The sequence below is a fragment of the Strix aluco genome, chromosome 7 (genome assembly GCF_031877795.1).
Source record: "Strix aluco isolate bStrAlu1 chromosome 7, bStrAlu1.hap1, whole genome shotgun sequence".
Taxonomy (NCBI): domain Eukaryota; kingdom Metazoa; phylum Chordata; class Aves; order Strigiformes; family Strigidae; genus Strix; species Strix aluco.
Window position 1 is genome coordinate 18,560,048 of NC_133937.1, and position 135,086 is coordinate 18,695,133.

Here is a 135,086-nt window from a genome sequence, read left to right on the forward strand (position 1 = left end):
CCCTAGCCCGCCGAGGGGCCGCCGGGGGCCGGGCCGCCCGCCGCGCCGCCCCTCCTCCCCCGTGGCCCCCCAGTCCCGGCCCGACGCCCGCCCGTCCCGGGGGCGGGGGCGCGCCGCGGCGGGGCGCTCCCGGGTCCCCGCTCGACTCCCCCGGGGCGGGGGGAAAGACCCCGGAGGCGCCGGGCCACAGCCTCCGCCCCTCCCCGCGCCTCGCGGCGGAGGCGCCGCCCCGGGGAGAGCGGAGTTTCGCCACGCTCCCTAACGGCCGCGCTGCCGGCGCGGCGGAGCCAGGAGTTTCGCCACGCTCCCGTAGTCCCCTCGTGGGGTGGCGGCGCGGTGCATGCCGGGCCCGAGGCGGACTGTCCCTTCGCTGCGCGAGGAGCTGGGAGCCGCGCCTGCCGCCATGTTCCGCCGGGCCGCCGCCGCCCGGGGCCTCTAGCCGCCCCCGCCCCGCCTCGCCGCCGGCCGCCGCGCGCCCCTCTCCCCGCCAGCACGCCGGCGGAGGAGGCGGACGAAGGCGTCGCCGCGCCCAGCAGCCGCCGCCGGCGGAGCCCGGCAGCGCCCAGCGATGTCCGCCAAGGAGGGGAGCAAGGTGCTGCTGCTGCCGCCCCACGCCACCAGCGAGCGCGCCGTCAAGGGTGAGCGTCCCCGCCCTGACCCACGGCCTGGCGCCGCCCGGGCCCGGGCCCGGCGGAGGAGCGGGGAACATGGCTGCCCGGCGCGGCGCGGGGGCGGCGGCCGCGACCCCCGGCGGGGCGGAGGCCGCCCCAGTGTCCGCGGGCGCCCGCGCGGGGAGGGGGCGGCCCGCCCGCGCGTGGCGGGGGTGGGGGGGTGTGCTCTGGTGCCGGGCTGCCCACGGGTAGGGGCGGGAGCGGCGTGTCCGCGGGAGGGCTGCCCGGCTCCGTGCGGAGGCGTGGGGCGCCCGCACCGGCATGGAAAGACGCGGGGTCGGCTGGGTTTGTAGGCGGGGAGGCCGAGCTGGGCGCGGGCGCAGCCTGCGGTGAGCCCCGGGGCGGGGCGGGCCGGGCCGCCTCCCGGCGCTGCCCGTGGGGCTGAGGGGCTGCGTGCCGCGCGTGGAAGCGGTGCCCGAGGCCTGCGGCCCTGGCGCATCCCGCCCAGATGCGGGGTTGGCACGGGTGTGTGTGTGTTCTGCTGGCCGGGGGCCACCGGCTTCCCCGCCTGGGGTCCGGCCCCTTCCCGCCTGGTTCGCTGCGGGGGTTTTCCTCTTGTCTGCGCAGAGGAGATCCTTGTAATTGCAGAAGCTGACAGCGCCGAGGAAGAGGGAGTGGGAAGGTGCTGCCGCCCTTTCTTTTGGCAGCTGGTCTCCGGTTCCCAGTTCTGATGGAAAAAAATCACCTTGATCTATTTCTTCAGGGCCTGTTTCGGTAGCACAATCTCATGGGACGCCTTTAAAAGTCGAACGTTATACTTCCCCGAAGAACAAGTAAAACGTTTTAAAGTAGATACATCTGCGTGAAACTAAGATGGTCTAGTGACCAAAATGCTGTAAAATACTAAGCTCCTTTGCTCCGGAGCACATCAAGTGTGTCATTTTAGTATTTGTGGGGAGAATAATCCTTTGCGACTAAAGTGTCCTAAATATATTCATTAGATCTAAACTGTCAGTTAAGAGGATAGCATAGGTAACACTTCAAAGAATTTCTAGGTTTTGAGTAAATTGAGTAATTTACTCAAATTACAGATGATTTTATTTTGATCTCAAAGGTTTTGATACTGAACTGTGTTTGATGGTGGCAGTGTGGACATTTGTAATAGCAGACGTGGGCTATTGGAACTCAGGGTTGTACACAAAGCAGTCTGCTTTTAAGAGTGACATTCCTAGGAACACAGTATCTTAACTGAGTTCAAAGGGGTGGAGATCTGTTCGTTTAGTTTTTTATATAACAGGGGGTCTTGAGAAAGGAAAAGGATGTCTTTCGTCTTCAGCAGGTCTTAATTAGAGCCTTGGAATCCCATAGTATGTTTTGGAAATCGGCATGTTTTCCAGTAAGCTGGAAAGCTTTGCTCATAGTAAATTGTTACGCATTTTGGATTGCTTAACCTGTTGATTTGTTTGAACAAATTGCAAGACTAAAAGTAGAAAATGTTAAAACTAGTCTGTTGGAAGCTTGTACTCATTAGAGCTGCTTTAATGTATAGTGTTTAGACTTACTGATATTTTGTACCTTTACCGCAATTTGTTGTAACAAATTAAGTTTTAAAACAATGCAAGAAAACTAATGGTAAGTGGTTAGATACTTTAGAGTGTGCTGGAAATCCTGCTGATTTCCAGTCACTTGATAATTCAGCTTGTTAGATGTGACCTATGCATCTGGTTGTTTAAAATCATACTTAAGACTTGCTTCATTCTAACAGGATTACAGCCTGGGGTTGCAGTATTTGAGCCCGGGTGTGTAGGATACAGAACTATTATAAAGGTAATTAGACTTTGATAGCCTTATCTGACATAATTACAACCAGTTAAGTGTTCATATAGCAGCATTTTTCTGTTCCTTCTGTTGACCGGTCCTGTCCATACCTATCGTGCTGAATCATTGGCTTCTGGAGAAAGCCTGGACAGCTGTGCCAAACTGTCTGTGTTCTTGATATGAAGGACAGGGTGGTTTGGTTCCCCCCTCCCCCATTAGGTGCAGTGCAGCTGGAAATATTTTTTTTTAGACAGCAACTGTAGAGGTGCAAGATTGCAGGTTATGTCAGTGCTAAGTGGGAGTATCTATGCAACATAAATACGTTTGTTGAAACCATGTTAAAATGTGGCAACTATATCACATCCCTGTTCTCAAACAGATGTGTTGCCTCTCACATACCAAGGAATGTTCGCTGTACTCTTACCTATTGTACAATGAATAGATTATAGATGTGGTGATAGTCTCTTAAGGTGGGCCCTCTGCTTTTGTCAAGACAACGCTGCATACCAGGGAACCCAGAAGTGGAAATGTGTGGACCAGGTGTGCTGGTTGAAACTGTTAAAACAGCAGTTCAAATGGTTGCATAACGTCTTATACTTTTAACTTCTGTAGTGCTTATGAATCACTGTAGAAATCGCCTCTTTTTTCATAATTATCCACTTATTTATTGATAATTATTAGTGAATTAATTTACTGGAATAAAGTTTGGGGATTCTTTTTATGGTAATACTTTTTTGTGTTTGTTTTGTTTAATGTGATCCATTATAGGAGAAAAAAAAAAAGTGTAAAAGTGGTCTGAAAATGTTCCTTTTTTGTGTGCCAGCTCTGTTCCCAAGAAAAAACATCCTAGGGGCACCCAGACTTTCTGTCTCTCCTTGCTGAGACATTTCATTTGTAATGTCTCAGGTCCTTGAGAACAGCCACAGAGAAAAATGTAGTGGTATTACCTGGTGTATCTGTGTATTTGTCCATATTTCAGCTTTTCGTGCTCTCCATATGCTAGGTCTTTTTGGGAGGAAATGTGAATTAAGGACTTAGTGTTTGCTGGTATTTGCATTGTTTCATCTCTTGCTTTTATTTTAACTTTATTTTCTTCCTCTGTATTACTGGAAGAGGGGAAAAAATAGAAGAAACCATTAAATTTCAGAGGCTATGAGAAATTAAATCCTTTACCACTAATAATGCGTGTTGGCAGAAATGGGCAAGAGATGCTCACCCAAGAAAAAATGGTTGAATTATTCTATCATCAGTAACTAGTCTTTTCTAATAAGGTAGGATAATAATTAGGATGTGTCTCCTTTATATTTTGACCTGTATATTTAGCAATTAGTGGAAAGTGCATGTATCTAGAAAAATATCTGAAAGGTTAACAGGTGTAATGTTCGTATTAGACATACATATAATAAACTTAATAATGGCTTTAAATAGGCAGTTTATACAGTCTAGCAGCATTGGTCTGGCATACCTTCCAAAGTATGAATCGTATCATCAAAGGTCATTGGTTGCTTTTAAAGTGTATAAAAAGCTCAATTTTTCTCTTTTTATGACTTAGTTAACTTGTCTAAGTAATTTGTACTTACAGAGTTTCCTATAAATTAATGGTTAGCTATGGAATTGAAATGTCTAAAGTCAGTTTTTGGCATTTAGTTCTCAAAAGGTGTCTTGTGGCGTGTCTTTGTTACTGTTTTTTTTAATAGAGATGAGAAAATGCACCTGTTGTCTTGATTCAGTGTTTTCTAAGGCATCCTCTTCATCTTTGAAGAATGATACTTAGTGTTTTACTGTCTTGTGGAAGATAGCATTTTCCTCTACTATGTTCTGTCAGAATCACAGGGGAAAAAAGTATCTTTAAACTGCTGTTGATATTTAACTGCCATATCTGGTTCGTTTGGGTTTGCCTTTCTTTTTGGATGGTAATTGACTGACTTCAGTCAGTGCACTTGACCACTCAGTGCATGTGACTTTCATACTTTAAATTTGTCAATGTATTGTATCTTTTGTATTGAAACAACTGTTTTACTACCTTGTAGTAAAGTGTTTTTCACTGATAGGAAAAAGTGCTTGCAAGCTCCGACGGTTTGATAGAGTGGTCCCGGGCATGGCAGGGATGAGCCTTCATTGGCTTTCCTTTGAGGACAAAGCACCGGGGTTTCTCTGACTCACCTGTGTGTAGCTATACTGCAGAGTTGTACTTGGAGGTACTCTATCCTACTCGGCATTGTGCTTGCTCACTATGGGTGTTACGAGGCTTTGGGAGGCAAGCCACAGGACCTTGTCATGCTGAGCTAATGGGTATTTTTTGCTGAATTTGGAGATTATGTCTATTCTTCTGGAAATGGGAGGCTTCGGTATTCCTTTGTTTTGGATAAAAGTCATGATACGGTCTGATTGGCAAACAGTCATTTTGGATATTAAATGGTAGATCATTGAAAAACTCTTCAGAGAATCCCAAAGAGAAGTAACTCATAGCCTTGAGCAGGGTCCTAAATTAAGACACTAATAGCTACTTTTAAACAATGATTTCCATGTAGGAGAAAAAGAAATAATTGCAGTATTGAACTTTAAAATTCAGAGTCTGGTAAACAAAAAAAGCACCCCAAAACAACAGGTAAAAGGATAAATGCTTACAGGCAGCGTGAAGGCTGTTTTAAAGATACTATAAGGCACTTAGAATGCCTTTATGCTGCTGGTCAGAAATTATTCTAAAATCATCTTAAAAAGCAGCAGAGTAAAGAGAGTATTAAAAGGTCATACTTTAAAAAAAAAATCACAGGGTTTTTTTTGGGGGTGAGACGATGGAATGGAACTGAATTCTGACAAGTTAGTGTTTGATTGGCTTTTTTTTTTTTTTATTGAGAGGATGGTTAGAGTGAGTGAATCTTAAAACAGCAACACAAAACCCAAAAAACCCACCCAAAATGGAAGCCCGCCTTAATTTCAGTAGGGCAAATTGGCAGTTGAGGCTTGAAAAGGTAAGGCCGGAGCAGAAAAATCTGGCAACTGCTTACATGTGTATTTTTTGTGTAAGAAGCTAAGGACTCTTTCACATACAAGTCAATTTTTTTTGCTGAATGGGACCAAAGAATTGTCTCATTGAAATGTAAGTGGTTTCAGAACATATCAACAAAACAAATGTTCAAAAAAAAATATCCCAGGACCAGAAGATATTTGTCTGTTGGCTCTAAAGGAATTCTTTGGGGTTTTTGGGTGCAAAATTGCGGATTTATTTTCCATAGCCTGTGGCATAACTCATCTTCTGAGTCTGAGAAATGGAGCATAGAAGTATTTTTTTAAAAAAACTCTAGATTGAACTGGAGAGCTGTAGATCAGTAAGTTTAATTTAAGCAGACTCTTAGCACTTAAAAGAAAGAGTGGACTATGTCCCTGAGGAAATAGAGTATTAAAGAGGAGTTGGTACAGTTTTCGTAGGAGGAAATCAAGAGAAACTGTTAGAATATTTTGGAGGAGCTAGTGAACTGGTTGATCCAGCCAAATCTATTCATTAGGTTCCTTCATCGGAGCCTTTAGAGTAAGCAAAAGAGGAAATATCCTCTTCTGAATCAAAATTAGTTAGAAAAGAAAGGATATTAATAGGTAATAAACTCACATGGTTGAGGGAGGTTAACATCTGTCATCTGTGCTCTTTAAATGTATTGATAAGTTATTTAGAAAACAGAGTGAATGGCATATAACAACATTTACTCAGGATAGTAAACTTCCAGAGATATTTCAGAAAACTATAGTTAAACTGAACGCCTGGGCAAAGAAGTTGCAGGAGACGCTGTTCTGATAAAGGCAGAGTAGACTCTACAAGGGAAAGAACAATTCTTGCTTAAACATAGAGGGCAGTGAACTTGGGAAAGAAACATTAGGGACTGTATGGATAGTATTCTGAAAATGTTAGTGTAGTGGCAGTTGAACAGGCTGATAGGAATTTAGGGATTATTAGAAGATCAGTTTAGAAAAAAGAGAATGCACAATCATGCCATTGTATGCATCTTGTGTTACCCGTGCATCTTGAACAGCAGCATGTTAATTTTGGTCCCCCTTCCTGGTTTTCTTCTTTATATAAAGATCTGTTCGGAGGCACAGAGTGGCTTTCATGCAAGGTGGAGCAACAAAAAAGAGAAATCTGTGACTTGGGAAAGTGGTAGCTAAGTAGGGGATAGAGTTAGATAGTGCTTACATCATGAGTGGTATTTGGAAAAGTCAAATAGGAAACAACTGTAATTCTTGTCTTCCTATGAAACGGAGAAATGCAGTACTAAACAAAATTTTCCAGAAATGAATATAAAGGAAGGGAGAAATACTTTTTCCTATAACGTGTAATTAAAATTGTGGAATTCATAGCAATAAGTTGCAGTGGTGGCAAAAACTATAAAAGTGTCTATTTAGGATCTGGACAAAATAGTGAAAAATAGTTCTGTCAGTGATCATAAACATGATGGTCTGGATGAAACTCTAGAGGAAATCCTTAAACCACCCTGTTTGGAAAGCTGAGAGTATGGGGAGGGACAGATCTATGAGTCCACCATTGCCAGAAGCACATTAAAGCACTCAATAATCTTTTGGCGTAGCTCACTATGGCAATTTTAATGGGAGGAGCATCTTTAAATACTTCTCAAACAATTATATTTTCCTGAGAGAAACTTCTAAAAGCAGCATTCAAGTTAATTGAAAAATTACACAGACAGTATGAAAGATGAATGCACCATGGCATACCAGGTGTATCAATAGTTTCATTTGAGATTTAAAATTCTGTGAAACTTATCTTAGGATCATAGAATCATAGAATGGTTTGGGTTGGAAGAGACCTTAAAGATCATCTAGTTCTAATCCCTCTGCTATGGACAGGGACACCTTCCACTAGATCAGGTTGCTCAAAGCCCCGTCCAACCTGGCCTTGAACCCTGCCAGGGAGGGGGCAGCCACAACTGCTCTGGGCAACCTGTTCCAGTGTCTCACCACCCTCACTGTGAAGAATTTCTTCCTTTTATCTAATCTAAATCTAAACCCTTTCAGTTTAAAACTGTTACCCCTCGTCCTGTTGTTTTAAGACTGCAAGTACATGGTAAGCAAGGGATAAAATAAATAGTGCCTGCGGCACTTTTGTAGGGTTTCAAGGTTTACAGGGTCATTTTTTGTTGCTTCTAGAATGCGTGTTAATATAGCAGGCAGCATGCATTCAAAGAAACTTGAGGGAAGGGATAGTTCTTGTGGCATTTTGGAAAAATACCATAATTCCCAAGAAACTGACTTTGCTGAATCTGTGCTTTCTTGTTTGGGATGAATAGGGTAACTCCTGTCTTTTGACAACTATTGGTTTTAGCTTTCCAGTTCAAGGAGATGCTGCTTTGTATTTGTGCTTAACTAATATTTTCAAGGTTGCTGGTCATAGACCATCCGTGATCTCTTTATGCTATTTCTTTTCAGATGTGTTCTGCCAAATTCAGAAGGATAATTGGATGTAGTCTGTCCTCATAGCAGCCATGGGTGCTACATCTCTTTCTTCTGTATAGATGTTGGTAGAAGGATGAAAACTCCAGGGACAGATGGAAAGAAGTGCTAGGTGTTAGGCTTTATGATTCTTCTGAGTGACGCTACATAGACAGCAATGCATTTATAAAACCAAAAGCACACAAAACCTGACCAAATGACAGTAAAGGCACAGACAGCTATGCTATCGTGCTAATAAACCTGCTGACAAAATGAGGGATACTGGCCTTTTAGCAGAACACCATGGTTGTATTGATATATGATATCACTTAGTGGAGACAAATGTTACATGCTGTTTCTTGTATACCTACCACCAAAGCAACAAACTCTTTACACACACGAGTCTTTGTTTAGTAACCTTAGTAATGTGAGCTGAGATTTTATCTGTGAAATCAAAAACACTCTTAAAATGAAATCTGGGACGTTGAGCATGCTTTTACAGCCAAAACTGAGTTCATGGAACATGTCATGGGCTCCTGATTATAAAGGAAAAATGTTTAATTTTCTTTCACTGTCAGAGAAAAAGAATTATGTAAGTTTTCAGGTCTTAAGAGCAGAAAATACTTTGCTTGTGGAAGTACAGTACTTGTATGGTTGATCCCTGATACTTTTTCCTACCATTAGTCTAGAGGCTTTGATCTCATCTTGTTTCATGAGCCTGTTCTAACAGGGTGTCTCTGATACAACCCAGATTTTACCAAGGTTATTAAAATGGGCATATATATCAGCATAGTTTAAATTTACAGTATCTACATGTAGGATTTTTATTAGCAGCTACTGTTGTACTCAGTTACTAGGCAATGTGAGATCTGCTTTGGGTCTGGAAGTAACGTGTTTGTGTTAGTTGCCATATTGCACCTCAGCGGGGATTATTATATTGAGTAAAGTGCCATGCTAATGTAGCTTTTCTACTTTGAACCTTTTTACAAGGTACTTTGAGTTTATCTATTCAGATTGGTGCTAACTTTTGGATCTCTGTAGTATGCTTTATTGTAAGGTATAAATATACCCAGATGCTTGTAGAAAGTCGGTGTAGAACTAGCTTTAGAGGTTTTGCTTTTGATATCTCTTGGTTTAGTAGTACTACAGGATAAAGGAAAGGAGATTATTTTACTCTTTGTAAATGCATGTACAAATAGTAATAAAAACCATCAAAAACTTTTTGTTAACAAATCCCAAAAGCTACTCGTTTTTCTTCCTCACATTTCTGTTTAAAATTTTGAATCAGTGTAGTTAAAATTACATCATCCATACCTATTTTAAAAGTGAAATTGATTGATTTTTGACTAGTAAGCAATGGTTTGGTTTAGAAAATCTTGTATGTTATTGTAAATCAGGGTATGTTATCTTTGTTACTAACATCTATACTTTTACTAATAGGATATAGTCTGTTATTTTGTAGTTCAGTGTGTATTGCTTTAGAGATTAATCTCTAAATGCTTTTCTATTGCTTAGCTTTGCTGGGAATGAAAGAAGGGAATCCCTTAATGACCAACACCATGTTATTTCCTTAGGGTAATTCCTCTTAATTACCATTCTGTTACAGTCCCAAGAGTGCAGGTTATGCACAAAGACTTTGAAACATAGATTATATTTCTGTCTTGGAACACATCATGCCGCAATTCTTTTTCCTTAGGCTATAACATTCTATTACTACTTCATCAAAGGTTTAATTAAACCCATTAGTTTGCAGAAATTGTCTACATGCTTCAAAAATTACCATCCTTAACCTATTAAAAGATGTTATTTGTAATATTTTTCAAAGCTATGAACTCTAATATAGTGTTAACTATTGTTGAGACAAAAATTAAAGTATAAACTGGAAAGATACAGGTTTTGTAGTAAGCATTACTGTTTTATTCAGCTGGGTGATGCAGATAAAATCTTTAGCCATGTTTTATTCTGCCTTCTCTGAAAATTATTCTAAAAAATAATCCTTATTGAGCAATAGGAAAATATATTTATTGTGTGAAAAGGGTTTTATTGAACTCTGAGGAACTATTTTTAAGACTTAATTTTTTCATGAGGCAAATATAACTTTGCAGATGCTTTATTACTTCTGATACTAACACTTGTGAGTTTTGGACATTGTGGATTACCCCTGGATATACAGAGTTTTTAATTCAAATCTTTATAACTATATTAATTAAAATAGTTTGAGACAATTCTTTGCAGACACTGGACAGAAACATATGTTTTTATAGCCTCCCAGAAAATGTAACTTGCGAGACAAACTCAAAGATGTAGTTTGTTAAAACAGACAGAATTAATTTTTGTGCAAATCTGATCTGGTCTGATCCACATAATATATTATGTGGACATAAGAACTTTATTAAGAGAAGAAAATTTAATCTGTCATGTGCTTAGGACCTCTGAAATATTTCTGAACTGTGATAAGGAAGAGGACAAAACCATCTTTCTGAATTCTGCAGGCATTGGTAGTCATAATAAGTAATGATTTGCACATAAGAGAATGAAGAACAGCTGGTCACTTCAACAAACCATTCCCTACCACACCCTGCATCTACCCAAAATACCTCCAAAAAGAAAAAAGGGTGATCTTTCACTCAAGTAGATCATTATCTAGGAATAATACTAGGACTAATGAATCAGAATTCCTACAGAACTGTGTCTTAGAGGTGATTGACTTTGGTTCTGGGAAGGTATGATCCCTAATGCTTTTGCAGTACTTAAAACAGGTGAAAGCTACTTTGTTAATTGTCTGATCTCTCATAAAAGGGTAAGCTCAACTTTGCAGTGCTGAAGGCAGTTGTGGGCCCTCAAATAACATGTTTAAAAAAGTGAGGAAAGGAATGGCCTACAACTAATTTATGTACACATTAATATAAATTTCTAAATAATGCAAAAATAACATTAAGGGAATATGAACTTTGGAAAGTCAAGTTCAAAAAAACAGTGAACACTAGAATTGATGCTCACCTGGTCATAATTAAGTGCTTCTAAAAATTAGTTAAATTTATCTTGGTGGAACAATGAATTTCTCTTTTCAGAGACAGACTTATGTTTTTAAATGATTGTTGTACATGGAACAGAAGTTTTTGTCTTTCAATTTCTTAAATGCATTAAGATTATTAAAATTTGCACTACATGGAATTTTAATACTTCCAAATGAAACTTGAATCATTACTAGAGGAGACTGGAAGCAAAGGCAAGCCATTTCTTTTCTGTTAATAAAATACTTTATGTCCAAAAGTAAAGTGCCAGATTTGTTCTACAATATGTAATGTAAAGGCACGTTTTTCAGCTTCGTCCTACTTAGAAACTTTTATAAGAGGAAGAATAAACAATTCTCCAGTTTACTTTCTAGTATAATTTAATTTCAGTGAATATATGTATGTGATTAATGCATCAGTTTTCTAGATAGACTTTTATTATTGCATAAAACAGAAGGGTAGCAATGTGTTGCTAATAATCTAGAAGTCAATTTAAATGAAGTCAGTGAATGTTTTAGTATTTAAGCATTGGTTTTTGGAATGTAGAGTTTAATTTTGGAGAATAAGAAAATAGAGTATAAATTATCTACAAGTGGATTCATACTACCAGTTGTTCTTATCTTTGGATAGTGTGTTTCTCCAGGGTTTTTTTTTAAGCATCACAGAATCAGAGAATGGTTTGGGCTGGAAGGAACCTTAAAGATCATCTAGTTCTAAGCCCCTGGCCATGGGCAGGGACACCTTCCACTAGACCAGGTTGCTCAAAGCCCCGTCCAGCCTGGCCTTGAACACTGCCAGGGAGGGGGCAGCCACAACTGCTCTGGGCAACCTGTTCCAGTGTCTCACCACCCTCACAGGAAAGAATTTCTTCTATCTAATCTAAATCTAACCCCTTTCAGTTTAAAACCATTACCCCTCATCCTATCACTACACTCCCTGATAAACAGTCCCTCCCCACCTTTCCTGTAAGCTCCCTTTAAGTACTGGAAGGCCGCTATAAGGTCTCCCCGGAGCCTGCTCTTCTCCAGGCTGAACAACCCCAACTCCCTCAGCCTGTCCTCATAAGGGAGGTGCTCCAGCCTTCGATCGCCTTCGTGGCCCAACTCTGGATTTGCTCGAGCAGGTCTATGTCCTTCTTATTTAAGGGCCCCACAGTACTCCAGGTGGGGTCTCATGAGAGCAGAGTAGAGGGGGAGAATCCCCTCCCTCGACCTGCTGGCCACACTTCTCTTGATGCAGCGCAGGACACAGCTGGCTTTCTGGGCTGTGAGCGCACATTGCTGGCTCATAAGTTTTCCATCCACTAGTACCCCCAAGTCCTTCTCTGCGGGTGGGGCTGCTCTCAATCCACTCATTGCCCAGCCTGTATTTGTGCTTGGGATTGCCCTGACCCATGTGCAGGACCTTGCACTTGACCTTGTTGAACTTCATGAAGTTTGCACGGTCCCACCTCTCCAGCCTGTCCAGGTCCCTCTGGATGGCACATCCCTTCCCTCCAGCGTGTCGGCCGCACCACACAGCTTGGTGTTGTTGGCAAATTTGCTGAGGGTGCACTCGATCCCACTGTCCATGTCAGTGACGAAGATGTTAAACAGTGCTGGTCCCAACACCAGCCCCTGAGGAACACCACTTGTCACTGCTGTCCATTCGGTCATTGAGCCGTTGACCACAACTCTTTGAGTGCGACCATCCAGACAATTACTTAACCACTGAGCGATCCATCATCAGATCCATGTCTCTCCAATTTAGAGACAAGGATGTTGTGCAGGACAGTGTCAGATGCTTTGCACGAGTCCAGGTAGTTGACTTGTGCATGTCACATGACGTCAGTTGCTCTTCCCTTATCCACTAATGCTGTAACCCTGTCACAGAAGGCCACCAAATTTGTCAGGCACAATTTGCTGTTTGTGAAGCCATCCGCTGCCTTATTTTCCACACACCCTAACATAGTTTCCAGGAGGATCTACTCCATGACCTTGCCAGGCACAGAGGTGAGACTGACAGGTCTGTAGTTCCCCGGGTCCTCTTTATTTTCCTTTTTTAAAAATGGGGGTTATGTTTCCCCTTTTCCAGTCAGTGGCAACTTCACTGGACTGCCACAACTTCTCAAATATGATGCACAGTGGCTTAGCCACTTCATCTGTGAGTTCCCTCAGGACCCATATTGAAATAATATTTAAATGGAAAGCAAAAAGGAGGGTTTTCTCCTTTTATCTTTTACTTCATTCTTTCAATAGTGGTATGCTTTTTGGGAGGGGGTGGTTGGTGTTTTTTTCAGATTAGTTTTATTTTCTGTAATCCAGCATAAGTGTGATGATATTCTGCGCTGCTCAGTAGCAATTTTGATGCATCCTCTCCTCCCACATTTCTATTTCATTTGTGCAGTAACTGAACTGCCATTTTTTGAATTCATGTATGTCAAATATGTTATCTGGGCAGTTTCTGAATCCCCAACCTCAGACCTCTCATCTGCTCCACTTCATTGAGATATAGATCACATATGGTTGCTTTTGACTCATGAGCCAGGATCCAAGGACTCCGATACTTCCAGTAATTTTCTAAAGTTGTGTCTAGTATATGGACAGCGTCTACTCTGAGTTTAATCTTTTTAGAGACAGCACAACAGAAAAATGATGAAAACAAGCTCAAAGAAGGAATTTCAACCTACAGTGGCAATGTTGCAGGCTCCCAAAATTACATTTTTTTCTGATTTGTCAGTGGTTTGACAGAACTTCAAACTGGCAGAGTTCATCCTGCCCCTTTGTGCCATTCCGGGGCCAAGAGCATGTGAGTGCTGCTCTCCCTTCACCTTCTCCGTAATGCCGTCATAGACCTCTGTTAGAGTCCCCCTTAGTTTTTTGGTTTTAGGCTGAAGAATCCTAGTCTACTTAATTACTTCTGTAGCAGAAATCATTCTAACTTTTTGATTTCCATTATTGTTCCTTGAATCCTTTTTTAATTATTTTTTTCTTTTTTATAAGGTGGACAAACCAGAGTTCCATACTAGATTTATCAGCGGCATAATTTTATCTTCTTTTGTTTTCTATTTGCTAATAATTCTTAATATTCAGTTTTCTGGGTTTCTTTGACTTGACATCATCAAGTATTTTCCTAGAACTATAGGAAAGACCTTGCTTCTGTGATTTTTATATGTAAAGTTAAGATTTCTTTCCTTCATTAGTTTGCATTTATTAATATTTAATGTGTCCTATTTTGCTGAGCCACTCAGTAGCATGGATGACTTCTGTAGCTCTTCATAGCCTGCCCTATTCTTCATTGTCTGGAATACTTGCTGTCACCTGAAGGCTGCATCACTCCATGAGTTACCTTCTTTTCAGTGTAATTTATGAATTTATTAAATAGTGCAGATTCTTGTGGGCCTCCTCCAGTGACCTTCTTCCTTTCCAGGTGCTGGCTATCACCTGCTTTTATTTCTAGTCCTTTAAATGGTTTTGTATCCTTTTCTTGCTAGCTTTGGATTCGTTTTGGTGTTCGTTTTTTTGTTGTTGGTGTTGGGCTTTTTGAGTTTGGTTTTGGGTGTTTTTTTTAGGCTTTGATGATGGGCTTATTTTAAAATGCCTTTTTAAGTCTGAGTGGATATTAAATGGATCTCCTGCATCCTCAGTACTTGTTGAGTCTTTCAGAGAATGGCAGTATATTGGAGAGACATGATGTCCCTTTGGAAAGGCAGTTTTGATTATTCCAGATGTTGTACATATTATTGTGCATTTTAACTCTGTTTTATAGTTTCTACAAACTTGCGCATTATAGGTGCTAATTTTTTTAAATACATACACAGATAGCACTGTTCCATTGAGCTTTTAATGGTGTCATCAAGTTGGTTGATTGAAAGACAAATTTGCTACTTTGGATATCAGCTATTCCATGATAGATCCAATCCTAGGTGGAGTATTTTTTTAAAATAGCATTGTTGAGACTACTGTTTCTTGTTTTAAAATTTTAGCTGTCCCTTTTCCACCAACGCATCGCTTGACGTCTGAAGAAGTGTTTGACACAGATGGAAGACCAAGGGTTGACATTTTGAAGAACCACTTGATAAAAGAAGGTCGAGTGGATGAAGAAATTGCACTTAGAATCATCAATGAGGGTGCTGCAATATTACGGAGGGAAAAAACTATGATAGAAGTTGAAGCTCCAATTACAGGTAATTTTTCTAGATGATTTCACTCACATACAAGTTTGAAAAAAGCCAGATTTTTTCAGTAGTAGAGTTTGTCTTAAAAATTGCTAAAATAAAATTTCTGTATAGTCTTATTGAATTGTCCCTCACAACTGCATTTGCCTAACAGTACTCAAATGGTCTGAAAAAATAGGCTGCACATTATTTTGTAAAATGAAGGCATTAAACCTATTTGAAAAAAATAGTATGGTTGGTATTAAAATGACAAAATAGAAAATAGTTAAATGCTGATGAATTATGGATTTCTAATTCCTGCAGTGTTCGAAGTGGGAATAAAGGCATCTACCTGGAATAGAAAAATAAACTCAGAATTATCCTAAAACCTAAATATGTGAAGAGAAGCTAATTGCTGTGGTTTTAAGCAAATACTGTGAACTGAAATTCTGAATGAAAAATATACCTTTATAGTTCCTCTGTAGGTGAGACTGACAATTGCATGTAAAACTATGTTTTTGTCAGGGTAGTAGGACTAGAAAGTGTTGAAAGATTGTTTTAGCATCTTCAGTGTGCTAGGACCCGATCACCTGTGATACAAAACTGAGTCTTAGGGTTTTTTGGAATATTTTCATGGTTGACTAGTTCTATTTCTGTTTGACCTGGTGAAAGGTGGAATTGGTGTCCTTTAGTACTTTTGTTTATAAACAATCCAGACTCATAGAAAATAGTGTATGTTGCATATCTGTTATTTATGATAATGAAAGTAGATTTGATTTTTGTGTTCAAATTAGATTTTCTTTCATTTGAATCTGTTTTCTTCTAAATGGACCTATATAAAATTAGTGTCAGAAAAGCTTTTAGGGCATCAACTTGCTTTAATTTGTTAGCATTGGGTAAATGAAAACATTTAAACAGTACATCATTATTATTGACATTTTTTTTAAAATGAATGATTGTAATGGTGGAAATCACTAAGTGACTGTCTGAACTCAAGAGTCTTTTGAAGCTCCAGATAAAGCTCAAAACTACAGTGTTGTCTCTATGTTTAGAATTTTTATGTTTCCGTTGATTTAGGTAGTTACCCAGAGCTACTGGTGTATTGGCAGCTGAAAAAGAAGGAAAGTTCTTGCAGTGTTTGAGTAGAAATCTTAAGAAAAGTGACATAAAAGAGGACGCATTTAGTCTAATATTTTGTAGGTCATGATGAAAAATGGTCTGCTCCAAGGGACTAACAACCTTTAAAGTGTGGTGTGCCATATCCAGTATTTCCTTCCAAAATTAGAACAACTTTTTTTCCCCAAAAAAGTTTACTGATAAACTCTGAGGAGTCAGAAGATGCTATTCATCAGTTGATCAGTGACATTTCTCTCAAATTGCTGTTAATTATTATCAGCCATATCTCATGCAGAAGCAAGAAGGCAGCTCCTGACTTCCATTGAGCTGGGAACTCCTGTGGGAATGAGGAGTTAGGAGCAGTTGTCTCTTCCATACATTTTTTTATAAATTGTGAGATGACCTGGCTTTGCTGTATGCTCTTCAAAGTCTCCCCATCTGCTATCTTTGGCACTTCTGCCTTAGGTTGCTGACCACTGGTTTTGTCCTGTCTCATATTCTAAAAACACAAGAAAAATCCACTGTTGAAATAGTGAACATGGTTATTTGAAGGAGAAAAGTAACTGAGCAAAGAGAAGATATGATGATATTAAAAGGTATGTTAGTCTGACTCAGAACAAAAGCATATTCCCTGCTTTTTTCAATCCCACATGGACACAGCAAATTGTTGCAAAGCAGCAGGCATTTTCAAATATGCATACCAAGGAGAATTTGCAAAGATACCTAAGGGGTTGGGGAGGACATTAAAGAGCTGCTGACAACTTTCAAGACCTCAATGCTCAGTGCATTAACTGTGTTTGAAAAATATTCCACAATCTGCTAGACTCAAATAGGGATATCATCAGTGTCACCACATGTAGTGAGGACAGCATCTTACTGAAAAGCAAAGGGGGAAGCTTCAAAACTTTCTGTTATTCCTGTGTTATAGCTGCCTTTCCTCTTAATTAGAAGTACTTTGTGGCTGTTTACTTAACTATAACTTAGTAGCTTTTCTGTTAGATTTTTTTTAAATTAATTTGAACAAAATTTTTGCTTGCAGTGTGTGGTGATATTCATGGCCAGTTCTTTGATCTAATGAAGCTGTTTGAAGTGGGAGGATCACCTGCTAACACAAGATACCTCTTCCTCGGTGACTATGTAGACAGAGGTTATTTTAGTATAGAGGTAACTGAATATATTAATCTGTTTTGTCCTAAATTTTTCTATAAGCACGCTTTCATGGAGGTTTTCAAATGAAATTTTAGGTCTGCTTTAACATGTAAATGTGTTCTTCCTTGCTGTGCTTCTTCCTATGACAAATGCCTGCTTACAGGAGGATACTGACCAGCTGTTTGGACTGTCCTGTTGAAATCACCAGACTTCATAACATTTTCCTCCTCTTTCTTTAGTTAGTTTTTTACAAGTTGAATTCCATAGCATTATTTTACATAATCCTGCTTCTCTGGTAATATTCAGGAGGGTGTGTTTTTATGTTTTTGGAGAACAGGTGAGTCATGACTGCAAGGTCGTTTAATTTATTACAGCTGTTTATCTGTATAAAGTAGATTCATTTTACTTATGTAATCAAATGTTTTTTAATAATAATTAATATTTTTCTTTACTAAAATTCTGAGGGCAATTACAGATATTCCCTAAGGATGACCTGTGTTTCTGCCATTAATTTTTCAGGTATTTTGAATTCAAATAATTTTTTAATTTTCAGCACGTTTATTCAGTATGCTACATTCCAGAGATACTCACTTACTCATATCAATTAGTTTCAGAGCTATGATTGTAAGGTAACTATTCCTCTGGAGCCAGCTTGGGAAATGCCTCAGCTTGGGATCTCTTCATAGATACCAAATCTGATAGAATGGCATACCATTTGAAATAGTATTTTGCAAGTCATGGTGTATGATACTTCGTTTCTGTATTAAACTTATGCTGTTCTAATAACATGTGTGGGTACATACTGTAAAGGGCATACACAATGCCTTTTGGGGTTGTTAGGGATGGTAGACAAACAGGAGATGCAGCAAGAGCAATTGCATCAAAGTCATTTATAAGGAAAAAGTGCAACAGGTCTTCTTGGACTGTTCTTGATGATTATAAATAATGTAATTGTCCTTGAAAAGGACATTTACATAGCAACACTGTATGTTAATATATCAAAGCATGGTATGAAAGCTTTTCAACCATTACTCTTAAAAAAACCTTCTAAACAATGGACATTCTTGAATATATTAATAAGAACAGGCTCAAATCTTTTTCCTCATATGATTTTAATTTAATTTTTAATATGATATTTGGCATGCTAAATATACTTGTGGAATATGTAAAGATATGCTAAATATATTCTTGAAAACCACTCCGGGGTTCTTAAAAGGTTCGTCTTTCTTCATTGAGATAATATGCTCTCTTCTACTCCGAGTGACTGTTGGAACATCAGTGAAGTACATGGCAGATTATCTGAATAAAGTTGAATTGATGCAAGGGCATGAAGGTGGGGCTATGCTTTGTGGTGCTGTTGAGAAAGAAAAAATTTGTACATGAAAATCAGACATTTGTTCTCCATTTTAACCTTAAAAAAAATTTCCTACTTAAGTTTTTGCATTAATTAAAATTTAGGAAGTTTAAGTTGACCTCCAAGAGTTTTCATATATGGTTACTTTAAAATCTTTCTTAGTGATTGGAAATCTAATATACTTTTGGTAAAATATTTGACTTCAGAGAAAAGCGAAGGTGAAATTTTTTTAAAATGTGCAAACAGTGAAATTTGATTTGTCACTACTAAATTCTTAATCAGTCTGTCCTGAAGCATCTTTAATTGCATTGATATTTTAGTGGTAAACCATTTCCAAATAAAAAATGTCATCACTTCTAATAGGAAAGATAATTACATGCTATTGTGATTGTGTATAACAAACTGCTGGGATCAAGATGGAGTCCTTCACATAAGTGTGTGCAAATTCTTCTTTTCTGTACGGGAAGTAACAGGACATAGAGAACTCTGACATTAGCCTGTCTGTGTTTGATAATAGAAAATAAAAATACCAGTCCAGGAAAGGTGAGAAAAAAAAAATTCTTTTTGTACTTAATAGGTAATATCTTTCATGCTTAAGAACATGTCAATCTCAGCAATTTAATCAAATGTAGTATCCATTCACTGAAAAGAAGGCACTATTTTGCCACTTTTCTATTAAATGTTTTCAAGGTTGCCAGCTTTTATAAATTTTTCATCCAAACTGACTTAACTAAAACAGTTCACAATTGTAGAATTTGCCAAATTAATTAATGTATTCATTTGATGATAAGCAGTTGTTTTGTAAGAAACTGATTAAGCTCTCTGCTGGGAAACAGTTTTAAAGCTCTGCGAACTTTGCAATATATCAGGATATTTTAGAGTTACAGAAACATTGGAAAGCAAGTAGTATCATTAGAAAAATTACTGGTTTGCATATTTTTACTGATAAGATAAGAAAAATTCAGTAATTAGTTAAGCTAAACTTCACAATAGAAGTATTTGATGTATTTCTCCATGTTTGCTGTCTTTTTTAAAGTGTTCCTTTGTTTTCTTTCTTCCTTCATGTACTTACTATTCTACGCAAAATAACTGAAGAACGGTAGCTTCAGGGTATTCACATTGGTTAAGAACAATAATAACAACTTGCAGGTGACTTCAATGTAGTCCAAAACTTCCGTGGTTTTGAGATTTCTGTACTCAGTTAAAAATACAAGAATCAGATTTGAAATTTAAGAAATAAATTTGGGGCATTCAAGATTGCTGGATGGTAACGGACTCTGAACTGGAAAAATTGTGTGTATTCTGTAGCTCTGTCCTCAACTCTGTTTGCTGCTGATGTTGCAAAAATAATGATATATGGAAACTTACTGTAATTCTTTGAATATGGTGCTTGAACACTGAATAAACAACCAACTTTCCCCAGGTGTCCAAATGATATATCTGACTTTCATGTAAATAGTTTTGTGGGGTTTTTTCTTCAATCTTTATTAATAAATGTCTGCTTTCCTTCTTATGCCAGTGTTTAGAATCATATTATAAAATGAGATTTTAGGCACAAGCACATACGTTATTTGTCTAGGTGAAAGTGTTCTGCAGTATAATTCTGCTGAGTTTATTTTATTATTGAGTGTCCAGTAAATATAAATATATTTTCAGCATTCTGTGCAGCTGTTCTTAGCTATTAAGCAATTTGTATAACTCATGACCAGAATGGGACTCAGGGAATCAGTGCTGTATTTTAAAATGACACATTAAGCTGTACTTGCTTTTGAAGCTGTTAACATTCTTACTCAATGTTTTTCAGTAATAATTTTTAAAGTTTTTATAAACTAGTGTATTTTACTGGATATCTTTGTTTTTCAACAGTGTGTGCTGTACTTATGGGTCCTGAAAATTCTCTACCCAAGCACATTATTTCTTTTGAGAGGCAACCATGAATGCAGACACCTAACAGAGTATTTTACCTTTAAGCAAGAATGTAAGTACTGTCTAAGAATGTAAAATTAGCTTACTTCCAACATGTTGATCTGTCATTTTGCATGAGAGATGTTTGTCTGTTAGTTTACTTAAGGTCTTGCAAACATTTGGAGACTGCATTGACTTCTGTAGAATTGCTTGCAGTTAAGTGTGGCGTTGGAGTGCAAGTTATGTAGAAGACTGCTGTCTGTAAAGATACGTTATGGAGTAAATGTTGATATATCAGTCCTGGAGAGAGGAACGTTACTTTGCTGTCTTGGCTATAATTGGGAGTGCAAAGTAACTTGCTGAGCAGCATTGTGAGGCTAGCAAGAAAACCCTGCTGCTGAGTTAATTTTTCCATTTGGGGAATTGATTTCAACTATACTAGTAAGATACCACTCTTGATGATGAAGCTGCTCCTCCATTTGGAGGCTTGTGTAAGTATTGATCCAGTGATAAATGGATCATTTGCCCTGGTAAAAGTGATGTAATCTATAAGCAGTTCTTAGCTTTTCACTGTAAATGAGAAATCACAGACTTTTCAGTAGCATTTTATACTGAAGTATGCTATATAATTGTATAAGGCAAAATAATTCTGTGATTTTTGAAAAAAACAAAATAGTTTCTCCACACTTGAGATAACAAGAAGAAATGAAAAAAGTTTATAGTTCTGGAAGAGAGTATGTCTTAGAAATGTGCTTGCTGTTGTAGTGTTTAGAAATGCTCATTTAAACCCCAAAATAATAATTTATTTGTGGTTTTTTTAAGCATTCACTTTGAGATTTGCACTTGTAATTATGATCCACTAGATTGCTTCTTCCATCTAATACGGATTTCTTAATATTTTATATTCTTTTTCCTGCAGGTAAAATAAAGTACTCAGAAAGAGTCTATGATGCTTGTATGGAAGCTTTCGATTGTCTCCCTCTTGCTGCTCTCTTAAATCAGCAGTTTCTTTGTGTTCATGGTGGACTTTCACCAGAAATTAATACACTAGATGACATTAGGAGAGTGAGTATTTTGTGTATTTGAAAATAAGTGAAAATACAGATATTTATATGATGCTGTACAAAGTCATGTTTGTGAAATTGTCAGTATATTATTTTCTGTTCTTGTCTCTTTTGGAAGTGTAAATCAGGAACTGAAACGTAGGCTAAGTAGTATCATAATCAAAAACTCTTGGATTATCTAGTGCATTTTCCATTAGTAGATCTCACTGGAACAGCTGGGATTGTTACAGAACACACACAGAAAAAACCCTCCAAAACTCCACATAGTTTCCTGAGGTAGATCGTACATGTAAAGAGCTTCATATCCAATCAAAATAATGCTTTGTGTTTCTTTCTAGGTAAGAGCTAGTGTTCTTACGGCTTTCAGAACAAAACTCATAGAAGTTAATTGTAGTCTTAAAATTGTTTGGTATATCAAACATCATATTTCAGTTATTCTTATGTTTATTTGAAAACTTTTACTCTCTGGATTATGTGGATTTTGGTTTTGAAAGTGTGAAATTGCAGTATTTAATAGAAATTCAGATTGTTTTTTAAAATGGCACATTTGGTAGGCATTTGAGTAACAGCTGTGAAGTGCTTCTCACTGTGGTAAATGTGCTGAGTATATGGGTAAGAGGAATTAAAAGTTTTTAAAATTATATTATGGAAACTCTAAATAGTAGTGCGCAATTTAGAGGGAAATAGACTGTGACGATGTGTGGTATCTGTTTCTAACAACTTGGTTTCAACTTTCATGGACTGCTGATGTCAGGTGAAGATTGTATCAGATGGGAATTTTCAAACTCAATTGCTTTCCCTTTTGTGTACTCCTTTTTGACTTATTGTAGTTAACTTTGACATCTTGGCTGCTGTATTTGGAAATAAAACCATTCCCGTTACGATTAGGAACAGCTAAAGTGTAGTTGATTTCAGCTTACAATAAAAATAGGTGGTTCTAAAAAGGCTTTGGGATTATAGGTAAAGATGGAAGAAAAAAATTGTTTATCTACATACGGAAGAAGGTATGTGGGGACCTACTTCAAAAAAGATCTAAATATCAGAGAGAAGAAAAAAGTATGTTCCAAATTTGGTTTTGTAGTACTTAAATATTGATGGCCCATTTTGTCTTTTATCTTCATTTATTGTATTTCTCATTGTCTTGCATTTTCTCCTTTACTTGTGCTCCATTTCTCTTTTTTAGCTCTCCCTCTCCTCAGATTTATGGACTGCTGTCCAGTTGAATCTAATTTCTGAATTCACCAGATTTTTTTTGTACTGACTGGACCATTTCAGAGGCTGGAATGTCAGCTTATTTCACTTACAGATATTATGCTGCCAAGCAGAATGATGTGAGAGGAGAAAAAAATGGTAGAAGCAGAAAGGAAGCATATTTACAAGCTCAGTGGTGTAAGTGGAAAAATGTACTGAGGCACGTTGCATTTTCAGAGCAAATACTAATGTGTACATAAATCTGTGTGCCTTATACAGAGGAAGAAGTAAGAAAGCAAAGCAACGGTGCCATTCTGACAAGGCCTTAGCACTTCTCGTGTTACAGATGAAAAGAAACATGGTCAAAGCTATTTGAATAGTGTAAAAGAAACATAGTCTGGAAAAACACTTTAGAAAGCCACTATCATAATAGGATTGTGATTCATTTTTCTTTTAGACTCATTCTTGCAGCTAATCAGGTTTCAAAGTGTTGAGTAAACTTAATTAAAAGGTAGTTCTGTCATCTTGTCCTGTACTTTCATATGTGCTTCTGTAATGCTCAAGGTTACATTAGGATGAAATATAAGCTTGTATGTTTTATCTCTCTCTCTATATATATATATATGAAAATCTGCATTGTATATTGCTTCTGATGATAACGACATTTAAAAATGTAAGACAGTGTTATTAGAACTGTTCTTTGGGCCTTTTTTGTTTTTTAAAGAATCATCTGCTAACTTGGAAGAGGCACTTTTCACGGGTCGGCAGCAGCTTCATAGCTGCATTAGGGCTTGGCATGCACTGATACTGTAAATATATTTAAATGGGTGATGTGAAATGCATTTTTTACATCTAGGAAAATATATACTTATGGTACAAGTGTGGTATGTGAAATGACTTGTATAGTATTACAAGCCTTCTGGTTTATTAGCAGAAGTTCTTATAAAGGAGAGGTCTTCTCTGCAAATGTGTAAGCATAATCATCTGGCATAAGAAGGGAAATCACAGCTCTATAAACAGTGTAGGAATCACCTAAGACAAAAAGAAAAATTCTGTGCAGATGCAATTTCTTCTAGATGCAGTCTTTTCTCAGTATTACTGATATTCAGGAAGGTCATTAAACTACACAAATTAAATTATTATTTTTGCTGGCATAAACTTATTTCCAGTAGAGGACAGCTATCATTGTAGCTATGACAGTAAAGCCTACCCAGAAAGATTGCTGCAAGTGCTTCTTATTTTGGGGAAAGTGGAAGTTTGTGAAACTTGCAGTAATCTGATCTTTATTCTGTGAACTTCATTTATGCAAATATTCTGATTGTGTTGGCAAAGAGTGTCTCTTTCAGACACATGTCCTGAACTTAGAGATGCTGTTTAGTTGATTACATTTATACTGCCAAAACTTCTGCTGAAACAAAATTCCAGGAATTGTGATTTTAAGCCTAGTGATTTATAAGGAGGGAAGTGTCCAGGTAAGATTATCACAGATCACAGAATCATTCAGGTTGGAAAAGACCCTTGGGATCATTGAGTCCAACCATCAGCCCTACTCTACAAGTTCTCCCCTACACCATGTCCCCCAGCATCTCATCTAAACGACCCTTAAACACATCCAGGGATGGTGAGTCCACCACCTCCCTGGGCAGTTTATTCCACTGTCTGACGACTCTTCCTGGGAAAAATTTTTTCCTAATGTCCAGTCTCAACCTCCCCTGTTGCAGTTTAAAGCCATTCCCTCTTGTTCTGTCACTAATTACCTGTGAGAAGAGACCAGCACCAACCTCTCTACAATGTCCTTTCAGGAAGTTGTAGAGAGTGATGAGGTCTCCCCTTAGCCTTCTCTTCCTCAAACTAAACAGTCCCAGCTCCTTCAATCGCTCCTCATAGGATTTATTCTCCAGGTCCTTCACCAGCTTCGTTGCCCTCCTCTGCACTCGCTCCAGCACCTCGATATCTCTCTCGTATTGAGGTGCCCAAAACTGGACACAATACTCAAGGTGTGGCCTCACCAGTGCAGAGTACAGGGGGACTATCACCTCCCTACTTCTGCTGGTCACACTATTTCTAATACAAGCCAGGATGCCGTTGGCTTTCTTGACCACCCGGGCACACTGCTGGCTCATGTTCAGCTGCTTGTCAATTAGAACCCCCAGATCCTTCTGTTCCAGACAGCTCTCCAGCCACACCTCCCCAAGCCTGTAGTGATGCATGGGGTTGTTGTGGCCCAAGTGCAGGACCTGACACTTGGCCTTGTTGAAGCTCATCCCGTTAACGTTGGCCACCAATCCAATCTAACCAAGTCTCTCTGTAGAGCCTCCCTATCCTCATGCAGATCAACACTCCTGCTTAACTTGGTGTCATCTGCGAACTTACTGATGATACACTCTATGTCCTTACCAAGATCATCAATAAAGATGTTAAACAGAAATGGTCCCAACACCAAGCCCTGAGGAACACCACTTGTGACCAGCCGCCAGCTGGATTTAGCTCCATTGACCACCACTCTCTGGGACCGTCCATCCAGCCAGTGCTTGATCCAGCAGACCGTACGCTCATCCAGGCCATGGGCAGCCAGTTTTTCTATGAGAATTCTATGGGGAACTGTGTCGAATGCTTTTTGAAAATCCGGGTAGACAATATCCACAGCTTTTCCCTCATCCAATAGTTGGGTCATCTTGTCATAGAAGGAGATGAGGTTTGTCAGGCAGGACCTGCCTTTCATAAACCCATGCTGACTAGGCCTGATCCCCTGGTTGTCCATTATATGACTTTTAATGGCACTCAGGATGATCTGCTCCATGACATTCCCTGGTACCAAGGTCAATTTGGATGGGGATTCTTAATTTAAAGAAGAGAAACAGAGAATTTGTTCCTCATTTGCAGCAGATGGTCATTCTTTTTTTTTAGTTCTTGGTGATACTGAGGATTGATCAGCAAAGTGCCTTGAAATACAAGGGGGCACTACTGGGAATCTGTCTTTATAATACCTTGCTTCCTTTCTGTAGTTGCTGAAACTTCCTTTTCTTTAGTAATACATGACTGCCGCTCTTCACTGGCCTTCACGCTGTTTTCGGGCTTTGCTATGTGATAGTTCTGAGGAAAGTTAGGACAGATTAATTAAAACTGGTGTCTGTCTTCAAGTATGTGAAACTTCTATGAAGGTCTTTTGTCTCAAAAGTAAAACAGTTTTAATTTGTTGTACCTTAATCTACCTCCAAGGTTTTGCTACACCTGAATTTGAACATCCATGTGGAGGTATGATGCAGTTTAGTAGCCCCGACTGCATAATAACATTAATTTAGATTTAAATATCTTATAGTATGTATTAAAAAATATGCTACCTATTTCTGTTTTAACAGCAGGTGTAGTGATTCTTATTCTTGAATAAAATTGTCGTTCTCAGTCACGTTAATCATATTTAGAAATAAGTCAAGTGAATTTGTATTGAGATTCTGTTTTGCTGTAGTCACAACATATTCAGAAATAGTTAATCAGTAACAAGTGTTTTGAATTGACTCACATCCTTTGTTAACTTCCTTGCTGTCCCAGTGTAGAGAAGCCCTTAAGTTGGTTATTCTGATTTGATAATATGCAGTCTGATTGAGTAGCTTGCAGTGACGTTTCCTTAAAATTTGAGATGTCTTGAGAACCCTTTCAGTTGGTAGACTGTCTAGTGAAGGAGACACTGATTTGGTGTGTATGTAAGTATAATTATTTTTTACAAACTGATCTCCTACTTCAAGAAATGGCTACATTATTGTTCCAGCGCTATGGGAAAGTAATCTCAGAGAGAGGTGCATTGCTTGCAGCAACCAAAACCTTTTATTTATAATGTCTATTCATTTGGCCCGAGTCATAAGGAAAATACTTGAAGAATAACTCAAGAAAATTTCTTAGAAATGCTTTCTAGACTTTCAGCCTTCTGTATTGCAGGACACATCAGTCGACAAACAGTTGAATCTTCCTTGTGTGTGTGCTTCTGTTAGCTTCTGGACCCAAATTTATCGCTGGAGGTTTAGAAACTTGATGGTTTAATCTACAGAAATTCAGGTACTTGCAGAAGTTGATGGACTGACTTCTTCAATCTGGAAGAAATATTCCATACCGGGTTTATCATCCAGTGTGGGAAATGTTAAACCACTGGATTTTTAATATTGAATAAATTCCAACAACAATTTCAGTTAATACCTGCCTTGCCATTATCCGGCAGGAATTTGTAAAGATCTGGACCTCTCCACTTATGTTACAGGTGGCAGCCTCGGGAGCTCTGATTTTCCAGGGCATGAGAGAGCTTGGCACTACTGCTGGTTCCATATTTGAATGGATTCCTATGGACCGTTAGACTCAAATTCACCAGGTGTTCACCAAACCTCCCTTCGAACCTGTCATGAAGAGTTAAGTGTTCTCTAGTACCATCAAAGTCATCTTCTTTGGTATGGGAGGTAAAGTGAGATAAATGCACTGTCCATCAAAGAACTGTTCCTACATTTCTTGGATAAAATCATCTTGTGAACAAACTCCAGCTACATAAAGATCAAATAAACTTTACATTGAATCTGGGATATATAATTTCATTTCTGGGACATCAGACTGTTACTTACTTAAGCAGGGTATTTTCCTTTTACGTTAACAAATGCACTGTCCTCCTTACCTCTGCCCCTTTTCACTGTGGTTACTAGGAAGGTTGCAGTTGTTTCAAAGTGGAAATGTGTAAAGAAGCAGCTAGAGAAAAGAAAATAAAGACATCTCCCAAAATGCTTATGGCCCATTACACCAGGGCTATAGCTGAGAAATAAAGCCTGTGTGAAAGAAGTCGAAGATGGCTAAGCTAGTCACCTCTTCGTTACATTGTTAAACATCCATTATGGAGAGGGATGTTTCTGGGTTTTTTTTAGTTGGGGGATAATTTTTTTTTTTTTTTGGATGATATATTTAGTCTCTTCTAGTTATATAATTATTCATGCTTTTCTTTTATAATTCCTGTTTTCTGTACTGTTTCTCTTTGCTAATTCCTGGCAGTGTCTCCAGATTGGTAGATATGGCATGTGCATGAAAAAGGAACCATTTTGTTCCTTGTCTGTAACTTGACCTGGTGTTACACATATCCATCAGTCTGGAACTTATCTCCCTTCTTTTTGCAACTAATAAATCTTATTGCTCTTAACAGGTTTGGTTCTTTTGGCATGCCTCTGCCTTATTTCATGAGGAGGAGAGGAAAAAAATATACAGTAACTACTTCTCTTTGATATGGTTGGGATTTATTCTAAAAACGCTTGGTATTGATGGATATGTAGTTTAACAAATGTGTAAAACTTACTGATTTAATATTCAAAGAATCTTTGTGCTCTTGCCTTTTCTCAAACAGTTAGATAGATTCAAAGAGCCTCCAGCATTTGGACCAATGTGTGACTTACTGTGGTCAGATCCTTCAGAAGATTTTGGAAATGAAAATTCACAGGAGCATTTCAGTCACAATACAGTCAGAGGATGCTCATACTTTTATAGGTGAGAGTATGCTATGATCTATTTGATGTTTTAATGCCGAGACGTGCTGCATATTTTAAGATAATTTCTTTTACTCATAGTTGTTTTCATTTCACAGCTATCCAGCAGTTTGTGAATTTTTGCAAAATAATAATTTGTTGTCAATCATTAGAGCACATGAAGCACAAGATGCAGGGTAAGTACTTTCTGTCCTTCAAGAAATTATTCACAGTGTAAAATAAAAATTAATTGCTTATTGCTGTAAGATGTAAAATAATCTGTTTGGTTTTGCAGTTATAGAATGTACAGGAAAAGTCAAACTACAGGGTTCCCATCATTAATAACAATTTTTTCAGCACCTAATTACCTGGATGTCTACAATAATAAAGGTAAGAACTTGTTATTAATAACTGTATGCAATAATAAAATAAAAATGTCTTACTAGATGAGTCATCTAATATCAACAGTTTTTTGCCAGGTAAGAAATTAAAGGACAAAAAAATCTATTAATAAAAGTTATGTTATGAAGAAGAGCATGTAACATAAATGATGACCTGTAAGACTGCTCCACCTTGAAGCACAGGTGTGGGCAAACGTTTCCTTTGTAGAAGTTGTTGCTATTTAGTGCTTAGAATGTATTAACTGGTGTTTTTCACTCAGGCAAGGCTTTCCTGTGCTGTGTTTTTACTCCTCTGGTTGTCTTTAGTTTGTGAATTAAGTAAGGAAGGGAGGAAGCATTGATCAGCTGCCTATGCATGAGGTAGTTTGTGTCGTGTATCAGGGGCATCTGAGAGGCTAATTGTGATGGTACAGGGCCATAATGGGCAATCAAGAGTGGGCAAGTACTGATCTAAATACTGATCACCGTTGGAAATGTTCTTAGGGAGTTGTAAAGCAGAAGGAATTAATTTTTGTCCATGCACTGCTCAAGATAAAGTTGCATAGGAGAAGCATGCTTAATAGTGTAGAGAAGATTTACAAGTCAGAATTACAGAGAAGAGCTTAGCTGTGAATTAATGTTATTCATAGATGAGAACAAAGTTCAACAACAGAAATAATTAAAAATAAAGCCTGCTGAAATTCAAGTGTGGCATTTCAAGTTTGTGATGAATGAATGATCTTCCAGTGTTCAAATAGTGTTCCTTTGAAACCAAGACCTCTTTTCTATGAGATACATTGCATTTTCTCCTACCCACCTCCAAAGGACCACCCCCCAACCCATACCACTTACATAGGGTGATTAACTGTATAGAGGAAAAGATAAGCTGTTGTTACTTGCACTGATTGTAAAGTAGAGGAGAAATAAAAATAACTTCAACTGAGTTTTTACATTTTTTTCATTATCTGTGTGGATATTGCATCTTAAGAATCCTTTTTCACATCAGTTATTCCCAGTGTAATGCAAGTGTAAGTATGGAAAAATGCCATCAACACTCATTTAGCTTTAGAATGCTTCTGGTTTTCTGTTTTGTTTCTCTGTGCTTTCCCTTCTCCCTGATCTAGATTTCTATGGTTTTACTCCAGGCTTACAATGTTGGAAGACACATATGAAGACTAAAACCTGAATCTGGATATACTGCAGTTCTGAGTTAGGTTTTTGTTAAAGTTGCTGAAATTATACCTTTTAAGGACCTTTTAAAATTTTTGTTCCTTATAGACCTATAATAGGATGTAGTACAAAACTATATTGACATGTAACAGTACCTTAAACTGCAACATGAGCAATAAAAATCCAAAGTTCTCTATTAGAAATCTGTCCTGTAGATACTGTGAAAGAAAGAGAATGGAGTATCTCTGGGATTATTTTGTCTTTATTATAAAATAAAGCTAAAACAAACCTGTAATTTAACATTTGTGATACGCACGAGTTTTAAAATGTCTGAATTTTATTTTAGCTGCTGTATTAAAATATGAAAACAATGTGATGAATATTCGTCAGTTCAATTGTTCTCCTCATCCTTACTGGCTACCAAATTTTATGGATGTTTTCACATGGTCTTTGCCGTTTGTTGGAGAAAAAGGTAGGCAAAAGTTCCACATCAGTGAATATCTTCAATATTTCTCACAGACTGGTGGTCGGAAGATTTATTTTTTTAAAAAATATATTTACCAATGGGAGATTAATTGCATAATTTTTGTGAAAATAGGTATCTGTATTTGTCTTTATCAGGTAGAAGATTTGGTGAAGTTGTTAAACTAATTTGGAGGGTTCTTTTGGCATGTGAAAATGCCATTTCTGAGAAAGGATAGACTGAAATACAACTTTTTCTCCCTGTTTTGATTGTTTTCTTCACCTGTTTCAGTTGAGATAGTTAAAACTGCATCTAATAAAGCAGAGAGGTTCGCAGAAATTATTATTTCCATTGAGGGTGTATACCTGCATTATTAAGTAGTACCTTTGAGCTGCATTTGAAGTCAGTATGAAAATTGTTCATATTCTACAAAATGCTAATTATTAATATTGTTATAGGTATAAACTATGTTGAGATGTTCATGTAAATTTTTAACTTTTCTGTATAGTTATAACAGAGTGACCTTCATTAAAGATAACTTTTTCAGTTACAGTTTTTCTTGTAAAAAAAATAATTTAGCACAGATCCTCTTTTTTTTTTTTTTTTTTTTTTTTTTTTTTTTTTTTTTTTTTCCCCTGTAGGGTTGATAAGTGAATCTAGGACACTGGGGCTCCAGGTAGTCTTCAGTTAAAAAGCAATGAGGTTAGAGGCTGTGTCGGTCTGTTTGAAATCCTTCCATCACAGGAACTGCTCTTTTTATAAAAGAGATCTGGAAAGCTCTTAAAATTTCTTTGAAAAGTATTCTTGAAATGATTTATTTACAGTCATATAAACTTAGCATTCTAGATTTGTTTATATTGTCTTTAGTGAGCAGATAAATGCAAACAATTTGGACACTTTTTCGTGTGGCTAACCCGCTCAACATTTTTTTTATTGTTAAAGAGAGGAACCTGACATTTGAAAGGAGACTTTTGTTTATATCTCCCTTACCTGATGATGCAGTAGATAACATTTTCAGCAGCAAAGGCTTAATACTGTTTATTTTGCTTTTGTTATGATGTTTGTAATGAGGCACCCAAGTACTGTTAAATAAATTGCTCATTGACCCAGCTGTATGCTTAAGACTGCTGGAATCATGGCTTTTGTCTTTGGGCAAATATATGTTTCCACTTTTGATGAAGGATACAGTGTCAGTATTGTCTGGTCTGTGCTGAACAGGTCAAAATCAGAATAATTTGTTTATTTTTTTTCATTAGAGAGTAACTTTCCCAAGAACAGAGAAGAATACCGTAGCAGATAACACAGGGATTGTATGAATTAGTCATGAATAAATGTAGACAACAATTTACAGGGTTTTTAACCATCTGACTGAACTTCTGGAATAGGTTTCTGAAGACTCTAGGGGGAGGAGAAGTTTGACTGTTTTAAGAAACAGTCTGATATATGTGGGAAAGATTGAGTGGCAGAATGGGGAGATTCCTGGAGAAAGAAAATACAAGCTTCTTGAGACAAGTTTGTGTATTCGCTATGTCAATAATTTTAAGGGGAGTTTGAAAATACATGGTTTGCATCGTATTTATATCATAGTATTTTTCTGCTTCAGTGCTTCTGCTACATGCCTGCAGGTGCCAGGAATGGAACAGCTTTCTCATTTTAAGCCTAAATTTGAGCAGTCAAAATTTTTTCATATTTAAGTAAATTTTGCATAAAATCAAGTTCAAATACTTATGCTAATGTAAAAATACTAATATACAGGAAGAGAATTCTTATCTAAAAGAACTTGTAAGATAGGAGAGAAAGCTCTGCTGTGTTCTTTGATTGTTAGGTGGTATAATTTTTAGCTGCTTATTTTTCTGAGCTTTTTAAATTCTGTGACAACGCACATCAAGAAAAGCACATATTTTTGAAACCAGATTACTGAGCAATGGCTGTGATTTGAGAAGTTCATTCACTATAGTTACTGGGGACTAGTTATATCTTGTGTGCATGGAAATATTTAAAATTCTACTGGGAATTAATTAAGATTTATTTTTTCCTATACAGTAACAGAAATGTTGGTGAATGTTCTGAGCATTTGCTCTGATGATGAACTAATGACAGAGGGAGAAGATCAATTTGACGGTAGGGGTTACTTTAAGATATACAAATCTTTTTAATGGTAATAACTTGTGAAACAATAGTTAACTTAGGCTGATGTAGTATTACCTGGAATTTGTAGAAAATTGCCTTCAAATTTTTCTTTGATGATGCTTGGGGGGGGCAGAGAAGGGAATTGTGGTTTTGTGTTTGTAATCTGAAGCAGTAATGGTATCCTTTGCAAATATTCGTATCTGATTTCTATATAAAACTGAACTTTTTGTGGAAAATTCTCAGAATTTCTTGGCACTTTAGATTTGTAACATACTAAACTTACTTTGCTAATATTCAGAATAACTCTTTTATAAGATCTTCAATTTCTTATTTATTCTCTTCAATAAAGACTTGATGTAGGTTGAAAGTTAGATGTAATATTTCTTACGGCAAAGTACTGTACATAAAGTGTGAAATACAAGTTTAAGTCTTGGTGTCTGAGTTTAAAGCATAAAAGTTAAAGGAGAACTTGTATATGTAGATTGTATAATACGTATTTATGTAATGAATTATAACTTTCTTTTAAACTATAATACAGTAGATTGTTAAGGAGATGTTTGTAGCATGATGATTAAGAAGCAACATTAACACGAAGACCTAGCATATCGCACTTTTGTTGTTTTTTTACAGTAGTGCTTAATGTCACAGCTAAAAGTTTGTCAGACTTGCTTCATTTTATCCAATAACAGAACTGATTTGGTGCATTGTTTGATGATGGGGGAGGAGGAAGGAAAGTTTCAGCAGCCTTTGAGGAAGACTAGAGGATCACTTATAAAGATATTAGAGACATGACCCCATTCTTAATGTTTGATAACTACTGTGTTCAAATTCAGTAGCAGAATAGTCTTGTGCTAAGCAGCTGTGTGTTTTAGATTGAAATGCATTGGTTGTGAGCCACCTGAACTTTGCTGCCATTTAGATTGTTGCCAGAAATACGAAAAATGAGAAATAGTCTCAAATGTGATCCTGCAAACAGTTAATTTACGTTTTTCATTCCAGTAATCCCACTAAATTGAGCATAAACCAATTATATCAAGCATTTGCAGAGCAGTGTTAGGTGGTATTCTGAGACGTTAGGATTTACATTGTCCAGCATAAGTGCACTCATCAGTTGATTGCATATGCCCTGTCTTTAGTATAATAGTTGCAGTTTCCTAATTTGAATTATTTTATTCTTCTGTCTCCTTTAACAATTTCTTTGCTTGATGCATCTCTTAATGCCACTTAGGTACTGTCTACGCTTTATCTTTCTGCGTGAATGGATTTTTTTTTTAACTGTTGACTTTCAAGCTTTCACTTGTTTATCGTCAAATTTTAAAATATACTCAACAATTCCATTTCTTGTTTGATGAATGCATTTTTAAGTGTTTTCAATTTTCCATTTTATTTTTTCACATTTCTTCTCCATTCCTTCTTTATTACCACTGCCAAGTTAAATATCTTTATTTTATTTGTCTCACTCTCACCTTTTTCTCCATCGTTCACTTCCTTTTTTTCTGGACTCTCCATCTGAAGAGCGACTCATATATGGCAATAAAAAAGGTACAGACCAGACAGAGTAGGAATGTTTGAAATATGACTTCAAAGAACCTGGCAGTATAACTATTAAATGCAGAAAACACCTTTCTGTTGAGAGACGATGTAGCATTTTATTATTATCACCCATTTTAATGGGATGTTTATAAAGGCTTGTGTATTTTGTAATCAGAAGTCATATTCCAAGACATCTGTCTTTCTGTGCATGAATTTTTTTCCTCCTTTCTTCCATTCCTTTTTTTGTAGAATTTCATTCTTTTACCTATTTCTAAATTTTTATCTTTGGTCCTGCATGTGTAGGGAGCGTTCAGTTGTCTGTCTTGCTCTTTAATACTTTTATTGTGAGCTTTTTTTAAGGTTGTGCATGGAATGTGTTTATATAATGTCCCAAAACCTGGTTTGTATAGTACTTTTAGTTTCCTTCAACTGAGATGTCAAAAAGTTACTTTTTGATTGTATGTGCAATTTTGAAGATGGCTAGATTGAAATGTAAAAGGAAGCCTGCTAACTTAAATTCATGGTCTATCACCTGTTTTTCAGAAATCCCAGGGTAGATAATTCAGTGCAGAAAAATTCTTCTGACCATTACTTACCTAATAATCAGTTTGCTCTCTATATAAATTTGCCGCTTCCAGAGAATATTTCTAGTACTTATAGAGATGTTTCCAAAGGTTATGTGATTTTTTCAGAGCATAATAGTATAAGCGTTTCAGAATTTTTTTCTTGTGCAGGTATTGGGAATGGGAAATGGGAGTCTGTCGTATCTCCTCTAATTTAGAGTGTAATCAAGACATTCTTCTGCAAGCAGATAACACCTTACTGTCTTCTCTGAACTAACCAGGATTCAGTGGCCACATTAGTGCAGTGCTGCAGCCTGGAGTAATACGTTTGGCCTTTTGGCTTGGCTGTGTTGCTTCTGGAGGGTTGGGGCAATGAAAGATAATGTTAAAAAAAAGAAGCCACAAACCCCAAAACTACCCAAACCTGACCTTTCTCTTTTTACTATTACAGAGTTACATACAGGCACTAGCACTGCTTGAAATCTTTTCAGCCTGCATGTTACAGCTCTGCATCAGTGTACCCCTCAAATAGGTGTAGGTAGGAGGAAAACTGAGGGACTTGTAGGGAAAGATTGATGGTCCCTCATTTAGCCCTAACCTTTACAGAAACTCTGAAAGAGTCTCCTTCTCATTCCAGATCCTCAAGCTGTTATTTAATAGTGTTCAAACAGAGAAAGTAAAAATTTCTAGAACTTTAAAAATTAAAAGTTAAAATTGAAAATGAATTATTTTCAGTAAAAACAGAATGTTTCAGCCTATCCTGTTCAAAGTTTTTCTTGAGCCTTCTGGGTTTTTTTGTTTTTTTAATTTGTTGTCTGCAGTTCATTGTTGTTCTTTTGTCTAAAAAAGCTTTATTCAGTAGTTCCTGGCTTTTTCATTTTGTTTGAATGGATTGGCAGATATTTGTCATACCCTGAGATTCTTTCATTGTGTTCATACAAAGGTTGTCTCTTGCTCCCTTTTTTCTTTGTCTCTACTATACATTTTCCTTCTTGTGTGATTTTGTTGTTGTTGTTTGCCCTTGTATGCCTCATCTTGAATTTTATTTGGTTTGGTGTTCAGGGTGGGAAGTCCACCCACTTTTGCACAACAGAAGGCCTTGCATTCTTGCAACTGTGGTCTGAGAAGGGTGACTTGTGCTAGAGTCTGTGTACTCTCATGTGGAAGCTAAATACTAGTGAGCAGGGATAGAAAAAGCTTCTTCCACAGCTGCCTTTTTTGAATGCGAGTAGACAGATTTGTGGATATGCAGCTTTCCTCTGACCACTTCTGTGATCCTCTCTTCTACCTTCTTGCAAATTAGTTTGGCAACTTTTTAATGAGATACCTTTCTCCCAGGGTTGATGAGCAATTATATATGGAAGATATGAAATACCTGACAGAGTCTGAGTTTGTTCACTTTTGGTCCCCTGTGGTTGAACTTGAAGTATGACTGAGTTACTCTTTATCTTGGTGTGGTTAATACTCTCCTCCTCCAATGACTGAGGAGACGTAAGGATTTTAGTTTTGATACCTCCTCATCTGCCTTTACTGTTTTAGTGGAATTGAGGAGTCAGCAAAAGGAAAGGAGGATGAGAGGAAGGATGACTTTTATATGTTGAAATGAGCCAGCAACACCTAGTGTTGGAGAAAGGAGCCTCCGTTTTTATAATGTCAAGGCAAGCAAAGGTGGCTGTCCTTCCCAATCACAAGCCTCTTTTCAGAGTTTTGTCTTCACTTTTATCTGTCACAAATGGTATCTCTCTGCTCTGTGGAATATGCAGTATTTACTCCAGATCTTTGGTATTTGCCATTTCTGCCAATGATGCAAACCTAAGATGATACAAAACGTAGACTTAGATGGTAAGGGAGGTAATACCACAATTCTTTGGTATTTTAGTTTGTGGTTTTTTTTCTGGGGGTGCATTTTGGGGAGTTGACATAAAAACAAGCAAACAAACTACTGCTTTCTCTCGGACAGCTGTGTAAGAATTAGCAACAAATCTTTACTTTTTGTTGCTTTAATATCGCTTTGGCTCCTATATTGGGCAGCATGCCTACATCTTGATATACGCAGATATCGGTGAAGAATTTAAAGTGTAAAATTTAGGCAAATGAGTTATGATAGTTACTACACCATAGTGGCGGTAATTTAGATGCTTGCTAGCTTTAGGAAATCACTGGGAACATCCTAAACTTTTTTTGTGTGTTTTGTGGACACAGATGTGATGGTGGTTTTGATGGTGTTCTGAAGCCATAATTTTATAACTTTGTGCCCTTTGGGTACTGGCCTCCTGTGAAGAGTACTGAACTTAAAAAATTGTGTTGAATTTGATGCACTTTAAAATGGTGACCCGGTAAATACTCATGAGCTTGAGACTCTCTCTTATTCCATTGAAAGTAGGTACAGCTGCCGCACGGAAAGAAATAATCAGAAACAAAATTCGTGCAATTGGCAAGATGGCAAGAGTCTTCTCTGTTCTCAGGTACTTGCATGACTTCTACCTTCCTAAAACCCCTCTTATGTATAGTAGGAAAACATCTCTGTTCGAGGATAGTGAATGCCAAACATTTTTCAGGGAGATCATTGTGCATCAGAATCCTGTTTGGCATATTGATGCACCCCATTGATGTTGATATTTTTGGTTAAAGAATATTTTTAAATTATTTTTGATACATGTTTCAAGAAATGAGAGCATGTGATCTTTAGTTTACAAGTTATTTGTCCAGACGTTAACTATGAGTGTTGGAAAGACAATACCAAAATAGAGAGATTTAAATCAGTGGCGTAATGGAGGAGATCAGGACTGGCTTGGATAATTTCTGGCATATCAGAAAGTTGGTGACTAGAGGGTTTTTGTTTCAGGTTTTTGTTTGTTTGTTTTCAGCTTTTAAAAAATACCATTTTCTTGTACCTGTCTATATCTAGAGATTTCATGATCACATTTACCCAAAATGTATAGTTTTCCACAGACCATAATTGTTCAGATAGGGATAATTTTTTAAAGTTGGTATTTCCTGAAGCACAGACACTTTGAACAAAAATGTGGATTGTTTTATGGCACTGAGATATGTTCAGTACCTCATGAGGCATTCAGTGCTAATTTCAAAGCTAATGAGCCTGCATGTGAATAATTGCTCAGAATTTGGTTCAGAAGTAATCCAATCAGTGTTCCTAAGTCCTGGGCAGAGGAAAGACTGGTATGGAATAGAAAGATTTTCCCCTTTCTAGTTGTTTGAATTTGAATTCACATTCAGGCTTGACATGCATAAAGCACAGTAAAAAGGCTCTTCCTCTCCCCATCCCTTATTTTACTTTATTACAAGTGTTCATGAGTGGCTATTTAGGGGTTTGTTACTGTTTTTTCTCACACCAGGGAGGAGAGTGAAAGTGTGCTGACACTCAAGGGTTTGACTCCCACTGGAATGTTACCTAGTGGAGTGTTGGCTGGAGGACGACAGACCCTGCAAAGTGGTAATGATGTTATGCAACTTGCTGTGCCTCAGATGGACTGGGGCACATCTCACTCTTTTGCTAACACTACACATAATGCATGCAGGGAATTTCTTATGCTTTTCAGTTCTTGTCTTAGCGGCTGATACAAGCATAGTGTTATGTGTTAATCAGGCAATGTGAAATGGATACTTAACCAGGGTATAAAACTAAAAGCAAATGAGTTCAGCGGTGTCAGGCCACATTTTTCAGACTTTGAGCTTCCTTAGTTTGCAATTTTTCAGGTGGTGCAGATGCCTGAAGTGGGGTGACCTTATAGATCTGGTATTGAGGCATTTGATCATTACCGATACAAAAATGGCAATGTAATTTTGCATCATTATTTGTCTGCTTTCCATTAAAATGGTTTTATTATAGATGTGTTAGTATTTTCATTGACAGTGTCAAATATTTGTTGATAATAATATTAACAAACAGCTACAGGCTGCAGAGTTCCATATTACACTCCATTGGTAGATTGAAATGTGCTACGTTTTGTACCCTGGTAATTAATGCCAAAGTTTGTTCTCTATGTTGTTTGTCAAATGTTCTATGTATAATTGACCTCCCTGAATTGTCCTTGTAACATGCTGTTTCCTTCCTCTGCAGATGTAGCTGCTTTCTTAGATCTGTCTGTCTCTCTCTAGGTATAGATGTATGTCTGTATAAGTGTTAAAATTAAACCACTATCCCAGACACTTGTCTGTCTCTTGATGTAGAAGCAATGTTGTAGCACCTTGTTTTTTGAGGTTTGCTGCATTTGCTGCTGCACATTGTCTGTGCATTTTGAACAATAATGTACTTGAAAAATATTCAGTAATTGTTATAAAATCAGTTGAGAATAAAGGGATTGAATTTAAAACTTGTAAATAAATCAAAATAAAAGGGTGTTATTAAGTGTGCATATATTTTTTTGCATGAAAATAAAAAGAACTCTATACAAAATATACCTGTAATCTGGCTCATTGAATATTTTGTAAAAGGTTTTTCTTCTTTTTTTAGTCTGTTGAATCATTGGATCATATTTTTCACAAAGACCATGATTAACTAGGTTTAGGGAGAATGCTATGAATGCTTCATTAAAATAATGAAGTCCACGTTTCTGTTCACAATGGTGGATACTAAAGTATACCAGTCTGAAACTGGACTTTGTATCAGCAGCACTCTTAAATATTGAAAGACTTTTTATTGGCCATCTTCAGGCTTTACTAGAAAGTATAAAACTGGTGTATGGGACCACTGAATTTTATAACTATTGAAAGATTGTGATACATGAATACCACTTTTTACGTAATCTATTTTCCAAGAGTAGCTGCTTTTCTCATTTTGTGATTTAAGCTGTTTATTTGGATTTTTAAAATTTTCTATGTAGTTTTTTTAAAGCCTTTCACTACATTTTCTATTAAGCTATCAAAGCTGGTTTTTAATAGCTTTGAAACATGAATGTCATATTTTAAGTCATTTTTCAGTGGACATATAATGTCTACAAGTAAGTTTATATGTCCAGTGTATGTATGTGATTGTTTTGTGAATGTCTATAACAAGAAATGGTGTATGTTTCCTAATCCATCCAACTATTCCAAAAGCATATGTTCAGTTTTAATTTTCATTGTTTAATAAGATACTTTATTATGCTTAAAAAATAATCCTCTCATTTAACAGATTTTTATCCATGTTGCATTACAAATATCAGAGAGGATCAAACTGACTAGAAAATTTTTTTAACATAAAACATATGCCTTTCTACCATTACTGAAAATGTGAGAACATTTGGAAAGTATGCAAAATGCGTTTTGGATTTTTGTGGGTGTGGTTTTCTTCTTGACTAGAACTTTTGATGGCAATATTCCTTGGTGCACTACATTAATATACCTCATTTGTTTTAGTCGTGTTGATTGTTCAAAAATAACTCATGCCAACTGTTAGTTCTCCTTAAATTGCAGTACCTTCTTTTTACTGATAAGAACTTTATTGTTTCAGTCTTAAAAATGTAGTTTTCAAATTATTATGCTCAATTGCAAAGCTAGAAGTAAACCAAAAATAAAATAAAACTTCACTAATTGACACATTTCTAAATCATCATAATATCAGTGAATTCATAATCTTGGCAAAAATATGGTCACTGATAGTATAGTGGGATTTCTTACTACAAATAATTACCTTTTGAAGTATATTGTGTTGATCAATATACTATCAATAATTTAAACTAGTCTAGATTTGCGAAAATAACATAATATTAATTTTAGTAATTTTTATTCTTTCGTTGCTTGAAAATTCACAAAATTGGCCAATATGTCATGGGTTTCCAGATTTCGGTATTAACGAGTGCTCAGTTTTCAACGGCATATTGGGAAAAGGTCTAGCTGTGCTGGTTGCTATTAAACCTATAAGAAGCTTTGAAAGCTCTAAGAAATTGGAGTGTATATCTACATTTCTCTAGAGACCTGGGCTGAAATTTTTTTATCAGGGCAAATATATATATATGTACATATATATGTAAGTCACCATTAAGGCAATGCGTATGCAATTTTTGCATATATGCCTATTATAATTCTTAATGTCAGTAACATATTCAGTATTAGATCTTAGCACATACCACTACTGTTTCAGGAATTTGTTCAGCCACACCTGCTATCTTTTGTGAGATACTGGCCATTCTCAGCAGGGAGAAGCTTGTTGGCATTGACATAATGCAGAGCAGGGCACCAAACACATTAGTCAGTCAAATACAACTCCTTTATGGGCAATGCTTGAACAGATTCTTTCTGTAAAACAGAGCAGTCTGAGGGTGAGATACAAATTCTAACTGTAGTGAAAGGGTTAAACAAAGACAAGTCAGTTACAAAATATAATTTGGGGGAAAAGTGCAGAACTACATCCTATGGAAGAAGTCAATATATGATTTTTTTTCCCTAGAAATATATGGATATATTTTTGAAAAAAAAATCATAGGTTATTTTTCAGTAGCTTTAATATACTAGGATAAAAACAGACTTTGGGAAATCATGGCCTTTGTGTGTTTCTAACTTTTTATAAATGTAGATTTATGGTTTTTATTATTTATGTTACTTGCATTACAGTAGCTGAAATATTAAAGACCATATTAAGTACTGTTCTTTAAAGTAGCATTTCCTAGTGACTTATTCTGTGAACTGAATCCAACAAAATAATTTTCCAAATTGAGTCAACATCTGTTAAAAAAAACCCCAAACACCTAAAGCCTTATTCAGCAACATACTAAACACAAGCCTAATAAGTACATCCATGGAAATCAGTTGTACTAGCCAAATACTTTCATTGCTGCCCTTCCTATTAGTCAGAGGGGCAGTAAGATAGTTTTTTGGTTTTGTGTTGAAAATTGGCAAGGATTTTGTATCAGATCTGTCCTCTAAGTAAAGCAGAGGGAGAGCTGGAAATGAGGATGGAAATGCCACTGAACCCTGTTTAAATTTGCTCTCAAATTGAGAATTTTCTGAACAAAGACTTCAGGATTATCTGTTATGTTAGTATGACACAGTATTTATTTGAGGTTTATCAGGGTTTACAAATAATATAGTTTAAATTTAGACGTACCTGCAAAAGAGAATCCAACAAAATTATTTTCCAAATTGAGTCGTTACAGTGTGGTTTTTTTAAGTGCTTGTATTTTCCAGTCAGTTTGTTCTTTTATGTCAAGTTGAAAATTATTTTTTTCTTAACTGTGATGTATATTCCAAGATCTTTTTGGAATAATAGTACTACAAGTAGAATGAACTAGGAGTAAATTTTGAAACTTGTGTTTATGACCAAGCTACATAATTTACAGAGACAAATCAGTATTCGTGATCTTTTCAGGAAAAGATTGAAAACAAAGACTTCACAGGTAACAGGAAATGGTGGAAAGAGGTTGTTTTTTTACATAGTTTTGTATTTGTATGGCAAATTGATTATAGTATGAAAGTATGTATTTGGTGACTTTCTAAAATAATTCTTAAACTAATTTATTTTTACAGTTTGAGAAAGTTTCTTTCCCTTAACGTAAACTTAAATAACCATCCTTTCAGGTGGCTTTTTGATTTAATTCTGGGATTGCCCTTGTCTCTGTAGATTTAAATGCAGGAAATGTTTATTTTTGGGGTTTTTTTGGTACCATGGAACGTACAGTATGTAAAAGTTCAACTGCTGCATTGCCCTCAAGTATTCCACTATTTAGCAGCACTTAATGCAAGTATCTAATTTTATTTATTTTTCTAGAATATCTCAGTGAAAATTATAACTTTATGCAACAGTGAGGTTAAGGCATAATGTAGGCAATTAATAGATAACAACATAGTGTGGGCATAGTGTAGGCAATTGAAATGTTGTCTGGTGTTTGTTGGATAGGAAATGAGAAGTATAAAATTAATTCACTTTAAAGAATTCTATTCTGATCTAATGCCATGTTTTCTTATATGACTAGTTTCCTCAACATTTGCCTCAATACGCTGTTACAATTTTTGTTGTTAACAATATGTATCAAGCACTACGCAAGTGGGTTTGCCACTCTGTATGCTATTTCTGGTTACCATTTCTGAAATTACAGTATTAGAGGCATGGCACATAATAGGGGAGGTAAAAAGTTGTTACCATTATTTGAAACTTAGCTACAGCTTAGGTCATAGTTAGAAAATGGTTTCTTTAGTAAGTCTGCCCTAATAGAAAGTTTTTTCGATTTTGATATCCTAAGAACCTTATGTTAAAACTTTCACTTCTAAAACAACTGGGAAAGATCTTACACCTAAGAAATTACAGCAGATGTCATGGTTATTTAGTCTGAAAAACAACTAGTAAACTAGATTTTTTTCATATTCACATTAATTCACCCACCAAGACTATGTTAAATCCAAACCTCTTCCTGCTGTAGACTTTGTTGTTCATTCAACTAAACAATTTATGAGACTTTGTAAATATGACTTGCTAGATTTGTCTTTTATGGTTTAAATTTCACGGTTCAGTTCTCAGAGATACCTGTCTTAGCTTAAAACACGGCGAGAAACTGAAGTACTAGGTAAACTTCAGGGAGCTAAACATAAAGAGAAAAATAATTTCTTAAAACACTACTAGTGTTATTTTTATAGCGTCCTTCGTGGTAATTTAATGAAGCTTACTAATCCATTTTAATATTTAGAAATAGTAGACCCAAATAGATTTTTAGTATTTTTTTTTAAACCATACCACAACTTCAGTTGAAATTTCCTGTTGCTGTCTTAAAAAAAAAAAAAAAACAAACCAAAACCCTAAAAACTTGCAGAAATGTGCAGTTAATAACATCAGTTAGTTAGTGTTGCTTTGATGTACTTTCAGTTGATAAATTGTATTAGTTAAAATTTAGGAGGAGTTTCACTTAAACTTAAAAACAACCCCCTAAAACCTTAATTATCATTTTAACTAATTGTAATCTAAGCTGGCGTAGCATACTATATTAAATTGATCATTGCCTTTTCTGCTATGCGATATTACACTCTTCATCTTTCTCATTCATTTTGCATGCATCTGCTCACTTCTGTACAGCCACTGTAGAGGCAATTGAGGCTGAAAAAGGTATGATCAGAGTCTTTGCCATTGGCAGAGATCTGTGGTGTCTGGGAGGGAATTCAAAAGTACTCTGTGTGGGTGTGTTTTACTTTCAACTTGCACAAGCAGAGATGAATCAACTGCATTGATTCATCCCTTTTACATGTAACATTCATTTCTGGCTTTAGGATGATGATTATCTTTAATATTTTAGGGACATTCTTGGGGTTTTTTTGGTCTTTTTTTGTTTGTTTTTACAAAACATGCAGTAGGTTTTTGTATAATAGCATGTTGTGATACGTGGTGTTGTCTTGAAGTCCTTAAAAATAGTAGTGTTTAGCATTTTTTTTCTGCATTCAACTGTAAGGTTTTATTTGATTGCGGGGGGGATTATATGTGGAAGGAGGGTTGTTTATGCATGCCTTTTCTCATAAAATCTATTTTAATGGCTTTGAACATATTTTTATAAAACTTTCATAACACATCTGGTAGTGCAAGACATATAAATGTAATGGTTTTTTCTATGGATTTTGAACATAATTTGTTGACCAAATTTATTTCCAGTATATACAGCAGCCTGCCAGTATGAGGCATATTAAATTCCATGGATTATTAGTGCTTCTGTGCTAATAAATAAGTTGTATATACGTCCTTTGTTAGTGGTATTGAGCAAAATGCTATCAAATTATTTTGTGTTCAGAGTATTCAATTTCAGATTGTTATCTTTTCAGAGAGACTTTAATTTCCTCTTGCTCAATATTCAGTGAAGTAAATGACAATCAGCATAGCAGTTGAGAGAGCTACCTTCGGGATTTTTCAGATTTGGTCGCAAAGCACCATTTTAATGACTATATTCTTTGTTTTTAATTAAGGAAGTCAGATCTCCAAAAATATAAACAAGTGCCATATTCTGTTCTCACACACACGTTCAAGAGGTCCCGTTGTTGTGAGTGGAAAGCTGTACTTAAATCTCCAAAGAATTATTTCATCCCAAAGACTTCAGTCTTATTCTGTGGTCAGCCATTTTCAGGTGTAAATTCGACTACAGACCTCATTCATTAAAATAATCAGTAGCAAAATAATACCTATTTTCTATACTTCTTTTAAATACATTTGTATTTAAATGATACCATTGTTTAACCACAGTGCTAAGTCAGTGATTGTGGTTGTGTCCATTTCCATCATCGACATGATTAGCACAGAATGTGAACCACATCCTGCAGTTTTGCCTGCATGAAAACTGCAGGATCAGGCCATCGATGCATATGCAGGATGTAAATCTACTATTACTTTTGTAACCCTTTGCTGCTTTGCCTCCACTGCACTTGCTGTGCTGCTTACATCTCGCTGACATTCCACCAAAGAGAAGGGGGATGTTAGTAAGATAAGCCTGACGCACTGGGCAGCAAAAGCAGTTGGTGTTGATAGCTGGCCATGCCAGGGACACGCAGAAGCAATCAAGTGGGCTTAAACCCCTTGATTCCTACTTGTAGAATATTTGCCATACTTTGTTCTTTTTGTTACAAACTGAAATCATGATTGCCGTTGAACATTTCAGGAAAGCAGGTTAGAGAAGCTTTTACTAATACAGATGCAGAGCCATAAGTTTCTTTGGCTGATTTCTTACCTGTTTTTAAACATCATTTGTTAGAAAAAGTATATGCTTTCGATTTATTTTTCCATTACTGACATATCAAATTTGCATTTTGTTAAGCAATACGAGGATTCTCTCCGCAACATAAAATCTGCAGTTTTGAAGAAGCAAAAGGTTTGGATAGGATCAATGAGAGAATGCCACCAAGAAAAGATGCTCTTCAGCAAGATGGTATTAATACTATAAACACAACAAATGCCAATGGAAACAATGGAACTGGCAACAACAATGCACAGTGACCACATCAGCTTCTGGTTTACTCACTCATGTCTTGCCTGAGAATTCCTAGATTACTGCTTTTTGATGTGACAACAAATGCAATAGCCAGGGGGATCGCTTGAAGTGACTACTTAATATGAGGTGGAAAACCATCTGACTTGATCCCGCTGAAGAAAGACCGCCATGCTTTTGAGACAACAGCCCCTCTCTTTACGTGGTGACCCGACCTCCTGGGAGCGTGCCTCGCCTACTTACACAAAGTCCATCACTGGCTGCTGAAGCTCCGGAAGAGATCTGGGGAAAGAACCGGGCTGTTATCACTAAAGCACATCTAGACTAGCATCTTATGCTTATTGTTGTCAACACTTTTGAGTTTACAAATGGGATTTTTCTTTCAGTAGAGGTAGTTTGTTTGTTTGTTTTTTAAACCAGACTTTCAAATACAACCCTAAGAGCTAACTATTTATTAATGGACATCGGTTTCATGAAATGTCTTTAAAACGATAGATTAGAATGGTCTTAAAATATCTGAGGCTGCAAAAACTGTATTTTAAATAGACAGAAAAAATGCCAAAAAAAAAAAAAATCTCAGTTGGTCATTCTGTAAAATGCTGACCTCAGGTTTACTCCTTAGATGTTGCTAATTCTATATTGTATTCACTGTATTTTTTAGTTACAGCTTATCAGAAGATTTCTATGTAGGAATGTTTATTACTTGAACACAGATTTAAAAAAATATTTAATTTAGAAACTTTTTTGCCCAGCTTTTTCAAGACTCTTCCCCACCTTGAATTTTAAAAAAAAATATTATATATACTAATTTTAAAAGTAAGAAAAATATGGAAATGTTAATTTTAAGGTACTTTTAATTGAACTTTGTACATTGTTTAAGTAAATTTTGATTCATATCAAGTCTGTAAAGCTTGGCATTGTATTTTGTGTATGCATGTTTTCATTTTGCAAATATTTAATATATAGACCTATGATGTACATCTATAGGTTACCTAGATGTTAGGGGTACTTTTAGTTTATTGTGAGTATTACGGTTGCATAAATAGCTAATAATCACTGGGCTGAATAGCTGCAAGCTTTTTATTATTTTTAAATCTGTAAAGGAAACTGAAACTGTATCGGACATACTTTTTGTTTAGGCAAAGCAGCGCGTAAGCAATTGCTCTGTTCAACTGCTAAGGCATTAGTGAAAGTGTAAACTTGAGACTGCATGTATTTTGGTATCTACAGGACTGCTTGGTTAAAATAAAAATTGAAGCCCTGTGCTAATTTGTTCACAAATAATGGACTGTACTGATTGCCACTGTACTTTGTTATATATTTTGACATTTGCTACATGTCCTTGTCATCCCCTGGAACACAACTTGAAACTTATGTCACTAGAGTTCATCTCCCCTTTTTTTTTGTTTGCCATGAAGTACAATCTGTACATACCCCTAAGTTGGAAATTTTATGCATGTTCTGAACTATTCAAGTATTTTATAAACAGTAGCACACAATAAATTTTGTGCATGGGCTGCGGCTCCTATCACTGTGTATTGGTTTTATTTGGCATACGTAGGTCTCATATGACCTTGAAAATTGTTTAGAAATAGTTTTCAAAATTTAGGCTATTGAAAAAGTCGCCTAAAAGGTCAGATTTAGCTTGCAGAGAACTAGTTGAATGTAAATGCTATTTAACTGTTATTGCTGCTGCTTTTTTTTTTGCTTTTGAGCTCTCTATCATAAATAAAATACCTAGATATTTTCTGTCTACTAAACTGAACATCCATTGCTGGTTTGTACAAGCTTGTAAGAGCAGGGTTAGTTGATTCTAGGAAGGCTGTTCAGTATAGCTACGTTTTTTGTGTGTTGGTTTGAACTAAATATTCAATAGTGAAGTGTGTTGGGGTTGCTTTTTGGGCAGAGGGGGTGGCCTGTTTATTTTGACAATCAATACAGTTACATGATTTAGTCTTTTTGGTATATTTTTAAAGTAAGGACAAGAACAGAATGAGAATTAAGATTAAAAAAAAAGTGACACATGGTTGCTAATGGAGTTTTAATGTATGATTTTACTTTATTGCAGATGCATTCTAATTGAAAACTCTCTGAAAGTTTGAGTGCAGAAGATCCAAGTTAAAAAATGGTGAGTTTTTTGGTTTTTTATGAAGCACTCCCATACTTGCGAGCTGTACAGTCTGCATATGATGCCGTATTAGAGCAGAACAAACATGTTGCTAAGTACGACTGAAATGTTACATGATGAACATTATGATGGTACCTTCCTCCTTGTAAGCTCTAGTGGAAAATTTCTCAACCTCACAAGACAGTATTTTTCATGATTTGATACTCAGATCTTAGTTGTGATGAGTATTCTGACTAGCCGGAGTTGTGGATGTGAAGAAAATCCCTGGTCAGTCTTTGTCTGATTATAATCAGACCTCGTTGTAATAGGAGAGAACTGGTTCTGATACTTGCACGGCAGTAAGTGCCCAGCTGCAATGATCCTTGCTTCCTTGAGGATTCCCTTGCAGTATCTGTTCTGCTTCCATGAAGATTCCCTTGCAGTATCCATTGTCTGTAGTAGTTTTTGCCAGATATGAAGGCAGATCTGCAATAAAGGAAAATTTCTTGGGCAGTTGTTGACCTGATTTCTCTTCTCATGCTGTGTGTCTACTGTCACCTGTTAAGCAAGTAGTCAGGTAACAGCATTAGGTCTGTGGATTTTGTTTGGAAAGTAGGTACTGATTTTTTGCTACTGTGTTTCTGAAAGGTGGAAGTCTGGAGCTGTCTCTAATTCTTGTATTGTTGAGGAGAAGAAGTTATATCCTCCCTCCCAGAAAACTGTAAGTAGTTTGCATTGCTCATTTACGCTTTCGGCATTTTAAGGCTAGGGCGGAGGGGGAAGTCTATGTGTCCGTAGTCTGTTCTTGGGTAGGGAGGGGAGGCGGCTTGGAAATAGCTCTGTCAGTCAAAGGACACAGGTAGCAAAAGCTGTGAGAGGCATGGCTGGTTCCGGGGTTGAGTTGGAGCAGTCAGTGCTGCCCTGCCCTGGGCTCCATGGACACCGTGTGGGTCCCAAAGAGGAGGCCGCTTCTTCCCTGAACTGATGGAGTAAACCATCGTCTGTGGTGCTCTTACCTGTAGGGCACCGGCAGCGAGGAGGAATATTCAAAGGTGGGCTGGGCGTTCTGACTGTTCTGAGAAATGTAAATGCATTTTAGTGAAACAGAGAAGCAAAAGTCCCCGAGTAAGGGTTTTGGGGCTTATTTTAAAGCAGGGACTTGTGCTGTCGAGAAACTTGCTGCCACCTGGTGGGTTAAACAGGGAAGACCAGCCTAGTTCACAGGGCCTACCTACATTTAGTTTAATGGCAAACACAACTTCACTACCCAAAATGACAGTCTTAAACAACAGCTTTCATTTCAAAGCTTATTGAATTCGTTGTGAAATGGAAAAAATCCTATAGTCGTATCTATTGAATTGTGAAGATTGACATCTCTAGCAAAAAGACAAACGGTTTGGATTGGGGCTGGTTTTCTCTTAGAAAGAGGTAGGTCTCTTCTGGTTTGAGTCTGAACACTTTTTGAGGGGAATAGTCTCATAAACAGCTTTCTTTTTTTCTAATGTTTTATCTTGAGATGCCATTATGTTATATAGAAAAATAAGGCTTTTTCAGGGGCAAGATAGACAGTATCTGTTCATTCTTTCCTTGCCTATTTTTTTGCTACAGTTGCATTATCAATCATTCAGTTCCTGTTGCCCATTTAACAATTCTTTGTTACTATCGTGTAATGAAAAAGACTTTTGGCCATAAAACAGGTGAGTGTCATTAGGACATAGAACCCTGTTCATCTGGTCATTTTCTTGCAGCAATAGTATGTACGAGCCAGATTTAATTGATACTCTGCTTTGAATGACAAGTGGTGGGGATTTTTTTTAGTCACATAAAAAGATACAGATGCACTAATATGCTTTAATTATTAAATGCTAAGCTTCTTCACTTGTAAGGAAGTTTGCTCAAGAGCAAAGAAGAACCAAAGAATCTTGGTGAAGCTTGGAAAGCCATTGACAGCTATATATACACAGATACGTATATATATGTATACATATATGTGTGTATATATGTATCAGTGGATACTTGCACCAAGGATGACCAAAGTAATGCAGAGTGGAATGTCTGCTACTTTCCCCAAATAACTTCCATCTATTGTTTGTTTTTGAAATAATTAATTTTAATCTGACCCAGGATTTTTAAACTGAACTGTGTTTCTAAGTTTGATATCAGAAAAAGTTCATAGTCTAAAGCCATATTTAGGTTGCAGAACATTGATTAAATGAAATACTTCAGCTTTTTTGGTATGGTAAACATGGTATCTATTACTGTTTTGCAAAAACCTTTATGTTGTACATGCTGTGTAAAGAGTGAAAGGTGTGTCATATTAGTATGAACTCTACCAACCCTAGCTCTTTTTGTTTGAGGGATAATAGAAACAGGGTTTTGCTGTCTGTGTGAGGGTGTCCTCTAGTACAATTGTTATTTGTTAAAGCGTTGTTTAGAACTGTTAGGAAACGCAGTGCTAGCTGCTGGACTTGCAGCTTCTGTTACATTTATGGCGGGAGACAGATTCACTGTGGCTTTCTAAAAAACCAAACATGCTATTCAAGCTGTTCTTTTTAAATCCTTTGAAAACATCCACATAGTCATTTATATTGTCCAAGTCACAATTGCTTTCAATTTGGATTTATACGTGTTCTGTAGTGTTAGCATTTAGATACTGGCTTTTTTCATTGCTCAGTCATTTGCTGTATAACCCACTCCTCTACAAGGAGATATTTCAAAGTTAGATCCAAGAAGATTTCTCCTTTCCATTGCTGCCTTAAGCATAATGGTAACTAATTTAAGAAATTGAACAGGGGGGGGGTACAATCAAATTCTGCAAAGGTCCTTAAAATGTCAGTGTAATGTTACTTAAACCAATCACTTGCATGTTTTTCAACATTATAACGGAAAGACTAATAAAGAGGGCGGATGTAAAATGCTTTACATCACAGCCCCAGGCTTTTTTTGTTATACACAGGAATTTTTTTGTTGTATTTCAGGAAAGTTGCTGAGTGCTGGAGATTTGTCAAGACAGACAGTTTAATCATGCTGGAGTCTGGCAGAGGGGTGGTGGTTCTGTCTGGGTCAAAAGGACTAAGGCTTAGGGGTAATAGACAAGATATATCTTTTATTATACAATAAAGAATATTATGTGCTGTAAATTAAGGCAGTTGTAAGTGGAACAAGCTTACTGAATCATCAAGAAGGCATATTTGATTATACAAACTTTAAAATTATTCTTTTACAACACAAGGATAGTCTGTGTCTACATAAAGCATGTTACATGTTCTTCAGTTTGTTTTAAAAAAGAAAACAAAAAAACAGATAATCCTCTTCTATTGGCCAACAATTGCCAGCAGCAAACGCCGGTAATCACCGCTTGTATCACTTGCTATCATTGTAGCCAAAGTCTTCTGATACATTTGTGTGAACATCTGTTTAATTTGCACAAGGTCAATCTATGTAAAGGAAAAAAAAATGAAACATAAACACAGTGTATGATTTTTAACTCCTAGCCCGTCACCTGCATCTCCTCCCTCACAGGCTGCAGAACACATGCCAAGGGTGAAGTGTGCGACTCATTAACTCTGCAGCCTTACAAGCCAGCTGGTCCCTCTAAGGACCGAGGAGCAGCTCCCAAAGCAGAGTGTCTAGCAGGTGTTCCTTGCTTTGTTAGGACTGTACTGTCCTAACTCTTTAACAGCTGAACATTTGAACTCGAGGTGCTTATCTGCTACATGGACAGGCAACCACAGTTAAAAAGGAAGACAAGTAGTATTACTATCTAGACAGAGATAATTAAATTACTATATAAAAGCTGGCTTTAAAACAAATTAACAGATTCATCTAAATCTGAACCCCATAAAAGCTTCGTTGCAATACATTGTTTCTACAGTTGTGAAAGAAGGACTAAGTGAAAAGCTGGTTAGGGTAGATGGCTTTCTGCTACACGTGATGTTTACAGAAGAGAAAGTTTCTTACCTCACTGCGAGTGACTATAATTCTGATGAGGGTAGAATCATCTGTGCCAGCTCCTTTCATAGAATAATAAAGTCTTTCTGCAAAAAAGGCTGGGCGATTTAAAGCACATTGCACTGCAATAAAGTACATTTTTAGCATTAGTTCCAGTATTGTATGCTGTAAAGCAATACCTGGTAGGATCAATTCAGGATTGATCCTGATCTAGCTGTAGACTGGTGAAGATCCAGTTACTGTGGATTACAGGAAGTGTTTTATAGGGCTAAACTTATTTTCAAGCTGACCAAATGAGTTATTCTTCACATGAAACCTTATGGTTATTAGCAATTAATGTCTCTGGAGGTGTTTTTCAAAGTTGTCTGAAACCTTAATTCTCAAACAGGTAATTTAAAATCAGTTCTTCTCCTTGGATAGCTGGTACTGGGATACAAGGTATTTTACTCATGTTCCATTGCTAGAATCTCACAAAAGTACAACTGTAAAGAATTCTCACTCTAGTAGCTACAGAATGGATCTTGTTTCTGTTAGATTGTTCACTCTCAGAGACAAGCCTGTATTCTTTTACACGATTCTCAGAGCTGAATTCTTCCCATAAAACTCTTTAGCAGAAAATTATCTGGGAAGTTTTTGCTTATCCATTATGGCTATAGAAATGCTGTCATTTTGGTAAGCATTGGTAGGACTGGTGCCTGCAGATCTACTATTACTAATAAATCATACTGATTCTCACTATCAGCAAATTGTGCTAAATTTGAACTGCTTTATAACAAGTCAGCAGGAAAAAGTGAATTCAGAACAGGTCTTCTATTTTGCTGAAGCTTTCCTTAGCAAATGCTGAGCTTTTTGGGGGTAGGTGGTGGTGGGGAAGAGGAGTGGAAAGTGAACTGTGCCTAAAGTAGGTTCATGCTGGTGTTGAGATCATGCGTGGGGGTGGCTCAGCTGTCTTGCTGAGGTGCCAAACAACCAGAGTCACAGCTCTGTTACCCTGGTACTCGCATCACTTTGCGGAGCTCTGAAAAATACAGCTACCAGCACTAACCAGTGACCCTTGTCTCTGTGGCATTGCCTGCCTTCCCAGAGAAGTGACAGGTAGTTCCTATGTAAACTTCTCTTGTTTCAAACTGACTTCTTCATGGTGGATGCATATTTTCTCCAATTAAGTGTAAAGTGAGTAATTTGTTAGGTCTCTCGCTAGCAGAGTCTCAGATTGTGTGTTCATTTGCCATATGGCCAGTGTTGAATGGGATTCTTCTTCAATTACATTTAGAAAGATTAATTTCTAAGGGATAAGGGGAGGGAAGAACATATCACTTACAAATAGTCTTCAAACCACGTTCCACATTTCCAGAAAATTCTCGGTCAATGCTGCTTAATAAATCACGATTAGCAATCTACAAATAAAGGAGATTAATATGTGGATAATGAAATGCAGTGACAACTGGAACCTTAAAATACACTGACTAAGCTCGTTGGAAATCAGTGAAGAACTCCTACCCTGGAGTATGCCTCAACTGTTGCTTTCAGTTGGGGAAAACTTCTGCTTGCCAGAACCATATTAAAGCAAGATTCATCAGTCCCAAGTTTTCCTTCACCTGCTTGGTACAGACGCTGAGCATCTTCTTGAGCTTTCTGATAATCCACAGTTTGATTCTCATCCCGATTACCCTAAAAGCAAAGACAACGGATGTAAAATGAAATTACACAGAGAAGAATCCTTCAACTGCTTGCAAGCCCAAGCATATATCTTCAAAGCTTGAAGCAGAAAGAGTAATACCAGTTTGAAATACATTACGTTGCTTTAAAACCACTCTGGTTTAATATTTCTTATAGGGAACAAATACAAAAGTGGCCCAGAACCCTATCTGTAGGGCATGCTTTAAACTACAGATATGCTGACTCAAATAATTCACCCCTACATACCATCTCATAGTTCTAATTCAGGAAGTACTGTACTTAATCCTCTATTTTACTTAACGTAAGCTTTCTCTTGATTTGTTTCTAGGCTTCAAGTTGCAAAGAATCTTCCCAAACGAGCTAATGAATTATCTTACCGAGTATGCACACCTGAAATACCTCAGGTCTTCTATTGTATTTAGAATTTGCTAATTCCAAGCAAGAATGTCTCCAGAAAGCATTTACTATCACTGCAATATGTCAGTAGGGCTTATGTGACATTTTATGTGCTTTGGGGTTTTTTTGCTGCCCAGTGCATGGATGGATACAGCTAAATACACTGGCTGAGTAGGCTGAACACATGCTCTCACATACTGTTGTATCTATAGTGGCTAATATAGTATTTAAATGATGTGGTTGTCAGTTATTGTAAACTACTGGATTTATCAAAATAAAAATTAGCAGCATGAGCTTCTCAAAGTTTGCTTTCTTGTGCATTTTGACTTTTTAATCCAAATACCTAGTGCATAGTTAAACTCTCACAAAGGGAGAGGCAAACAAGCTAGAGAAGTGTCACAGAAATTCTAACAGCAAATAGGCAGATTGATCAGAGAAATGTGGGAAGTTGCATTAGTACATATTTCTTCCTAAACATGGGTAACTGCAAGTTACTATTCTTCAACAGAAAAAGAGCCCTAGTAAATGATGTGGGGTAAGCAAGCTCCAGTGTTCGCCCGAGTTCAGTAGTAGCACCTCCCTAATTCTGGTGATGTGAAGGGAAGGAAGGCTCTGGTGTAACCTGGGAGGTAAGTTTTGCCCTATGGTACCTCTTCGCTTGTTCATAGGGATTCCCACAGGGTACCATAAAGGCTATCCTATCAGATTTACCCAAATGATTTTGTTAATGTATGCAGAAAGTAAGCATCTTGCTTTAACAGCAGTGCGGAGCACTGCTTTATAGTACCACTAGATCGCATCTGCACAATGAAGTATTTACACATAAATTCTGAGATGAATATAGGGTGCTAAATTAGGTCACACAATTCATCACAGATTTGCAGATACAAAGTATCTCTTCCTTGACGAGGGACTGAAGTGTCATACCTTGTCATCAGGGAATAAATTAATGGCCCAGGGCTAATTTCTTAAAATCCTGGCTGTTGCTAAGCATACACAGGCAATTTATTTATGGAGCCATTATGACTATACACATCGAAGTCAGACTGTACACCATTATCTTACCAAAAAAAATAAAATTAAAGCTCACTTGGCACATAGATATAAGTAATCGTTCAAAGTGTCCTGAAGTGTCTGCTCTGATGTCCTGTTCAATGTCCCTTCCAAATTCTGATTTATAGCAGTTCACTATTTCTCGTATTTCCTGGTTTGTCCGTGTGCAAAGGATCTCAATCAGCACTCTCTCCTGAGTGCCTGCTCCCTGTAGGCAGAGGAAGAGAGCGCATAACTACAAAGCACTACCTATTCAGTTTTCTTTAACTGTGAAATTAAGCAGTCATCTGTTATTTCAAAACTTAACACAATCTACATTGTAAGAACAGTATCCTTGCAGTGTGAAAGCACCAAGTCTTCTGTACACTTAAAATGGAATGAAGATTCCTCAAACATTCAATTCAGCACTAGTTAAAAAAATACCCCAAACTATACATCCACAACAGTGATGTCAGCCAAACTTAACTGGAAAATGGTTCAGGAAGGAAATTCTTTGGCCACCTTAATCTGGAAAGATACTGGAGGAAGGTAGAGCCTCATGATAATCATTAAAGCCAAAGATAACGTGTAAATTCTGTTTTTGGTAAGCGTACAAGTGTGTGCCCTATTCCAAATGTGGCCACTTCCTCGACATGGAGCACTGCTAGGAATTTTTCATAAATGCTTCACTCCCACCAGAATAAAAATTAACTGAGTTCTGTGTACATTGAGATCTTACAGGCATGGTCATTCCTATTCAGGCAATGATTAGATAGGTAACGTTATATTATACATCTTTTAAAATGGTCAAGAGTGGCTATTTCCTCCACTAAATCCAGACCTTCATTTGACCTCCACATTCTTTAGAAGGTCTGCATTCATACATGGGTTAAGTTACTTGTTTCCAGTATCAACCACCTGCTAGCTGCTGCAGCTCAAACAAGCAAGAAATTCTGGTAAACTGGATGTACCAGTTTAGGGGAGTTAAAAATTTAAACCAGCTAACTCACCTAATCCCTAATGCAGTCTTAATACTTGAACAGATACATGTATCATCTGACCTTAAGAAAGTATTTTTTCATTGTTCTTTTGGTAAAAAAACTGGGATAATCCAAAAATTATCTTTCAGTAGCAATGGTTTGTTCCTAGTGAAGAGAGATACATAGCTTCAGTTTAAACAGTGGTTACAATTTTAACAACACCCTGGCCCTTTCTAGGTTGTAGCAAAAATTGGGACCAAGTGGCAAAGTTCAGTCCTGCAGCATTTCATCCTCTGCTGGATGCACAGCTGCTCTGGATTGGCTAATCCTGCAGAAATTGACTGGAACTGGGGGACGCATCAGAAAAGAATTTTAAGCTGCACAGTCCCAAAATCCGTTTGCCACTATGGGATTTTTCAGCAATGCAGGGATCAGGTATTCTCTTTTCTTAGATGAGCATTTTAAGTCGGTTTTAGACTATGTCATTCACAGGAAAACCATACCTTCATTGCATGACGTAAACTCCAGGCATCATAGTAGGTGCTAGGCATGAAGAGTGCTAGAATCAATTCTTCCACATTTCCACTTAACTCAGACTTCAGGTCTTTAATTAAATCCTGTTCAATTATAAACACAAAAAGGGCTTTGGAGAGTGTTAGCCACATAGATTATATACTGAAAAAAGATCAAACTAGAACTTATTTTTGTGACTGTTCTCTACCTTTGTGCTGTTTTTCCTGTAAAGCTTTGTTTTATTTCTTATAAAGAACTTCCCTCTGTCCAAAACTTTGACAGCTCAGCTCTTCTCCATTATCTCCTCACTAATTAAGACCTAGTCAGGTCCTGAAAAATGCCACAACTATAAAATTCCACTTTAAGTTGCAGAAATGACAGATGGAAGAAATTAAATTATCTCAGCCTTTTATTGACTAACCAGTCCTCAACCAGTTTCTCAGTTTGTTCCTTATGAAAAAACAGATTTCAGCGCTGGTTTATGTGCATAAAAAACTCGGTAGTTTCAGACACTAATACAAGGACTGTTTAAGCTCATTTTCTATCTATCAAGCATTACAAAAGCAGAGACGCTTCTTGTTTGGTCAGGGATAGAGCCAGCCTCCAACATTCCCCCACCCCTGCTTCTGCCAGGTATCAGGACAACACCATGTTAAATACCAGATGTCCCCCAGTACACAAGGAATGTAACCAAAAGTGCATTTAAAAAAAGCCCAAACCACACCCCAGGACTAAAATGCAATCAGGCAGTTAAAGCAGCAGCTGCAGGTTTGGTTTTGTTTACCGATTCAAAGAACTAGTGAACATACCTTGCCATACATAGTCTTGAAAGCTGCTTTGATTTTTTGCCTTTGATCATTGGAGCGGTTAGCAACAACATTTATGATAGCCTGTTCATCAGTTCCTTGGAAACAGAAGGGCAATTTCATGTAAGAACTCATAATAATCCCTCCAACGCTATGCATTTTCTAATCTTGCATTTGGGCATAGTTACATAATAAATTACTACCATTTAAGTCTACCGAATTTTCTGTGTAACTTTGTCTACTAAATTGCCCGAGTCATTTTGAAAGTGTGACTTCTGAAAAGCTTGGGGAGGGAAAAAAAAAAAAAAAATATGGTGTCCTGGTTTAGCCAGGATAGGGTTAAGTTTCCCCAGCAGTGGGGGGGAGCGCTAGTCGGGTTATTCAGATACCATGTGGATCTCACATCCTGGCACCGAAGTGAGAGGGGTTGGTTAACAGGTGTGTTATGCCATCGCGCTTCTCACTGCTGTATTGGTAGATATTTTGCTCTGTTCATTGTTATTACTGTTATTGTTGTTGTTTGTTGTGTTGCTGTTGCACTGTTGTATTAAACCTTTCCTTATCTCAGCCCGGGGCTTTGTGGGGGAGGGGCAGCGGCCGCATGGTCTCAGACCCCGGCAGGGACTAAACCACCACATATGGTTAAATGAAAATTGAGGAAAAGGACAAAATGGCAGTAAGAAGTTAGCTCAATGGAAATTTAAGCTATTGCTTACTTACCAAACCCCTTCATAGCTTTGCGTAGAATTTCTGCATCCCTTCCAGCATCAAAGTTTGGAGCAGCTATAATTGTGCCCTGGGTACACTGAACCATTGCTGCAGGCTGAAAATAAGAGTCACATGTAACTAGCTATCCTGCACAATGTAAATTCAAATTAAAAATCACAACTCCGGAATCAGTGCTTCAGAAGGAGGTGTCCACTAGTTCCTCATTTTTTTTCTAACACAGAATCAGAGCGACATTTAGTTGTGTTGAGCAGCTTTGGCCCACCAATGCCAAAGCCATGCTTGTACCCAATTCTATGGATGAAGATCTACTCAATGAGTGAGTATACACAGATACAGGGTTATGATTTTGTTCAGGTTGTACTCTGAGTGTAGGTGGGAGCTCTTCATGCAGAACATGCTGTAGATTGTTGGAAACCAGTTGTAAAAACATTGAAACTACAGAAGCCATGTAAGACTGATTACAGAAGAGGATACAGCACATACCGGACCAGGCATTGGTGATGATGCTTGTCCACCAGGATATCCTACTGAAAATAAAGAACAAGGTAAAAGGAATTAATTAGATCTCCTCTTACTATGTAAATGCTATCTAATCTGAAAATAAAGCCATTTACAGACCTACCACTGCATAAAACCTGTTTCCTAAGTAATGATCAGTAACTGAACTTCTTGCCCTTAGGAATATGGGAAGAAGCAATCACAGATGCATTCTGGTACATACACTAGCAAAGCAATTCTAAAAATACTACATTTACTGGTGCTGTGGGAACTGGAAGGATTTCTCCTTGTTAAATATTGCTATCTTTGACAAAAGCCAAGATAGCCCATGCAAATGAAGCACGTGTGTCCTGTGCTGTCTTTTAAAGTCATATTAGACATTTTAAAATGTCTAGCATGTAAACGATAAATATTAAGAATTCATTGGTGCAAAAAGAATTGAAGTAATCTCATTTTGTGATCAAAAGCACTGTAAATGCAAAAGCTACAACTACTTTTTTTTTGTACTGGAATTTTATTTTAATCCATAATATGTATGTACAATAGTTATAATTTTAACAGCAGCTTAGTTATTAATAGAGTTAAAGCAATCGTTAAAAAAAAAGGTTTTGCTGCTCTGAATTTCTTGCAAAGACAGCTGACACATTCCAGGATAAAAATCATCTTGATGGTAATTCACCACTCAAAGCATTAAAAACACTGCACTGTTTTTAAGCAATTGTGTGAGTCTCCTTTCCATTTCCCCCACTGTGCCAGGGATCACCATGAACACACAGATCTGAAAAATGCATCCATTTCTTCGAGATTAACAGAACAGCTAGATACTCATTGAATGGGGACTCTGGAGTTCACAGCTCTCATCAGGTACTTGCAGTCTGAAGAAGGAAAAGCACCTAACCCACTACATCATGACCATTAATCGGTGACAGCCATCCCTTCTGGATGTAGCACCTGTAGAGATGGTTCTCATCAGCCCGTCAGTGGTCTTGTCAAGAAAGGTTGCAGGAGGTTTACAGCATACAGACCTCAACAGCTAAAAGTAACAAAGGTAAGGCCCTAATTTGTTACTACCTATCCCGGCATCTCTTGGTTTAACCTTGGATGCTTAAAGTTTCTTCTATATGACATACCTGGAATTTGTGCTGGTCCACCTCCAGCATAGCTTTGGGCAGGAGGCTGCGGATAGCCGCCAAAGCTAGGGCCAGCGGGAGGCACACCAAACCCAGGGCCTGTAGGAGCTAGGAGAAGAAGAATGACTTCAGCATGCTTAATGTTTTGTACTTGACTTATAACACAACATGAGCCAGGTTATTGAGCAGAACTATGCAAGAGACTTAATTCCTCTGTGTCTGTGCAGTGGCCCAAAACTATCGAGGCCCTGCCATCACCATGCAGGTATTTACTGCCAGATAGCAATCCAGCTGGCTGCCTAAACTGATTGCTAACAAAGCTGCTTTTCTTGACTACTTCTACCAAGCACAGGAAGTGGTTACACCAGAAATCACTCCCGAGGGGTACTCTAACAAAGATCTTACCTCCAGGATAAGGTGGCATTCCTCCAGCCTGGGGAGCTCCAGGGTAGCTCCCAGGGGCAGGGTAGCCCCCCGGGGCAGGGTATCCTGCTGCTCCTGGGTACCCAGCAGTGGGTGGTGCTGCAGGATAGGTCCCTCCTCCTGCCGGAGGGTATCCTCCAGGAACAGGGGGATAGGAGTACTGACCGGCTGGCGGATAGACAGACTCTTGTCCTGTTGGCTGAAACACAAAAAAGGCATGTCTGTACGCCTGCTAACACCATAAGAGTAAAAAAACTCTCAAGCTACCACAATGTCCACATGTATAATAACGTGAATTATGTAATTAAATTCAGCACTTGAAGCAGCAGCAGCAGAATTCCTGAAGGCTGGATGGGGACTCATGGTTGGGTTTTCTGATGCATCTCCCATGTTGACACAGAATCAGAGAATGCTGCAGAGTGGAAGGCACCTCTGGGCAGCCTCTGATCCCATCCACCTTCAAAGCAGAGCCAGCTTCGGAGTTAGATTTGCTCACGCAAGGTGTCATCAAGTTTTCAGTATCTCCAAGGAACAGCAAATCCACAGCCTCTCTGGGCCTGTTTCAGTATTTGACCACTCTCATGTGAAAACTGTTTTCTTCAAATCAAATTACAATTACAACCTGTGGTTGTTGCCAGCTGCCCTTTCACTGTGTACCTCTGACAAAAGACTGGCTCTAATGTCTATCACTCCTCCTTATGTAGCAGAGGACCGAACAGATCCCCGCTTAGCCTTCTCTTCTCCAGACGAGCTGCCCTCGCGGACACGCTCTTGTTTGTCCATGTCTCTGTTGTACTGGGAGGCCACAACTAGACACGGTATTCCAGATGTGGCCTTGTGGCACAGAGGAATACTCATTTCCCTTGACCTGCTGGCTTTGCTTTTGCTAAAGCCTGGTATGTCATTAGCCTTCCTCCCTGGGGACATGCACTGCTGAGCCACGGTCAACTTGTCAACCAGCAGGACCCCTGCTCCTTTACTGGAAAGCTGCTACTTCTATCCCTCCTGAGAGGTGAGCTCAGCTAGGCTTGCTCTCTATGAATCATTAGGAGCTCACCTCCTGTTTTTATAGGACTTTTAAGAGCTTAGTATCTTTGAAACTTCAGCCCCTCTTGTACAACCAGTATTTTCAAATGTTACGTGGTAAGAACTTAGAAGAAGTGTTGGCGTTTTTTTTCCATTTCCTTTGAAATCCAGATTATAAAGCATGGACATTCACTGACTGAATCTGGACCACTCAGTCAGATTGAACACCTATTACAGGTTTTAAATAAAAAGAACAAGTCAAACATCTATATGCCTTTGTTTTGCTACATGTATGACTTACCAGTCATACCACAAAGGTTGCTACTAGCATTAACGTACATTAGAAATATTTACTTCAATGACCAGGATCTCTAAGGGAAAACCCTCTAAGTCATACACTTGATCTTAAAAATCAGGTATTTAAAATCAGCTTTGTAATGAAGCATAATGTATGGGCTCATTACTCGCTTGCTGGGAATCCTCTTTACTGACCAGCTTTAGAAATATGGGTCACACATTACATACAGTACACACTCATTCTCAAGCCCAGAAAACAAATACACTGCAAAGGAGTAAAGTCTAGCTCAAGCCTTCTCCTCCAGTTTGGTTGCCCCAAGATTTCTACCTCCAGATTGTGCCCAGGCTATATAATATTCTCTTCCCCAGTGATACAGTCTAACCTTTCTCTGCCAGACTCAACAAAAAGATTTAAATGGAATTTAGATTTGCAAATCCAAAATTAGGGTCCTCAAAAGCCCTGCTCAGATAACTATCACTACTTCAGAAGAAAATAATTTCCCATTGGTTTTTTGCACTTGTTATCACTTTGGGCATCATCAGTGAGACTAGGAAACCTGGAATCATTGATATGGAATCTAAATGGTCTTTTAAATTAATCTATTGAAGTTGGCTATATTTTAGATGCTAGCTAAGAAAAAAATATTTTCAGTTGTAGTTAAAAATAAATTGAAGCTACAATCATGAGGGTTCAGCAGAACCTTGAGGGGGGAAAAGAAATCCTAGAGTTAAGAAAGTCTGGTTTCTAACATGTTTGTCTTTAGTTTGACTGACCTTAGTGTTTCAGAGGGAGTAAGGGTAAATTGTAAAGCAAAACAATTGGAGAATTTATTGCATGTATTTATATATATTGCATGTATTTATAGCTTTTCAGTATCTTAATGGGATCCAGGCTGAGCTCCATGCTGAATTCTAGTTCTGTACTACATAAAACACAGACCATACAAAATTCCAACAATTACAGTATGATCAGTGCCATACCAGTAAAAGCACGCAGCTGCATCTAGCTTTGAAAAACAATGAAGGCATATCAAAAAGACTGCTGTATCAGCCACACCTGATAAATTCCAGCCTTCCACTAAGTTTCATTGGAATTTTTAGTCCATTCAGTCATGAGCACAAGGTGGAACAAAGTCCTGCGGCTGAAGGATAGGGGGTCAAAGTCAAGATACGGTGTCTTTTATCCTCGGAAAAATATTTACTTGGTGTCGTATGAAAGCTGGGCTACTTGCGTAAAGCATTCCAAGCTCTTCCTGAGGGTAATGGCCACTGAAGTTTGTTCAGCATCTCTGTAAATCCTGGGATACGGGTACGCGGAATACTTGGTAGAGACTGTTTCAGAGATTACCTCTGACCCTGTACGTATGTAAAGACCCTCATACTTATGTAAGAACTACTGATACTTTTAAAAAATTATTTGTTGAGATAGTTAGCTATATTAAAAAAAAAAATCAAAAATTTCACAAGACAAATACAAACTAAAACAATCAAAAACCTTTTTGGAACAATAGGCAACATTAAAAAAAATAAATCTTAAACTTCCTTCTTGGAATTCTTATAAGACAACTGTAAAGTCATCCTCAGGGATATATAGATGAAAACAAAGACCATCATTTCTAAAGAATACTGTATATGAACTGACAGCTACTATTTACACACACACAAAGCATAGTAAGAAGGGGTACTCACAGAATATAAATACATTAGGAATGCAACACATTGAAGAGCCATACTTACAGGATAGCCAGGGAAAGCAGGGTAGCCGCCAGAAGGGGGATAACCCGGGTATGACATTCTGGGGGAAAAAAAAAAAATTACATTTTCACTGTCAAGGCACTATACATGATTTTGTAGTAGTCATTTGCTTGCTAATTACCTGTTAAATCACTTGAACAATATGAAACGTGGTAAGAGGCCTGAACCTCCAAAACGAATTCTAAAATACAGGATACACTTGGAGGTGCCAGCAGGAGGGGGCTGAGCCCTTTGCCAGAACAGAAACAGAAGGATCAGGCTAGAGCAGGGCCCCAGTCCCACACTGCACCAAGCATGTCTCACACCACCCTGCACTCCTCCACCCACAGGGGTAGTTCCTGTGAGAAAAGCAGTTCCCTATCGATCCCATGTAAAATGATAATTTGATAGAAACATGTAATCCCCCTGCATTACTTCATTTGTGTTTCCTGCCAGTAACTGTTTAGTCCCATTTTTAATAGAGGGGTTTGGGGAGTAGGAATTGAATGGGACAGAGATCATCCCCCATGTTGGCAACAACTTGGGCAGGGAATTTCAAGGCCATTAGCCAGGTTAAGAAACATTTAATGGTGGGGGAAAGAACCATGTTCACGCTAACCAGACGGATTCCCTGATCAGAGCCTGGGAGCTATGGCACATTTCTAAGACAATATGCACCTTAGGGGCACAACCCAAAGAACACAGGCAATAAAAAAATGAATGCAATACAGCAAATGATTATTCATATTTCTAGGTGTTCACTGGTCAAACCAAATGGATTTCAAAGCAGAATGCTTACTGTGTTGGATCATTAAGGCAATAGGTGGTCAGAGAATTAAACACCTGAGACTTAATGTTGAAAACACTAAAACTTTACATAGGTTAGTTCAAGTAAGAGCCAAAACTGACTTGCAGAGAAGCACAGCTATGCAGTCTCACACTGATAAACTTGGATCATCACTTGCAAATAAATAAAGGGGGAAGAACAACATGAGGTATATTTGTAAAACTATAATCACAAACACTGCTAATGGCTATTTATTTTCCTAAGAAGAAACACCTTAAACCAGTACCTGTACAGTATTTATTACTGACAGCTGCTTGAATGGACTTTAAATTTGGCTTTTAACAGCACATTTCTTTTGGTATTTCTGACTGTAACACTAATTGTAACTCCTTTCAGGAGCAAGATGACCAGCAACACTTCCTTCTGATTTCAGTTTCACTCTTTCTGCATACAGGAAGATATTGTGTCAGCAAAACTGAATATTAAAAAAAACTTCCTTCACCTTTTCAGCTTCATGTAATTCAACTAAAGTTACACCATTACGAAGCCAGGATTGTAAAGCCTGTAAAACTTGTTGAGGTGCACTGTATCGTTTCCACTGTACGAGTTACTATGTTTTTCATGATGCAAAATCAACAGCTGATGACAGCAACTCAACTGTTCCAACAGCTGTAAAAAGTTTAACTTGTACAATAAATGGGACCCAACAATCTTTTAGCCATATTAAAATATATCAAATTTTAGACTTATTGCAAGAAATTCATTCTAAATGAAGTATAAATTTTCAGCTATGTCTCTGATTTACTAGCAAACACATTCTGGCAAAAAGCTTTTAAGCCATGAGTTACCAACATCTCATTTTCAAGCAAACAAGCCATCAAGGCTATGTCGCAGTTTTGATTAGCAAATTAACCACCTGTGTAAACCTGTGACTTATGGTGTACCAGTACATTCTTTAATGCTTTCCTTATTTTGTCGTATTGGTTCTTTTTCTAGGATTCAATTTGTGATGCGAGTTCTTTTGGGCCAGGTACTGGGAATCGTGGTATTTAATTTAATCATTCCCCTCTTAACAAAGCCTTGATTCCTATTTGTCATTCTTCTGAATTACAAAAACAAAAATGTTTTCTTTGCATTTGCTTGATGTAGCTGGGTTTTTTTCTTTTTTATTTGAAAAAAAAAAAAAAGGTTTTTTAGAGTAATAAAAGGATCAAGTAAGGACCGCTGTTTCAAGTACTTCAGGCCTTTTATAACTAGATGGACATGATGCTGAATTGGGATTTCAGACTTGCCTCTGACACAGAATCTCTTCAAAACTTACTATGACCACACAGCAATATTTACTGAAACCTGTTTGAGTATGCAGATAGGTTTCCAGGAGATAAATTAAGTCACACAATAGCAAGCACTTAGTAAATATCGGACTGCCATGGCCATAGCACATGGCCTCACTTATCTCAAGCACAAGCATCCTCAAGCAGAAGAGGCTGATATTACTACTTTTATCACCAAAATAATAACAGATTTTCCCATCAGATTTTAATTTCCACCCCGCTCTCCCCGGCCGGGGCACAAGGCGAGGCCCGGCCGGTGGCGGGTTAAGCCGCAGCCCGCCCGGGGGTGAGTCAGCGGCGGCGCCGGCCAAGGGCGGCTGCGGGCCGCAACCCCCGCCGGCACCCGCCGCTTCTCCTCTGCCGGCGGAAATCGAAATGCGAGCGGGGGGGCGTCTCCTTGGGGGGTGGCAGGGGCAGCTCTGACGGTGTAACATCAGGGGATGCGCTAAACTCGGCGTGCTGGCAGGAGTTCAGCGGGTAAAACCAGAGAGGTCTCCCTCACTGCCGCAGCCCGGCCCCCGCGCACACGCCCCAGGCCCAGCCCCACACACGACGGGGCGGAGGAGGCACCGCCCAGCGCCGCAGACCCGCGCCCCCAGCCGAGGACGCCCCGCCAGCACCACACCCGCCCCGCAGCCTTCCCAGGGCCGCGGTGGGGCCGCCAGCCGCCCCGCCCGCAGCCGGCCCTGCCCGCCGGGCGAGCCACCGCCCCCTCGGTTTCGGGAAGGGCGGTCACGCACCGCCCTGGTCTCTCCCCGCTCCCTCAGCCGCCAGCCCCGGCGCGGCGAGCCCTCCGGCGCGGCACAGCTGCGGGCGGAGGCAGGTATTACTCTACTCACTTCTCCTGAGGCGACCGGGACCTCGCCCCCGCTCCGCTCCGCACCGGGCGGACGGGCCCCCGGCGGGAGGGGTGCGGCGCCTCCCTCGGCCGAACACCTGCCGAGCCCCGGGCGGGAGCCCCTCGGGTGGTGCCGGGCCCCAGCGCGCCCGTGCCGCAGGGTGCGGCGGGGCCGGGGCCGAGCCCCCCCGAGGCGGCGGGTGAGGAGAGCCGCCGGGGCCCGAGGCGGGGGGCGCAAGAGTCACGGCCGGCCGACTCCTCCCCTCGCCCCCCCTCCAGCTGCCTCACCTGAGGGGGGAAACCTGCGGAGCCTCCGGCCTCGCTCCCGCAGCTGCACCGCAAAATGGAGGCTGTGGGGCCGGGCGGCACCCGCCCCGCCCCCGGCACCGAGCCCGCCCCGGCCCGGCCCACGGGCCCCGCTCCCCGCGGGCAGGGGCGCCGCGCCCGAGTCTCGGCAGGGCCGAGGCGGGCCGGCAGCTGGTCCCGGTGGGGATCGCCCCGCTAACCCTGGAGCCCTTTCCTCTCTGTGCAGGTTTGCCCCATCTTGCTGAAGGAAAGCTGCAGTATGGCCAGTTCTCCTTCAAAACGGCTGAGAGGTAAGTTCAAAGACCCAAGTGCCGCTGAAAGGCAGAGCGACTTGCCAGTGGAGCTGTGTCAGGGGAAGCGCCGAGTGATGCCATCCCACGGGAGTCCTTAGCCACCCGCCTAGGAAGGGAAGGGAGAAATCCACACAGCAGTTCCCTTATAGCACCATTGCAGCGGAGTTCAGCCCTAACGCATGTAGCTCTAAATCGAGTCTCTTATCCAGTAACACATGAGTCTTTAGATCAAGAGCATCATTCAGTAGCCGGCAGGTAGTGAGCCAAGTTGTCTAGGCCACCAGAACAGTGTATAACAGGCAAAGTAGATAAAACACGTAAGCGGAGCTGGAGGAGTCTCTCCTTTATATGTAGTTACTCAAGGTCAGGATTTAGGTCCCAAGAGGGCATAAAGGTAAGACTGTCCTGAGTACTACGTATTTTTCTCTAGAAAGAAATTTTAATTATAGTTATTTGTATGTAATTGTGGGAAGTGCACTTATGTTTTGTTTCTATTATAATGTTTATTCATATTTATACTTAGACACTACATACACATAGTCCTTCCCTTACCTGGTGGTTAATTATTCATGAGAGATTCTGACCAGCAAAATACTATTTCTGAAGGATCCACCTATGATATTATCAGCAGTTACTTGAGATTATTCAGAATAACTTCCTACTTTTTCATGATAAACATGTTAGCAGTTCAGAGACCATTAAAACGCAGACAACTTTTTTCCGGTAACCTGGTGCAGCACTTGAGCTTTAGATGAAACAACAGCCACTGTTCTATTTGTCTGTAAAACAGCATTAAGTGCAGGCAGCAGAAAACTGGTGGGTAATAATTTACCATGCTTGCCTGCTTCAAATGAAAAGCACCTAAAACCACATAAAGAATCTAATAAATGACCTATCTTCAGCAAAATTGGGCTTGTTCTTCCTTGTTTGCCCAGAATACATCAGGAACACCTTTAAGAATTTAATCCTCACAGAATTCTTCAGCTGACACTCCTAGTGTATGTCTACTTTATTTCACCTCTGTTAAGCCCATTTATTTCAGGACAGGTATATATTTAAATCCCCATTTCCATGGGAACCAAATACATTTATAAAGTACACAATTCTTTATCTCTTCCATTTAGTGGACTGCTTGGATTTGAGCTGTTCAAGGAAAGAAACAATCTTTTCACAAACAAATGGGAAAAGAATAGGAGAAAACATTTTAACAAAACTGCATATGTCTGAAGAATTTGTTAAATGCATTGCATGTTTATATGTTAACAAGAATATCTAGAATTACTTTTTTAAAGCATGGAATGGAACCATTGTGGTCATCTAATTTCACTCCCTATATTTAAGGAAATCTCTTGACTTGTTACTGTAGCTAGAGCCAGCATATTTAGGAAAGCTTCTAAAACCCCATGCAGAGTTAAGGCAACTTCACTAAAGTTGAATTTTCTAATAGTAAGAAGTTGGGAGACAAACTCTTGTTCTTCTCTTTTGTAATATCCTTGCAGTTTTTTAAAGACATGATACTGGACAGAATTCTGGTCTGAAGGGACTTGGCTCTCAACTACATAGTCATACTAACTGAGTGCTATCAATAGAGCCAAAACAAAACTTTTTTTCAGAGTCCTTTATTGTTGGTGACATAGGTCACTAAAGCATTGCTGCTTCTCTGCTATGTATCCTGGTTGGAACATTATTTCCTAGTTAAATAATATGAAGCATTACTTCTGATGTTCTATTTCAGCCAATACAGTTAAATTTAAAAAAAAATACTTTCTCACAGTTTGTCGTAAGCAACAAGATCTGGTCAGCTTTGAACCATAGGTCAAAGTATAACAAACCAACAGGATACTGCAGTGATCCAAGTCTAAATTATGTACTAAAAATACTTTTCCTGTTACACTACCTTGTGACTGCAGTAATTAAAATGCAGATAGTCAAGGTTAGCTGTTGAGTTAACCTTCCATGTGCACAGGGAGTGGAGCAAGTTCAGGTCACTTCGGGAAGAGCCATGTGTTTGGTTAGCTGCTCCAGTGAGAGCCACTACCCAGTGAGTCATGTTAGGGCTCCACCCACTGTAGGCCAAACATCGAGGTTTCACACACACTCCTTACAATTTAGTTGCTACTGGGGTCTCTAGGTCTGCTGTGTAGAACCACAGTAAAAATAGAAGCCTCACCCTTTCTCAAAGCACAGAAGGACACCAGCAGGTTGTTCTGCTAGACTGCTTAAAAGAGCAGCATGTCCAATGTTTTTCACCATCAACTTTTTAATCCTTCTAATCCTGCGTTTCAAATATAGATGGCGTATGTCCACAGGATCAGTCACACGCCAAAGCAGTACTTCCTCTTTGCAGGAGAGTATTCTGCCAAGAAACTTAAACGACTCAACTAACAAGGCAGACTTAGGGACCTTCATCCCAGTGTATTGAAATAATCATGAAATTGTAATTCTGGCAGCAAGGATTTTTTTTTTTTTTTAAAGTATCCAATTACAGATAGCAAAATAAAAAGTTTGTTATTCTCAATGATATAGACCAATTATTTTATTTCCATTTTTCCAAGGCTTACACCCAAACACATGGTTTATCAAAGAGCAATCACTGGTTTATCATGCATCAATCACTGGACATACCCGGTCAGTTTGATGCAATGTACATTCTAAATGAGGAATTCAGTATAAACCACTTGGATGTCCACAGAAGGCTTGACAAGAACTCACAATTGGTTAAACAACAGAAGACAGGAATCAGCATGAGCAAGGATAAAGAACTTGTAAGAAAGAACAAAGGCTGTGTTGAAAAGGGAATTTGTATAATTCTGTTAAGTTGGTCTGGGATCAGTTCCAAGTTTTTTCTTAACTGAGTAGGGCACAAAAGTTAGGAATAAACTAATGATACCTGCTGGCAAAACTGTGAGATGTCAGCAACACTGAGAATAATCCAAACCAGAAGAAATATGTGGATCTACAATTTTTTTTTTAGTTAAAAAGTGTCATAATTTAATAATTTTATTGGCAAATTGGAGTTCAGCTGCAAATGACAGCAGGGGCAAGAGATGGGGGTGCTCAATCACACTACCTGACAGACACCAAGAGGCAAACAAGGAATTTGTAATAGGAAAGGGTCAATGTATTTTTATATTCATTGATTTATATGCTGATACAGGTATGGTCTTTACCAACTCAAGTGCAAGAAAGACTGAAATTAAGTTTTAAGTGGGCAGCTAAGTGATCAAAGCATAGACAGTGCATCAGAGGAAAGGAGATAAAGCTTAATATGTTTAGTAAAATGAAGGCTATGATGGCTACCTGTAACAGATAATGTATAAATACCGGGAAGAGCATGAAATAAGAACTTTAGTAAGAACAAAGGAGTTATATTTAGGTATATTTAAAATAGAGTTTAAGATATGGTTGGTCAAGATGGGGAAGTACTGAATTTGTGATTCAGGAAACCCCTTCTAAGGTGGTTAGTGGACACAGGGAATCAGAGAAGATGGCAACAATGAAGTGTCTGTTAAACACAACAAATGAGCAGCACGAACTTCTTTTCCTACCCAGAGAAACAGATAGGGTTAACCCTGCTCTTCAGTCACATGAGTTTAGAATGTCAAATTTCTATTGCTTTTTAGCTTAACCAGCAAACTAACAGTGACACAATACAGTCTGCAAGAACTTCAGATCTTACTCTAATCCTAGTCACTACCACCACCAGAAATGTTCTGTGCAGCATTGATCCTAAGTACCTGATAGCAGTCATAGGACACCTGACTGATGAGTACTGCCTATCCACTAATATCTCTTGAAGAATCATCTAAATGTCATTTGCAAGCCTTGCAAAGCACAGGGAACCTAATTACCATCAGGTATCTGCAGTTTCCATTGTGGTATACCACCTTCTTTCTACTGCTGACGCTGTCATCAGTTAAGAAATACTGGAGCATTACCAGCTCCCTCCTGCAATTTTAAGAAGGCATTTCTGTTAAAGATAGTTCATCCTGCAATTATTGATTTTGAGAAGTAACACAGAGTACCTTCATGTGCTTGTGGGTTTTACATGCACTTGATCAAAGATGCGAGCAAGCACAGTCTTACTAAACTAGGAAGATGTCAGAACAAAACATAATGTCTGTGTGCTAATTAAACTGCAGGTTGTCAGAGGTCACCATGCTGGCTGAAAAAACATAAGGTTTCATTGCTTCTTTGTACTGCCAAGAGATGCTTTGCTGAAACTCCGTTGCTTTGTTGAGACTGACTGAAATTACATCTGAGAAGGGTCCAAGACAGCAGGGTGAACTGATTTTATAATTCATCCAACTTTTCTAAGTACATAGTCTACTGTGTACACAGTAAGTACATAGTATACACAGTATACCGCGTACTTAGAAGAGAGTCAATTGTAACAGTAAGCTCTGTTCTGTATATTGAGGAAAAGAAGTTTTCAAGGAGAACTTCATGCTGAGGTAAAACCCCAAGATCAGCTCAACTAAACCAGGATACAAAAAAAGATCTCCTCATTTGAGCAATTAAATACTTGAGTGCTAGGAGCTCATGACAGAGCCATTTAAGAAAGGTATCTTAAAGCCTAATACTTAGCAGGAAAACATGCACATTGCCAGAAATAACATGTAATACAGTTATGTCGAGTAAAGTTATACTCAGAGAAGCCATCTAAGAAAAGAAGAAGGCTGAACATGTCACAGAGGATATAAAAGTTTATTATATTAGTGAGGGCACTAATACGACTAAATATAATATACAGTGTGTATAGAAGCACACCCAGAGAACTATCTTGACTATTTACAGCTAGACTTTGTCAAAGTTATTTGGAGCGATGCATCCTAAACAAACAAAAAAGGAAAAAGTCCCCTAATAAATACAAGAAATCTGTGGTTTACAAATCAATAGCAAGTTAAAGCTTGAAATCCTTGGTGATGTTTCTTGACACCCAAGCTCTTACCACCAGATTTTCTATTGAACTTCAAGTTTTTAGATAGATTTTCGTGAAGTGGAACAATTCAAAGAAAATACGTATAGGAATCCCTGTCCAGATGTTCAAACTCCAGAGAAGGAGTGCCTCCAAGGTAACAATACAGCCCAGGCTTTACAATTAAGCAAAATGATGGATTACACTTTACAGTTGTGTTTGCAATATTGTTCTTCGTAAGAGTGGCCACTGAAATTTGAAATCAGGTATTCAAAATTCCAGAGTCAAAGCAAGATTCACAATGAGCCGTTCACCCAGTAAAAAGGCACAGAATGGATGGGATCAGATACAGATTTTTTTTAAAAGGGCAACTATTTTTTTCCTACTCTGATTCCAAGCATTTGTCACTGCTGTCTGGCATAGAACTGAACCTATGGGTTGTGGCCTCTTCTGACACCTCTACTTTGCAGTGAATCTTTCTACCCAGGAAGACATCACCTCAGTCCCTTACAACATACTATCATTAGTCATCAGGTAGTTGCAAGGACTGGCAAATTCCACAATACCTTTTCTGTATCAATGATGACAAATTGGATTTCTTCTCAGAACTTTGCATTTTGTGCACAGCAGCTTATTAAATAGCATAGCTATTCAACTTGTAGAGCGTTTAAAATCTTTCTTCTTACATTTTATCAGTCTGCCTAACAGAGAATGGCAAGAGTTTACTGCAGAGGAGAGATCAGGGAAAGAATATTATGCTTTCCCCCCCCCTTCAACTTTTTTGCAGTAATTGGCTTATCTAGCTTTCTGCTTGTTCTTTTCCTCCAATTTCAAGGCTTACTTTAAAAAGCACCTTGACCTGAAAATTTGTGAAATAGTTAAATGGTCAAAGTTATGAAATTGAAGGGAAAACAACAAGAGCTGAGTTTTACACTTATTTAATGCTTACAAATAGCATTTTAAAAGAGATGAGAATCTTTGCTCTACTGTCAGTTTTCATGTACCTTGTCCTTGCGATTAGAATTTAGCAGAGTCACTGGGGGAATTCTCCAGATTGGAACAACCAGTAACAGGATCTACAGATTTGTAACCTGAGTCCCATTCTTGAATTTATCTGGCAAATTAGCACAAAAAATTATTTTGGGGAATGCTAGCTTTGCAGGCTTCTCTAACATTTCAAATTCATATGTGAGGCATCAAAAATAGTCATTAGTAATTAGAAGAGAACAGTTAACATCATAGAAGAGGGACACTTTTACTCTATTAGGCAAAACCTCTTCAGTACAGCTGAACAGACTTCTAAAGATAATGTTACTTGCTGAGACTGTAAAAAGTTACAGCTCAGATGGATTGGTATTGGCTTTCTTTCAGCTGGAACTCACTGAACGTAAAGTAGGTTTTGGGGAGAAAATGGGAAGTTTCCGTTCACATAATTTTAGCAGCAGTACAGGGTCATGAAACAGAAAATTCTTATTTGATGACACCTGACTTTTAACCTCAAAACCTTATGAAGTGTAGTTTTGCTGTGCTTTTCTTCTTTTGCAAAGATGGAAACTCCAATAACCACACTTGTTCGGCCACAAATGCTTTTCAAGCCCTTTTAACCATGAACTGCTAGTTTAATTCTGTGAATCCCTGCTTTGAGGGGCTAATGCTATTGACCTTGATTTCCTTTCCCAAAGGATCAGATATGCGTAGAAATGATACCATAACATAAACTGAATTTGCTGTCTCATACTCTGTCAGTACCCTGCTGAAGGGCACACACACAACACCACTATAAACCAGTGACCAGTCTAGTCCTCTGTGGAAAAGCATATTATGTGCAACACAAGAAGACGTGCTTTCAGTGTGCTTTAACAGCTGTAAAAAACCCCGCAACAAAGCCTGCAGAATTGGAGTTGACTTGCTTCCGCTCTAGTTTTCTTTCCTCATGCCATGTTATCCCCCCTTCCTTTCAAAAACTGATTCATTATACAATAAATGAGAACAGTTTTTTGTGGACAGAAGCCATTCTTGCCACTGCAATGGAACTTTTATTTCAAATACATTCTTACAATAAAGCTGTATTTTGTTATACCCAGGAGACAAAAGATTCACATATTCCATTTTAAAATATTGGGCTCAACTAAACTGCAGCTTTTCCCATTCATTTCCTAAACCATGTTAGGGATTTTTCAGGGCAATGGAAATAAAGATGTAAACCAAGTCATCTAGGTAATTAAATTACGGTCCAAGGAAATTTGTAACACAAAGTTGATAGAAAAGTGTATCTGCTCGTTCTTCAGGCTTTTTGAAGTGTAGCGTGGCAGAAGTTTCTTTATAAACTCAGAAGTTTTTCGTTCAGAGCAATCTGTGACTGTGTGAGGTTTGCCAAGTAGGTTACCATCAGTAGGTCCTGAGAGGGGAAAAAAAAACAGTGGTCAGAAATATTAACTAAGATGGTAGCCTATTAGGGAGTTGAATTTTTAACACCTGTAAAGCAGTTTACAATCAGCTACAAGAGATACTGTGAGTCCTGGAAGTCCTACCTTGAGGGACACTTCCTTCGCAGGAAGAAGGTTTTGGCATTCCCAGAATATGAAACACTGCTTGTGAAATTTTAACTCTGAGTTCACCCATGTTAACCAGGCAAGTCAAAGGGTATAAGCAAAATTAAAAATTAGTTCTGGTCTTGCAGACTGTGGGTGAACAACACATTCAGAAACTTAGCTTTCACTTTCTAAAAATCCATTACAGAAATAAGGTAGCACACCAAAACCTTGTTCATGTCTTTAGTGTTACGCAAGGAGACAGAACTTCAGCTCAGGCAAAGGAAGCTGGCAAGTCACCAGTTATCCTTGAAATCCATACTGCTTTAAGCTTGGTAATTCATACTGCCCAATCACTCTAAAAGAATTGGTGCTGGCTTTCAGATTACTTGCGTAATTCCCAAGTACTTTAAAACTTATTCTCTCATTTGCAGTTGCTTGCACGATTATTACGGTAAGCTCATTTATCCACCCTAAGCTCTTAAAACATCAAATTACTGCCAAGAAAGGGCTGTATTTTCTATTAACATGTTTGTATGAAAAGATAGATTGTTTTGATCACAGACAAATTTGTGTCTGTCCGACATTTTCAAAATCACTGGCAATACACTGAAAAAATTAGATGATGAACTTACATTGATATTGCTGTTCAACATTGTCTCAAAGTCCTCTGGTGAAATCTTTGGCACCTGGTTAATAAGATCCATCAGGAAACGCCCAACAGTGTTGTCAGCAGCCACTTTGCCAGACTAAGCGCAAGAAACATACACTTCAACGTGAGTAAAACTCAGTAAGTTTATGGCCCAGAAAGAGAATATATAAAAAGAAAAACAAGATGCACAAGCTTACATCAAACTTATTTGCTGGCTCATAAGAAGCTGGCCTTACCAATACATCCTCTGCATACTGCAGCACCATGGTCAGGGTATCCTGAATCCTGGCTGACGCTGACCCCACCTGCTGTAAGTCACTGGACAAGCCAATCACTCGATTAGGGCTAAAACAAGTCTTCATGATAAGGTCCACTGAAGGCAAAAGGAGGATCAGTGAAACTGACTGCCACAGAAACCAGTTTAAATCCTTAACTTGTTGAAGATTTTTAGGATAGCTTCAGCAAGACAGTCTAATTCCCAGTGAAATTCCCAGAATGGCAATTTTACCAGGGTAACAGTGTCACAACAATGGTTATAACCAAAACAGGAAGAAAACATTCACCTCCTATCCGCTCTGTATCATAATAAACATATTTCACTGTTAGAGGTGTGAACATCACGCCCATAGTTTTACCAGGGACTCCCATGGGGGCACTAGAAAAAAAAAGAAACGGACATATTTAAGGGAGGAAGTAAAAATTTCCATCTCAATGATCTCTGTTAGCACTGAAGTGTGAACATGAGTAGGTTACTCATTCTCACCAAAATCAGCAATATTAAGACCATGGATAACTGAGAACAGGAAATCAGTCCTGGCATACTATTAATTGCTCATTTTCATCCGAGAATATTCCTAGCTGGTCTGATGTTTGTCAGCATGAATGCATGAAGAGCTAAGTACCATCTTCTTAGCCACAGCTCCTTCCTGCTTATAGAGCAGGTATTCCTCTATCCTAAAACACTCCGTCCTCTTTGAGAAATCACTTAAGAAACAAACATAAATGGACAAAAATTCAAGTACAAAGCACTCTCAACACCTTCATTATTTCTATTATTCAAAGTATTTGAAGTTCATTTATGCTTTCAGTAAGAAAGATGTCATGGAACAGCTTCCTTTTTGAAGATGCACAGTCAAGAAGCAGTAGACTTCTGCTACAAAGAAAGGCTGGAGTTTTATCCTTGAAGAGGAGAGCTCTTCAGCCACTACTGGGAAGAACAGTGAGGTAGAACAGTTTCACTGCTCAATATTTAATCTTCATTATTAATCGATAAAAATGGAAAGGGTTAAGGGGCAGAAAGACTGATCAAGAAGATGCTGTTTCATTTATGTTTTAATTGCACTAATCCTCCAACTTGTATAAATAAACTGCCAAGCAATAAAGCCCAGTAACTACAGGTTAGCATTCAGACAATGTGATGGAACTTAGTGACATTAATGCCAGCTATATAAATCCTGTGAAATGTCATGAAGATGTTCAGAACATTGTTAAAGTTAATTGAGTCACAATTCCCCAACCCAAAGGGTACCAGCTTATGAAAGGTTAGGTATTTCAACTTATATACAATGGTCAAGACATTCCAATGGGAAGTAAGCCATGATCCCTAGCTCACTGCTGTGTTTTAACTACTGCACAATATTGTCCACAGTGAGACACTGCAAGCCCACTGCATTTCTCATTAACCTGATGTGGTCTCTCTCAGTAATTCAGATAGCTCCCCTCCCAGAAATGCAGCCTCCCAGAGTACCTGACATAGGCTTTAATGCTCATGCGTGAATTCTGGAGACTCGTGTCCACAGTGAGGTGGATTGGATTGTGCGCTTCCCGGCTGTAATACTCATGGATCAGGACAGAGTGTTCCGTGATGTCATGACCTGTTGCATACCTGCAAAAGAGCACAGGTTGAGGAGCCATTCTTCCAACATTCAAGTGCCCAATGTTTGGTATTGTTGGTATTTAACAGGTTTGTATCCGAAAACACTGATTTCTAAACACTGAGCTGCAGAAATGTACTAAATACAAGTGTTTCAGCTAGGGAATTTGTAGTTTTATGGCCAGCTGTCCTAGAATTGTAGGAAATGGGCTGAGCACACCCATGCCCAAAACATGCACAGGGCCAGTGTTGTAGTACCAGCCATAAAGAGTCGGTGCAGCTGACATCAGACACCCAAGATTCAGTTATCTGCCACTACGTTCTGGAGCAACTCTATTTCTGTATAAGTCAAAGCATGTCAAACAAATCTGGACCAACCAAGCAGATCTTCCACAAATCAAACATCTCTCTGCAGGAGGTATAACTCGTTAATCTAGCTCCTTTAGCTGCTCTGCAATTAGCTTCTCACATACACAGGAAAAATCCTGTCATTAGAACTGTACTTTGCTGTGCCATTAGAAGGTTGTTGAGGAAGTCTGCTCCACAGGAACAGAACTGAGCTATTTTGTAGGACCATAGAAGCACGAAAAGACTAATAAAACTATCCACACACTCAGACAGACTCTGTTCCTGTAACACCCTACTGATCTTGCTTCGCATCCTGCACACAAGTACTTACCTTTTCTCAGCTGAGAACATCTCTGCATGCTCAAGCTGGTATCACTGATTCCTCCTGAGGCCTTCGCTACTTGAAAGTACTCTTTTGTGTCCTCCCTTCTTTCTAACCAGTTATCTTTCATGGTGCAGGTTGTATTACAGGTGGCTAAGTTCTTCTAACAAAGCTGTGCAAGCATTCTCTAACTCTTATACCTTTGCTGGATATAAACAAAACCAAACCCTGTAAGTCTCCAGCACTGTCTCTTCCTATTACAAACTGCAGGAGCTTTACAGCTGACTCTATAACAAGAGTTGCAAGATGTTACTGTCACAAGCATTACTGCTTCTCAACCTGTGACAAGGAGAATTCTGTATTTCAAGTGTTTAAGGGACCAACACATGCTTGCATGTTCTTGCGGAAGGACAACTTACCAGCCCAAGATGATCTCGCTAGGAGACACCTTCTTGTGCAACTCATACATGTTTTTGGCAAATTCCATATCGACTGCCACCTGAGAAACGGGACAGGACCAAGTCAGCTGGTTACAGGGAGGCTTAACCCTCAGCGGGGGACAACATGGGCACAAGCCCTAACGCCGCCATCAGAGGGAGCGCAGGGGCCGCACCCCTCGGCAGTCGCCGTCCCGCCAAGACCCACCGCCCGCTCCACGGCACGGCCCGGGCGGGCCTGGCCGGAGCCGGCGCGGAGCCTCCCCGAGGCGGGCCAGCCACGCCGGCCCCGCTCCGCCCGGGCCGCCTCCGGAGAGCGGCGGGCGGCCCCGCGCTCCGTACCTCATCCTCGGACTCGTTGTGAGGGACGGAGAAGCAGTTGGTGACCTCCACCGAGTGCTTGTCCACGGTCCCTGCGGGAGTGCAGCGCGGTTAGGGGGGGCGCCGTGGGGGCGGCGGGCTGCTCGCCCCCAGGGCTGGCGGCGGGCGCGGCAGGGCGGCTCTTACCCAGCAGCGTCCCGATGACCCGCGCCGCGCCCTCGTTGCGCCGCTCGAAGCTGTCCACGATGGAGGCGAGCACGACCGGGTGCAGCCGCACCACGCGGCCGCCGGGGAAGGGGCCTGAGAGCGCGGCCGAGAGCGGCGCGGCCGGCTGCGGTGGCGGCGGTGGTGGCGGTGCCGGAGCGGCGGTTGGGGGCGGCGCGGCAGTGGGGGGAGCGTTTCCTGCCGGTGCGGCGGGCGCCGCCGCCGTCGGACTCTGCGCCGGGGCGGCCGCAGGAGGAGCCGGAGCAGGAGCTGTCGCCGCCATTTTGCAAGAGAGAGGTGGGGGGATCGGCGTCGCTAATAATTGGTTGATCTGAACGCCTGTCACGCAGTGTTACTTTCCTATTGGGGAAAGGGGTGTGCTAAGGCCCTGCTGCCATCTGTTAATCACTCTGGGGAGAGCGATGATTGGAGGACGAGCACGAGAGTACACTGTCTATGACTAAAGCTTAATCTTGTTCCCACCCTCTCGGGGCCGAAAAGTTTTTCAATTGGGTTCTTGTATCCCCCGCCTCCGTGCCTATCTGCTCTTTCATTGGCTGGTACTTCCCTTACCGCCTGTCTGTCAGGGCGGGAAGCCTATTTATTGGCTGTTGGCGGGGCTCTTACCTCACGTTTGCTAGGGGAAGGTGGCGTTGGTGTCTGTTTCTGTGGTGTTGAGCGCTCGCTCGGCCGGTCCGGCAGCGGGGAGCCTTGGCCGGTGCCCGGGGCCGAGGGCCCTGCTGGAGGTAGGCTGAGCAAGGCCGAGTGTCCCGCAGCTCCTTGTGGCCTTCCAAGCCCCACCACCTCAGTGGCCTCAGGGGTGCTGCTGTATGCCAAGGGCCTGCCGCGGCTGGCTGTGTTTCTGGGGCATGTTCTCGGTACCGCTTCAGGCCCGTGTTGCCGTCAGCTGTGGGTGGCTGCCGGCGTGGCGGTGGGGTCGCGGTCACGGCGGCAGGGCCGCTGCTGCCACCTTGGCCTGATTGTAGTGAGGGGGGAGGTGGTAGCGCTTCTCCTGCCGCCCTACAGTACGGTGATGTAAACCCAGCAGCCTGGAGGCATAGAGCTAAGCTGCCACCACAGTGAAGGAGGTTATGCAGTAGCGCTGTATGTGAGGGCTCTGCAGCCCTTAGGGTATTGGCCCTCTGAGGCGGAGAAGTGCTGTTAGCTCTGTTTTCCAGGTCTTTGTTGCTAATGAGGCATACTTTACTTGTGTTTTCCCACAAATAAACTGTTTGTATGTGTGTATATACACATATATAAGCACTGAAAGTCTTACTTCCTGGTAAAATGCTTAGTCCAGTGAAACTATGTCAAGTCAGAAACCGCATCAGTTCTGTGGCACCACTTTGTCTATCAGGGGGCTGTTTGAATAATTGGGAACACTTCCAGGTAGTTGTTTCCCAGATGTAGCAGAGAGAGAAGTGCAGTGGTGATTGCTATCTCAGGTGCAATCATCTTTACTCTTATAGATCCTCTTTAGGCTCCTGACACACTCTTCCCCATATTTGTATTACCAGTTAAAGTCATTTTAATGTAAAAAATGATTTTATCATGACTGATGTTTTCTCTGCTTCAGTACTAAGGGATGAGCATCACCTGATGAGCTGTTTTGACAGCTTGTTGAAGGCTTCTGAGTGTAAAAGGCACAGCTCAATAAAAAGATAATACATTCTGCCCATGTGCTAGCAATTTGCTGCTTTTACATAAATGGGGAACACCTGCCAAAGCTACAAAGGAGAGCTGATGCATAGGAACATGAACAGGTTTTCTCTTCATAAAAGCACTTCCTTGTCTGTGTACCAGGAAAAACTGGATCTCCTATTTTTAGGCTTTCACTGTACAGCCTTCATTTCTTGTAGGTGTGCCTGGGTCAAATTGCATAAAGCTTTAAAATGTTTCTGTTCCTGGAGTTTTGGTGTGTCATTGAGAAGTCCAATGTGTGAGGCGTTCTTGTTAGAGAGCAGCTGTTTGATCTCATTTTTGTTTGTATCAAACTATCCTTGGTGCTTAATTTGATGTTGTTGGCTGCAGATTCAGGTGAAGCAAGGAAGGCTTTTTAAGACCTGCCCATTATACTTTTATGTTGCCACCTTAAAAATTAGGCAGCTTAATATGGAGCCATAGTTGTGCTTCAAAACTGGCAACTGTGATAACCTTCTTTTAATATGTTGATGTCAAGCATCTGGACAGAATGCTGGAGAGTGTATGTAGTGAGTAAAGATGGGATAGCCTATATCTCAAAAGTCAAAGATTAGTGGTTGGCTCACCCAAAGCCCACTTAATATAAAGCTTGTATAAATCTAATGATAAGAAAATCAATCATGTGATAGTGCTTAGAGCAGATGTGTCCAAGCTACAAAACTGTTTTTATTTGCTGAATGACTACTGAAAAATAGAGACCTTCATAATGAATATTGTTTCACAAAGTATTATTTTACTTTTAGAGCAGGGTAGTTACCAGTGACACATATTAATGGTGCCTGTTGTTGAAAATTTAGCATCCATCTAGTGAGGTGATTAAGATATTTAGATACCACCCCAGTACAGTAAAACCTATCTGCCTAGAGGAGAAACAGAAGACACGTTTGCCCATGAACATGGATCAGCATGGTAACTCAGGGCCTTCTGATTCTACATTTTTCCTTGCTTGGTTTCCATGCATCTGATTTTGGTGGTGAACAATTAATTTATCTCTGCTCCTGTGTGACTTCTCTTTATAGTCCTTACATGTGACTGAGTCATTATGATTGCATTTGCTGTCATGTCAGCTGAATTTTCACAGATGATGTATAATTTCTTTATCAGTAGCTATCTTCTCATCTTGCTTGTATTACTGGACACAACATTGTCTCTTGCCCTAAGGAAAAATATTTCTTATGTTGCATTACAGGTAAAATAAAATAGTTACAATTTATTTGATTCATTTCAGGATGTAGTTTTATCTGGTTAGTTTCATGGGATGGAATCTGACATTTTTATTCCATTATTATAAGAATAATTTTCTATTGTGCATTCTAAGAAGTTAGTAGAGTCTTTCAGTTTTTTCTGCCAAGAGAAAAATGCATCACTGAACTTAACATTTATTTGATATAATCATGCTTATTTAGGAAAAAATAAGTATCACATCTCATTTCCAAATAATTATGAGATCAAAGGACAGAAATCCATTTCCCAGTCTGGAATTTCAAATCTGTGTCTCCAGTCTTCATGGTGCTCGCAGAGCTCCCTCTTCACCTTCTCTGACAGTTGAGTTACCAGCACTTTCGTTGTCTACATGTTATCTGTGTTTTTCAGGATCCATATGTTCTGCTTTCTACCCAGTACTGTTATATGATGTAGTCATGGGTAATGACTTTAGTTGGTTTTGGTTGTTGGGGTTTTTTTTCTCCTGTTAAAAAAGTAATAGTTCCCTTAGTCTTAATGGAATGTCTTAGATACTCATCTGCTTCTTGTGCATTTGAGATTGCCAGCAGATGAAAGACAGTTGTTGGCAGCAGCCAATTCCCAGTGTACTGTGTCAGCTGATTCAGCTTCTTCCTTTCAGCAAGAGGGTTTCAAGCCCTTCCCTGCTTTTGTGTAATGTTTTATGGGGCTACCTTAATTATCAGAGAAATAACACTGACACATGGGACTACTGAGGTAATGCTTAGAGTGAAAATCCAAATACTATCTAAAAATAATGAGGCTTAGTGTTAATTGCATGCCACACTGGTAAAAGAATATGCCTTCTTGAAAGTTAGAGTGGCAATGGAAGTTATCATTAGGTGTTCAAAAATAGCACATTAGGGATTGCCATGTGCCTTTTAGTCACTATGTGGAAATATAGAGACCCAAGCTAAAGTAAAAGTAACTTCACAAAATAACTTGCAGTGAAAAGTAACAGAGAATTGTACACAGGCTGGCATACTTAGGGCAATGGATGCTTTCATGGTCAGACTTTTAGGCTCATTGAAGAAGGGAAGAGACATGTACTGAACAAGGGATGGCTGTGGAAATAAAAAAATACCCCCAAACCTTGGCAAACCCCAAATGGTACAAAGTAATTGGTTCAGACAAGTGTTTAAAATTTTTAAATTGTTGAAATATGTCCCAAAACTATTTTAGTTGTTCATGGTTATTGTATGTACCAGTTCCATTGCTTCGAATGACCAGTGAGAAATCTGTCAAAAAAGAGAGAAGGTGAACTACATTTAAAAGCTGTGGTAAAAGATATTTTGATCTAAAAGGTAGATTTCTGGTTTTGCAGTAGTGCAACCCCTCAGACTTTAGTGCAAATGTATCGGTAATAACTTGGGACAGTCTTTTCCTGAAGAGAGGGTGGGTATGGTGCTTTCTTTTTTTTTTTTTTTTTTTTTTTTTGTAATTCAGTATATACTGTTGGTATCAATGGCTAACTGCTTTTATTCCAAATGCTGATGGGATATTTTGAAAGTCCTCTGTTGTCTCATACCATGCCTTTCCCCCAGCAGGTACAATCATGCGTTCACCCTATTTTCTCAGATGAGTTTGACTGAAAATGCTAGCCCTAATATTCTATAATAAAAGCAACAGTCTATTTTATTATGAAGATCTGTATCACATTTGTATATATAAAATGGCGACTGAACTCATAAAAGCCCTTATGGAATTTATACTGTGAGGATCTTAGAATCACAGAATGGTTTGGGTTGGAAGGGACCTTAAAGATCATATAGCTCCACCCCCCCTGCCATGGGCAGGACACCTTCCACTAGATCAGGTTGCTCAAATCCCCCTCCAACCTGGCCTTGAACACTGCCAGGGAGGGGGCAGCCACAACCTCTCTGGGAAACCAGTTCCATGCATCACCCTCACTGTGAAGAATTCTTCCTTACATCTCATCTAAATCTACCCTTTTTCAGTTTAAAACCATTACCCCTCATCCTATCACTACACTCCCTGATAAAGAGTCCCTCCCCATCTTTCCTGTAGCCCCCTTTAAATACTGGAAGGCCGCTATAAGGTCTCCCTGGAGCCTTCTCCTCTCCAGGCTGAACAACCTCAACTCCCTCAGCCTGTCCTCATAAGGGAGGTGCTCCAGCCTTTGATCGCCTTCGTGGCCCTTCTCTGAACTACTCAAGCAGGTCCGTGTCCTTCTTATGCTGGGGGCCCCAGATCTGGACACAGCACTGCAGGTGGGGTCTCACAAGAGCAGAGTAGAGGGGGAGAATCCCCTCCCTCGACCTGCTGGCCACACTTCTCTTGATGCAGCGCAGGACACAGCTGGCTTTCTGGGCTGTGAGCGCACATTGCTGGCTCATAGTCAGTTTTCCATCCACTAGTACCCCCAAGTCCTTCTCTGCGGGTGGGGCTGCTCTCAATCCACTCCTTGCCCAGCCTGTATTTGTGCTTGGGATTGCCCTGACCCATGTGCAGGACCTTGCACTTGGCCTTGTTGAACTTCATGAAGTTTGCATGGGCCCACTTCTCCAGCCTGTCCAGGTCCCTCTGGATGGCACATCCCTTCCCTCCAGCATGCCGACCGCACTACACAGCTTGGTGTTGTTGGCAAATTTGCTGAGGGTGCACTCGATCCCACTGTCCCTGTTGCCATCAAAGATGTTAAACAGCACTGATCCCAACACCAACCACCACTCATCACTGCTCTCCACTTGGACATTGAGCTGATGACTGCAACTCTTTGAGTGCAACCATTCAGCCAATTTGTTGTCCACCGAGTGGTCCATCATCAAATCCAATGTCTCTCCAATTTAGAGACAAGGATGTTGTGCGGGACAGTGTCAGATGCTTTGCACAAGTCCAGGTAGATGATGTCGGTTGCTCTTCCCTTATCCACCAGTGCTGTAACCCTGTTGTTTAAGGCCACCAAGTTCGTCAGGCACGATTTGCCCTTAGTGAAGCTGCGTTGGCTGTCACCAGTCACCTCCTTATTTTCCATGTGCCCTAGTATTGTTTCCAGGAGGATCCACTCCATGATCTTGACAGGCACAGAGATGAGACTGACTGGTCTGTAGTTCCCTGGATCTTCCTTTTTTCCCTTTTTAAAGATGGGAGTTATGTTTCCCCTTTTCCAGTCAGCAGGAACTTCACTGGATATATCCTTGGCTAGATTATTTTGGGAAAAGTTTGTTTCAGCTGTTTTCAGGGCCTGGTCAAGATCATATAATTCTTTGATTATTAAATCAAGGTGTGTAAAAAGGTAGTCCTGCATCCACTATTACCTAGTTCTTTGTACTGGCCACAGGATATTCGAACACCAGTGGCAGGGACTAAGGCTGCTCAAATAATAATGGAAAAGCTTACAAGGCATAATCCCTGTGCAGGCATTAATACAACTGTTTGAGGAAAATCAGAAATATTTAATAGTGATGCCCCAGCTTACATGTGCATATTGCAAATATTTGCATAAAGACAGATGTTACTAGACATTACTAGAGCAGACTCCTGCTTTTTGGACCAATTCATATGAGGCCTTTTTGTCATTGTATGCATTTAATGAGAAATCAGTTATACTGTAAGTGTATGAATGCTTCAGACACATGGATAGAAAGACTTGAGAAATAAAGTCTTACCTGAAGTGTACTACTGTCTAGGTTTTGGTTTTGAAAATGTAAGAAAGGAAATAATAGGATGAAAAGAGAATAATATATATATAGGACATGGAGAAAAAGAAACTGGGTAACTAGAAATAGGATTGTTTGGGAAACATGAAACTCCTTGACACGTGAGATTTATGGCCAGTGAATGGTAGGAGGTCTTGTGGCAGCTCCCAGACGGACCTGGAATCAGTGTTTACGTGCCTGGCAGGCAGTATGTTCTTCTTGCCAGCAAGATCATTTGATCTAATAAAAGGTACTGCCCTCGCACCAGCCAGAAGAAAGGTCGTTCATGCGGGTGTTTGGAGAAAGGTTTTCTTGCGCCGACCCTCCGGGGCTGGGTGCGGGAGTCTCCTCCCGGCTCCCTGCATCCCCTTGTGTTCGCAGCGCGAGAGCCTGCTGTGCGGGCCTGCCCGCCGCCACCGACGGCCGCCCCGCAGCAGGTCACGGCGCGGGGCCCACCGGGCCTGGGCGGGGCCGCCGGCTCGCCGCGGGGCCGGTGCGCGCCTCCCCGCGAGGTGGCGGCAGGCGCCCGCGGTGTGCCTCAGGCGCGCCAGAGCGCTGCCTCGTAGCGGGTCGGTAGTTCCAGCCCCTCCTTCCCGTGGGCTGAAATCGTTGCCGTTACGGGGGTTTCATGCTTAATTGGATTTAGTGATTATTGCGAAGAGATGCAGTTTTATTTTCCTCTGTTACTAAAGCAATTAGGTAGTCATGAACGCAAACCACATCCTTTGTAACCACTTAATGCTAATTAATTAGTGACTTAACTCTGCCTGGTTTGAAGTAAGTGGGAATTTGTGCATAGTACTTTTTCCACCAATCTTTATTACACGTATTTGACTTGCCAGATTCTTTCTTCGGTTAATAAAATTGAGGTAGAATCAATGAGGTGGGATTCATTAATTTTACCTTAATTCTACCTTAATTCTTCTGTGCCATTTCTCATAAGAATATCACAGATTTACATATGGATGTTACGGTGGTGCAATCCTAAAATGTACTGTACAACCGCAAATTTTACTGAAATATATGGTAATGAAAGGTGTTTGGGGTCTTTGATGAAAGCACAAACTCTCCAACCTCTCAGGACATTCCTGCTTCTTGATCCATGATTGTGATTGTCTTCTGCTTTTGGCTCAAATCATGTTCAGAGTCAAGTGAGAGGCATTTTGTATACTACTCTAAGACAGAATGTGCTTGGACTGACCTAGCAAAGCAGTTAGGTACACTACTTTGCAGGATCAAACCTCGTGTCATTATGTTATATTAAATTCTTCCTGCCTACCCCATGCAGTGAGAACTGCAGAAAACCTGGCTTTTCTTTTTTTTTTTTTTTTTCCTTTCCTGGGGAGTATGGGGCAGAAGTGTGGCAGCGCTACTGTCCTTTCTGTGTAATCAACATGAATAAGTAACCTCTGGCAGGCATCCTTTAACACAGTGTCCCTTTGTCTGGTAACTTGCTGCTCCTGTGATTGACTTAGAAGCATTTTGTAACAGAGCAGTGCTGTGTCCTTGAATACCTACTGACATTCAAATAAAATGAAGTATAATGACACTGATAGCAGATAAGTTTGAAGGTTCTTGTGCAGGCAGATTTTGAATATTAAAAATTTCTAACACTTTTAACAACTAATGTATCAGTGTGCTCTTTGTTGGGAAAATAATTTCTTCCCCCAGTCCCTGTTCCTATAAAATCACTTTACAGTTTCACTTCTCTTATCAGTAACCATGTCCTTTCCTTGGTATCCTTTACAGCATGGGTCAAAGTTACCACTTGCCATACATTTGAGCCCAGAGCAAAATTGCATATGTCCCCAGAAGCATTGAACTAGACCTTTGGGACTGGCACTGTTAGCTATGTCACTCAGCACATTTACTTTGGTGTCTGGAGATGGAATCTGCATGCAGAAATGAAGTAACTAGACTGGAAAATGCGTATTTCATTCGATGTTGTAAGAAGCCTGCTGAGAGATAGAATGGCAAAAATGTTATTTTGTGAACTCCAAGGATTATATGCTTTTTACATCACCAGAGTCTGACAGTGTTGTCTGTCCCTTCACAGCTCTGTGCTTTTTTCCAGTATGAGGCAGCTGCATCATGATGTGCCGGATGAATAAGCGGGCAGTAAGGGAAAAGGTAAGAAAACAATCATTTACATACAGAAATGGGAACTGAAAAGGAGCAGCAGTAGTGAAATCTAGGGGACAGTTTCTGTTTAGGAGCCTGGGAGACCTGAGAGCCCATTGCATTTCTATTACTGGCATCTTGGGCGATGTTAAGGCAAGTCATCCATATAACTGAAGTAATGACAGAGACATGCTTTGGGTAGTGTTTTAGCTCTTTCAATGCGAAATGTTTGATAACAGCTAGAGAGTATGATTCTCCTCCTATCTGTGCCACTAACTTTGGGGAAGTCATTTAACAGGGGAAGTCATTTAACATTCAGATCTCAGTTGTTCACTCCTGCAAAATATGACTAACGATATTGTAGTGGCTAGGTATATAGGACATGCACAGACTGTCTACTGAGGAAAGGCAGGAAAGCCCTTAACCATTTGAGGAAACTGCTTTGAGAGGAAGCTGAAGAGTGCATTTCCTGACCCGGAGACTGCGCTTTGGAGACAGAGGAAGCATTCAACTAGCCTAAGCAGGAGAACAGTAACTGCCTCAATACTGTTTTCCAATAATAAATGGAAATAGTTCTTTAGCTGGGGTGAGTTCATGCTGCTGAGACCTCAGGTGTAGCAGCAAAATTTGATTGCATTTTGTATCAAACTTGTTTATCACGAAAGCTTGGACTATACTATAGTATTTGCAAGGGCTGCCTTTGCTAAATGCTGTCCTAACCAATCTGTCTGTAGATTTGAAATACCCCAAGCGCTGACATATAAACTCGCCTTGTATATTCTGTTTGCCAATTTGTCTTTCTGCATCAGAAAGCATGATACAACATTGGCTGGTTGGACTTGTCTGCACAAATCGAGAATTGATTCCAAGCTGCCCAGTACTCCAGCTGAATCAAGAATTTACAGCTCTGCTCAACTTGAGTTATTGTGGCAGATAGGGGAGTACACAAACAATTAACTAGGCTGTTCAGGTGAGATTTCCAGCCCCCTGCTGAAAAGTCAAATTTCTGTTTGCAGCTGCAACTTAACAGCTAATTTCTTTCACCCAGTGTTAACTTGACCTGAAAAGTTCGGAATTTCCAGAGTTGTTTTTAGATGTTATGGGGATTTTCTGTTCTAATTCTCTCAAACATTTGGGGTTTGCCATTTACTATTCTGAATGACATCCCTTTGCATCTCTTCTTTTTGCATTGGAATAAATAACAAGAGCAGATCCATCACTGAGATATCATCACAGTCATTTTTTTCCATAGCTGCCAGCAAGGCTGCCTTCTGCCAATAGCAAAATTTATGGGAGATATCCCTCACCATGCCAGTCATCTTCCCTTAGCTAGCTCTGTCTAGAAGTCTTTCATTCTCTGCCCTCTGAAGTCTACAGTGGAGTCTGTCTCTCTCTGAAAATACTGTAAAACTTCTCTCCCAGATCCTTTTGTTGTTAGGCATTTTCCTTACTAAATATAAATAAATTGCCTAATTTTTAAATGTGCCAGTATCTTACACTTCATTGGTATACAACCTTGAGTTATTCTGTAGGGTTCATTCACAGAATGGTCATTCAGGAAGTACATCTTATCTTAAAGACAGTGGAAGTTACAACCTTTTGCATTTTTATGTCTTGTTACAGCTTAGCAAATATGAGAAACAAATGCCTCATTTCTGAAAGAAAATATTTTTGAATGGTAGGAGAAACCTACCCAGAAAAAGACATTGCTTTGACTTTTTAGTGAGATCTCCCAATGGCTTTAAAAGATAAGAATATGTAGGTCTTGCAGTCTTACTATTCAGTTTTCATTCCTCTTATACATCATTTGATGTTTTAAAAATTAGGTAGCCAAAAAGTTACTGGGTTTTTAATAACTTCTGGCTAAGGGACAGAAGCATGGATAGTATTTCCATAGTCTATCTTCTGTCTTGGGTGATTGCCCATGTTTGGAACCTGGACTCTGTGTGTTCTCTCTGTAGTCAGTGGTAAGAGAAGTGCCTCCAGAAGGCAATTCAGTCATCTTGATAAAGTCTAACATAGATGCTTGTAGTTGCCCTCTTAAGGCAATTGTCACTCTGAGTTTTGATTGTATGGAGAACCTACAGAGCTTAGATGTCTAACGTAAGCATCTAATTTACCTTCTCAATGCAAAACATCTGAACACAGCCCTAACCTGTGAAAACAGGATGACAGCAAGAAACAAAGAACTGAGGTGGCATCAGCTTGTGCTAGTGCTGACCAGCGGTGGGCTAGCTGAATTCTGCGTATTTTGGAATGAAAGGGAGGCTGGGCTAGCAGCTTGCTTTTCTGTTCTTGCTTCTGCACACTAATCACTGTACTCTAGTTCATTAATGCATTCTATCTTATTCTGGCTATGCCTGCCCCTATGGCTTCAAATATCTCTCATCTGTATACTCAAAAAAAAAAAAAAGTTTTATTTCTATCAAGGATCTAATTTTGGGTGAAGGGCTTTGTTTCTATATTTTTTATTTTATAAAAAATATTTTTAGTTTTAAGAATTGAAGTTATTAGAAACAGAAGAACAGAAGCTTAAGACTCCTTTTGGGGGTAGCACAGCATCTCTCCAGCAAAATGAAACTTATGCTCTCAGAGTGGCAGAGGTTAGACATACACTGTGCCCTGTGGAACAGAGCCAGATTTTACTCTAGCCCCTGCATCGAGTCCTGTATTGGCTGATGTGGCCTTCAAAGATAGGTATCTGTAGGAAACACTAAACTTAGGGGCATGGATGAAATATTGGTCATCTGAATATAGCCTAGAGTCTTTCTGCATCAGTGTAAGATATGGATAATAACACCACCTTGCTTTGCAGGAGAATTATGGAGTCAATTATTTTAGTTTGTTAAAAGCTCGGATATTCTGTCCTGGGAGATGTATGAAAACAGTAGATAGAGTGAGTGAAAAAAGCTTCTCTGTATTTCTTCTGTAAAACATTTCTGAGACTGGCAGTCTGCAACCTTTCAGCAGTGTTTAAACACACTCTCTTGAAAAAAAAAGCATCTTGCTCTCTCTGGTACTGTTTGCTGTTTCCCAGTTTGAAATCAACTAGTAGAACCCCAGAGGGTTCTCAAACAGCTGACTTAAACACAGTCAGGAACAAAGATCAATTGAAAACACATTTAGATTTAAGCTTCCTGGCCTGCTTTTAATTTCTTCAAATTAGCATTGGGAGTTATTACTGTGGTCAGCCTGGCCTTTTATTTGTTCTATGGTTTATTCATGTAAACAATCAACTTCAGGGATGCCCAATTGCTTTCTGGGTTTTTTTAATATATATTTTTTAATATCTTCTAAATATTCCCAAAGTTATCAAAGGATTATGGTCTTAAATGCAGAAAACATGTTAAATAGAAACATGTTATTGGAAACAGAATTATCTGAGTCTAGAGGGAGTTTGCAAGAAACTCACTTTGCAAGCAGAATTTGGGTCATGGCACTTTAAAGCTTCAGTAGCTTTCTTGAGTCTGGGGTCTGGATTTGTGGCAGCCTGGAGTATTGTTTCTGTTCAGATGGAGCTGTACAGACACAAAAGGATATATAGCTCCAAAGAGTTTGCAGTTCAGATAGAAATCGGGAATAGTCAGCGGTTTGGCTGAGCTTACTTATGCCTTTAGGGGACAGGAGGGGAATCCTAAATGTTGTTTGTAGCAACCTCTGCGCATCAAAATGACTGAAGCACCTGCAGTTCTGTCCGTGGCTGTTCTGAGTCCTGAACTCTTTCTCTTGTGTAAGGTGCCATGCTACTCTATTGCCACCAGAAGCGTGATGCCAGACACATTGTTTTGTTGCAAGTCTTGCAATAATTGCTGGTTTTGGCTTTGGGTTTTGTTTCTTTTACTTTTTTAAGACACACTACTGTAGTCCTAAAGTAAGTGATAATATCAGCTTTTAGAGTTTTGTATTATGTTTTTAATTCTCAATGTTACAAAAGAAAATTATGGCTGTAGGAATACTGTATCAAGCAAATATTGTTTTGTCAATATGCAAAACCTTTCACCCACTTTCACAATTTTGGGGATCATTAGAAAATATATTTGAGCGTTGAAAGCTGATGGCAATATAGCATCACTGTCAAGAAGAAAATAAGAATTACATATGTATGTTTGTGTTATATATGTTAGAACAAATACATTGACAAATACATCGCAATGTAGACACACTCAAAATTGTTTAGGTGCGAGAAGCCCTAAGGCCATGTTAGTACAGCAGCCTCCCTGGACTAACACACCCTTCACAGTGGGGCCACTGGATTTCTGTGCTCAGTCAGCTATATGATTTCCCATACCCGAGCTAACTTGCTCAGGTACCTCAGCTATCACTGTATGGCGATGTTTGTAATGCAGGCATATAACTTCATAGAAGGACAAGCACACAGGAACAAACAACATCCCCAGCAAAGATCCCTGGCTCTGAGTCAGTATGCTAAATCTTTTTAAGGGAATAGTGTTAGTGATAGCTTCAGTATACAACAGGGTATTCATTATGAATAATGGTAGCCCAGAGCCAGCTAATTCTATTTGCAGAGTGGTTTCCCTAAAAAGCAGATGTTGAACAGATGGTAGTCAAATGATCAGTCATGCCACCACCTACAGCAAGTCCGTGGGTCGTGGGGAAAAAGGTAGTGTGTGGAACATACTTCTCATTTCTGTGGGAGCTTTGTACTTTTTTACAGGTATAAAAAGGCTCACAGAAATATTATGTTGTTGGTTAAGAATTGTAGAGCTGCTGATGGTTGGCTATGGCAAGTTAGCAAAGCTTCACCTTGATGTGCTTGTTACCCTTGGGTGACTGTGAATCATATAACAGAACTCTCCAAAGGTGATGAGATTGCATGCTAGCCAGAGGTTTGCAGAAGCCTATTTTAGGCTGGAAGACTTCTTGCTTCTCTTTTTATTCCTCTTCCTTGAAAACTTTTTAATGCTTTTTTTTCAGTCTGTTTTCTTATGGAAGCTCTCTATATGCTGTTATGTTGCGTGTCAATAGCATTGGAAGAGTATCCCTTCAACTAAAAACTGTAGTTCAATATTCTGTCACAACTGAGGTACTCAAAGCAAATACGACTGCCTGCATAGATAGTGACTTGTAGCATAGTCCAGTATTTAACAGGGCTTACGTAAGGTAGTGTTCAGTCTTTATCATCTTTGTTCAGCATGGGAACTAGATTGTATTTCCTGTGTAATAGCAAGCCTTTCCCAAAACATAATTCTGACCATGGGTTCATAACAGTACTGATTTTAATGCATCTTAATTGTTGCTAAATACATTTGTTTTGTCAGCTGAAGTCAAGTTACAGGACACATGCTATGCAAATAGAACATGGTACTTAATTGTTTTAAGTGATATGTCCAGTTTGTGTCACCACAGGAGAAGTTCTTCTGGGTCTTGGGTATAACTTTTGCAAAGGCTCAAGACTGCTCCATTAAAATGAAATCTTTGATTTCCATTGCCCTTTAATCAAATACAAACCAGAGCTTCCAGGGATTGTAAAGGATTGTAAGGGATTGTAATAATGTCTCAAGTTGAATTTGGCTCTTTTGCAGCCCATCAAAAGAAGTTGTCCTTGACAAAAACAATATTTTAAATATCTGCTCACAAGCACTGGAGCCAAAAGGTTGCTATTTCATTTGGCAAAATACCTTCCCAAGAACAAGACTGAGACCTGAAGCTGAGCCAAAATAAGCTCGAACAGATGCTTAGCCTAGAAAGCACTAGACTGAATGGCTAAAATTGTTGAAAGAGTGTACAGGAAAGGGAAGGGCAGCTAGCTAGTTCTGCTTCTGAGTTGCTGTGTGGGCAAGCTGCATCCCTTATGTCCTAGTGCTCTGCCAACCAGAGGACCTATTTCATCTGTCTGCCACCTCACTTCAGCTTCTGGGGCTTAATCCATTTCTGGCTGTGAGTACTGCTGTAGTCAACAATAGACCTTCATAATAGCTGAGGAGTCTAATCTTGTCCTTTCCTAATGGACTGTGTTTTAGTTTGAATAGGAAAAACTCTTTGGATGAAGAGGCTCTGCTGTGGCCTTCCACTCACACTTTCCATACCACATCTAATGCTTGAGCTTGCAAAAGCGAAGAGTTTCATATCCTAGTGAGATTTGAGAATTGCAAAAGCTGTGCTCCAGTGGTGACTGAGCTTGATCTAATTGGCTGCAGAGTCCTTTCCTTTCCATTTGCTGGTTCTGGCCTTTATCTGTCCTCATATAATGCTGTCTTTGCTCTCAGATCTGGTGACAAAGTTAGTAACTTTCTTGGTGTCTTCTCTGTTAAAGCAAAGAAAGGGTGTGGAACTCTGAGTCAAGGACAGAGCAGGACTGTGGTGGCCAGCAGTTGGATTGGTTCAGGTTGTTGTAAAAGTACAGCCTGATGATGCTGCTCTATGGCAGTTTCTGTGAAACTGCAGCTTAAGTACTTGGTCATTCTCCAGATCCTGGCAGCGAGAGGAGGTGAGGGCAAACAAGCTAAACAGCTTTCCTGAGGTACAGAGATGCCTGATTCATAACCAGAACTGAAGTCCTGGGTTCTTAAGTCAGCCTGTAATCACAGATATCACCAGGATACAAGTAGCTAATTGCCGCTCTTCTGGAAACAGTCAGTCAGTCTAGATGGCTTTGTTCAAGTTAAATAGCAAGCATCAGTGCTCAAGGGAAAAGCTAAATAAATGCTGGTTGTGCTGCAGTAGAGATTGGGACAGATTCTTATCTCATTGACTTTGATGCATGCCTGAAGTAGGCCTTCTATCTGGTGTAATTGATACTAGGGTGTCTTGTGAAATTAAAATTTTCTAGAGCTTGAGGTGGAGAGGAGAGCAAGTGCCAAGAATACCGACCTTGTTCATAAATCTCTAAATTCAAAGAAGCAGGTATTTGTTTGTGTATATGGCTTTATTTATTTAGACTGTCTTTGACACTGCGTTTCCTCCCTAGGCAAAATTCAGAAGGAGCTTTGCCTTAACTACTCCTGTGAAGCCTGTGCCCATGGAAATACAATATGAATGATGCTCCTCTCCATAAACTCCAGCATGGCTGAATCCAAGGAACAGGTAATCTCATCCCATAGCTGTAACTCCTAACATCTGAAATCCAGGATCACAGTGGAGTATAGTGGTGGGAGAAAGATAGATTGCTTAAAAAAAAAAAGAGTAAGTTGCACTTAAAAATAGCCAGCATATGCTTTCTCAGGAGCATGCTGTGCTGTGCTGTGATATATAACAAACTGAGATAACATTATAATGAACAGGAGATATCCTTTGGAAGGTGTTGGTTCGTATCGATTTCAGTATCTTCTATTGGACAAAGGGAGTTCTAAAAGCACTGGCTTGGGTTTGTCACAATCCTGGTAAATTATTATCCTGATATTACTCTAATGAGGTGGTATGAGCATGCTGGTAGCAGGCAAAGCTCCTGGGAAGTTAGGACCCAGGGGAAGCCATTGAAAATCTCGACTAAGAACATCTGACTCTCCCTGGAAGACTGACTTAGTACTAAATATGTGGCAGCACTGTGTTACCAAGAGTGCATCCTGGGAAAGAGCACTGCCAGAAAAATCTTTCCCATTATTTCCTAGGAGTCAGTTTGGCCATGTCTTGAACAAGATCACTGCACTGCAAACTGCTTGGTTTGTATGGCTTGGCTAGAGCTGCTTTTGGGGGACATGTGAGCTTTGATTTGCTCACTGGTCCAGACCTTGTGAGGTCTGGTAGAAGAGGCTTTCTCCATCCTATTTAAAGAAGCCTTAGTGGGTTGCTCTAAAGAACTGGGGTATTGGCTTCAGCTTCAAGTTAATGAAACCATAGCAACATACTGTGGGATGCAGCAGTTGACAGGCTATATATCAAGAATTGTTCAGTCTCTGTGAAAGTGGGAATAAACCTCCAATACCTGATTTTAAAGAACTACAAGTTTGGATAAGACTGTGAATTTAACAGTGAGGAGTCTAGGACATAAATAAAGTATTCAGGTTCCATCTAGCAAAAGCTGGATGTGCTTGCTTTAATGTAACTGTAAGGAACCGTATCTTCACAGAGGGACTAAGCATAATCTGAAACCAGTCGTCTCTATAAGCATAGACAAAGTCACAACAAGAAAGACATGCTGATCATTGGCTAGAAAATGCCATGAAATATTTCGTGGCTCAAGGAGCAGACATATTATTCTCTGTAATGGGAGAAATTATTTTTTTTCAGTCTGGTTTGACCTCAGATTGTATGTTCATTCTGCTGTCAGAATTTGGTGATCTGTAAGCCCAGGACAGTGTCTTTTAAATGATGCCTGTATCATTTTCCACAGTTTTTCTCTCCAGTTCGTCTCTGACATTGTGAAACACTTAAATGCAACAAAACCTAAATTGCTGAAGTTAACTTCTTTGGTATGTTTATGGGGTTTTTGAGTGCTGGCCTTAAGAAGCCCTTTGCAATGCCCCAGCCACTTACTGATGCTCTACAAAATGAAATTACAAGCAGTGTTTATTCCTGAGCATTATTAACTTGCAGTATTTCTGGCTCATAGGAAATCTTAGCTCAAGTTTATCCCAACTCAGAATAAAAACACTGCTTGCAGTAATCTGCAAATCAGAAATTTTTATGTACTCCCTTGGAAATGGCAGTTACTGACTGAAATCACCTGTTTGCTTATTAGACAGTGAAATGTTGGGCAAGGCAGAACAGCTAATTAGAATCTGAAAGCTTTGAGGTTTCCAGCCCAGAGCTTCTGCTCTGGGAGAAGGAGTACTGGAAACCCAGAAAGTCTGTGCTTTGCCTCCAGTTCTTTAGGCTCTAGATTACCTTGGAAAAGAAGCATAAAAGCTCTTACTGTCTGTAGTCCTGGTATAGTGCACCAGATTACTAGACTAGTCAGACTAGACTAGAAATCAGAGTAGATAGGGCTTGAACAAATTCAATTTCTTTTTAATTTTTGACCAGAACTACTAGTGAGCTCCTACCTGCTGTGTGGTCCTCTAGCAACTGGCAAAATGCAAGTATTGTGTGTATGTAGAACTATAAGCAGGATGTGTTGTGCTGTCCAAAAAGGTAGAAAAAATTTGCTGTGATTTTTTTTTTTTCCCTGCCAAATTCAGAGATGTCAGACATTTGAGGCTCCTTTTTAAAATCAGATCTGTACTCCAGCTCTGCTGGTGCTTTCTGTGTCCTGTATGTGTTTTTACTTGAAGAGGTGCCTGGGTTTCTCAGTCCTGAGATTGGGTTGAAATTCAGCACAGACAAGTGCACTGGCAGCTAGAGAAGAATTAAATACAACAATGCCCCTGACTTGGCATGCATGCTTGTATCAGGGATCTGTGATCCTGTTCTACTCTCTGGTTTTGGTGTGTGGGTCGGGAGTGAAGAGGGTGAGGACACTGATGCATAAACAAATATAAGGGTTGCTTTGGTATTGCAGTTCATAGCAAGGCAGGGTGTGCTTACAAAGTCTAGTATGACACAAATTAAACCAATTTGTTTCTCAGTTAAAGAGAAGCTAATAACAAATGTGCCTATAAACATTTCTTCTGATTATCTTTATGCAATTTTTGGCTGTAAGTGGGAGATACCTACATAAAGTTAGCTATTGTGAATAGGTAGTGAAGTCCTTAGTGCAATACCAGCTGATGTTAGTCCAACCAATAACAGAGTTTCAACTGCTTTTGGTTGATCTAAGACTTGCCCCTTGTATGAAAACTAGTTGTGCTTGGAAGTCCCCAAAACCTTACTTCTGAAGTATCTTGTTCCAATATAAGGATTTTTGGAGGCCTGGGCTTACTCATCTGAATCTTCTAAAACATTGATCAGGCTCTTCAACATGTTCCTTGAGCATTAACTTAGTTAAAAGTGTACAAGTGTTCTCCATGTAAAATTGCAAGTGGGTTTTCATGAAAAGCTAACATACCTCCACCCGGCTATGTGAATACAACATCAGGGTGAGTCAACTGGTGGCATTGCATGGAACAAAAAAGCTGTTCCTTATTTAGGAGGAACTTATCTTGAGATTTTTGTCACTTTTTTTTTAATAACACTTTGTGTTGCATCCTCTGTTTTAGCTGACATTTCCTGTTTTCAGTTTTGCTGATGGACTTCAGTGGTATTTCTGTCCTACAGGGATCAATTAAGGAGTTCACTTTCCTTTATGTTGTAAGTAAATAGCCTCATGTGGTGGGACTTTAAGTCACTATTAGTTGTAGTAGGAAGATAATGAGGGTTATTCATCAGCTGTCCAGCTATCTGTCCATGTGACTGAATTAGACAGCAGTTGATGACTTTGTATTATAGTCATTTTGGGAACTTTATTTGGGCAAGTGACCTTCTTTGGGATTCCTTGCATCTGACAACTGTGTGCAGAGCGAGCAAATGAATAGAAACTACCACATTTGGTTGGTTTGGGTTTGCAGGCCAACACTCTTGTCTCCAGTAATACATACTTGCAATTCCTTCTTGGCCATTGCAAGGGATGGGAAGATACTCTGCACCATGAAGATGTCTTCCCAAAGGAGTAAAAAAAATGTTATCTACAGTGCCAAAACTAATAGAAAATAAAAAGTTCCTCTGTATGTCATCTGTTGCCTTTTCAAACTGAGGGGTGCAGCTTGAGGACTGACTCCATGAACATCTAAAGAATTGATAGATCCACCCTCAATCCAAACAGTTCTGGGTGGTTCTTCTGTGCTCAGAGGGAGGGAATCAATTCCAGGAGCACACTCCCCAATCTGTTACACAACCTGAGCATGCAGGCATTCAAAGTATTTGCCATAGGTGATTCTGATGTTTTCAATTCCCTAAAGAGACCAAATGTTTTGCCTCCACTTTGATGAACTCTGGCTGCCTTCTCTACAAGTCAGGGAGGACAGTGGGAGTGGCTTCTAGTCTCTTCTGCAAATCACTGTGGAACACCATAGTGTGTGGCACTGTTGAGGTCCCACAAGAAGAGATACTTGCAGCAGACAGTGGCAAGGCGGAGCTGGCAGATGTAATAATGAGCCAGAAGCACTGAGAGGTTCGATCTGCAGCATATGAAGAATTTATAAACTGTGCTTTATGTGTGTTAACAGTCTAAGCTGTTTATCCACATGTTGTGTGGCTTGTTTTCAGCTATAGCAGCCACTATTAGAAATATTTGGACAGCTCTTCAAAGCATCACCAGATGTTTGAGACCAACAGGCAGCTCACTGGGCCTCAGTTTTGTTGAGATGTTTTTTGACACTAATAAAAGTTAATACATGAGGGCATGTACACCACAGAACACAGCTATGACAGTAGAAGGGTAGGATGATGCAGTCTGTCAACTGCATATGTACAACACCATTGGCTTGAAGATGGCTACTCTAATTTTGCTTCCTAGTAGGTCATTTCTCTTCTTAGGATGGAGAAGGGACAAAAGGGTTTCCTGGAGAGCTGGGGGCTAGGACCAAGCTGGGAATTGGAGGAAGTGTGCCCAGTCTAATGGATAACTGAGGTAGCAGTGGTGGTGCTAGTGTTAAGATATCAAAATGAAGCATTCTTGGGATTTGTCTGTGAAAGGTCTAAATATAAATGGTGAGAAAGCTTTCTTTTTGGTTTCAGTGGAGACCCAGGTGCTGAGGAAAAAGCAAGAGTAAGAAAAGAGATGAAAGAACTTGTAACCGAGGTTGCTTGTGTCAGATTCTGGATGAACAGCAAGGTCCAGTTTCCATTGCTGTTGGGAATCTTTTAACAGCAAGAAAATGAATCTGTGAAGAAGGAAACATACAAAGCTACAAGATGGAGGTATGTGAGAATCCTTGACATAGCTAAGAAATGCAAAATTGATCTTAGTGTATCTATTTGCTAAATCCTCTATTAGAATTCTTGCTGATCCTCAGCCTCTGTCAAACCATTTCTGTATGCAGGAAAGTGTTGTGTTTACAGCTCTTTGAAGAATTATCTTGGGTTTCCTGCAGACTTGTAAACCAGCTGTTTATTTCCTTCAGTCTTAATCTTATGCTTATAAGAAAAAGTGTTTGGAGCTTGAAGTTAGGCTGAATTGTCTTCCCATTCCTTCAAATCATGGTCACAGAAGCTGGTTCTGATGCTTATTACTAGTTAACTGTGGTATCCTAACTGCTGAGTTTGTCTTGTTATCTCTATAGACAGGCTGCTCTGTTACCAGCTACTGTTGGACTGGGGAAGGGAAGGGTCAGGCAAAATAGTTTGAACAATTGTGTTGGTTTTAATATTTATATCTAACCAGCAACTTCTTGTGATTGTGTTGTAACTGTGTGTTTTATTTCCTGTCTATAAAATATGACAAATACTTTCTTCTTCCCATCATATGTAAAAGTATATGCTCTTTAGGGTAGTGACTTTTCGGTTCATAAGGCTCAGAGGACCCCTTGTGACCCTTAAGCACACCAACACTGTCACCAATAAAATGATCTTAAGTCTTCAGCCAATGGCTCATTATCCAAGCCAAGCAGCATGGGCAGAGTTGACACTTGCAGGGACCATATCCTAAATGAGCTCTTGGTGTAAAACAAAGAACTATTTCACGCTATTCTTGACATCAGCTAAATACTATTACGTGTTTCAAGGTTTTTTTGGGTTGGTTTTTTTTTGCAACCAATCTTATTTTGAAAGGTGGGAAGAAGGAGGTTCTCTCTATTGTGTGCTTCTTCACTGAGTACTCTTGCATTAGCAAGTAAAAAAAAAAAAAAAAGCGCCTGTCTGATCTAGTTCAGAAGTACTGTTTTGGAAATGCAGTTTCTACTGGCATGAATTAATGGGCTTCCAAAAAATAACTATTGCATGGAATATACAGTTCTGTTTTGACATTGCATATATCTAGCATTATATGTTTATCTAAAAGATAACTGATGAAATTAAAGTAGCTCAATATCATCTCCAGCTGAAAAAACACAGCTTTTATACAGCATAGCCCTTGGGAAGCTTAGATTTGTGTCTTTTGGATCAAATTACTTTTCCAAGTTGGAGACCACTTTGGAATTTTGGATCCTCTTTGTTGAGTTTAACATATGATCAAAAAAGAAAATTTGGCACATAGGTTCCCTGTGTCTACTGGTTCAATATTTATTGGTAGGAGTTCTTCTAAGAATCAGTTCAGTATAAATTCTGTAAAATAATCTGATGTTAATAGAATATTATACAATGAGAATACACATGGGTAATTCTGTACTAGACCCCTGTGTATCCTCAGAGATGAGTTTCTAGGCAATTGTCTGTGTGATAAAGCAACTGCCTGGAGAGGAAATTGCATAAGTGTTTTCTGTCATGATACCTGTCTGAAGGAGGTCTGAGTCAGTTTTGGTGGGTTTTGGAATATCTTCAGCAAAAATACCAGTAGTCACTGCAAAGATGCTTGGGCATGCTGACAGGAACTGCACAGTTAGGTGTGTACTGCTGACCACAAAATTCTTCAGAAAATCAAAGCAACAGCCATATAATTGAAAACTACCGTATAAATGCACTGTGGAAGACACAAGGCTATAAACTTAGTATCTAGTCCTTCCCTTCATTCCTCATTTAATCTTCCCTTAGGGTGAGTAGCAGTAAAGTTCAGTTTAAGTCATTAGTCTGAAATTTGTCAAAAGTACTTGAATATTTGATCAGTAAATATAGGTCACCTGGAAGATAGAGAAGATGGTTTGTGATGGGCAAAAAAGAGATCATACTGTGTAATATGTAGTTCGTGATATTTGAGGTTGACCTTTGGTTTTTGGCAGTGCAGAATACTTTCCAAAATAGGCACAAACCAGTAAGTTCCAATTCAAGAACTCTCTGTGCTGTGCATCCATTCCCAGCAAGGGTTCAGATTTAAAGCATCCAGCTTTAAGTTGTCTTGAGATGCAGCTCCTTATTCTTTTCACTTAAAGAGTTGTGTTATTCTCTTGTAGTGGATTAAAATGACTTGGAAAGAATGCTTTTTAAAAATATTTTTATTTTTTTAGAGTTCTGAAGAGTTTTATAATTCATTGCTAAGTTGATAAATTGTCTTTTTCATTCCTCCCCAATCACCATCTCATTTTTCCCCCACAGATATTCAGGTTTTATTTTAATTATTATTATTTGTCTAAAACCTATCTAGCTATGACCCTGGAAGAAATAAATATAACTGATTACTTTAACTGCCAAAATCTGTAGTAATTCTTTCTCCCATCCCAGTTAAGATTAAAACATGCAATGCAGTGGCAATAGGGAACATCTTGCATGTTTGAGAATTACAGAATGGCATTTTCATACACTGGCTTACAGGAGGACCAGGAGTTAACTTTGCTGGAATAATTGAAAACCAGTGGGGCCAGATATCCACTTGGTGGCAACCTCTCTGTTTCTGATGAAGTTTATAAGGTTTTGAATGCTGCATTTGCAGAAAAGGTTACGGTATGTCCAGATAGGCAGCAGTTTGATGCTTCCTACCACATGGAAGACCTGTGCACAGGCTACTTCCATGAGATAACATACAAGCAGAAAGAAGATGGCTTTCAGTTTTTATTCACCTTTTAAAAACATCCACTACCTTTTAGCTCAAGGGAATTGTATGTGATAGCTTTCAGAAAACAAAGAAAGCTTTGTTGTCAGTAGAAGAAATTAGAGGACAACAGCTAAGAGAACTCTCCCCTGTTAGCCAATTTCAGTCTATTTCTGACTATTCCCTACATGTGTTTAGTCCTTGTCCCTGTCTTTTTTGCCCCACAGTTGCGGGGGACAGCATGACAAAAATGCCAATCGGAACACATAGTTCACACCCTAATGTTCTTGTAAATCTGGTGTCCATTAGCCCCTGCATAATGGGAGTTTTGATCCAGGGCTGGAGACTATAGCTGATAAAAAAAAAATCCTTTCTTTTGGTAGCTGGTAGTTAGTGTTAAATGATGGCAAGGGTACTCACCTGCTTGTCAAAAAAAATTAGTCCATGCTGTGGACTCCTACCAAATGTAAATGGAGAACGTCTAGCTTGGTTCATATGATCCATGTTTGCTGTATAAACTCTGAAAACTGATTATTGTTAGAGAAATGATGGGTGTAGCAATTACCCCCAAACAGACACTGTTAATTAAACAACAGAGTTTTCTCCCAAAAAGGCACTTAACAAGCAAATGAAAGTGAGCAAGTTTGAAGTTACAGGACCACTTTACCATTTACAGCAAATGCTTCTTACTAGCAGAAAGAAGCTTCTATAGCAGTATCAAATTTTGTTGCTGGTGTCATGAATGACATTGAGTAAACTGGCCATAACAAGCAAAACCTCAGTAGGCAACGTGCTTTGTGAGCTTGTGTTTGTGTCTGTATCGCTCCATCATTCACATTATGCAAGGGACAGTGTAGAAAACTGCCTAGGGTCATCAGAACCTGATGTCTTGGGTTCCTCATGTGGATCCATCTCTGCTATTTGCTTCTTTTTGTTACTAACTGGTTTATTCTGGTAGCACAGTGCATTACAGGGCACAAACCCAGAAGGTTCTCTGCTGCTTCCTGGAAACCTGATAGCCTATACTATTAACTTTCTAGTGTTTGATTCCTTCTTTTCTACACAGACTTTTCTAACCCGTTAGTTCATTTGCATTCTGCCGGAAGAAGATATGTTCCTCCAGACAGTTGATAGAATAATCTGTAAGTATTGTGGTTTTAGCTAGCATACCAGGAATGCTGGCTCGGGCCAGGTTGGTCAGATGGGCATTCCTGGGACTGTAGAGCAGTCTCAAGGGCATATTAAGAGCAGCAGTTATAACAAAAGGCGAAGGGCAGTAGTTAGAAATCTAGAAGTGTCTCCTCTCCATAGATTTTTTTAAGGTAGTGCCAATGCAGAGAATAAGAGATTCCAGTTTCTCATGAGCAGGCCCACTGTGAAGAAGTTTATCTAGGATAGTTGGTAGTGGTGTGAGTTGAGAAAGATCTTAAGTTGCCCAAATTCACAATGTGAGTGAAAGACGTACTACAGAAGTATCTTAAGTTGTAATTTGTTCTTGCCTTTCCTTCTGATTTCTTTTACCTTTAAGCTTCCCCTTATTAAACTTATCCCAAGAAATGAATCAGAAGAAAATATAGAAATAAAGGCTAAGCATTGAATGCTGAATAGCATTGCCTTACTGATATCTATGCTTGCTTAGCATAGTCTGAAATTTTGAAGGGTGCTGTGTTCTGTGTAGGTTTTGGGGTTTTTTTATGTCACACCTTACATAACATTGCACATAATACATAACATTATGCATGTACTATAGTTTAAGGAAACTCTGGTAGTGTGATGACTCTATTTGTGAGCTACAGGGATCCTACAAGTTTGGTTTTTTCTATTTAACACTTCCCAAAAATCTGTTGAATTCTATCAGAAAAACTCATACCACTTGTGGATTTTTTATCCCCCTCTCTTTCCCTTTTCAGGGAAAAGTAGCTGGGACTATCGAGAACACTTAGTACAGCTAGTTAGTGGTACTCAGAATCTACTCCCATTCTCAGAAATGATGCTTCCAAACTTGTCATGCAGCATGAATTCCAACTTGCTTGTGAGCATAAAATTGCCTGGTTCCTCTCTAGCAGAGAAGACCTTCTGTTTAGTGATTTCTACTGTTACTGGGTTCTCAAGTATTTTTCAGATTGAGGAGAGACTCTACAGAGCCCTAAACTGCCAGATTTATTTTTCATTCAAGGATCAAATGCTTGTCCTCAATGGGTAGTTGTATGTAGAGAAGGAAATTGAGGGGGAGAGGGGGGGAAATATCAACTGAAAATATTTGCTGTGAATTAAACATCCAAAATTATACCAAGACTAAGTAATCTACTGTCCATTTTAAATTATAAATGCCATTATTTTTCTAATGCAGTTGATCAGGTGGTGAAGCATTGTCTTGCTAAGTTTGCTGGCAACTGCAGAATAATATCGCAGTATAAAAGCACAAATTAGTAGTTGGCACAATGAAATTGATTTGCAAATTGTATAGCTCTGTTGAAAAGCTATATGAGGAATCCTTTTCCCACCCCCCCAGTTCTGCAGAACATTTTTTCCATTTCTGCAGTGTGACTTAAGTTCTTAGGTTTTGGTATTTAAAGGACTGGTGCTGCGTGCAAAAATCTGAGCATAGAAATATTGCTTTTGGAAGGATATTGTAGTTGGAAATTGGAGAGGCACTGAACTAAAAGAGCTATGGCAGACTAGGAAGGAACAAAAGTACTGAACCTTGGATTTGTTAATGTAGTTTCCACTCCATGAAAATAGAGCTGTCCCAGAAACTTAACTACTGTTCTGAACAGACTTCACAACCGATCCCCACAGCTTTAAGCTGGCCTTCGAAAAGCCCTGTATTTTGAGGGATATCTCTTATTCATATGCTAAATGAATGACTTAGCTGTTCAATAGCTTGAACTCTGCAGAAAAACACTAAGAAATACAATTTCTGAGCACATTCTCTTCTTAGTGTGGATTTCCACCTGAAAAAGCCTTATGTTTGATTTTAACAAAGCTAACTATACTAGATTCACGTATTCCTCTTATGCTTTCTGAAGACTACACTTGAAAGACTAGAAATTGTGTGGAGGTAGTAAATCATGGATGTATTTGAGACTTTGCCATTGAAATTACAGGTCAGGATAATATCCCATTTTGTACTTGTGACTCATACAAAGAAATGGCATACTGCATACCAACTTCTGAAAAGGCTCTTTAATGAGTATGTAAACAGCAGGTAGACACTGATATGTCTTAAATCCTTCAGGTGATAGTATGTCCAGGATAGGGCTTGTTGAAGGCATGGTTTTGCAATAACTCATCTGACTGGGCTGGAGTTTCTAGGTAGAGGCCTTCTGAAAACCCCTGTCTGAGTCCAGAGGCTATCACAGAGGAAAACTTTGGGGGACTTGTTGGTATGATGCTGATAATAAGTGGCCTAAGGAAAAGGTTGAGGGTTAAGTGATAAAACTGGAAAATAAAATTGCTTCTTCCAAAGTTGAGCTGAGCTAGAGTCAGACTTGGAGAACATTCAGAGAAGCGGGCTTTGTGAAGTTTTAGAATGATGGAAGTACCAAATGCTTAATATCCCAAATAACTTCTGAATGACGGAGCCTCTCTCAAAGCACGTGACTGTGATCTCAAATTATACTTCATTTTGCAGGCTTTGAATATCTGGAAATGATGTGTGTGTGTTGTCTTCATCCCTGCTTTTCCCCCGCACCCATGGGGATCTCTTAAACTTTGTAGCTGAAGGGATTTGAGTGTTTTCCACTGGTTAAAAGCATTCTTGTACATTGGATAAGGATTCTATTTGTAGCTAAGCTATTTAAGGATTACTAAAATGATAGGCAAACTATAATTATGATACAAATACTAATTATTGGAAAAATGGGACAAGCTCTAATTTTAAGACTGCTAAATATTCAAAACTGCTAAATATTGTTTTTTCAAGACTGAGCTTCAAATTAGCTTCACTTTTAATTTAAGCAGTCTTATGAAATTGATTACAATGTTTTGGAATGTTCTATCTGGTGGGCTTTAATAGTTTAAAATAATTTATAGTTGAAAGCAGATAAAGACATTTGAATGGTGAGAAATAACCGTAATTCCTTAAAAAGAGTACACTTGCTATAAAATATCCCTTAAAAGAGATGCAGTATCTTTTATTTTTAAAGAAACATGCTCATACTAGAACAACTTCTAGTGACTGACCTTGATATGGACCCAGGCCTTGATGAGCTCTGTGCATCCTTTGCTGTTCCATTCACTGTCCCATGCTACTGTAACCCCTGGGATTGCTAGGAGTTAGTTGGAGCTTCAGCAGGTTGTTGTGAGGTGCAGGCAAGTCCTGCCCACCGATGCCTATGCAAGAAGAAATGAGTGGGAAAGTAAGAGCAGGGACACTCTAGGCACCCAATAACACAAGTACTGAGCCTGTTTGCTTCTTTTAAATTGTATTTTAATGCATTACTAAAGTTCTGTTTAAAATATTTGGGTTTTCATCTTTGTAATTAAAAGAAACAGTGTGTGAAAAAAAAAAATGTTATCCCTGCAACCCGGCAAATGGCACTTTATATCCCCAAACAAGGAATCAATTAGACTTAAATTGATAGCTTATGAGGTTTGTCAAACGTGATCTGAAACATGAATTGGAATATAAACCACGTGGATTAACAAGTTGCCATAGAAACTTCTTCTGAAATTGGAACCGAAACTTGCTGAAGAACACAGTCCATGACATTTTGTTAGCTCTAAGCCTTTATATGTAATATTAGCTGTAACAATAGCTATGTGATGTGATTTCTTTTTTTGTCCTCCTAACTTCCATTAACACTGGAAATGGGTTGTTTATGGTTAACTCTGCTGTTGCTCTGGTTGTTCTAGCTGCTAGGGATCACTCCAAGTCCTGATGTTGCAGGTATTACGTAGGGAATAATAGGCTGCAATTATGTATTTAGTATTTGCATCCAAATGGGTTTGGCAGTTACAGGCTAACTTCAGGAATGTGCATGTACCTAGCAGTTATACTCCTATATATACTGTTCACTCTTTAAAAGCTATCTATAGCTGAATTCACCAGCTTCCACAACTCAGCTGCTAAACTGGATCTAGAGTGACCGTCTATGAGTAACAATTAGCTGATTCAAATGGTGGATGGCAGCATGTGGACCTTCCATTTCTAGGACAGTATTTTAAATCTTGGTGTCTTCTCATTGCTCTCACCCCTGGGTTTGTTCAGCTCAGTGCATCTGCAAATTAGACATCTATAGCTTTTGAGAGAGACTACCGTTATAGTATGCAGAGAGACCTGTTGCTGAAGTTGAAGTCCACATTTATATCCACCAGCTGATCATGGTTAGGGGAATGGAAGGCTGCTCTGCTACTCTCCTGTGTTGTGTACTGTCTGTAGTCAGGTCTTTTGTCTTCAGAGCTGTTAGTCCAATACTTTGTGTGCTAAAGTCACTTGAAATAAAGATCTGGTTAAGCTGCTAGGATATAAAACTAAAATAACTTTGAAGTGACTTAGTGCAAGAGAGAATGTCAAATCCTTGTTCAACTGAAAGTGAAGGGATATAAGACAAGAGTTTTGATCCAGCTTTTAAGTGGGCTTGAAGTAAATCAACAAATATCCTTAGCTGTAACTTTGTTCAAAGTTGTTATTTTCAACAGTTTTGTCCTGGAGAAATCTGAGACTTGGCATGAAAAAAGACAGCAAAATCTTTAAATGATGACTAGACAGCCAGGTCTGGCTAATCCAGATAGCTTTTAAAGCCCCTATTAGATTAATAGAAAAGCCTACATTGTTGACCTATTGGTTTGCTTACATTTTAAGCCTTTGGATACCTAGACATCTGGATGAGGCATCCATGGATTAGCGAGGTCTCTGTGTAGTAATAGCTAACTGAATCCCTCTTTAAGCTTTAGCCTGCTGTTTAACATGTATTTACAAGTGCTCAGTGTTTTGTGCTTGACCAAACTGTAATATATATACTTGTTCCTATTAATCAATGCAGAATCATATTTGAAACAGTACTGTCTTGTGCACCCTGATTCCTCAGTCAAACCAAGTTTGAATTCTCCATTTTCAGCATTTTTACAAGTAGTAAGATCTAGCCTTTTGCTGCCATTTTCAATCTGTTCTTTTAGGACTGTTGTTTAGATTTTAACTATTTATAAGGGCCCTGTGATGTGCATTTTGGCTGTTCTTAGCTCTTACTGGAAACTGAGACTGAAGTATTATAAAAACATAACTGGTGCATGCAGTCTTGGGTTGTGTGCCAAAATAAAGAAGGGACTGGGGGGCAGGGGGAGGTAGGAATAACTGAAATGAAAGAGGTCATGTTCTCAAAATAAGTGGCTGCAACTTGGCATAACTTCGGAAATTGCATCTGTTTATGCTAGTGAAGAATTTGGCATAAAGTAGTTGCCAGTTCTCTTCAATCTAGAGTTTAGTTCTGTAGCCCTTCTGAATATCATTTGGAATTCTAATCTTGACCCTGTGAGTCTTGTTTCCTTTATTTCTCTAAAGCTGATGGATTAATAAGGTTGGCTGGCTAGGTCAGAAGATTGGAAAATTATTTATGCATTTAAAGGGGCTAAAATCCTAAAGACTCCTAAAGTGAATGCAGTTATAGCAAGATCCTTTCATAAAGATTTTGTAAAATAATAGTAGTGTTAAAAAATCATTAGAGCTGTAGTTAGTGGACAGAGTTATCACTCTCTTTTGAGGCCATAGTTCCACTTAGGACATGAATCCAGAAAAAAAATGGGCTCTGCTATATAAACAACCGATGCAGCTGAGCCTTTGATTCTTTATGGAGCCTTGCAGAAGATGTGCAATTTGCAGGCGTGGGACATTGACTTCTTAGTGTATGAAACTGTTGTGGTAAATACCCTTTTAGCATATTGCATCTTACTGTTTTCATGGATCTGATAATCTGCATAGCAATAACAGTAAGCACTTAGGCTACTGGAGTTAGCAAGTCTGGATTAGTTTCTCTTGTTGTGACAGTGCTGCTGTATTGACAGGAGAAGATTCAAAAACCTTTATTTGTTTGCAGTTGGGTTTCTTTTTTTTTTTTTTTTTTTTTTAAATACTGTTCAATTGACAGCCCAGCTAGTTATAATTCCTTAGTGCCTAAAAGCTAGAGAATTGTTTACAGAGTTTATTTATACGTGAATTTTTAGCAATGGTGGAGTTAGGGGTGGGGGAGGGTGTGGGGAATTATATAACTGTAAAAACAAATATAATTGGAGTGATATTTCATAAAAATATGAAATAGACCAATGGAAAACTACAGATAAAATGTCAGGAAATGTACACAAAACCTGATTCTGTGGGAATCACTTTCCACAGCCTTTCCCTTTTGACAGGATGTAAAGGGGTCTCACCATCCTCAGTTGGTGTTAGTTATCCCTCAGCTGAGTCAGAAGAGCTGCACTGATTACCAGCTTAGGCTCTGACACAGCCCAGCTGACTTTGAGCTTGTATTTGTGCATCTGATAATACTTCTATTGGTGTAGGATATAAACACATGCATGGCAGAAATAGGAAAATGCCACAACTTTTTTTCTGTAAGAATGAAGGCTGGCAAACACCTGCAAACCATCCCCCCCAGTCCAACAACCAACCAACCCACCAGACAGCCCTTGAATCTTACTTTGTTTTCTATTAGTATTTATGCATGCAAACTTTTGCTTACAAGCACATTTCTAGAAAGAGAAGGCTAAAATCTTCGCAAAAAGTGCTTGCATGAGTACTTGTGCATGATCTTGTGTAGTCACCGTGATTTGAGTCGTGCAGCGTGACACAAATCAATACCGTATAGGATAGGAGAGTGAACGTGAATGGTGGGTGATTGATGTAAAACAGCCTCGAGTTGGATGGCATAAAACTGTCAATTTACTCGTGCTATTAGGAGTTCAAACAATGAATAAGGATCATATTTCTAAATCCAAAGTCTGGTCAAATGTTTTTCTACAAAAAAATGTAATAAATGTTTGTTGAAAATTTCTGTTGTCATGAGCAATTATTTAAATCAGGTTTCATGCACGCTTTGCAAAATTTATTAGAACCATGACTTCACAGAAGAACACACTTAAAAATCTGAATCAAACCAGCTTTTGCAAATAGATTTATACTTTATTATTGTTCCCAATGCAGTTGACCACTTTTCAGGAACGGTTCCACTGAACTCAACAGGATTATTTATGGAATAATGAAAACAGTGCCGAGACTTCAGTAAGAAAATGTTTCAAATGCTGTAGCTAAACACAGGTCTGCAACATCAGGTTGAGGCAAGTGTTGCAAACATAAGAGGGTGTTGATCTGCTGTAATCCTTGCATCTTCTATATTTATTACAATTTATTATAAACAATTTTGGTCCTGTCCATGCTTTTCACATAAAGCACCTTGTAACAGTAACATTACAGTCTTGCTGCTACTTTGTCACAGGATGTTGCTTCCCAACTTTAAGAATTGACCTTCCTTTCTCTAAAGCTGAATCTTAAGCAGATGTCTGTCTTTACCTGGTCATAAAACATCTGTGCACAAGAATGATGCAAAAGTTCCAGGAAAAATCTTTCTTACCTGCTCCATTGAGATTTCCTGAATCTCATTTTCTAGCATCTTTTTGCAGCTATGAATAGGAAGCCTAAAAAGAGGGTCATGTTGTACTCAACTGCAGAGGCAAAAATGATTGCACAAGAGACAGCCTGTGAAAAATCAGTCTTTTGTACAAGTAGGTGTAAATTTACCAGAAGAAAGGATGTGGGAGACTAAAAAGTCCATAGGCTTCCTGTAGTATACTACCTAATGCACACCAGCTAGCAGTCACATAACACTTTTACAGTCATGCTGCTGCATTGCTCCAGTCTTCAAAGTGTCTCGATCCAGCTCTGTCTGTGGTTTTGCAATGTTGATTTTCTTTGCATGATCTTGCACAAGTATGGCCAACTGCGTAAAATGATATGAATGTTGCCTAGTAACACTGATGCACGAAATAACTACCAGAGTATTCTCTACAGGGATTGCTTGCTTAAGGCTTACTAGACTCAGGGAACACTTAAAATGCATATTTAAAAAATACGTGACTCCATTAATATGCTTACTCATTCCTTAACGTCTCATGTGAGGTAACACTGAGATGCTGGTAACATTGAGATTGGCCTCATTATCTACAATATGTAGCTCAGACTGGCTCAGTGCTAATAGTCACTATATCATTATCTGTGATAAGGGTAAAATGATGGCCATTTTAAATTTTAACTTTTATTTGCAAAAGATGTTCAGGCAGCGTTATTGACGTGAATGTTCCACTGCTGTCTTACAGAATTCGTACAATGCAATAGATGAAAACATTTTTCTTGTCTTTTGTAATGTTTCAAGTGTCAATTCCTTTGCCTGTTAAATGTGTTTCTGAGCATTTGAAACACTCAAAATTAATTCAGGAGTAAAATCCTAAATAAAAAACTCCTTAGATCATCAGGTTCCTTTTGTCTAGTAAGCCATGATAATCACCATGTACCCCAGGATTATCTCTCAAGAAGAAAATTGACTTAAACGTTTTGCCTTTGCTGAGTTATTAAGACCTGGCAAGTCACGTGTAATTGTGTTATACTATGCTTTGGGTAAAGCTTCTAAGCAGACTATGGTGACTAGTTTAATTTTTAAAAAAGTGCAAACCAACTGGAAGCCTCTTACTGGTCTGATGAAGACACAACTGAGGGTTCAAAAGCTTAAGGAGAAAGTTTGAAAGACAAGTGATGACTAGACAAGGTCACTGTATTTAAAAAAAAAAAAAAAAAAAAAAAGCACAACTATAGCACTACTCTATGCATGGGGATATGCAGTCGGTAACATTTTCTAATCTAGTGCTGTTATCCAGCACCAAATTTGTCCTGTTTGTAGCCATTCTACATCCTGCAGGGGGAATTATGGTGGTGGAGTCTTTTGAAATAAGCCAGAACTTAGTTTCTATCTTGCTCATGCAGCTGAATTTACCCCCTGATAAAAAAAAAAAAAACAGTTGCTCTTCAGCTATCTGTCAAGGTTCCTAGTAACTGCTATTGAAAATATAATGAACTGAACATGGCTTTCTCAGTGAGGCTCTGAAATTTTCTACATTAGGTACAAATCTGATGCAGTTTGAATAATGAAATATTCTTGGGGTTCGTGGTTTTAGCTGAAGTTGGCAGAGTGAAAAATCTTGCAAAGGAAAAGCAGTCTAGGTAGCTCAGACTAAAGCACAGATAGATGGTTGTGGTAAGTGGAAGTCAGCAAATTTAAGCTAGAAATGATAGGTAAACTGTTAATACTGTGGATAAACAAACAATTGCAAAATGTGCTTAGAATGCAGTGGATTTTATGTAGTTTGACAGCCTTATATTAAGACTGGTTGTCACTCTAAAGTTTTCAAACAGTTGAGTTATTGTCTTCCTCCTTCTTAACAGGGAGTGCATAGTATTCTGGTGTTGCAGTCATGGAACAGTGGCCCACTGGAAAACAGTGTCACTATCAGCATTAAGGGAGTGGGGGAAGGTGAATCCCTGAAAGATTAAATATTGGATCATGGTATACCAAAGCAGTGTTGTGGCTTGGCTCTGGTAATTTTTGTTTGACTAAGTTGATGCTAACCATGGAAAACTGTGCATTAGTCTTCTCATTCAGCTTTGTGCTTTGTCCCTAGCTACTTAGCCTGTGGCCTCCTGCAGATATAGATGTTCTGCTGTTTGAAGTATAGGAATTTAGCACACCTTTTGGAGACTGCTTAGTGTTTTTGTGTGACTTACATACACACGGGGGGTCTTGGTTGCCAGCTGTCAATAGTGGTTTGTAACCAAAACACAGACCAGAGGGGTCAGAGTCCTAAAATGAGGAATGTCATGGCCTGATGTGAGTCCTCACATGGGGTGGGAAGCTGTCTAGGCAAGGAAAACTCAGTGCCTACCTCAGGCTGCAACTGTAGTTGAGTTTAGACGCGCATTATGGAGAGGATACGGTATGTTATAGTGATAGTTTTCCTTTTTCTGGTTCCAGTGGGAACAGGCTGAACCCTTTGCTAAGGATGCTGAGCTGACTTTCGGCCCTTTCAGGCAATGGATTCTGACTCTCACCCTCATTCAGACCACTTTGACAAGTTCAGCCTGTTAGATCAGGAGATTACGTTTAAACTACTGAAAGTAAGGATTTTGCCTGCTGTCACTATGTTTTGCCCACAATGAATAGCAGTCCTGCTCAGAGTACAAATCCATTTTTGTCTTGCCTTCTCTGAAACAAGATTACCTTTGTTTCACCCTAGAGTGAAGAACCTGGTCCTTTTAAATACCTCATGGTAACACGGACAGTTTCCCTTACCAGTACTTTCAGCATCTTTAGCCCTGTGTGCTGTTTTCCAGATGCCATGCTCATGGATTTATTAATGTACCAAAGATGATAAATTTACTTGGGGAACTATTTTCAGCCCAGATCACAGTGCTGCTTTTATTTGCTGATGAGCCTCTGTATGTCTTTGCCAACATTCCTGCACGTTTCTGGTTCTTATTTATTTATTTTTCTAATGCTAGTTTACTCTCATTAATCACTCTAAACCTATACAAAAGTGATTTTCTCATATTACGAGAAATCTCTTACAGGGCATGGACCTTATGTTACTTCCTGAATATATTACAATATCTTAATTAGGCTACATATTAAATAGCAAAATACTTGATTAGATAACTTACTATTTCTGTCTATGGCAAGCTAGTATCTACAAGCTTAACCCTAGAGGCTGATTCTGGCTAATCATATAGTACATAAATCATGCATGGCCTCAATGTAAGCAGCTTTGTAATACCTCAGTCTCTCAGCCCTGATAGGACTCTTTCCTGGAGGACAGTTCAACACCTGGTTATTAAATATGAAGAGACAGAAGTATGTAAGGTAGATACATTTGTCTCCCTCTTACTGAGCATAAAATGGTCTGGCTAGCTCTGATTTTTGGGAACCTGGTCTGGGACTAAAATAAGATTGGGCTTTTTTAGCATTAGGTGACTGAAATACATAAAGCAATCCCTGCGGCAGAAATATGTGTCAGTTATAATTAAGTGTCATCTGGGGGAGGGGGGGGGGGAAGAGGACTGACATGGGTGATTTACGAGCAAGTTCCTCCTACACTGCATCATCTAGTGAGAACGGGGGTGAGCCTTGCTGCACTGCAGTGGTTTTTACATCTCTTCTATTTCTGAGGACCTAAAAAGTGGTCAGGAAACAAGTGAGCACCTAAAAGGAGGGGAGTTATAGGGAAAGAATCTAAGGCGTACTTATCACACTCAGTACATCTGTGTCAGTCTGTAAGGTCTGGGACAACTGTGTGTTGGGAGGATGGTCACTGGAATTTCAGGAACCAGCCCTTGTTGAAGAGGAAAGTGATTTCTTATGCCAAATTGCATTTTCTGGTTATTACTCATTCATGCCTGTTTGAGGTTCATGCAAGCAATTTTGGGGATTAGAACTACATCACTTCTAAAATACATCTTCTTATACTGGAAGAGCAGGTATTTTGGAAGGAGGAAGGAGGAATACTGGGGGAAGGATCGATCTCATTCCCTGCACAAAGCCTTCAGCACTGCTTTGGGTTGTACCTGCTGAGCTTTGGTGCACAGCTATTCAGTTTGCTCACTACAGCTTTCAGGAGCAGAGAATAAACACTTCCAGCAAATTTACTCAGGAGGACCCTGTCTGCCAAGTGGAGCCAACTCCCTCCTTGGTTGTGTTTATGAAAATGTTTAAATGGGGAAAACAAGAGAAGAGCAAACAGATTCTTTGACCCACCCAGCACTTTTCTCTGCAGCACAGCCACTCCTGCTGTGTGGGATCTGTCACAAGATTGGGAGATTCTTCTGGGAGCTGTTATTTTAAAATATTGGCAGCATATCATTGGGTGGGACTGCTCTATCTCTTATCTTCTTACATTCTCCTACTAGCTATTTTTCCTGTTTTATACATCTTCTTGCCCTGGCTTTATCAACTAGAACAATATAATTCTTGTTTGTCCTCTGTGTGACTTTTTTCATATGCTTTGAATGAAGGTTGTTCTGTGGATGGTGTCCCAAAGACATGTCACCAAATCTGACACTTTTGAGTGTCTGGAACCCTAGTGAGGGAACAGTCATCTCCAAATGGCCTGGATGGCTTTTGACACTGTATTAATGCATCTGCGTGGGCCAGAGTCTGTCTGTACCCGGATGCATGAAGAGGCATCTATGCAAAGTGTCATAAATGTCATTATGTGTCCTTGCTCCCTGGTACAGTAGTGCAGTCAGAACTTCAGTCTGACTGCAGGTTCCTGATTCGCATTTTTAAAAAGCTTGCAATTAATTCTGAGCCTGGCTTCAGGAGGTCCTGCCTTACAATATCCTGTTCCATTCACCAGACAGAAACCTCCTTCCCTTTTATTGTTTGGGACAGTGATTGTGCGTAGGGAGAGGGAATGACAGAGAAGTGATAAAGCATATGTAAGCTCTTGCATTGTGTTTTTTCACTGTCTTGCTGTTTTGAGTAGTAGCTAATGATATTTGCAAAGCTTCTTGCTGTTACACAGGGTTGTTCCATTCCAGTGAGGGAGACCCTTTGCTTCTTGCTGGGTGTTCAGAAACAATGGACCAGTCACAAAAGGATTTTGCTTTAGCAGTTGTTTCTGTTGACTGGCCTGCTCCTGATAAGATCTCCTCCTGCTGTGTACAAAGAGTGCTTGAGCTAAGGGCTTTAATATCTTGTATGGTCAAGGTTTTGTTTTAAAGGGTGTAGCAGTTTATTTTTGGAAGGAACTGAGGAGCGGCCACATAGCATTGAACTCTCCTATCCTGTTTATCACCTCCAAGTCCAGCCCTTCTCCCAAAATGGGTTTTCAAGATGCAGCACTGTGCTGAACTACAAGATAAGATTTGGCACTTGGTTTTCTGCTTTTGGCAAAGTATGAGTTGGCACACGAGTTTGAAAATGGAAATTGCTTAGGGATAAACTACTTGGGCTAATTCACACCTAGAATAATATCAGACACTAGTGGAGTTCCTTTACAAGTGAATTCGTTCCCTTCTCTCCATGTGTTGTCTTAAATCTGCTGGAGTGTGACTGCCATAGCCACCATGGAAAGGCTGATTAAATCAAAGAAGGGCTAATCACCTTTGCTGAAAACACTTTTTAAAAAGTCAAATTCTTGAATTTTCTTGTATCTATGTATCTTTTCCTGTCTAGTGTTTTTCTTGTGCTCTTGGCAGAATCCTGCACAGGGATTTTTCTGCATTGCAGGCAATGTAAGAGAAGAAAGTAGAGGGAAAATTACTACTAAGAGAGCTGTCTAAGCTAGACAATGGATACCAGCAACCCTAATTTGCAGAGTCTTGGAGTTCCAAATAATCCAATTTAGCTGTCTGAGAAGTATAATTTTGCTAGACTTCCAGTTGTGTGCTCCAGGAGCATGACTAGAATGCTGCAGCATGAACTCTGGTGTGCCTAAATGCATCGCTTGTATAGTTTCTTGAATGAATGCTGATAAGCAAAGCTGCAACAGCCCAGGTGCTTAGATCTGTTGATGTTAACAAGACTTAAGTCCCTTCTTCTCAAGCGCCCTTCTTGAATTAGTGTCTGACTACTCCAGTACTTCCTAAGCAGTTGGATCCGAGTCAAGAGAACTAAGAAAACTCAAATTAAGCAAAGCCCCACAACCTGCCTTGGTTAAAGCTGGGTGTTGAATATTCGTATTGGAGTAACGGGCAGGAGATGAGGAGCACAGAAGACTGTAGTGTGTTCCCTATTCCTGTATTTACAGCATCTTTAAAAACATTACCAAAATCCCCTGTCTATCATTTTGACTAATTAATAGAAATAGGGCAAGCCTTTTTTTGAGTGTCATTCAGCCTAAGGTAACAGGGCTTCTCTTTGTACAGGCATATCTACAAATGCTTATGTACAGGGTTTGAAATGGGTCTTCCAATTTTAGAAAAAATTCATGAGAGTTTTAATCATATTCTGCTTCCCTTCTGCAGAAGATCTTGGCATATGCATTTGAAATGGTAGTCGAGCATAGAGCTCTGTGCCAGCCACTGTAACAGTGAACAGATATTATCTAGCGAGGTTCTGAATTAATTGGAAACACCAGCTCCCTGAAAGACTTGCATCCTACAAGACTGTTTTCTCAAATGTAATTGAGTGCTAAATGCAGATGAAAATAGGGCTGCGGACAAGGTTAGGGGTGCAGAGAACACAGTAGTTTCCTAGTTTTGTGGCAAACAGTGCTAAACTTGTCCCAGCAAAATTTGTCAGTATGTACCCTGTTCTAAAAGTTATACAAATGGTTGCTGACCTGTTATTCCGGAAGCTGGGAACAGAGGAATTGTTGCTGTCCAGTCGTTGCTGACTTTCCCAGCTGCATTTCCTATAGCAGGAGCTGAGGAAGGAACAGCTGCAATTGTCTTACGCTACAAAAGGATTCCCTCTCACCGGAGAAATCCCCTGCTTCATGCATTCACTAGGCTTTAAGCCTGCTTAATGCAGACTGTCAGACACAGAGCAGCTGTAACAGCTACAGAATTGGGTCTTTCAAAGATAACAGTAGATATAGAACAGCTGATTTCTGAGAAGTGGTGTTAGGATACCTTTTCTGATGTTCCCCTCTCATGGATTTCAGTGCATAGTTCTTGCACGTCCTGTTAGGCGCTATGTATGTGGCTTGCAGTTCTCTCTAGTTAGCACAGTTAATCCATAACCACGAAGTTTCTGGGCTTTGTAAGTAGTACCATCTCCAACAGTAATGCTCTACTGTCCCCCAGAAAGGATTTATCCTTCTAAGTACGGAGTACTGTATGAAACTATAACCGCTTCCTGAAACTGTTCATCTAACTGTAAACAGTCTCTTTCAATAACTTAATATATTGCCTTTGCCTTCTCTAGATCCTGTGTGACCATCTTATTCCTAACAGTGACAGAAATAGCTATCCCCATGCACTACATAGGTATTTTGCCTTAGTCTCTCCTTCCCTCAATCCCAGGGATCTCTTCTTTATTAAAAATAAGTAATACAACTGTGTCTGCTTCACAAAGAATTGGAGAGATTAGTGGAAGAAACTAAATGCAAAAGCAGTTGCTGTTTCTTGAAGAGGTCAGTTTGGCTTGCTAGAAGTGAGAAGCGTCTAGCAGTACCCCTATGTCTTTGCTCTTTGGGTACAGATCTTTGGGCTTAGAAATGTTTAGCAGAGGCTTGGTACTACGTTAAGAACAACAACTGTAATGAAAATAGAATATTTATGAGTATTGGAAAACATTTTAACTAGCCTGCACATTCTAGGAGACTGGTCAGACCAACTGAAATGGCTTGTGCTAAGTGTTGCAATTTTATTCTGTGTTTTGAACAACTAATTTTTAATGAGTGTTTAAATACACATCACGTGGATAAAAATGATCACTAAATTTCAATTCCTTTTAATAAAATAAACCACTGTGGCATCTGTCTCAGCCAATACTGCACTAGTTCCTTTTCCGGCTGGACGTCATCTTGTTCCTTGAACAGTATTTACTTAAGCATAGAAAATTCCTTCGTGTTTCCTTATAGTTTGCTTGGAAAGCAGTAGTAAAATCTCAGTGCAAGCCGCATAATTATTGTGATAGTAAACGGCGATATGATGCCCACACATTTTCTGGTATTTAATTCCAGTGAGCTTTTGTTATGAAACACTTTGTAATGCAGATCAACACATGCTAGATCAGAGGTTCCTGAATAGACTTTTGCTGTGACACCACATGTGGCTACAGAAAGCTCACAGTGGATGGAGTCCTGATGTCAGCACTAGTAGTTACTTGAAACTGTGCTGGCCTTGCGCAATGTTTCTGGTGGCTTCATTTGAGAGATGCTGTGCCAGGCCTGGTCCAACTTGAAGGTCTTTAGCACAGTAATTTTCATCCTATCTTTTGTCCTGTGAACTATAGAGACATGAGCATGGGGCAAAGGGTCTTGCCTAAAACCAGACTGTAAGCCAGCAACAACAGGGAAGTACAATACATGATGGTGGGAGGACTGCAGTGAATCACCTCTCCTGCTAGCTTATCTGCAAGATCCTTCATGACTGGGAGGGAACAGATGGGATTGCTACAAAACCACTGACTGCCCCTTTGCCCAAGCCAGACAGCTGAAATGGAATGAGGCAACGTTTGGCTAACACTGCTGCAGAAGCACATAGGAACAGTATAGGCAAGCTCCCAGCACACCCATTTGAAAGAAAGGCAGGTTGCTGAAGGTTTTATTTTGGGCTATATCTGTGTTAGCAAAATAGAAAACCATGTTTCTCTTTTTAAAATATCCCAGGCCGGACTCCAGGTGTTCTTATCACCATGGTATCTAACATTATTTTGATATCAGTTTTGCTAAAGGCAACACAGGAAAGATTGCCCGTGGTTTGAACTCTTATCATTGTTGGGCAGACCCAGAGTCATCTTTGCTGGGGAAAGCCATTCTCCGCAGCCTCCTGGGACATGCTGCAATAGGAAGAGATTTGGTCTCTGGAATTCCCATAACAGAGACTTGGCTGTCACCTCTTCATCAATGCTAGCAGTCTCATGCTGCAGTGATTTACTGCTTTGAAAGCCTCAGATGATTGTAAACTGAGATTGGATATGCTCATTAGCAAAATTATATAAACTGTAGTGGCAAAGTTCATGTAATCTGTACTATGACTTTCATTACTGCTGAAGTTGCTTATGTATGGACAGATTCCTAGAGGATCTATAAATAGCACAGCTTTCAATGGGATAGAGCTGATTTACTAAGGATTTGGTTCTTTTTTTCTGGAAGACACTGGGCTATGATGTTTCTGTCAGAGAGGAGGTCTCTGTCTGCAGCAGCTGTGTTGGCTGGAGCACTAGAAGCTAAACAGTCACCTAATAGGCCCTTGAGTAGCTGCAAGAAGCATTCACTAAGAGGTAAACCCTGAATTTGCCAGACCAGTACCATCCACCTAGATGCACTCAGACCTTCACTGTGCAGCCTCCCCTCCAGAATTGATGCTGCAGCATCAGCATCACACCAGTGATGCACTGATTTGGGAGACAAGTTTCTTTTCCTCTGCTTGTTCTGAAACTGGTTGTTAGAGTTCATTCAAGTACTACTGCTCTCATTCAGACTCTGAAATTCACAGAAACTTGCAAGAAATGCAAGTTTGCAAAGTGCACTTTTTTCCTCCTTAACCAGCAGTTGGAGAACAAGTTTTCTTGTTAGGTGCTGTACTAACTGTGGATCAGCACAAAGCAAACAGATCGGTGCTTGATCCGCTCTTCGTTGTGATTACTTTTAAAGGAAGTTTGAGCTTATTGTGAGAAGCCCTGTGTGAGATATGACAGCTAAAAACAGTTACTCTTTCATCTGTACAGTCCAGTCTTATGTGGTGTTTGGAATATAAAAGCATGTGCATAACAATCACCTTCCCCTGAAACAAGACTTTATTGTAGATATTTATCTTTCCCCCTCCTATTGTATTTGAGAGACTTACAGTCTTTATGTAGCAACTATCTGAAAACAAGGTGTGCATCTGGGAGATAGGGGTGTGTGGTGATGGATTACTGGGTGACTTTGCCTTTGATATATAACTTTAACATTAATTTTAAACATGAGTAGATGAAAATAGGTTAGCGTTGGAGCTTTCCAGCTTTTTCTCAGCACTTGCCATAACTCAAGAGATGATTCTGTGAGACATACACTCTGCTTTGTGATCAAATGGCATTTCTGGGGAAACTTCAATATTCTCCTTATGATAGAGCTTTGTGTGATGTGACCTGAAGGCTGTGATGAGGAGACCCTGTACTCTGGCACTACCAACCAGGGCTCTTGATGTTGCCTTCAGCAAAAATGTTAACAGAAATTATTTCCTGAAGTACATTTTAGCAGCTGCCTTGAAATAGAAGAATCTGTGAACAGATACTGTGTGAGATTGAGCTCTATCCATAGAGGGTGAGGGGAAGGGAAAAAACAAAAATGTCTGCCCAAGCATTACAAAGAGGAAATAAATCTCAGCCAGCACTATGCAGAGGCAGAAGTTGAGTCAGGGAAGGGCCTTTTTTGTTGTCACCCAAAAGGCAGAGACAGATCAGCTTTGTTTTCCCATTCCATGTTAGCAGTGCTGAACTCATCTTTGGTTTGTTTTACAGCTATTTAGTTACATAATCAGGGAGACCAAAATATTGTTGAGTTCTAACTAAGTAATTCCTCTTTGTCAGAGAAACTAAATAAATAAATGAGAGAAATTACTGAATATGGCTTCACTGATATTAGAGTTGGAAAAAAGAAAGCAAACATTTGAATGAATCCTTACCCTTGATGTATTTAAATTGAAATCCATATAACTTAAAAGCTGTTTTCAGAAATGCTGTATACTGCAGACACTCAGCACTTATGATGAAAAAAGTACAGCCCCAAGAAAATTCAAATTGGGCACCTGCAATCAGCAATCACTTAAAACAATTTCTACTCTATTTGCTGCTATCCTCTCTAGTCTTACTGCTTTTCCTTACATAGTACAGCTCTGTTCTTAACTTACACGCTACTGCATTCCTAATGCCATGTAAAAAATGGCTGCAGGGCATGTTTCTACCTCACCTGATTTAATTTATTTGACATTTCTGTCACTGGGATACTTGATTTGTGCATTCAGAGTGTGAACTTTAAATAAACATCTCTCACTTTAATACTTTGTAGAAAGCTGTGAGTGTTATAAAAGACCTCACTCATCAACGCTGATTTTTGGAAAATACAGCCATCGAATCATCCTGATATGCAGTTGTTGAAAAAGAGAGCCCACTATGCATGATACTTTTTGCAAAATAGAAGTATAATCATATTTGGTTACACTTTACGCTCTGCCTGCATATGCTGACCTGCAGCTCAGACTAGGAGCCAGAGCCTGTGTGTTTTGAGGTTCATGATCAGAGGTCAGGAGATACTTGTTGCAGCTCTGCTACTTACTGACTGGCTTTGAACAAGTTTCACCTGTCTCTTTAAGGGCTTACTCATATTTCAGTAAGAATAATTAACAGAATCTTACCTTATCTGTGATTTACAAGAAAACATTTGAAAGTTGAGGTGCTGTAGAGGCTCTAAGTTTCAAGGTGCAGAACTAAGAAGACCTGCATTTATATTTTGGTAACAGGGATCTATAGCATTGGCAACTTCTGAAAGAGATAGATCTGATAGAACATAAAAAGAAGCCTACATGTGATAGATCACTCTCTTCTTGTGTGCTTGACCCTGCACTGTGTGAAACTTTTTGCTTTAGAGGAAGAGGGTAATAAGACCTCTCTATTGATGTAAAAAAGAAAAACCTCTTGGCAAGTGGCAAAGCCATCCCTCCGTGCTGAGTGCTTCACAGATGCCTTGATGCAATTGCAAGAGTATGTAGAAATGTTTGTCAGAAATGTGCATGCAATTATATTGCATAGATCTGAGTTTTACAGAAATAATGATCACACAGAGCAGAGAGCAAGACTAGTCCATTTAGGAGGATTTGCAGGTAGATACAAAATTGTTTCTTCAGAATAAAGGAAGTGCTGTTATGTAGAGAAACACCATGAAAAAGCCGATCTAAGTAAACCAGGCAGTGGAGGAGAGCAAACATGCCTTTTGGTATAGAACAAGAAAAAAGAAAGATGAAAGAAAGAGTCAGAACATGTGATTTATATAAAACCAGTTAAGACACTATTTATTATTTGGTAATTATATGGCTGTTTCTACTATAGGGAGGAAAAAGTGAGCATTCACTGTTTGAACTTTTGTCTTGGGATTCTTGAGGTCATTATTACTTAGGTTCGTGAAAACTGTGAGTATTGAGAAATAGGGGCAGGGAAGATAGATAGACTTAAACTTTCAGGCCCCAAGGACCTACAGGATCCTCTCTCACTGGAGCAGGAGGGAGCAAACAGTGTATGTGCCCCCCAGGCTCCAAAAATCTTGTGGTTATTTTGTTTACTACACAAGTGCTGACTACACCCCAATAAAGTCCTTTAATCAATGTTTCCCTTGTAGCAGCAGATCAAGTAGTAAGGAAAAAAAGGTAATAGGACGCAGGAAAACAAGACATTCTGTCAAACAGAAACGGCAACAGCTTCTCTTAAACAAGTAAACCAAGATTGCCACAGTCTGATCACTCTGTGGCATAAAACGCAAAGCAAACCCCACAGCATATGGTAGACAGAGCAGAGGGAAGTTGAAGACTAGAAAGGGCTTGCAGGGCTTTGAAGGAAGACAACCCTTCCACCTGGATTCTAGTCTCTTAAAGATTTTCCTTAACAGTGCTGCAGTGCTGCACTAGGCATAGTTATTTCTGTACTGGGCCATTGGTTCACACTGTGAAATTTGGTATAGATGATGAGGCCAAGGCACATATTTCAGACTTTGATAAGAAAATGTTGATGCTGGAAGACTTCAGTTATACCATGGCATGTTCACAAACACCGTTAAATAGCATAGCATTCAGCTGATGGCACTTTTGGGTACGTTAAACTTAAGGAGTTGACAAAAAGGAGAATACACACCAGCACTCCAATCAGTGTTGTCAAAGTTGACCAAAACCTCCTTAACTGTCCCAGCATCTTTGCCCACTCCACCGAGATAATTTTTGTGTCTTTACAGAAATAGCATCATTCATGGAAAAGAGGAGACTGAATAATTTTGATTTGCTTTCAGGCCATTTGGGATACTAGTTTGGATGCAGAGAAAGACAAACTTACTGAGACAGAAGGTAGAGTACATTAGCTTTCAAATTCAAAAGAGTTACAAACTGTCTTCATAAACAATTATTTTGTTAGTGACAATTCCATTTTATTTAAATTTTCATTGGATAATAACTGTAGTGTATAAATATAGTTATGTACAGATAATTTGGTTTAAACATATACATTTTAGGAAATAAAGCAGCAATACTTTCAAAATTATAGTTTTCTGATTTACTGATGAGCATTAACAGAATAGGAGAGAGCAGGAATATGAATTATTAGTGTAGTCTTGTCACTTGTTATGCAGCATGATGACAGTATCATTTATGCCTTATTTAATGTTTCTAACAACTCCCGCTAAATGTAGTTCTACTAGTGACAGCCCCACCTTTCCGTGGCCTAGCAGCTTTGGATAAACACACACACTCTGTAGCTATGTCCTGACCTTTTCATGAAGTAACAGAACTGGTTTGCCAAGACTCTTCATTTTGGTTTCGATGGCTTTAGTTTCCTCTCCTCTGTCAGAGATAGACCAAGAAAATGGCCTTTGAGTTTGGTAAGCTTTTGGCAAGATTTGGATCAGGATTTTGAAGACCTTATGAACTGTGGCTTCAGCTGCTTTTTGGTCCCAGTAAGAGAAACTTGCTCTCGCATGATTCCTGGATTTTGTAGTCTACAATTGGAAAAAGTATTAGCCACATCCAAACTCCTGACACAAACTCAAATAGCCGAGGGAGGGGAAATAGCAGCTAACATTTAGATTTACTCCATGGATACATGGATTGATTAGAATTTTTGGCCTTGTTCCAGTTTGTGTATGAACCTTGCACAGCATTTGTGAAGTGCTCAGCATCAGTTTGGACACACCAAGTGGAACAGGGACCTCCTGTGTTCCTCTGCCTTCCTGCTCTGTCCCCTGAATATGTGAGAGCAGCCTGTGGTTCGGCACCCTCCTGAGGAGCTCCTGCTTCCTCCCACTCACAACAGACCAATACAACAATCTGTAACTCCTCTCTGGCATTAAAAGTGCTGAAGTTAGGGTTGGTCATTAAGTAACAACACCAGATACCTGCTAGTGGAAGAGTCCTTCTTACCAAGTCACTAATGTTCAGGCACTCTCTCTTCTTTGATTGAGTTTGTTGTTTGTGTTGGGGTTTTTTTTAGGTAACAGTGTACAGTGTATATATTTCAAGAACAGTAGGCTTGTTTGAAGTTTCTCTTTGAACAGTAACACTCCACTGAGGCTCTAAACAATCACTTTCTGAAGTCAGATGCATGCCCAGAAGCAGAATCTTTGTCTTGCAAAGAAAGAGCTGATTCTGTAGATTAGCGTAATACTGAGACAAGTCAATGAGCCAGTGAGTGGCTCCTAAAACTGTAATGTCTTATGCTTGGATACTTGCCCTCAATACATGGCACTAAGGAAGGTGTGAAATTTCTCTTTGCCTTCCTAGAAATCTAAGGAAATAAATTAATAGTTTTTTGTGATTCTTTTCTTCCTCTTTCTCTGCTGATATACAGAGAAATTGAGTAATGGTTTGCTAGATCTTCAATAATACTTGAATGGTCTTTGCAAGTGCTCCCTCCTCTTGATCACTCCCAGATGCAAATGAAATGCATGGTCTCTGTCAGGACCTAAATAGGCTGGGATCCAACCTTGCAAATTTGTCCTAGAATGATGCTTATTGGGAACATGAGATTAAGGGTCCTCAGACAGTAGGTCCTTAGGAACAAACTTTCAGTGAACAGCTCCTGGCAAGAACAAATTTGGTACAGAAGTAGTCTGAATATGTCCATGTCTTAACCAAGACTGTAGTATTCTCTATAGTTATGTTACTAGTAAGTTAAATGGCATATTCAAAAGTTTGTGTCAGAGGGTCAGAGAAGGTAAATCTACTTGGAATGACGGAGTGTTTCTGTCAAAGACTTAGGAAGCAGACATCACCAGAAGCGTGTCTGTTTTTTCTCAACTGGATCAGTTAATTTAGGAAGAGGTATTATCTTTGCCTACAAAACTTGCCCCAAATGATTTTACTAGTAACATAACAGCTAGCTAGGATTCAGTAAGAACCACCCAAACATGGTATTAGTGAAAGATACTATCAGTTTAAGCAGGGATACCAAGTATTAATTTGTGTTGTATCAGATTGATTTGCCGTGCACCTTGTTTCTTAACAATACACTAATACAGTTGCCCTTTCACCATTCTCCCAATGAAAGTTCTCACTATTTGCAGAATGTGGGTGTTCATTATTTCTCCAAGTGGAAAAAACCAACAATCTTGTTAAGGTATTATAAGCCAGACACTTAAAACCAAACCAAAAATCATGTTTTGTTAGATAAAATACTAGCTTTGGTACTTATAATAAAGCCAAAGGAGCAGTTTCTTTCTCATTGATAAGACTTCATCCACTATTTAATGCAATACCTGATTTTCCTGTGCCTCTGCTTTATTCCACCAATCTTCATCTCCTCGTCTGCATTTTTCCACTCAGGCACTTTCTCTTGTAAATAGAAGGAACTCTTCTGCCAAACTTCAACTACCCCCTAACTGTCCTCCAGAAGCCTCTTCAAGGCCTGTCTTTGCTGCACTGCCTACAAATCACTGTCACCTAGCAGTCTTGAAGCTGGAGGCCATCTGTGACCATGGTGACTGCTGATTTATGTGAGCACACCCATATTCATTGTTATTCATGTCACCTTCTTTCACACATTTTTCCCTTAGTCACTCAATTTCTTGTCCTGGGAACATGGAGTGCAAAGAGTCTGGGATGGGAATTGCCTAAAATAATGAATATAAGGTGCAAAATAGGTTTAGAGCTTTGTGAAAAATATATTGAGAAATAATAATATGTTTGGAGTATCTATTTGTCAAAACAAGATTGTATCAATATCATTACAGAGGAGGACATACCTACCAAAATAAGTAGGCCAGAATCACTGATCCAGACAAAGACTGGAAGGACCTAATAAAGAAGTTACTTAAATCACTCACAATCTTCAAGGCTAGACAAGCCTCCAGCTAACTCAGGGTAGCCTTGAAGCTTTTCTGAATCTTCTTGTCTTTCACAGCTCTCAGGGTGCACCAGAGCTTTGACATTTTTGGGACATATCCTCTTTCATATGTCTAAACCCCCAGCACTGATGACTGAGAACGAGGCATGGTGTGATGGAGATTTTTCTGGTAGATCTGTCCCATGTGGGACTCCTCTGTCCCAGAGACTTCTCAAGGGACACATTAGAAAAGCTTTATGGCTGCCATGTGTCTCTGGAAAGGAGCCAGACAGTTACACTTTTATAAAGCTATATTATGGCAAGATAGGAAAATATGCAAGTGGGAAGCACATAAATCTGTGTAAAGAAAACTTGTTATATAAATTAGAAAATACATTGTTTAGGAAAGCCTGTGTCTAGTAAGCATAAAATTAATTTAGTGGTAGTTCAAACATTTTAGAGGAACATCCTATATTCAACAACAGGGGCCCAATCCTGCCATCACTGAAGCAATATTAGTGCTGATGTAGTTAGGACAGAATTCCCAAGGTGTTAAGTGAAGATTACTTCTTTTTCATAGCGATAGATGACATGTAATCTCTAGATTGCCCCTATCCTGCCTTTCTACATTTTCACATGCCATAGCAGCAATCTGAGATGACTTTGGAGAAAGCTGGTTTATCTATTGCACAGAGCTGTGCTGCAGAATCAGCCTAGCCTTTTTGATTTACTTTTCAAAGCTCTTCTGCATGGTTTCTGCCTTGATTTTCTTGTCAACATGATTTAGTGCAAATCTCTGGGGATGCTTTGTGCATTATATGAAACTGGTGTTATTGTTGTCTGAGTAGACTCAAGCAAAGAGCTTCTGTTTGTGGAACTGTTTTATGTTACATGCATTAATAATGTCAAACTTCTGAAGGAAAATCTCTTGAAACAGTCTAAAGCTGCCTTTGCAGAGCAATCTCTTCACTCTTCCCTGTAGTCTTATTTTTTCTCCATTCCTTGCTTCCCTTGATGAACTGTTTTTGGTTTGAGACTTGGCTGATTAATAGCTTCATGTCAGTGCTCTAATTTGAGCCTGATTTGCTAGCAAGGTGCTGAGCACATTCAGTGAGTCAGTGGGAGTGGCTGGTATTCAGCACTTTTGCAAACTAGGATGCTTACTTCAATGCCTCAGTATGGGTTCAGGAGCCTGATTTAGGCTCCTATTTTTATAAACCAGAGTCATGACATCCAAGTGTATTAACTGATGTGTTATTTGAATAACTACAGCTAGTATTTTTAAAGAAGATGAAGTCACTTAGCCAATTTTTAATGGGATTTGGGTGTCCAGTTCCCTGAGCTTCTCTGAAAATCCTGTTCTGTCCCTTTTGTTCAGCATAACTCCAAGCCAGGAGGAATTTCTTTCTTCTATATATCAGCTTTGTTGAATATGTGTTTAGTTCTGCTTGCTTGAAACTGCCATACAAGTGTAATTGGGACATGGTAGATGCCTTAAAATGTGGGGACAGTCAAGATGCATATATTACTGTAACTGATTTCAGTACATGAGTGTACTGAATGTGTTTGGGGCTGTAAAGGGTGAACAAGGAGATAACAATAAGAGTCTCCATGTTATGCATTTCTCCAAAAGGTCATGTGAATCTTTGGTCCTACTGAATCTCTCATTGCATAAATTGACCCAAGGAACATGTCAGATCCTGAAACATAGCAAGCTTTTGCAGGTGGTACCTGAAGTGAGCTGCAAAACAAGACAGCCTTTGATAGGTGTATGAATTTGTATAAGTGTATGAGGAATTGCTCACATAAATCCCTGTGCTGCCACGGTGATTTATTACATGTGCGAACCTCAGAACATCAAAATGGAACTGTAGCTGTGCTGGCTAACAGCTGGACTTGGAATGATTTAATACAATATCATAATTCACTAAAGGAGCTCTGCTCATGTCACAGAACCAGACAGCAGTGTATTAGTGTTTTATCACCCTAGCAGTGACCTAAGAGTATATAAACAAATATGTAGTATATACTGCTATTCTATCCATTGTCCTATGCATTAAGACATTATTTCTGAGGCACCATACTCAGATTTAACTAATAAATGCAATCCAGGTGGTACTTGGATGAGAGCTATCTGGTAGTACTAATTCATGCTTTAACAGGATCATTCTTTCAAAAATAATGTATATGAGTTTCTAAAATTACCCCTCCAGAGCTCTGCACAATGGACAAGTTAGTAAGTCAATACAACTATTTCCACCGGCCTTCAGCTTCTGACAGGACTTTTTGCCCTGTCACCCAGAGCTTCCCACTTTTTCTCTCTGTCACTCAGACCACTCGCTTGTCAAATTAGACCAAACCTACACCGTGCCCCAGAAGCCAATGTGCATCTGTTCTGCTGATAACTAGGGACACTGATGGGTCTCAGCCTGGGGAGTCTCTTTTCTAAGAATACCCTGTCCCATGTTTATATCTGGCAATGCCCTCCTGAGCCATTTCAGTCAGTATGAAAACAATGCTGTCATACAGAGAAGGAGGTAGTACTTAAACTAATGAAAATATGACTCCCATGCAGCACTGTTCTTTGTTCTCCATTAGTTACAATTTTAGAGTGGTGTTTCACTAGAGTGTATTTCACTAGAGTGACTGCAATCTATCCTGGCTGAGAGGCAATGAATAATGTCTAATTGGAAAAGGAACAACTTTTGCCTCTTACCTCAAAAACTGATAAATGAAATACCATTGACTGCCACAACTATCTGAGTATGTTGAAGGAGCCAAAGAACTAAAAGCATACAGCTAATTGCAAATGTCAGTAGAAAAAAAATAGAAAGCAAGTATTACTTTTGCCATTTCCTTTGACTGTTTTTTTATAATACCCTATCATCTTCCCTGTCTGAATTAACCAATACACATGACCAGATGAATCAAAGCCTCTTTCTCAGCCAAGCATTAGAAAAGCTGCACAAGGTGGATGAAATACACTCAAACTCTGGGACTGGATAGCCTCCCTTCTTACCACAGCCACTAGCAGAGACAGTGAAGTGGTGTAGGCTATGATGTATTGAGAAGCTTACCTGTAATATATATTACTCATACTTGTTGCTGTGATCTATAGAGATTTTCAGGCAGAAAAAAGTGGAAACCCAAGTTGTGTGAAAGCTTGCTTGCTTGTTTGTTTCAGGTTAGTTGTAGTTTTGCTCCTTACAAAGGCAGCCTGCCTCAGAAAGGTATATGATTCTATGTCTCCTGAGACTCATCTGTGCATTGGACAAGACGAGTGACTGAATGGTGCCTTGTGCCCCCATTCCAGAGAAAATTGTGGAGCCAACAGAAAATTACCCCGTGTTTTGTACTTGGTCCGATCAGACATAAGAAAGAGGAGGTATTTCAAGGACATTTCCTTCTGCTCTGAGGTACCCCAGAGACTAGTCAGTAGCACTTAATGGTCCATGCAGTAAAGGCCATAAGACTGATTGCTGTGTTCCAGTTCCCATGTTTTTTCTGCAGACTGGGGCAGCTGGGTGGGATGGCAGTGCCATAGGGCTGGTCTACACTACACTGCTAGCAGCATGGCAAGCATACTCAGCAGATGTGTGCAAACTCAGCAGATGTGAAAACTGATCCGTCCCCCGACTATACACATAGATAAACTTGCCAATAAATGGAAAAGGGGCATGGCAGAAGGAAAAAGACCATGGTCAAGACAACTTGAAGACTGCTGATCCCCAGCCTTTTGGCCTAGGCTAATATATTATTTTGTCCTATATTTCCCTCATAAAGCTGCTGGCATCTTGAGCAGCTTCAGAGCCCTCTAGTCTAACCCTGGAGAAAGGGCCAGTTCTCAAGTATTAACAGAAAAGTAAGCCTGAATCCTACTTATCTTGTCAGCTATGACACTTATATCACAGCATGTATTTCTGTGCACAGCTCTGTGTTCTTGTATATATATCTCACAAACAATTTGCAGATATTTGTAGGTGAAAGATGCAATCTGCAAAGTAACATCACAGAACTTTATAGGTTAACATAAGGGATACTGTTTTTCTTAATCTCCCCTTATTTCTTTATCAACTGCTGTTTCAAGCTCTCTTGAATAGTCTAGTAGCCCTGCTGCCAGTTTAAGAACTACCAGGAAGCTGATGCTTTTATTATGATCTTTCCAGATATGGTATTTTTCATTTTTATTGCATTATAAATCCTGGTCATAATGTGTTTGTCTAATTTGTTTTCTCTTGCTCCTAAGAGTAGGCACTATCTCTTCATTTAGTCTTGCAGTTAGTTGTAAATGCATTATCAAACTTGAGGGATGCTTTGTTCTCCTCCATTCTGTGCCCCTTTCAAAGCTCCCCTCACAACTTGGGCAGTTCATTTACTTCTCAGCCCTCATTAATCATTGCCATGTGTGCCTCCTTTTGAGGCAGATACTCTGGGCCACTCGTGGCTGTTGAGCAAATGTGGCAGAAACACATGAGTTGCTGGTCATACTTCACAGAGTGAACAGACCACACACAGACACAACCTCCAAAGGCTGAGAAGTCAAAGGCGCCTGTTAATTTAATATGGAGCAGCTTTTTACAGTCAGAGAGAGAGAGGGGGAACATTGACTTTTGTTTTTTCACAGAAACTGATTACATGGTGATTTATTTTAAAGGGAGATCACGTCAGATCTCTGTTGATAATGTATCCCTAGGAATCTATTTTAATATGTATACAGCTTGAAGTTAACCTCATCAGTTTAATTGGAGTTTCACAAGACAGGGATTTGGTCTATTGTTCTTTAAATAAAATATGCTTCACATAGGTGATATAAATCTATTTGCACATTCCAGGATGTGTATAAATAACGTGTAGTTGCTTTGAGCTGTTCAGTTGTTTCCAACATCCAAGTTGCTTAATTGTATGGTTCTTCTAGGTTTGTAATGTGTCTGGGTGCCACAGCAAAGATGGAACAACAATAACAAAACACAAAGAAATGTGCTGGTGTAGCAATAAAGGAAGTATTTTTTCACACAACATGTAATTAAGGAGTAGAACTTCCTGTTGATGAATGTCATCGAGGCCAAGGGTTTAGCAAGATTCAAAGTGACGCTGTTTTTTTTATAGACCCCTCCTATAATTACTCTGCCTAAGCACAATAAAGACCTTTCTATGGTGCCAGTGGTGGCTTGCCTAAAATCTGAGTCCTGGTGGTGTCCCAGTACAGACTATTTATCCTGTTAACACATCCCAGTTACTTTTTTTTGGTATACTTATATTCCTGTCTAAGGGTTCCTAAAAGCTAAAGCAATGAATTGTAGAGGATTAAGTCTGTGTAAAAATACTACAATTAACGTGTTGTGTAGTATGTCACCAGTGCAATTTTGCTATGTAATGATAAGTTGACTTTTCTTTCTCTTTCCTAATAGTAATAACCCAGATGGCTGTATGTGTAATAAGACATTGTTGTGTTTCAGGAATATACACAGCTTTATAAACATTTAGAAGTGATAGAAAAATAAATTTACAGAAGTGTCCAGCATAAAATAAATAAGGAAACAATAAAGTCTTTCCCAATGTTCAGTGCATGCTTTGCATGCCCCATTGGGGCCCCCAGGGAAGTGCAATTCTGTATTGCCAAATACTTTCTTTTGGAGAGGCCTTTCTCAGTGCGCTCTCCATCCATCTATGTTCTGAGGGTGAAGGAAACTCAGGTGCCAGTATCATGTGCATAAACCCATCAGGGCCCTGTTCAGCACGTAGCTCACATAATGTGTCGGGCCAGCGCTGTTGCTAGCTTGGTGCCAGAGGTTTGGATAACCTTCTGACTCCCTCTCCTTTCCTGCTTCTAGTTTGAGCCTTGAGACTTTTGGCAGCAAAAACAGCTCAGCCTACAATCCTGCTGTGACTCAAAGGTATGACAAAACATTTCATAGCATAATCATTGTGTGTTCCTAGCATCGGGTTTCAACATGTTTACAAATATTGCTCCATCAAAAATGCTGGCATCAGTGGCAGGAGTTGTACCTTGAGGTTGAAAGTTGCTCTGCAGAATAGCCATCAGATCATCATTCGTTTTGCCAAGGTGATCCTTTTGAATTGCCTTTTCTTCTGTGAACCTTTGAAGGTTAATCTCGTAAAACCCAATGTAGCAGTGTTCGTTTCATTGACAATAGTCCTCTGAAAACATCTTTCTCTAGACCATTACCATCTAGTCTAGTAATTTCTATTTGCATGAAAGGTACATTCAGATTAAGTTAACATCTGACATTTTATGCAAACCATATACAATACGACCTCTTTCTGATTCTGCTGTGGTAGTCTCTATTGCACTGTTGTCCTGCTGAAGACTATATTTGCCTAGTCAGGGAAGACATGGGATGACTCTCTTGACGTAGCCAGCTCATGAAGGGATGCGTGTCTTTTTTTTTTTTTTAAGCACTGGGAAGCTAGTGATAGTATTCCTCTACTATATGCAGTTAATTTTCCATAGCCACCAAGCATCTTTTACAGACTCAAGCTGCAATGAAATAACAGAGGAATGGATTAAATTTTTCCAAGACCACATTCATTACAATCTGTTTATCATAACAGCTAACATTCAGGCAAATTAAATGCTCAGTGGAAGGCAGAGCAATTTCTTTAATCTGTGTAGCTTCAAGCGTCACCAGAAGATGATGTTCACAAAGTATAGCAATTTTCACATAATGCATTTTGTGGCATGGGAGTAAGAATATACATATGTACATACATACATATGTATGTGGGTTTTCATACAAGAATGTACCTGGCAGGCTTATATTTGTCCATACCTTGGACTGTGACTGTGTCTGACTATCAAAATTGCTAGTGGACGTGTCCTTATATCAATCACAGCAAAGCTTGTGTTGAAGAAAAAAACAGAGTATACTGTTTGTACGCAGTGTGATAAAATGGCACATAGCAATGTTCCTAAAATGGTTGCTACAGCCAGTAAAGCAGGAGTGGTCCTGATGCCATATCCAAATATATTTATTAAGTAAAGCTGTATGACTGATGGTTTTAATGCTTGTTACATCTGCATATATTCCCTTAGTTAATATGCAGAGGACAAAAATCTGTCCCCAAGCTTCTGGGTAATAATGGCAATCAGACTGACTTGGCACAGGAGATTCATCACTGTAGTACAGCGTCTAAATCAGTACCCCCAGGCTTCGCCCAGTAGTCCCCAATGTTGTTATCCTCTTGTCACTTCTGGAGTGTGTGTGCTAAGCGGTACTCAGTCTCTTTTCCTTTGTCCATCCCATTGGGGTCAGTCAAGCAAGGTGCCAGCTACATAAGGAAGCTGCTTATTTGTTAGGAGCTGCTTATTTGTTAGGAATGGTCTCAAAACAGTCTGAGCACAAAGACCATATTCCAAACACACCACTGAAATACTCCAGTAGTAGCAATCTGTGTCACTATTTAACTCAATGGGGTTTCATATTCATAACACTTAGGTGGAAGCTCTGTATCTCCCTGCTTCAGCTGTACCATATTACCTGTTTTAAACATCTGTTGATTTATTTGTCATAGATATGGTTTCAACTGATAAATATTCTCAGACAAAAGCTTTTGTGTACAGATAGATTTCCTAAAATACTGTGCAATCCCAAAGGAAAGCACTAGTTTAGCAACTAATGGAAGTGCTGGGATTGCAAAATAAAACTGATTCTTTTAACGGCTTGGAGATAATGAAGGGAGTTTTCAGGGTAATGCATAGGTATGAAAGGACAGATTTCTATTCTGGAATACAAAAAATGTCTTCATTTGTGTTAAGAGCAATGATTACACCTTGCAGTCAGTGTCCCGTGATGGAGCATTTGGTGCACAGGACCTGGGAGTCTGACTGGGAGTCAGAACAGCGGGATTTCTGTCCCAGATCCATGGCTCTGTGCCAGTCATTTAATTTTCTGAGTCTCAGAAATAATGAGCTTTGCTTTCCATCTGAAACTGCTTTGCAAGCTTCAGAGGAAAGATGATTCCCAGCTTGGTCATTAAGGGTATCCCAAATTAAATAGCAGAAGTATTTCTATATGCTTATAAGGTATATGTCATAAAGATGTGGCTCTTTGATCCTTTATGTTTATGATGTAAAGCACTGACACTCCCAGAGTGGAGTGGTTTATTCAGTAAACAACAGTGAAAGCCCAGTTACTCAGGGTATGTCTTTCAGTAATTCTCTGTAATTTGTATGTTTATTTCAAACAAATGCTAGCACAATGACTTGATATTATCTTAACATTTCAGAACATTAAGGATTCCATATACGCAGCTTACTTCTCACTCATCAGTTTTAAGCCTCAAACTGAGACAGACATAGACTATGTAGCAGAACACAAATGTAAGGACTCAAGAGTTTTGGTTGGCTAGTTGTGATAACTTTTAAAACAACGCTGCCCCCAGTTTTGCTTTTTGCCCCTTAACTGGAATTAAACATCCTGTGAAAGGGGTGGCAGAGCAGGATTTGTGCTCTGTCCTAGGACTGTAATACTGGTATGTTTGCTTAAGCCACTTGGTAGATCAGTTGGGAAGCAAGTCCATGTCTAAGGTTTGTGGACAGCACGTAATTTACCTCAGTGGGATGGTGGCTACTTAGAAGACTAGAAAATCCTGACTTTCAGAGTGGGGATTACATTGATAGTTTTGGGAACTGAAAGAGAAAGGGGACGAGTCAACAAGGCATTACACTTAAATCTGCCATGAAGAATACAAAGGCCTAGAACTAAACTGGGTCCTGAAAGCAGGCTACACATGACAGGCTGGGACTTGCAGGAGTTAATATTCCCAGGTTCAAGTAGATTGGTCAAAGGACAAATACCTGGAGTTATTACTTTACTCTGTCCCTGGCATTATACAGGTTTCATGTTAAATGTCCATTCATTATGATAAGAGGCTGTATGGAGTATTTTGGGAGCTTGGAAATGGAGAGGGACTCTGCAGCTCTAAACAAGTCCTCTAGACAATGGTTTGACTTGGCCTTTTGAGTGAAGCTTTCCAGGTTATTTTAACTTAAATTTTAAGGCAGAGGGGGAGGAGTACTCATACCATATTACTTTATTCTTTGACAAAAAACAATTTGAAAAAAAATCTGTCTGTGCAATAGCTGGACTGTGAATATTAGTTCAGTGATGCTCCAAAAATGCCTTTAGAGCCTTTAATGGAAAACAAGAATCTGATTATGATGATTACTATTATTATTTCAAAATCTGGATGTTAAATTTACCACTATTTATTATGATTCTTTATGCAAGATAGATCTGAACTTAGATCTAACATTCTGTACAAGCTTAAATCTCCATGATGAGGAGAGATGAAGGAATCTGATTCTTCTCAACTTTAGATTTATTTCTGGTTTTGTTTCTGTTTCTTTGTTTCTGTTTAA

At 39.4% G+C, this 135,086-nt stretch overlaps 3 protein-coding genes and 1 long non-coding RNA gene across 21 annotated transcripts; 2 read left to right on the forward strand and 2 right to left on the reverse strand.

The window, feature by feature from the left end:
* Positions 1 to 261: 261 nt before the first annotated feature.
* On the forward strand, positions 262 to 59,191 carry PPP3CB (protein phosphatase 3 catalytic subunit beta). Of its 15 annotated transcripts, none has more exons than XR_012623985.1 (16): positions 264 to 638; positions 14,844 to 15,044; positions 17,170 to 17,294; positions 20,500 to 20,611; positions 21,458 to 21,603; positions 28,159 to 28,298; positions 28,396 to 28,473; positions 28,572 to 28,666; positions 30,173 to 30,298; positions 32,333 to 32,410; positions 36,896 to 36,980; positions 37,872 to 37,969; positions 47,473 to 47,532; positions 48,160 to 48,232; positions 48,804 to 48,939; positions 53,471 to 53,841. XR_012623985.1 is itself a non-coding variant. In XM_074830681.1 (15 exons), the coding sequence occupies exons 1-13, from the start codon at positions 569 to 571 to the stop codon at positions 41,830 to 41,832; spliced, it is 1,365 nt and encodes a 454-aa protein (XP_074686782.1). In that variant the 5' UTR covers positions 264 to 568; the 3' UTR covers positions 41,833 to 41,849; positions 43,517 to 43,546; positions 45,234 to 45,335. The 15 variants fall into 15 exon arrangements, 8 of the variants coding, with proteins under 8 accessions (XP_074686781.1, XP_074686782.1, XP_074686777.1 ...); XR_012623986.1 differs by having other exon boundaries at positions 48,818 to 48,939; XR_012623982.1 differs by lacking the exon at positions 48,804 to 48,939 and adding an exon at positions 49,120 to 50,596.
* Positions 50,598 to 66,033, reverse strand: ANXA7 (annexin A7). 3 transcript variants are annotated; one of them, XM_074830685.1, is made up of 13 exons: positions 65,954 to 66,033; positions 62,710 to 62,767; positions 59,632 to 59,848; positions 59,227 to 59,334; positions 58,082 to 58,122; positions 57,590 to 57,692; positions 56,873 to 56,967; positions 56,054 to 56,167; positions 54,629 to 54,799; positions 52,963 to 53,133; positions 52,784 to 52,859; positions 51,472 to 51,584; positions 50,598 to 50,948 (listed from the first exon to the last, which is right to left on the reverse strand). In XM_074830685.1, the coding sequence occupies exons 2-13, from the start codon at positions 62,764 to 62,766 to the stop codon at positions 50,826 to 50,828; spliced, it is 1,389 nt and encodes a 462-aa protein (XP_074686786.1). In that variant the 5' UTR covers position 62,767; positions 65,954 to 66,033; the 3' UTR covers positions 50,598 to 50,825. The 3 variants fall into 3 exon arrangements, with proteins under 3 accessions (XP_074686786.1, XP_074686788.1, XP_074686785.1); XM_074830687.1 differs by having other exon boundaries at positions 58,082 to 58,125; positions 65,954 to 66,020; XM_074830684.1 differs by lacking the exon at positions 65,954 to 66,033 and adding an exon at positions 65,667 to 65,685 and having other exon boundaries at positions 58,082 to 58,125.
* Positions 65,592 to 75,760, forward strand: LOC141925887 (uncharacterized). 2 transcript variants are annotated; one of them, XR_012623988.1, is made up of 3 exons: positions 65,592 to 65,650; positions 66,198 to 66,261; positions 75,454 to 75,760. It is a non-coding gene; the product is annotated as an uncharacterized LOC141925887 (long non-coding RNA). The 2 variants fall into 2 exon arrangements; XR_012623989.1 differs by lacking the exon at positions 75,454 to 75,760 and adding an exon at positions 68,557 to 68,782 and having other exon boundaries at positions 65,604 to 65,650.
* Positions 70,953 to 78,174, reverse strand: EIF3F (eukaryotic translation initiation factor 3 subunit F). Its single transcript, XM_074830688.1, has 8 exons — positions 77,853 to 78,174; positions 77,688 to 77,758; positions 77,328 to 77,407; positions 76,113 to 76,250; positions 74,929 to 75,020; positions 74,602 to 74,738; positions 74,349 to 74,462; positions 70,953 to 73,580 (listed from the first exon to the last, which is right to left on the reverse strand). Exons 1-8 carry the CDS (start codon positions 78,151 to 78,153, stop codon positions 73,503 to 73,505), a joined length of 1,011 nt encoding a protein of 336 aa, XP_074686789.1. The 5' UTR covers positions 78,154 to 78,174; the 3' UTR covers positions 70,953 to 73,502.
* Positions 78,175 to 135,086: the final 56,912 nt, after the last annotated feature.

Bases quoted from the DNA above. Each gene is read 5' to 3' on its own strand.
- EIF3F (XM_074830688.1), bottom strand. From the start codon at position 78,153: ATGGCGGCGACAGCTCCTGCTCCGGCTCCTCCTGCGGCCGCCCCGGCG. The intron at 77,408-77,687 runs GTACGGAGCGCG...CCCGTTTCTCAG, and splicing joins ACAACGAGTCCGAGGATGAG to GTGGCAGTCGATATGGAATT. The intron at 73,581-74,348 runs GTAAGTTCATCA...TTCCCCTCTCAG, and splicing joins TGTTGAACAGCAATATCAAT to GACCTACTGATGGTAACCTA.
- ANXA7 (XM_074830687.1), bottom strand. From the start codon at position 62,766: ATGTCATACCCGGGTTATCCCCCTTCTGGCGGCTACCCTGCTTTCCCT. The intron at 59,335-59,631 runs GTAAGATCTTTG...TTCTTCTCCTAG, and splicing joins AATGCCACCTTATCCTGGAG to CTCCTACAGGCCCTGGGTTT. The intron at 51,585-52,783 runs GTAAGTGATATG...ACTTTATTGCAG, and splicing joins ACGTGGTTTGAAGACTATTT to TGCAATGTGCTTTAAATCGC.
- PPP3CB (XM_074830676.1), top strand. From the start codon at position 569: ATGTCCGCCAAGGAGGGGAGCAAGGTGCTGCTGCTGCCGCCCCACGCC. The intron at 20,612-21,457 runs GTAAGTACTGTC...TTTTTCCTGCAG, and splicing joins TTTTACCTTTAAGCAAGAAT to GTAAAATAAAGTACTCAGAA. The intron at 43,547-45,233 runs GTATGATCAGAG...CATTTTGTTAAG, and splicing joins GGCAATTGAGGCTGAAAAAG to CAATACGAGGATTCTCTCCG.